At 40.2% G+C, this 144,179-nt stretch overlaps 1 protein-coding gene and 2 long non-coding RNA genes across 6 annotated transcripts; 1 reads left to right on the top strand and 2 right to left on the bottom strand.

Annotated features, from left to right (window-relative positions):
- Positions 1 to 13,834: 13,834 nt before the first annotated feature.
- LOC109492583 lies at positions 13,835 to 32,192 on the bottom strand. Of its 2 annotated transcripts, XR_006587167.1 has the most exons (6): positions 31,967 to 32,192; positions 31,058 to 31,143; positions 30,110 to 30,245; positions 21,223 to 21,469; positions 20,004 to 20,079; positions 13,835 to 13,883 (listed from the first exon to the last, which is right to left on the bottom strand). It is a non-coding gene; the product is annotated as an uncharacterized LOC109492583 (long non-coding RNA). The 2 variants fall into 2 exon arrangements; XR_002736880.2 differs by lacking the exon at positions 21,223 to 21,469 and having other exon boundaries at positions 13,841 to 13,883; positions 31,967 to 32,189.
- Positions 32,193 to 32,387: 195 nt separating this feature from the next.
- Positions 32,388 to 99,429, top strand: TNKS2 (tankyrase 2). Of its 3 annotated transcripts, none has more exons than XM_019814078.3 (27): positions 32,388 to 32,742; positions 48,117 to 48,341; positions 50,824 to 50,919; positions 54,119 to 54,155; positions 54,324 to 54,399; positions 54,976 to 55,070; positions 57,211 to 57,277; positions 59,178 to 59,364; positions 60,358 to 60,479; positions 62,852 to 62,943; positions 63,031 to 63,109; positions 65,732 to 65,903; positions 68,119 to 68,198; positions 72,313 to 72,458; positions 74,086 to 74,251; positions 75,123 to 75,342; positions 77,950 to 78,059; positions 79,048 to 79,236; positions 81,624 to 81,876; positions 82,591 to 82,673; positions 84,075 to 84,195; positions 87,613 to 87,710; positions 89,467 to 89,541; positions 91,288 to 91,393; positions 93,022 to 93,208; positions 96,056 to 96,212; positions 97,049 to 99,429. In XM_019814078.3, the coding sequence occupies exons 1-27, from the start codon at positions 32,544 to 32,546 to the stop codon at positions 97,109 to 97,111; spliced, it is 3,501 nt and encodes a 1,166-aa protein (XP_019669637.2). In that variant the 5' UTR covers positions 32,388 to 32,543; the 3' UTR covers positions 97,112 to 99,429. The 3 variants fall into 3 exon arrangements, with proteins under 3 accessions (XP_019669637.2, XP_023096489.1, XP_023096490.1); XM_023240721.2 differs by having other exon boundaries at positions 32,396 to 32,742; positions 81,696 to 81,876; XM_023240722.2 differs by lacking the exons at positions 62,852 to 62,943; positions 63,031 to 63,109 and having other exon boundaries at positions 32,396 to 32,742.
- On the bottom strand, positions 61,926 to 63,827 carry LOC111557109. Its single transcript, XR_002736881.2, has 2 exons — positions 63,358 to 63,827; positions 61,926 to 62,487 (listed from the first exon to the last, which is right to left on the bottom strand). It is a non-coding gene; the product is annotated as an uncharacterized LOC111557109 (long non-coding RNA).
- Positions 99,430 to 144,179: the final 44,750 nt, after the last annotated feature.

Below are 144,179 nucleotides of genomic sequence, written 5' to 3' on the forward strand. Positions count from 1 at the left end.
TGATTTTTTAAAAGTCTCTCAAGCTGATCCAAAATGGTATTAATAGTAAAACACCAGATGGCTTCCCATAAAGCCAAGAATGCCCACTATTGCTACTTTTATTATTTTTTAATTAGTCTGACATTTCTAGCTAATAGAATTAAATAAGGAAATTGAATAAGAGATATAAACATTGGAAAAGAGGTGATAGAAATGTCATTATTTGTACATGAACTGGTTTTCTAGAAAAAGTTATAAAGATAAATGAAAGGCTAGTAGAAGAAATTCCAGTAAGGAGGTGGTTTGTTACAAACCATGTAGAAATCATCATTTTCATATTTGCTAATAATAAAAAATAGAAAATATTCCAGAATACCTTTAAAATAAATATGCAGACCCAGTATGGAAAAAAATGCAAGGATTTATTGGGGGGGCATGGATGGAACTTAGAAAACTAGAGACACGGGGCACCTGGGTGGCTCAGTCGGTTAAGCATCTGACTTTCAATTTCAGCCCAGGTCACGATCTCACAGTTCGTGAGTTCGAGCCCCACATTGGGCTTCATGCTGACGGTGCAGAGCCTATTGTCTCTCTCCCCTCTCTCCCTGCCCCTACCCTGCTTGCTTTCTCTCACTCCAAATAAATAAATAAAGTTTAAAATTTTTGTTAAATAAAAAAAAAGAAAACTAGGGAGACATTTTACAATTCTAGAATAGGAAGCTTCAGGGGTAAGATGCCAATTCTGTAGAAATTAATCCAAAACAACACCATGGCCATAAAAATGCCAACAGAATTTCTCTTCAGTTTGACATGATTCAAATTTTATCTGCAAGAATAAGCATACAAAAACGAAAGACAGAACAATATTGAGAAGGAATATCAATGCAGGGAAACCTGTCCCACAAGCTAATAAAGTGTACTGAGAAAGCACAATTAACTGAAACATTAAGCTGGAATTTGGGCAATTGTAGACAGATCAGTGGAACAGAGTTTAACATCCAGAAAAGGACCAGGATATGATGACAGTAGCATCTCAAATCAACTCAACAGGTGTTTTAACCACAAACCAAAAGAAGTCAAAATGTAAAATATAAAAACTGACAATAAAAATTTGAGCTTCTCTCTAACAGAAAATACCACAAACAAGAAGGAAAAGGCAAATCATGAGGAGAAAAATACAACATGTGTGACAGAAAACAGGTTAGTTATTCACATAGAAAAGGATCTCTAACAAAATAATATGCCTCATTAGAAAAACATGCAAAATGCTGAACAGTGAATTTTTAAGAAATAATAATGATGAATAGACAAAGAATGAGCATAATAATTACTATTAATCTGAGAAATGCATATTAAATAATGGGAGAAAATTTTCACCTGTCAAATGGGCAAAGGCACAAAAGCATAATAATACTAAATATTTGCGAAAGTGACTTTCGTTGCATTTGGCCAATGGGAGCCACCCGAAAGAGATAAGAAGAGGGGAGAAATATCAGAATTTTTGTTTCCCCCATTAGGGCTGTGGTTTGCCATGCTGTTCCTCTACTTCTCTCCACAGTCCCCATTAGATGGCCCCTCAAGAAGCTACAACTGTCACCAGGTTCCAATGAACATCTTCTTCCTCATACCTCTTGAGACCCAGTAGAAAAAGCCTCAGTAGAAAAAGTTTCTTGCAATACCTGGTTCCTAGATGTTCCAGCCTGCTGGTCCCCCTAACCTTGTCTCCACCCCTCTGTAAATGCTCCCTTTAACAACCCCCTTGAGTGTGGCTTCCCGGTAGGCCCCTGACTGATATATAACCCTACAGTATGAATTTATTGTTTAATTGTGTGTGTGTGTGTGTGTGTGTGTGTATGTGTAGGATGTATAAACACTAAAATGCGTTAGGACAGATTAACTTAGAAATATCTGTATGCACACACAAACATATGTAAATTCAATAAATGATAAAGAATGTAGGAAAGAATTAGTCCAAAAAATGTCATTGCTTAGCTTTTTGTACAAAAAAAATTCATTTAGGTGGCTGAGTCGGTTAAGTGTCGGACTCTTGATTTCAGCTCAGGTCATGATCTCATGGTTCATGAGTTGCAGCCCCACATCGGGCTCTGTGCTAACAGTGCAGACCCTACTTGGGATTCTCTCTCCCCTTCTCTCTCTGCCTCTCCCCTGCTCTCTCTCTCTCTCATAAAATAAATAAATAAACGTTTTTTTAAAGTCCATTTACACTTAAACGACACACAGACTATTTAGGGGTGCCCGGCTGGCTCAGGTGATGGCACATGCGACTCTTGATCCTGAAGTTGTGAGTTTGGGTCCTACGTTGGGTGTAGCGATTACTTAAATAAAATAAAATCTTTTTTTTTTAATTTTTTTTTCAACGTTTATTTATTTTTGGGACAGAGAGAGACAGAGCATGAACGGGGGAGGGGCAGAGAGAAAGGGAGACACAGAATCGGAAACAGGCTCCAGGCTCTGAGCCATCATCAGCACAGAGCCGGACGCGGGGCTCGAACTCCCGGACCGAGAGATCGTGACCTGGCTGAAGTCGGACGCTTAACCGACTGCGCCACCCAGGCGCCCCTAAAATCTTTTTTTAAAACTGTACAAAGACGATTTTAAAATTACATGTGAAAAAATTAAACCCTTAAAAGAAAATATAAATTAAAATCCCTCCCCTACTGAGGATGTGGCCCGATCCAAGCCACCTTCGTTAACTTTCTAGACGACTCAGGATACATCTCACTCCCCACTCTTCCCCTTCCCCGATGCATTCATCACATAATGGCCAGAAAAATATCTTGAAGTCTAAATCTGATCCAAACTCGTTAGTGGCTTCCTATCAAAATTGGGACCAAAGTCCAGAATCCTCACCATGACTCTACAATATCTGGCTCCCTGTACGTTCCCTGCTTTGCCTCACATCCCTTCTGGTTTCTCATTCTCCTGCAGCCACACTGCTCCCCTTGCAAGTCCTCAAACTTCTCAAACTCCTCCCCCTTCAGGGAGTTCACATGTGCTTTTCTCTCCACCAAACCACTTCCCATGGCTCTTTGCCCACCTGAGCCTTATTTATCCTTCTGGCCTCAGCTTAAATGTCATTCTCTCCAAGAGGCTTTCCCCAGCCACCGCCACCCACCCACCCCCCAATCTAAATTAGGTCTCTCTGTTGTACCGTCTTGCATTTCGCCTTCATAGAATTTACTTTGGTTTGTATCATATACTTATTTATGTGATTATTTCTAGTGTGTTGTCCCACTAGAGCTAGATCATATACTGCATGAGAACAGATGCCAGCAAATATTTGTTCGGCTCATCACTTTTTTTTTTTTTTTAAGAGAAAGAGCATGAGCAGTGGAGAGAGACGGAGGGGGTGGGGAGGAGAGTCTTAAGCAGGCTCCATGCCCAGTAGGGAGCCAGATGCAGGGCTGAATCCCACAACCATGAGATCATAACCTGAGCCAAAATCAAGAGCGGACACTGAACCGACTGAGCCACCCAGGCACCCCTGTCTCATCACTTTTATAGCCAGTACTCCGCCAGCATCTGGCACGTGGTCTTGGCTTGTTTGGGTTTTTTTCAACAATTGGGTTAATGAATACATGAAGATTCATCTCAAGCCCCACTTCTTCTACAGTTTCTTTCTCAATCACCCCCCTGCTCCCCCACACCGGTAGATTTCAGCACTTGTTTCCTTATTCCCCACTGGGTACTATACATAGAACTCACAGGTGACAAATAGTCTCACTGAACTTATTTTGGGCTCTTAGATGAGCCAGTACTCCATGCTGTTTCTGAGTCTTCACATAGGCCATTTCCTCTACCTGCAACACTGCTTTCCTCATTTAGCCAAATAATCCAACTCACATGGTCAGGGTCAATTAATGTTAAAGAATGAGTTGTGAGCCTGCTTGAACAGTTCCCTCCATAGGAAGGTGAGAGTAGGCCTACTTCTACCTTCTTCCACCAAGACTTTTCAGTGTGAAAACCACATTAGAAATAGGAAATTCTAAAGTGATCCGCAGCTGTTCCCAGAATCACACTTTGCTGCGGAATATATCACAGACTTAACTCCATCTGCCACCAATGGAGTGGAAATAAATAAACCAGTTTTTCTAAATTGGCCTCAAGGACAATGTCAGTGCTATCTGTGTTAACAAAATTTTAGGCAAAAAAAAAAAAAAAAAAAAGCAATGGTTACATAAGAGGAGAGTGTCTAATTTTCTATATAGTTGATTGGTTTTTTTGAAAGAACGGCCTTGAAAGTATCCAGAAATCAATTGATTGGGTAATGCATGCTCAGCAATCCCAAAGTTGACATAGGATGAAAGTCAGAGGCCTTACTAGGCACTGTCCAAGCAAAGATGTGCTCTGAGAACAGAGAGGGGAAAAATACTGACAGGTACTGATACAAAGTCAATCATCGATGATAATGGCATACGCTATTTTTATAAGAACATATGTTGCAGGCACCATAGATTAGCTCACTCGGCATCCATCTCTACCTTTTGTGCCTTGGCTTCCTCTGCTATTGAAGATAGGAAAGCTAAATAATCACTTCCCCAACCTTTCTGGAAACTAAGAATGGCTAGAGAAAAAGTTTCGGCTGAATAAGACATCTCCATTCTCCCATTCACTTAAATCAAAACCTTGGAGTCCTCCCTGACTCCTCTCTTTTCTCCCACACCCCACATCCGATCTGTTTGCAAACTGTTGGCTCCACTTGTGTGATATATTCCAAGTCCAAATATTCCTCACGCCTCCCCCGCTGCTATCTTGCTGTAAGTCAGCATCATCTATTGCCCGGGCTGTGGCAATAACCTCCTGTTTGGTCTCTCTGCTTCTATCCTGTCCCCTACCACCCGTTTTCCAAAGAATAGCTGAAGATGTCTTTTTAAAAATGCAAACCTCGTCATGTTACTCCTTTTCTCAAAACCTTCCAGTGTCCTTAAATACAATAAAATATAAACTCCTTAGCATAAGCTACCAGGCCTTGCATGATCTGACTTCCAGCTACTTCGTCAACATCTATGGCCACCCTCCTCCTGCTGGCTCCCTCTGTTCAGCACTGCCAGCCTCCTTGCTGTTACTCAAACATGCCACGCACATGCCTTATCAGAGCCTTTCTGTTTGCTGCTCCCTCTACCTGGAACACTCTTCCTCCAGACACATTTATTCGGGCCTCTACTCAGTCATCATAGCCTGCTGCCCATCATTCTCTACCTTTTACCTTCCCTAACTTCATTGCACACTTTGCTACTTGGCTTGATATGTACCATTTTTTTTTATTTATTTCTCTATTATCTAACACACACACACACACACACACACACACACACAGAGGCACACATGGCTATTTTATTTACCCCTCTATCCCCAGCATCTAAAAAAGCGCCTGACATGTAGTAGGAGCTCAATAATTGTATTTGTTGAGTTAGTAAACTTTCCATAGACCTCTGCCCAGCTTTGAGTTATACTATATTACCACGTTTTATCATTTCTTTTACTTTTCTAAGCTAATAGTTATGGCAGACAGTGTTCATTGTCTACCCATCACTTAAGCCTCATGCCCTCCTTCCATAACAAAGCTCTGATCTGTTTGGGTAAGCATAGAGCCACCGATTTAGCCCAATCTCAACTAATGAATCCTGGTTTTCCTGGGCTAGACATGGTCATCCTGTTCCACTTTGCCACCAATTGTTACGCAGTAGACATGTGATCTGATTTTTTCAAAGGAAAGGCAACTCAAAGATTTCGCTTCTCAAATAGAAAGGCAGTCTTAGAAGTAGCCGATCTTTTGTGCCTTGTCTCTTCCTTCCGCCTTGGGACATGGGTGTGAAGAAATAAGATTCAGAGTTGTAGCAGTTCTCTTGCAGCCATGAGGTGACATGCATGAAGGCTAAAAGTCACTCAGTGAGGATAGTAAAATGGAAAAGTAGAAAGACCGTAGGTCCTTGATGACATCATTGAGCCAGTGAATAAACTGGAACTGCCTGTGTCCAAAGTTCTTATTAAATGAACAATAAATATTCTTATGGCTTAAGCTATTGTAATTAGGTTTCCCCTGATTAACTGCCAAATGAAATCCTGATTCAATCTTTTTATTTACAGATGTGTTTGTGAGGACAAATGTATTTTTTCTTACATGGAACGTTCTAGATAAGAAAAGGTAAGAAGGGAAGGAGGAAAGGAGGAAAGGGAGAAACTTGTGGATGACATAATCCTGGAAGTGGAGTAAATTACAAGAAGGATGTGTGTGTGTGTGTGTGTGTGTGTGTGTGTGTGTGTATCAATATCTCACTCACTCATCACCTAGTCTCAACTTCCCCCGCTCTTTTTTTTTAATTTTTGTTTTACTGTTTATTTATTTTTGAGAGAAAGAGAGACAGAGTGCGAAGGGGAGGGGCAGAGAGAAGAAGACACAGAATCTGAAGCAGGCTCCAGGCTCTGAACTGTCAGCATAGAGCCCGATGCAGGGCTCAAACCCATGGACCGTGAGATCATGACCTGAGCTGAAGTCAGACACTTAGCTGACTGAGCCACCCAGGAACCCCATCCTCTGCTGTCTTTATCCAATCTTCCCACTGATATTGAAGGATCATAAACTAAGCCACTGTCTTTATACATCTACCACCACCCTTTAATGGCTTCTCATAATTTATCAGATAATTTTCATCTAGTGAGCATTTAAAGATTCTAAAACCCAACCACACCAATTCATTGAATTTACCTCCCACTATCTCCTAATCTAAGGTTTCCCGCTCAAATAAATAAGCTCAAATAAATAAATATTTTATTCTTATTCTTTATTATAGCTAAGTAATTGATCTTGACATTCCCAATTGCTGGATGACCCAATAGACAAAGTAAGTATTTAAAAACACAAGCAAGGCAAAGGAGAGAGAGGCAGAGACAGAGAGAGATTCAACTATAATGGACTTATCCAGAATTCTGCAACCAGAATATCTGGAATAAACCATTTTAATTTCATCATATATGCAGGTTTTGTGTTTTCCAGTTTTAGAATTGTTTACTTTTTTATTTTTTTTAATGTTTATTTATTTTTGAGAGAGAGACAGAGTGTGAGCAGGTGACGGGTAGATAGAAAGGGAGACCCAGAATCCAAAGCAAGCTTCAGGCTCCAAGCTGTCAGCACAGAGCCCGGCACGGGGCTCAAACCCACAGACCTCGAGATCATGACCTGAGCTGAAGTCAGACGCTTAACTGGCTGAGCCACCCAGACGCCCCTAAAATTGTTTACTTTGAATTGTATCTGGTATATGTACATCATATATTTTCTTCTAAAGGTTAAAATTAAGCCCTGACCATTTATTTTATTTTTAATTTTTTTTAATTTACATCCAAATTAGTTAGCATATAATGCAACAATTTCAGGAGTAGATTCCTTAGTGCCCCTTACCCATTTAGCCCATCCCCCCCCACAACCCTTCCAGTAACCCTCAGTTTGTTCTCCATATTTATGAGTCTCTTATGTTTTGTCCCCCTCCCTGTTTTTTTTTATTTTTTTTTATTTATTTTTTTTTATTTATTTTTTTTTATTTATTTTGAGACAGAGAGAGACAGAGCATGAGCAGGGGAGGGGCAGAGAGAGGGAGACAAAGAATGCGAAGCAGGCTCCCAGCTCTGAGCTGTCAGCACAGAGCCCGATGCGGGGCTCAAACTCACAGACTGTGAGATCATGACCTGAGCCGAAGTCAGACGCCCAACCGACAGAACCACCCAGGCGCCCCCCTCCCAGTTTTTATATTATTTTTGTTTCCCTTCCCTTAGGTTCATCTGTTTTCCAAATGGAACACATCTTTTCTCCTCCTATCTAAAGCCCGCTCCCTACCTTGAGTGCAAGTCAAAATCCAACCTCCTCCAAATAACCCAAAACCACAATAGGATCTGTTTTTAATTGAGTTTTTAGTTTTTAGATTCACACTTTCATTTAAATATGTGTATTTATTGTAAACTGCTCTTTGTGAGTTACAGCTTCTCTCTCTTATTAGACTCAAAATTTCCCACTCAGAAGTAAATCTTCGAGAATGCATCGTACTTCTGTTTTAATCTCCCACATTGCACCTAGAACAGTAAGAATGCAACGAATAACTTTTGAGCCCCTGACCTGCCGGTTTACATGAGCAGTGTGCAAATGAATGTGTGAAGAAAATTATTTTATGTTTCAAGAGTTCTCAGCAAACTGTGAGGCTAGAGGTAAATCTTGGATTAAGTTGTAAAGTACGGTACTATCATCAGCATCAATAAATGAAGAACCAAATGTTCCTTTATGAAGTTCGGCAGGAGCCCACCGATCTTAACGAATCGCTCCTGGCACAGTGTCTCCTAACGGGCAAGGGAAGAGCCACACAAGACCTCATTCGGTCGGACATTAACCATCCCTACCCAGTCCCACTCCTCTCCCCGCTAACCCAGCGCTGCTACTCCCCCCATCATCAAAACTATGTCTGTTTTGGGGCGCCTGGGTGGCGCAGTTGGTTAAGCATCCGACTTCAGCCAGGTCACGATCTCGCGGTCCATGAGTTCGAGCCCCGCGTCAGGCTCTGGGCTGATGGCTCGGAGCCTGGAGCCTGTTTCTGATTCTGTGTCTCCCTCTCTCTCTGCCCCTCCCCCGTTCATGCTCTGTTTCTCTCTGTCCCAAAAATAAATAAAAAATGTTGAAAAAAAACATTTTAAATAAATAAATAACTATGTCTGTTTTAAATCAGAACATGGATTGGCAACCAATAGCATCTATGCCTTATCGGAATTGGCTGCCAACACGTGCCCACCTCCCTGCTGCCTGTGACCGTCCGCTACCTGCCTCGCTGACCAAACTTGGCAACCGGCGCGCTTCTTCCTCCACCTCAGTGTTAGCGGGCCGTCTTGCTCCCTCCCTCTTTGGAAATCATGTCCAAAGACTCTTCTCCATGAGCTGCCTCCAACACGCCAAAGGGAAGGGAGGAGGAAGCTTGGCACCCTAGTTTTAAAAGGGTGCCAGTCCGTGATGTAAAAGGAAGACGATATTCTTCTGCAAATGTGGACACTGCCTGTTTCCCTTTACTGCAGTCATTAGCTGCTGTCTTTGGCAGAGAACATATCCAGTAAGCTTTTCCAGGGTGGGCCGGGAGCCTTGGAAATACATCACCCACAACAAAAAGCCAAACTTCTGATTGTTTCTCATCTTGCACCCACACACTCGCCAAGACACTTCGCTTGAAAACAAATTTTTTAACAAAGCAAAAGCCAAATTCATGTTCCCTCTACCCCCCCGTGCCGATGACAAATTTTTACGTTTCTGATTTTTACGTTTCTTTTTGGCCTATTTTCTTTCCCTTCTCAATGAAAAGAAATATTTTTTGTCACCAGTAGCTACTGCATTTTCCAGTTGCCCTTTTCTGTTCCCTGGCCTCACTTTTTCCTTTCCTCTACCTGAACAAACAGAAATTTTTAAAACTAAACTGAATTTTGAGTAATATAAAATTGAGATTTTTAAGATCAGTATATTAAAAACTGGATGTGAATAGGACTCGACTCAATAGATCATTTATTTCCTTATGAGTCTGAATACAGATGCATTTAATATTTATTATTATATAAAGAGAAATGTAAAAATTTTCACAGGCAACTTTTCTTCTGGAAAGTTGCATATTCACATTATGCCTATATCACATTATGATAGGGTAATACAATAGAACTATTATAAACTCTTCTTTTTTTAATGTTTATTAATTTTTGAGAGAGAGAGAGAGAGAGGCAGAGAAAGGGAGACAGGATCTGAAGCGGGCTCTGTGCTGACTGCAGAGAGTCCAATGTGGGGCTTGAACTCACAAACTGTGAGATCATGGCCTGAGCCTAAGTCAGAAGCTTAACCAACTGAGCCACCCCGGCGCCCCTAAACTCTTTTCTACTGGATTCAATGACATGAGTTTTAATAGGCAATCCGGAGCGCCAACTTCAACTCTAATCAATTCCGGTGTCAAATATCCGATTATCATATGCTCCATTTAATGAGTAACTAGCTGGAGAGTGAGATCTCTTCGATTGCAGCATGATATGTACAAACCAGACCACTGTTTCTTTCTATTTTTAATACAGTTAAAGAGTAACGAATATCTTTTCAAAGGCCATGGAAAAATACCACATAAGCTAGGGAAACTGAAAAAATAAGTGCTTCTAATTACAGGTTAAGTTACTCCCCTTCTGGGCTTCATTTTTCCTTAGGGTCTTAGAAGGATATAATGTGATATATCAAGCTGCAGAAACAATAAATAACTTCTACCAACATCCTATTATTTACGGCTTAGCTGTCTAGTATGAAGACCAGGCCAAAAAGATTCAAGCATGCCCCTAATTTTTATTGACCTTTTCCTAAGAATTAATCAAGATTTGAGTCCCAATTCGACCACTCCATTGCTGTGACATTAGCTTTTCTGGGTTTCCATTTTCTTCCTTTGTAAAATAGAGATAATAACTCCCTTCACAAGACTGTCGTGAGGATGAAATGAGAGAATGTATGTGAAACATCTAGTTCAGTGCCTAGAATTCCATGAATTTCCTTCAAACCCCCTCTTCACCTTCAAATTTCCATTCTTACTATTATGAGCCAAAAGGGATGTATGTGAGCATTCTTTCCACTCCTGTAGAGCAATGAGTTAAACGAATATCTTTGTTTATCGGTGTTCTTGCATAAGATATTGTTTTGTGGGCATGTAATTTTAATTTATGTAAATAGCATTGCTTAGTATATCTCACTCTTTCTTATTCTATTTATTTTTTGGTTTGGGGTTGGAGGATTGCTTTGTTTCTTATTGTTGTCGTTTGGGGAAAATATAAAACTTACCACGTAGTCCTTCACAGCTCCTGTTCACAAGCGAGACTTTCTAAATCAGGTGTGCCCAAACTTGCTTGGAACAACTTTATCTGAAGAGATTAGACATACATGCAAAGCAAATACATGATGAAAGGGCGCGGGAGTTTTTTTTAATCTGCAGAGGTGGGAGGATATGGTAAACGCCCCAGGGTTGAGTTAATCATATTCTTCACTTCATGGTCCATTATCATCAGATGTCTGTGCAAGGCCTCGCCCTTATTTTATTTATTGATTCGCTTTAATCCCCATTCTTCATGCCTCTCTCCTCTCTCCTCTGAGAGGCAGCCATACCAATGAGTTGGATGCGTATCTTTTTGTTTGTTAAGTGTACTTGTGAAATATATTGTTTTGTGTGAGAGATGATTTTAGTTTATTTAAATAGTATTACTCTGTATGTTTTCATTTCTTATTTTGTCACTCTGCATTATGCTTTTCTTTTTAATGTTTATTTATTTTTGAGACAGAGAGAGACAGAGCATGAACAGGAGAGGGTCAGAGAGAGAAGGAGACACAGAATTTGAAGCAGGTTCCAGGTTCTGAGCTGTTAGCACAGAGCCCGATGCAGGGCTCGAACTCATGGACCGTGATATGATGACCTGAGCCGAAGTCAGACGCTTAACCTACTGAGCCACCCAGGCACCCCTGCACTATGCTTTTTAAATTCATCTCTATTGCCGGGTGTAAATCTACTTAGTTATTTCCAATTCTTGCTTTGTTCCCATGGTGTACAACCACCATGTTTTACCTAACCGCTTTCCCAACGATGGGCACTCAAGAGAGCATCCAGCCACCTACCACTACAAATAATGCTGAAATGAAAGTCTTTATGTGTGGGGTACCTGGGTGGCTCAGTTGGTTGGGCGTCCAACTTCAGCTCAGGTCCATGATCTCACAGTCTATGGGTTCGAGCCCTGCATCGGGCTCTGTGCTGACAGCTCGGAGCCTGGAGCCTGCTTCGGATTCTGGGTCTCCCTCTCTCTCTGCCCCTCCCTGCTCATGCTCTGTCTCTGTCTCAAAAATAAATAAAAACATTAAAAGAATTTTTTTAATTTTTTAGATGAGTTCCCATATTTACCTGTGTGAAATTTCTTTGACATATATACCCAAGAGCAGAACTGCATATACTAGCAATATGACTCTATACCACGTACTAGTATATATGTATAATATACTTGCTGTAAGCCTCTAATTTTATCAAATACTGCTGGGTAACAACTGTCTAACAGTACCTGGGAGTTCCTGTAACATCACACTAGGCATGAAATGGCTTTCTAATAAATGAAAACTGATATCTCATTGTTTTAACCTGCACTTCTCAGATCCTGATGCATTTCTTCATTTGCTCATTGGAATTTCCTATACTATAAGTAAGGCCATTTCTGTTCATATCCTTTGCACATTTTCCTATTGGAATGATTGTCTTTGTCTTGGTGATTTGTAGTTCTTTGGATATATTAAATATAATTTTCCTTGTCAGTTTTAAAATTTGAAAATATATTGTGTCACCTATTAATTTTCTCCATAATATCCTTTGTGGGAATCCTTAATTTTGATGTCATATCTTTGTCTTATGATTTGTGCTTTTGGAGTTTTGTTAAGCCTTTCCTTCTCTCTGGGTTACAAAAGAATATCCTCTTAAGTTTTCTTCTATTAGCTTTGTAACTTACCTTTCTCATTTAGGTCTTTCAACCATCTGGAATCCAAATTTGTATATGAGCTTAGGTAAGGATCCAGTTTTATTTTTCGTCATGTACTGAGCCAATTTTCCCAATACCACTGCTAATTAAATCCATTTTTTCACCACTGATTTATGGTGTCACCTTCATTATATATTAAATACTCGGTATACATGGGTCTATGATCTCTCTGTTATGTCCTTTTGGTCTGTTTATTCTTGTGCCAATATTGCACTTTTATTATTATAGTTTGTGGTTTGTCTTTATATCTCAAAGGAAGAGTCTTTTTTTTTTTTCTATTCCTATCTTAGCTACTTGTGGATCTTTATTCTCCCATACAACTTCAAACATTGATCAAATTCCTCAAAATAGCCAACTGGAATTTTTATTGGGATTGCACTGAATTTACATATGAAGTTTTGGATCATTGACATCATTATAATACTAAAGCAACCAGTCAAGGAAACATACCCAGGACAAGTTTACCTAAAGAAGACTATAGATGTCCATGGAAAGCAAGTAGTCAAAGCAAATGAACAGAGGTAAAGTCTTTTTTTAATCCAAGTTTTCACTAACAGTTGAAGAACCATTTCTTGATTTTTAAAAGAAAAAAAAAACACTGTAGAAATGTTTTATAGGACTATCAGCTCTTTTTTAGTTTCTACCTCAAGAGGGAAGCTAACAGCTGGTCTTTGAGAATGAGATCAATCTAAAAAGTCCCTGTATGGGGGTGCCTGGGTGGCTCAGTTGTTCAAGCATCTGACTTTGGCTGAGATCATGATCTCCTGGTCCATGGGTTCAAGCCCCGCATCAGGCTTTCTGCTGACAGCTTGGAGCCTGCTTTGGATTATGTGTCTCCTTCTCTCTGCCCCTTCCTAACTCATGCTCTGTCTCACTCTGTCTCTCAAAAATGAATAAATGTTTAAAAAAAGATTTAAAAAAATTAAAAGTCCCTTTATAGTTGCAAAAGAGAAGAGCTTTTTGTTTGTTTATTTATGTAGTTTACAGGCGAAGAGTTATGAGGAAAGATATATAAACACAGGGCCATGACATGAGACTATGGACACAGCCGTGAGCAAACCTAAGGATTCTAGAGTAGCTGGTAATTGAACCAGTTAGGGAAATGAACCTAGGGATCATAATAATTTTGTTTCTTTATTTGTTTTAAGAACAGAAATGGTGGGGCACCTGGGTGGCTCAGTCGGTTAAGCGGCCGACTTCGGCTCAGGTCATGATCTCGCGGTCCGTGGGTTTGAGCCCCGCGTCGGGCTCTGTGCTGACAGCTCAGAGCCTGGAGCCTGTTTCAGATTCTGTGTCTCCCTCTCTCTGAGTCTCCCCCGTTCATGCTCTGTCTCTCTCTGTCTCAAAAATAAATAAATGTTAAAAAAATAAAAAAAAAAAGAACAGAAATGGTAAAAATTTTAAATGTTACTTTAAAAAAAATATTTGGGGGCGCCTGGGTGGCTCAGTCAGTTAAGCATCCGACTTTGGCTGAAGTCATGATCTCACGATTCCATGAGTTCAAGGTCAACGTCAGGCTCTGCACTGACAGTATGGAGCCTGCTTGGGATTCTCTCTCTTCCTGTCTCTCTGACTATCCCTCATTCGTGCGTGCTTCCTGTATCTCAAAATAAATTTTAAAACTTAAAAAAAAAAAAGTTTGTCTTCATCATAGGAAAGTGGTGTTTAGAAAGAATTCCACTCATCTATTTTAACAAAGCTACTTAGTTTTTTTAAGCAAAAACTACAGCATCAAAAGCCAGCTTTAGTGCAAAATTAACAAACCAAAATTTAGTAATTTACGATAAAAGCTTTTAAAAATTAATTTTTGAAAAGTAAAAGCTACTCCCCCAAAAAATGTACTAACATTTTATATTTTTGCCATATATAGTTTGCCCATAGTGAAAAGGCAATTCATTCTGAAAATAAAGATGGAGTAAATGACATTTTAGACTCATTTCTAAGTAAATAAAGAAGGTTCTATCAAAATCCATAATCTTATAAATTCAAAGAAATCATGTGCTATGATAAATAACTATTCCTTGCAAACTGGTGCAGCCATTGTGGGAAACAGTAAAAAGTTAAAAATAGAACTATCCTATGATGGAGCAAGTGTACTACTGGCTATTTACCCAAAGAATCCAAAAATCCTAATTCAAAGGGATACATGCAGGGGCACCTGGGTGGCTCAGTCGGTTATTTCAGCTCAAGTCATGATCTCATGGTTCATGGGTTTGAGCCTCAAGTCGGGCTCTGCTCTGACAGTGAAGAGCCTGCTTGGGATTCTCTCTCTGTCTCTCTCTCTCTCCCTCTCAGAATAAATAATTTTTTTTAAAAAAAGGGATACATGAACCTCAATGTTTGTAAGCAGCATTATTTACAATAGCCAAACTGTGTAAACAGACTAAGTTATCTATCAACTGGTGAATGGATAAAGAAGATGTAGTATCTATATACAACAGAATATTACTCAGCCATAAAAAAGAATGATATCTGGCCATTTGCAATGACATGGATGGAGCTAGCAAGTATTATGCTTAGCGAAATAAGTCAGAGAAAGTCAAATGCCATATGATTTCACTCATAGGTGAAATCTTAGAAACAAAACAAACAAGCAAAGGAAAAAGAGGGGAAGAGAGAGAGAGAGAAAGAGAGGGAAACCAAGAAACAGACTCGTAGTTATAGCAAACAAACTGATGGTTACCAGAGGGGATGGGGGGGGGGGCGGGGCAGCGATGGGTTAAGTAGCTGGTGGGGATCAAGGAGTGCGCTTGCTGTGATGAGCATCAGGTGACCTATGGAAGTGTTGCATCTTTGCATTATACACCTTAACTAATATTACACTGTTAGGTAACTAGAATTTAAATAAAAACTTAAAAAAAAACTTTAAAAACCTATACCACAAGTCTACAGCGTGAATACATAACTAAAATTGGTTCAGAGCGTTGCCGGAGGGGTAGCGGGAGGTGGGATGGTCAGACTGGGAAAGGGGCATTAAAGAATCTACTCCTGAAATCATGGTTGCACCACATGCTAACTAACTTGTATGTAAATTAAACAAATAAAGTTAAAAAAAAAATCAACTAGAGTTGGTTCAGAGACAACGCTGAGCATGATTATTCCATACAAGAACTGCAAAAGAAAATCACAATTAAGTATGGTTGGTATCTGAATATAAGATTTCTGAAAACTGGCAATCCATTTGCTTAGTTTCCAGAGCAGCATCTGTTATAGCAATGTGTCAAATAGTTCACGCCTTTGAAACATTAGGGTTGTTTTCGATTAAAGCACCCAGGTCTTTTCAGTAAGCCCAATGTGCGTAAGATAATGCTTAAATTGTCCTAAAATGAGGAATTTTGGTTGCTAAAGGCGAAAAAGAGGCTGACATTACAGAGGCCTTGCTCCAAGTTGCATTCCTTGTAGTAAAAACAGGTGTAAGTTATACAGTTGATAGGAACGTTGTGACAAGAACCACGATCAGTAAAAGTGGTGTTTTTCTCTTAGAATAAAGCATAACAACCTACTGGCAAAATTTCTTCATCAAATAAGACTACTGAAGTCTGAATATCTGGAACACAGTTGTAGAAGGCCATTACTATCACATATCCATGCCAGAAGATATTTCACTCTGTAGTTGCTCAAAACCAGGATGCCTGGGTGGCTCAGTCAGTTAAATGCCTGACGTCAGCGTAGTTCGTGATCTCATGGTTTGTGAGCTTGAGCCCCACTTCGGGTGAGCACAAGCCCCACTTCTCTCTCTCTCTCTCTTTCTCTGCCCCTTGTGGGATTCTCTCTCTCTGCCCCTCGTTCACTTGTGCCCTCTCTCAAAAAAACAAATTACAGTTGCTCAAAACCACTGAAATTATGAATCACCTTTAACATTGTACACATTATATTACATGATTCTATACATTATGATGATAGATAATAGATAGTATTATATATTAGGTATATATTAGATAATGGAGAGGCCCTTGATGGCTTCATGTGTTTATCACGGCAAATGCATGCTACACGGAACGAGACTGTGGTTAACAAATATTTTGTGAGTCTGTGGTGTGAAACGGAAAATGGATAACGGATCTGGTAGTAACGGAGTAGCAGCTATACGTTAGAGCAGGGGATGTGCTTCTGTGCAAATCAAAGACGCAGCAGCCCAGAGCCAATCCACAGGCTGCCATGGCCAGCCACAGAGCCCAGCCAGCTATGTACTCCTGCCTCCCAGTCTTTACTCAGTGTAAAGGAAATGGTGACAAGTGTGACAATCATCAAGGTGCAGCTAATATTTTTTTGTTTATTTATTTTGAGAGAGAGAGAGAGAGAGAGAAAGAGAGCATGAGCAGGGGAGGGACAGAGAGAGAGGGAAAGAGAATCCTAAGCAGGCCCTGCACTGTCAGCACAGAGCCCAACATGGGGCTTGAACCCACGAACCGTGAAATCACGACCTGAGCCAAAATGGAGAGTTGGATGCTTAACCAACTGAGCCACCCAGGCGCCCCAAGGTGCAGCTAATATTTCATGTTTGTGATGAGAGGAAATTTTAAGAGTAAAATTGTTTTTTCATGTCAAAGTAGCCGTTTGATCACACAGTGTTTAAAATGCTAAGAATACGGGCGCCTGGGTGGCTTGGTTGGTTAAGCGTCCGACTTCGGCTCAGGTCATGATCTCACAGTCCGTGAGTTCGAGCCCCGCGTCGGGCTCTGTGCTGACAGCTCAGAGCTTGGAGCCTGTTTCAGATTCTGTGTCTCCCTCTCTCTCTGCCCCTCCCCTGTTCATGCTCTGTCTCTCTCTGTCTCAAAAATAAATAAACGTTAAACAAAAATTTTTTTTAAAAAATGCTGAGAATAAAATATTGTTCTAGATTCTCATCATGCTTGTAAAGACCCTTTTTAAGATTTCAAATGGCTTCCTTAAGCTGCGCATCTCAGAAATATACCTAGTATCTTGAATAGCCAGAACTTCTTATTTTAAGGTTAAAAATATCATTATGGTCATAATGCTGAAGTTAACATGCTAAGATTTCATAAGAAAACTGAATTGCAGTGAAAATGATTCAATAGTCAAGAATTGCACTCTGCCAGCCCTTGATTCTCTTTATTCTTCAAAGAAAGAAACCTATGGTATATTAATGGGCAGATCTTAAAACTGCAACCAGATGCTACAAGAGAACATCAAGAAATATTTCTCTCTTTTTTTAATGTTTTTTTTTTTTTTGAGGGGGGGTGAGGAGGCAGAGCACGAGCAGAGCAGGGACTAGAGAGAGGGAGACAGAATCTGAAGCAGGCTCTAGGCTCTGAGCTGTGAGCACAGAGCCTGACATGGGGCTCGAACTCACAAACTGGGAGATCATGACCTGAGCCCAAGTCGGACGCTCAACCGACTGAGCCACCCAGGCGCCCCATCAAGAAATATTTCTTAGAGCCACACACAATCAAAGAGTGTTATTAGATATTCAAATGTTTGAAACACTTGAAACATTAGCATCTGACTGAGAACCAAATGTGCTGTTCAGAGAAAAATCTCCCCACACTTTTGGATCTCCCCACAGTTTTGGATCTGTATTCAGTCCAAAAATCCAAAACTATCTGACAAAGTCTGCAAACATTTGTTCCCACTTCCGATGACTTGTAATTGTGAATTAGCATGTTCTAACTTAGAAGAAAATAAAGAGTAAGAAAACAGCTACATAAAACCCGAACTGCAGTTCAGGTCAGCCATGATCAAACCTGTCAGAGATTATTAATTTTAATATGCTTTACTTTTTAAAATGCTAATACATTGTAAACTTAAAATTGACTCATTGTAGATGCTCTAAAACTCCATTAAGTTGGCCATGGACATTAAAAGTTAGAGAGAGGTGCCCGGGGGGCTCAGTCGGTTAAGCATTTGACCCTCAATTATGGCTCAGGTCACGGATCTCACGGTCATGAGATCGAGCCCCACATCAGGCTCCCAGCCTGCTGAAGATTCTCTCTCTTCCCTTCCTCTCCCCCCAAAAAGAGAAACACAGACTTATAATAAGTTATGACGAGAGAGTGTTTTACTCTGTTCCTGCACACCACTGATCTACAGCTAGCATCCAAGGTTTCAGGCAGGAACCAGAGGCAGAGCCATTCTCTTCCTACTTACGAGTCATGGAAGTGGATATTGTTACTATGCCATACTATTTTTATAAATAAGAAAACTGTAATTTGGGTAAGTAAAATGAGCAGAGTCATATAGATTAGACACACGAGAAGCAGACTGAAAACAGATCTTCTCACCCCTAATTCAGAGTCCGATTTACCCCATTCTTTCTCAGCATTGGAGACTTTGGGTACATTTGGCATAGTACAATGCTTTTTGGTTTGTTTTGTTTGATTTTTAAATATTTCTTGATTTTTCCTTTTAAGTCATTTTTTGAGAGAGAGAGAAAGAGCGCGAGCCGGGGAGGGGCAGAGAGAAAGGGAGACAGAGAATCTAAAGCAGGCTCCAGGCTCTGAGCTGTCAGCACAGAGCCCCATGCAGGTCTCAAACTCACCAACCTGTGAAATCATGACCTGAGCTGAAATCTGACACTTAACCAACTGAGCCACTCAGGCACCCCTGGCTTTGTTTTTTGTTTTTGTTTTTGTTTTTCTTATTTAGTATTCTTTTTTTCTGTGTTTTTTTTTAGTATAGTTGACACATTGCTCTGGTTATTTAAACCCTCAACTTAAATGAATGCTTATTATCCTAGATCTCTGAGTTGATGGCCACTTAGCTAACTGAAGTTCCTACATCACAACTAACTGCAAAGCACCTGTTCTCTCTTTCGTATGTATTAGTGCAAAGCACCAGTTTCTCTCCCTACCCCACAGCCCGCCTCCCACTTCACTTCCAGACCTGCACGTAAAACAAGGAAGCGGCTGAAAACTGAATACTTTTTTTTTTTCTATACCTTGAACCAACATTATGGATTGCAGTTGGGCTGAAGGTTCATATTCATCCTATTTAACGGGTCTTTAAAACTCAGCAGAACTGTTTCCACTAGATGGCGGTCTTTACCAAGAACTGTAAGAGCTATGCCAGCTTGTGGCAATTTACAAGTTGTAAAGCCTGCCTTTCAGAGAGGTGAGTATACTTACTCAGACAAACTTTCTGTCTGTGATTCCATTTTTTAGCCCCCACTGTGGAAAAAGCCAATAAATGCAAATATAATGTGCTTTTTAAAAACAGAAGAGAAATCGTGTTTCAAGTTGAAATTTTTCTTTGTTATTTTCTTTTTTGGGTTGAAACATATTTGACCTATAACTGTGTCAATTTAAGGCGTCAACACGTTAATCTGTTACATTCATATGCTGTAATATGACTGTAGTGATAATTAGCACCTCTATCATGTTACGTGTTTGTCATTTAAGTGGGATAGTTACGTTCTAGTCTCATAGCAAGTTTGATGATGGTAAAACAATATTGCTGTTTCTGGTCACTGTACTGTGCATTAGACCTCTGGGACTTACCATTCTCTGGCTTGTTGCCTTAAACAACATCTGAAAATATTCTTGAAGAAATAAGGACTTTCTCCCAGAAGAAAGACTGAAAGACATATATAAAAAATTATCTCTTGTAATTGTCGTTCATAGTCTCAGAACAAAAAATACCTGTTGGGCACCTGAGTGGCTCAGTCGGTTAAGCATCTGACTCTTGATTTCAGATCAGGACATGATTTCACAGTTTGTGGGATTGAGCCCCACATCTGATTCTGTGCTGACAGCACAGAGCAAGCTTGGGATTCTCTCTCTCTCTCTCTCTCTCTCTCTCAAAATAAATGAATAAACATTAATTTTTTTTTTAGGGGCTCCTGGGTGGCTCAGTTGGTTGGGTGTACGACTTCAGCTCAGGTCATGATCTTATGGTTTGTGAGTTGGATCCCCATATGAGGCTCTGTGCTGACAGCTCAGAGCCTGGAACCTGCTTCGAATCCTGTGTCTCCCTCTCTCTCTGCCTCTCCCCTCCCCCCCCTCCCCCCAGCTCATGCTCTGTCTCTCTCTCTCGAAAATAAATAAAAACATTAAAAGAATAAGTAAATTAAATTAAATAATTTTTTTTAACTTTTAAAGTACTTGTTGGTTCTAAAAATTGTGCACGACATTTGGGAGAAGCAATTGGCTATTGCTATTTATAGTTGGCATTTGTTTTATATCTTTTCTCCAAGTGATAGTATTTTTAAGTTAAAATATAATCTACTGAGTAGAATTTATCATGTGCTACACAGTTTCTCCTCTCGTTATCAATGAGATTGTTTCTTCCCTTTAAATGCTTTGTTATGTATTAGTATTTAATGACTTGTTATTTGATTAGTAGAAATAATTCTTTAAAAAAAAATTTTATGTTTATTTATTTGAGAAAGAGAGAGAGAGAGAGTACGAGCAGGGGAAGGGCAGAGAGAGAGAGAGCGAGAGAGCAGAATCCGAAGTAGGTTCCAGGCTCTGAGCTGTCAGCACACAGCCTGACGAGGGACTCGAACTCATGAACCGTGGGATCATGACCTGAGCTGAAGTTGGACGCTCAACCGACTGCACCACCCAGGTGCCCCTACTTTTCTTTCCCCCCGCGCCCCCCCCCCCCCCACCCTGAGATTTGGAGGGCAGAAGCAACGCAGCAACCATGATTTTCATGTTTGGAACTCCGCAGCAGGCACTGTTCTAGCTGGTACACGTTGTTCCTTCTCTCTCTTACCTCATGGCTCCCCTTGTTGACCTGGGAACCTCGTGGGGCCTGCAGTTGTTCCAACTTCCTGTGACTCCTCTTTCACCTCCTCTGACTTCTGTTAATTTGATCGTCTTTAGTTTCTCTCAATAATGATTTGTAGTTCTTTGGTGTGATGGTCTTGCCCAACTTTTATTATATCTATTGCCAGGTATGTGATGTTTTTGATGCAATTGGAGATTTCATCTTTTTAAATTTCATTTGCTACTGTCTGTGACTGGTAGATAAAAATACAAGTTGATTTTTACATTTCGATCACGTATCCTACATGTATCCTACAACCTTGCTTAAATTTAGTTTTAATAATTCATGAACACTTTTGGGTGTTCTACATACACAATCATGACATCTGAGATTAATGTGTTCCCTTCTTCCTTTTCCTTTTTTGGACTGCCTGGGACCTCTAGCATAGTACTGAGTAGCAGTGGTCATAAAAGGTAAACTTGTCGGGACGCCTGGGTGGCTCAGCTGGTTAAGCGTCCAACTTCAGCTCAGGACATGATCTCACCATTCGCGGGTTCGAACCCCACTCGTGTGGGGCTCTGTGCTGACAGCTCAGTTCAGAGCCTGGAGCCTGTTTCGGATTCTGTGTCTCCTTCTCTCTCTGCCCCTCCCCCGCTTGTGTGTTCGCTCTCTCTCTCTCAAAAATAAATCTTTAAAAAAAAAAAAAGGTAACCATGTCTCACTGCCCATCTCAAGGGAGGGTTTGTAAATAACTCACTCTTGAATATTACATTTTCCATAGGTTTTTTGCAGATATTCCTTGTCGGATAAAAGAAATTCCTTCTACTCTAAATTTGCTAAGAGTTTTTACCATGAATGGTTTTATTGCACCTGCGTGGCTCAGTTGGTTAAGCGTCCAACTTCAGCTCAGGTCATGATCTCACACTCTTGAATTTGAGCCCAGCTCAAACTGTGCTGACAGCTCAGAGCCTGGAGATTGCTTAGGATTCTGTCTCTCTCTCCCTCTCCCTCTCTCTCTCTCTGCCCCTCCCCTGCTCATACTCTGTCTCTCTCTCTCTCTCTCTCTCTCTCAAAAATAAATAAACATTAAAAAAATTATCATGAATGGTTTTTGCGTGATCAAATGTTTTTTTCTGCATCTACTGAGATGATCATGAGTTTCTTCTTTTTTCTGTTAATATGGTGAGTTACACTGGTAATTTTCAAATGTCAAACCAACCTCAACAAAAGTCAGTTTGGTCATTATACATCATCCCATGTACACATTAATCGATCAAATTTACTAATATTTTGTTTAGAATTTCTGTATATCTCTTCTTTTTTTGAGAGAGAGAGGAAGAAAGCATGCAAATGTGTGCACCAGCAGGGGAAGGGCAGAGGGAGGGGGAGAGAGAGAATCTTAAGCAGGTTCCACACCCAGTACAGGGTTCGACTCGGAGCTCAGTCCCACCACCAGGATATCGTGATCTGACCTAAATTCAAGAGTCACCCGCTTAACCGACTGAGCCACCCGGACGCCCCTGCATATCTCTTCTTAGAAGAGATTGGCCTTATAGGCCAATTTTCATTTCATTTCTTAATGTCCTTTTCAAGCTTTGGTACCAGAAGTTATGTTTAAAATGAATTGGAAGTGTTTCACCTTTTTCTTTTCTCTGGAGGAGTTGTATAAAATTGATGTCATTTGTTCCTGAAATATTTGAAAGGATTTACCCATAAGGCCATGTGGGACTGAAGACTTCTTAATGAGAAAGTTTTTAATTTCAGAATCAACGTATTTAGTTGATATGGGACTGACTATACACTCTGTGCTGTATGTATCATCTTATTTTATTTTAATGCCTATATAGTCTATAGCAATGGCCTCTTTTTATTACTGATATTGGAATTTTGTGCTTTCTCTATCTTTTTTCCCTGACTTACTTTGCTAGAGGTCTCTCAAATTTACTAGTCTTTTCAAAGACCCAACTTTTGTGCCTGTCATTTTTCTCTACTACGCATTTGCTCTCTATTGAATTAATTTCTGTTCACATCTTCAATTACTTCCTCCTACTTTTATAGATGTATCTTGCTGTTGTTTTTCTAAATTCTCAAGATGAATATTTAAATACTTCATTTTCAGTCTTTCATTTCCAACTACAGATTTCTGGGGCACCTGTGTGGCTCAGTTGGTTCAGCGTCCGACTCTTGGTCTCTGCTCAGGTCATGATCTCATGGTTCATGGGTTCGAGCCCCACATTCCACATCCGCCTGCTTGCAGGCAGTGTGGAGCCTGCTTGGAATTCTCTCTCTCTCTGTCTCTCTCTCTCTCTCTCTCTTTCTTTCTCTCTCCCCTTCCCTCTTTCTGCCTCTCTCCCCAGCTTGCACTCTCTCATTTTCTCTTTCAAAATAACTTAAAGCTACAAATTTCCCTGTATCTTTTTGGAAGAACACAATTTAAGCCACTACACAGCCTTAAATTAATTATTACTTTTAGTACTTCCCTGGCAATGTTAGGACTTTAGAACACTTTTTTTTTTTTTTTTTTTTTTTAAAGAAAGGCAGACTGCCACGTGCAGTGCCTCATTTGGATGTGTCTGGAATCTTGGAAGCTTGACTACCCTATGTTCTCCTACAAATGGACCTTGAGAGCTTGTTTGGAGGTTCTAGCAGGAGAGTGCACCTACTCCTATACCCCTGACCGAAGAATGTCCTCCTCTATCGGGGAAGGTCATCCTCTTGGACCGAGCGCACAGCTTCGGGAGGGATGCACATGGAGCGGTGAGGGAGGAAGGGGACACCCGCCTAGCCAGCTAGATCAGCCGAATCAACCCTGACGATCAATGGGGTGACAGATGTCGCAGCCAGATCACCCTCACATCCAGGACTTTAGAACACTTTAACTCCATTTACCATTTCCTGCCTTTTGTGTTATTGTTATTGTATATTAATTCTACATATTTAAAAAAATTTTTTTTACATTTATTCATTTTTGAGAGACAGAGAGAGACAGAGCACAAGCAAGGGAGGGGCAGAGAGAGAGGGAGACACAGAATCTGAAGCAGGCTCCAGGCTCCGAATGGTCAGCACAGAGCCCGACGTGGGGCTCAAACTCACGAGCTGTGAAATCATGACCTGAGCCGAAGTCGGCTGCTTAACCCACTGAGCCACCCAGGCCCCTGCTTTCCCTTTTTCTCTTAGTCTGCTGGATCTTCAATTTACCTGTATGTCAGACCTGTTCACTATGTCCCATTTGTGTCTGCTGAAATTCTCTTTTTCTTAATCTATTTTCTCCTTCTTTTTCTCTATTTTCTTATATCTATTCATCAAAGTTATGCTTAAAATTTGGCTGATATCTATAATTCTGAATCACCTGTCTGAGCTTTCTCTTGTGTTTTTGGTCATTTCGTACTGTTCCTTGGTATGCTTGATACCTCTTGATTGACAGTCAGATATTGTTTGAAAATTTACAGAAGCTCTGGATGATGAGGGAATCTCCAAGGAATGTTCTCCATTTACTCTGCTAGGCAGGCAGAGTTAGGGCTGATCACCTTAATCTACTCAGGAATGAAATGACTCAATATCGGGCTGCAGTTTTCCTAAAGGCTTTTTCTACCCCTTCATCATTCCCACAGGTCATGGAGGCGGAACCTCAGGGAACTGCCCAGACTGTAGGTGGGAACTCTACAGACCTGTCTTGAACTCTAATCCTTGATACTTTAGTAGCCTGAGATGGCCACAATCTCCACTCTGCTTTTCAGAAAGCCTCTGCCCAGCTTCTTGCCTCCTATACTTTGCAGGTTCAGAATTCATCAAAATAGCTTGGAAAAAACTAACCAATGGGGATCAGTTTTCTGCCTGGCCAGGCTTCAGTCTCTTTAGATCCACAGGATCACCAAAAGCTCTGATGGTTTCTCTGCCTTCCAGCAGCGGCCCTTTCCCCAAGCATTTTATGGGTTTTCAGCCACATTCCTTGAATCCATAATTGTGAAATTCCCCATGGAAAAAACACAACTGCAGGATGTTAGCTCAGCTCTCCATGGTTTTCCCCTGATCAGAATTTTGACCTCTCAAGTTCTAAGTTGCCTTAGCAGCATCCCTAGACTCAAGATTTTTTTTTTAATTTTTTAAATGTTTATTTATTTTTGACAGGGAGAGACAGAGCATGAGCAGGGGAGGGGCAGAGAGAGAGAGGGAGACACAGAATCCAGAGTGGGCTCCAGGCCCTGAGCTGTCAGCAGCACAGAGCCTGACGTGGGGCTTGAACTCACAACCCGCAAGATCGTGACCTGAGCCAAAGTCAGATGCTCAACCGACTGAGCCACGCAGGCGCCCCCAAGATTTTTTTTTAATTCAACCTCTCTAGTTATTCTTAAAGGATGCATTATTCTGCCATAAGTTACTCTATCATACTAAATAAAAGTAGAAGTTCTAACCACAGAGTTTTAGAGCTCCCCCTCCATTAAAGCTATTGATTATCACTCAGGAAGCTAAACCGCTGAATAAGAGAGTTTATCTTTTTTTAATTATTATTGAGAGAGAGAGAGAGAGATTGAGTGCATGCATGAGCAGAAGCAGGGTAGGGGCAGAGAGAGAAAGAGAATCCCAAGCAGGGTCTGAGCTGTCAGCACAGAGCTCTAACTCACTAACCCTGAGATCATGACCTGAGGCAAGATCAAAAGTCAGATGCTTAACCCACTGAACCACCTAGGCACCCCAATCGTCTTTCTTAAATCAGGTATATGATGGTCTCTAAATCCCAACTGTAATTAGTGTGTCCTATGACAAAATATACATTTAAATTATAGAATTTATCATTGGACTATTTTGTCCAGAAACGAATGAGAAAAATAAATATGCAAAATAAGAAGTATTTCTCACAGCTCTGGATGCTGGGGCCAGCAAATTCATGTCCAGTGAAAGCCCTCCTTTTGGTTTGCAGATGGCCGCCTTCTTGCTGGATCTTTACATGGTGGAGACATCATCTCTCTTATGTTTCTTCTGAGGGCACTAATCCCATTGTGAGGACTCATGGCCTAATTACCTCCCAAAGGCTCCACATCCAAAAACCTTTACACTGGGGATCAGGGCTTCGACATATGAGTGTTGGTGGAGACCCATTCAGTCCATAGCAGCCGTGAACTGTGTTCTATGATGAACTCAATGGTCTGTAGCTATATGTGGTAAATGCTGCATTTGCCACTGAGACCCCTCTCCAGAAATGGAGGACTTCTTCCTCAGCCGCTGGAAGTGCTGCAGGAAAGCAGCCCTCAGCTCTCAGCTTTCTTTGGGCATCGTTTGGCCTGAAGAAAAATGGCCCAAGATCATACCTCCTTCCAAAGGTAGCTCATATCCGGTAACTGATCAGTGCAGGAGGTATAAGTATCTGTTCCCCTTGGAACTTGGGATAGTTTTGAAGGGCCGTTCCAGATGCAGACTTTGTCATCAGGTTGGTTGATTGGGACTGCATCTCAGTTCAACTTTCTCCCTCTACCCAATCCTGTTTCATTCACCTCCCCAATAAAGACCACTGACTAATAAATGTCTTGCACGCTAATCTCTGTCTCAGAGTCAGCTTCCCAAAGAACTCAAGTTGTGACACAAACATTAACATAAGTACGTGTGTGTTAACCTTTGCTGATGTATTTTTCTCTTTTGCAGACCTCCATTTTTCAAACTTTCGGCAACAAACATTTTGGGAAAAGAAAAAAATACAGAAGTTTTTTGTGTGTGCTTTGTTTTTGGTTTTGTTTTTACAAAGTATGATGAGGATGTATTTCTATCGGCTTTAGCAATAACAAAATGTGCCGGATTTTTTGTCTCTGGCGAACATAAAATAGCTGAAAATACATAGACATTGAAAAGTCAAAATGCCGTCCCTATTTAATCAGAGGAATTCAAAGGAATACACAGATGAAAAGTAAATGCGCATATAATCAGTTCCCATTAGGTAGCAAGTTAAATACCAAGCCAAAGCTTCCTCACCAAATCATTTTGCAGTGGCTGTCTCCTTCCCAAGCTCCTGCAACATCACACTTGAGCAGAGGTCACTCAGTAAGCCTAAAGAGTTCCCTCACCACTCGTTCATTTGACCAACCTACCTGCCCAGTCTACCATTATCTTGTGAGCTGTCAATCCTATACATACCTATGTCTGACAAGCATTTCTTACAACCATCAGTGGCTCTGTGTATTAATTTCCCAGGACTGTTGTAACAAAGTACCACAAAACGAAGTGGCTCATAATAACAGAAATTTATTGTCTCATAATCCTGGAAGCTAGAAGTTTGAAATCAAGGTTTGAAATCGAGCAGGTCCATGCTTTCTCTGAAACACTCTATAGAAGAACTTCCCATGCTTCTTCTAGCTACTGGCGATTGCCAGCAATCCTCACATGAATTTTCCCCTATGTGTCTGTGTCTATGTGTCCTTATCTTTCTTGTAAGGGCTCTAGTGGTTGTAGTTGGGGCCCATCTTAATCCAGTATGACCTCAACTTAATTACATCAGCAAAGGCCCTATTTCCAAATAAGGTCACAGACTGAGATTCAAATTGCACATGATTTTAGAGGAGATACTATACAACTCAGTATGTATAGTCTGCCCTCGGGCTCTCCCAAACTCACATCCATCCCATGTGCAAAATACATTTTACCCTATCTCCAAATCCCCCCCAAACCTTAATGCATGGCAGCATTAAATCTAAATATCAACAATCAATTTGCTCTCTCTATGAAAAAAAATAAAGGATATTGAATACCTGTCTCATACCGTACTCCAAAATCAAGTCCAGAAGGATTAAGGACACTTACATGTAAAAGGCAAAAATTTTCACTTGTAGGAGAAAATAAAGGATGTGTTTTCCATCCTAGGATAAGGGAAATTTTCTTAAATAAACACACACTGGGACACAAAGTAGATGAAAATATTCATAATTCAACTATATTAAAATTGAGACGTCTTTTCTTTGGGAAAGTAAACAAGCAAGCCACAAACTGGGAGGAGGTAGTTTCAACACTGACAAAGGATTAGTATCCAGAGTGTATAAAGAATGCCCAGAGCTCAGTAGTAGAAGGCAAACAACCCAACAGAAAAATGGGCTAAAGATATAAGTAAGCATTTCATGAAGAGGAAATACAAATAGACTGTAAACATATGAAGAGATACACAACTTTATTTGCATTTTTACATCATCTTAATCATTTTTATGTGTACAGTACAGAAGCGTTAAGTATATTTGCATTGTCCTGTCACCATTCATTAAGAACTCCCACCTTTCAGATGAGAGCTGCAGGGCCACATCAAGCTTCCATGTATTCATGAGTCTATTTCTGGACTATATTTCATTCCATTGATTGATTTAGGTATTCCTCCTCCACTACATCGTAACACATCCTCCAATACTATCTTAGTACAACTTGGTAATAAATTTTGATATCAGGTAGGGCAAACCTCATACCTAACTCTTCTTTGCTTTTTTTTTTTTTTTTTTTTTTTTTAGATTTGGTCTCCCATATACGTTTTAGGATCCATCTCGAGTTCCTTGAAAACCCCATTGGGATTTTGATGAGACTTGCATTGAATTTATGGATCAATCTGGGAAGGATTGCTATGTTAGTGATATTGAGTCCTCCCACCCTTGGACATGGCATATCTCTCCATTTATTTAGGTCTTTTTTAGTGAATTTCAATAAAGTTTTATAGTTTTCTTCATACAGGTCTTGCACATTCTAGTTTTATTGCTATCATAAGTAGCAACTTTTTTTAAAATATGGCTTATCAAACTACTGTAAAAATGTTTTTAAAGCACTTGGAGACATTTTAATACGGGCTGAATATTAGATGATATTAAGGTATTGATGTGAATTTGGTTAGGTTAATATGTTTAAATGGTATTCATTATGGTAAAAGAAAGTAAGACCTTTATGTATTACAAACTTATATTTGGATATTTACTGGTAAAGTGACATGTTTCGTTTGTTTAAAAGTTAATAAAAATCATTTTAAATAGTTTATTTTACAAATGAGGAAGAGCTAAAAGAAGAATAGCAAAATAGTGACAAGTGTTGAAGCTGGCTAATAGATATGTGGGAGTTCATTATACTATTCTCCTTATTTTTGTGCATGTTTGAAATCGTCCACAATAGACTTTAAAATTATATTTTCTACTTATTTTTTCTAAGGTATAGAAAAAATACCTTACAGCAACCCTAACAAACTAGTCCACTTTATATAAATGGGATCATACAGTGTTTATCCTTTTTGTTACCAGCTTATTTGACTTGTCCTCAAGCTTCATCCATGTTACAGCATATGACAGGAATTCCTTCTTTTTTAAAAGATGGAATAATATTCTATGGTACATATATACCACATTTTGTTTATCCATTCATCTGCTGTGAACACGTACGTTGTTTCTACCTCCTGGCTATTGTGAATAATGCTGCTATGAACATGGGTGTGCAAATATCTCTTAGAGAGCCTGCTTTCAATTCTTCTGTATATACGCAAGAGGCATTACTGGATCATACGGTAGTGTGATTTTAAATTTTTTGAGGAAACACCATACTGTTTTCCCCAGTAAGTGCACCACTTTATAGTCCCACCAACAGCGCACAAGACTTATAAAATTTCTCTACATCCTCACCAGCCCTTATTATTTTCTGGCTTTTTGATAGTAGTCATCCTGATGGATGTGCAGTAGTATCCCACTGTGGTTTTGATTTGCATTTTCCTAATGATCATTCGGTTTTTAAAAATGCTAAGACCTTTTTGAGATACCATTTACATCCACTATATTTATTGGAAAAGTTAATCTGACAATACTAAGAATTGATGAGACAGAGACTTTTAAAAAACATGCTGCTGGGGGGCATGTAAATTATTAACAATCTCTTTTGAAGGACAATTTGGCATTACCTTGTAAAGTGAATTCATCTTCCTTAGATTCAGTAATTCCAGTCCTAGGTAGTTGGTTCCTGCAGTGCTTTTTAAACCTTGAGTCCACACTCATTTGTGAGTTCTGTAATCCATTTACTAAGAGTCACAATTAGCCCTGGAGAAGCAAATGTTGTTTTATTATTTTGTGAAACTTTTGTTTTATATACGTATGTTTACTGGTGGAAGACACTAATTGCATTTCTTACACTGTGAGTAATGGTGAAAAAGTTTGAAAACCTCTCATTAATTCTTGCACACGCATACCAAGAGAATGTATAAGAATGTTCACAGTAACAAAAATCGGAAGCAAACCTAGTGGCCCATAAAATTGTAAATTTGTGGTGTGTTCCTACAAGGCAACTCTATAAAGCAATGAAAATGCATGCATGCGACTTACATATGTATCCTTAAGTGAAAAAAACACCACAAAGACTGACATTTTTTTATTTTTGTTTTTTAAATTTTTTAAAGTTTATTTATTTTGAGAAAGAGAGCACAAGCAAGGGAGGGGCAGAGAGAAGGAGAGATCAAATCCCAAGCAGGCTCGGAGCCATCAGTGCAGAGCCTGATGTGGGGCCACAAACAGTGAGATGATGACCTGAGCTGAGATCAAGAGTCGGCTGCCTAGCCGAATATGCCACCCAGGTGCCCCAAGACTGACGTTTTTATAAAGCTTCCAAACGAGTAAAACTGAACAATATGTTGTTGAGAGATACACACATGGGAAGGGATTAATAAGAACAAATCAGTAAATAGGCAATAATAAAATTAGGAATACATTTGGCAGGTGGATGAAACGGGGAAAAAAGATGCAATAGTATTGGTGTCATAGGTCTTAGATGTATTCATGGATATTCATTTTATTAATATGCAACATAATTTAAACTTATACTAAATATATTATTTATATGTAATTATATAACTTACATATGTATAAAAAGGTTCCTTCCTAAAAGTGCATATTCTCTGTCTTCTTGCACAGTAGTGAATCAACCCAGTAGAAACTGAATTTCCTGAAAAACAGGTTAAGAAGTTAAAGACCACAGGGGGGGAAAATGCCTGTCAGCATGCCAAAGGTCAACATGTATCATTTCATGTAAGCATATCTTAACTTTCAAAAGTTCCCAGAGGCCAGGGCAGGGAGTAGGGAATGATAAATAGCTAGATCACCACCATTTTTTTCCTCTTAGTTTTGAAAGAGAGAGGGAGAGAGAATCCCAAGCAGGCTCTGTGCTATCAGCAAAGAGCAAAGACCCCCTCCCCCCCAGCCAGGGCTCTATCCCACGACCCTGGGATCATGACCCAAACTTAGAGGCTCAACCGACTAAGCCACCCAGGCGCCTGGCTAGATCACTACCTCAACCGTGACAATTATCTCTGTGGTTTTCTTGCTTCTGTAGTCTACATATACATCGCAAATCATTAAACTTTGTCAGCCATCCGTACACCCAGTGTATCCACACCTCATTCAAATCAGTACAATATTGATATATGTATGGGCCCGTTAGTTCTGAGCTAATAACGATAGCAAGAGTAATTAATCAGAGCCATCCCTCTCAATAATTTAGAATAGGAACAAACTTTCATCGCTCTCCTAATTTCCTTTAAATGAACTTGGGGCAGCTCATCCAAACTTCCCATGAAGTGGAAAGCAACTCATTCGTTTTCGAGAAGTGACTTACAAGAAGCAACAAAACAGCAGTTGTAGGGGAAGGGAAGAGACAGTAAACAGAAAAGAAATCCCCCGCCCCCACTCCACCCCCAGGAGAAAGGGATTGTGGAAACTGAAAAGTGGAGACTAAGAATTCTAAAAAAAATATGCAAGATCGGGAAAACCTTTCAAGCGCTCTTTTCAGTGTACAACAATAAGGAAATTCAGCTCAGGAAAACCATGCCTTTAAAAAAAAAAAAGGCAAGAAACAGAACCATTCGACTTCAGCAAAACCCACTGCAAAGATGGCGGTGGGACGAAGCCCCTTCTCCTCTCGCCGCCAAAGGTCCTCGCCTCGCATTTCCCACAAACCCCTCCGCGCCGCCCGGCTCGCAGAAACCTGCCGGGCCGGTCTCGGACCACTGCGCAAGCGCGGCACCACGTCACGTGCCCTCCCAGGGCTCAGCGGAGCTGGCAGGAGGGGCCTTGCCAGCTTCCGCCGCCGCGTCGCTTCGGGGCTCGAACGGCGGGTTCGTGCTGCCTCTGCCGCCGCCGCGGGGCACGCGGGGGTCGCGGGGCCAAGCGAGGGGCGCGCGGCAGCGCGGCCATGGGACTGCGCCGACCCCGGTGACAGTAGGGAGCCCAGCGGCCCGGGCCCTGAGCGCGTCTCCTCCGGGGGGCCTCGCCCTCTTGCTCGCAGGGCCGGGGCTCCTGCTGCCGTTGCTGGCGCTGCTGCTGGCGGCGGCGGCGGCGGCCAGGATCATGTCGGGCCGCCGCTGCGCCGGCGGGGGCGCGGCCTGCGCGGGCGCGGCGGCCGAGACTGTGGAGCCGGCTGCCCGCGAGCTGTTCGAGGCGTGCCGCAACGGGGACGTGGAGCGAGTCAAGAGGCTAGTGACCCCCGAGAAGGTGAACAGCCGCGACACGGCGGGCAGGAAATCCACCCCGCTCCACTTCGCCGCAGGTAACCGGGACCAATGCCTCCTCGCCTCGCCCCACCTGCGCACCCGGGCTCTCAGGCCTGGAAGCAGACACGGTGGTCGTCTTCTTTTCCTCGTAGGACTCCGGTGCTGGTCGTCTCGCTCTCGCCGATTGGGGACCGAGGCGAGGACTTGGGGCTAGGGGGCGAGCGTGTCCCACTCCCTGGAATTTTTTTTTTTTTTTTTTTTTGCTTTGTTTTGTATCAACAATACCTGTACCAACTTCCGGTCTTGCTACTCTCAAAGGCTTCCAGACACAAGAAAGAGTAGGGGACCTAGTAGACTTTGTGATTTGAAAGGCCAGTGATCTTCCAAAATCTGTCGTTCTTGCAAGTTCCACTACAGCTCTTACCAATCATTTGGGTAAAGGTCTTCTTAAAGGCCTTTGTAAAATGTGAGGATGTAATTCAGGAGGAGTAGCTTAATTAGCCGTTGACACGTTAGTGTTAATGGGTTTATCAGGGTCGTCAATCATTAGCAAGTTTCTGGAGAGGCTAGAACTGGAAATAGTCAAGTTTGGGAAACCTGAGATCTGACTTGGGCTGGGTGCTGGTGGGTAGTGGCTGCTACATTAACACTCACAAGTTGGGGTGGACAGTGGGAGGATGAGGGGAAAGATGGTACAGGTACTTGACCTTGCAACGTTAACACTCACAAGTTGGGGTGGACAGTGGGAGGATGAGGGGAAAGATGGTACAGGTACTTGACCTTGCATCTAGAACTGAAGTTGGGACTAACCTCGCCTCATTCTGAGTTTAGATTGTTTGAATTACTTTTTCTTAATTATTTACTAGGTTGGCTTTAAAAGTGTGCTAGGTTTAATTGAAGAATTTAAAAGAACTAGAAATGAGACACTCAGTTTATTTCCATAAAGCATTTAAACTTTTCGCTTCGAGGAAAGATTATATATCCTCAAGTGAGCCATGCATGATTGAAAATGGGAGTGGGTTCTCATACCTAGGATAATCTTGTTTTTTTTTTTATTTTGTATTAGATGGTTGTTTAAAACAATTTTGAAAAAAGCAGAAGGATGAGTTTGAAAGCATTCCCTTCTTTTAGAGTAGGCATGATGAGCGAGAAAGAGTGTAAGAAAAAGTTCCTTGTTCACAGATAATTGCTTTTACTTGATTTGTTTGCTTTAACTTGCCCTGTTTTAAAATCTAAATACTACTAGGAGGTAATGCTTTCTATATCAGGTACAACTTTGTTGGGTTCCTATTGGGGAGCCTTTTTAAGAGGAAGGAATAGTGGGAGAACTAGAAACAGCCTGTGGGCAGCAGAAAGGAAAGGGGGAAAGCCACTGAAGTCAGATCTCACCTGTTTGCCATTTTGCCTAAAATTTTAGTCTTTTCTCAGCTAATTTGGGTTGTCTCATTTGGCCATGTAGTCAACATTTAAGCAACTGATTTGGCAAACTCATAACCAACTGATAAGTAATCCAAAGGGTAGTGTTACTTAGATTCTGTTCACTTGATCTGTGGGATAAAAATAACCAAGCAAGATCTTAGTTGCTACCTTTCAAGAATCTGGTGTATTAATGAGTTCATGTCTGAAAATAGTAGTATTTAGAGATTATGGGATTAGCTTTTCTTATTGACCTTGTTCCTCCCCCACAATCCCACCCTCGGTTCTGTCCCAACATTTCGAACTACTTTTTTACATAGATTTCATGTGACTCAGACTGAAGTAAAAAAACTTGTTTTAGGAACCAATCTATCTCACTATTTACCCAAATTATCTGGTACAGGTCACATGACTAAGAATTTAAGGTACAAAGGGAGAATAATAAAATAAAAATTGTGAATGGTGTACATTAAATCAGAGCATTGAAAGCCCTGCATTTTGGGGCGCCTGGGTGGCGCACTCGGTTAGGCGTCCGACTTCAGCCAGGTCACGATCTCGCAGTCCGGGAGTTCGAGCCCCGCATCGGGCTCTGGGCTGATGGCTCAGAGCCTGGAGCCTGTTTCCGATTCTGTGTCTCCCTCTCTCTCTGCCCCTCCCCCGTTCATGCTCTGTCTCTCTCTGTCCCAAAAATAAATAAACGTTGAAAAAAAAAAATTTTTTTTTTAAAAATAAAAGCCCTGCATTTAAACCCAGGCATATGAGAAACTTATTTAAAAATTAGTTTTGTAAATTCAATCTGAGTTATTAATGAGAAAATATGTTTTTTGTTTTTAAGTTTATATTTATTTTGAGAGAGAGAGAGAAAGAGCATAAACAGGGTAGGGACAGAGAGAATCTCAAGCAGGCTTTGTGCTAGATCCCATCAACCGTGAGACTGTGACCTGTGCCGAACATTAAGAGTGGGACACTTAACTGACTGAGCTGCCCAGACACCCCAGAACCTGTTTTAATTTTTAAATAAATGCATTTAGCTGCATTTACTCTTACATATGGAAAATACATTTAATAATCTCTTGTAGATAGCTGTCAGTCATGTTGATATGCATGTAAACATGCCGTTGGAAGCTCATTGTAGGTGTGGGGACTATGTAACTGCCTGACCAAGTAGTTTCTTGTGTTTGTACATTATAGAGTAAGGTACAAAGGGGAAAAATGTTTTGTTTTGTTTTCAGTAGGCTTCGTGCCCAGCACAGAGCCCAATGAGGGGCTTGAACTCACAACCCTAAGATCAGGACCTGAGCTGAGATCATGAGCTGGAATTATGTGTAGCTTAATCAACTGAACTATCCAGGAGCCCAGAAAAAAATATATATATACTTTTAAGCCAATTAAAGGGGGAAGGGGACATGTTTTTGTCTTTCTGTTTTGATGTCCAGGGAATAGGAATGAGAGATCTCTGCAGACCAAGGAAATGAATCATGATAGAAGAACAGTTTAGAAAAATTTGGTATGGCTCAGTCAGTTAAGGGTCTAAAATATTTAGCTATAAAGAATAAATTGCTGACCCCAAAGGAGTTAAGTTCTTCTGTTAATGGAAAATAACATAAATAGGAACTTTTTTCCTATTAGGTGCTTTTTATTATTAAACTAGATTGCATTTCCTCTAGATAAATACTCTTTAAGAAGCCATTTCTTATGAGAAAAATTGTTTCCTCTTCAGTCCCCCACCACACACAAAGGATATGAATGATTTTTTTGTAATGCATCACAAAACTTGTAGTGGCAAGTTGACGGTAGGGAGACTGCAGCTCTAATTTTGCTAAAAGCAATAACACCTGAAATTCTTGACAGTGTAATCCCCTAGAAAACAGCAGTTTTCAGTAAAGGAGATTGGTTCTCTGAATTTATTTCTAAAAGATGAAGAAGAGGGACAGAAACTTTAGGAAAAAGTCATGTTGTTGTCTGTCACAGCCAAAGAAGTACATAGCGTGCTGTAGAATCTTAGGATGGGGTTGGGGGTGGGGATAGAATTCCATGACTTTGGTCTTTGGGGTGTGCGGAGAGGTATCATTCAGTAGAGAAATATGTAAAATCATTTATTAGGTTTAAAGAATTCAGGTGTAGAAATGATGGGAAGAGATGAGGTACATAGTTGTATGTTGTTGGAGAATGACAAGTTGAAAAGAGCTTGCATTGTGGAGTTCTAGCTAAACAAGGTATCACTTGTTCTGCAGTTGTGTGCTACTCAGCCATCTACATTGGACTAGTCAGACTCAATTTCAGTTCTTATATTCAGTGGAGTGAATTGCAAATGGTTGTTTTATTTTTTTGGTTCAGTTTGGTTTTTTCTTCAGAGGAGGGTAGTGGAATTAGAGCATCTGGAAATTATTATAAAAGCAACAGATAGAAAAACTAGAATTACTTTAGGGATGAAAGAAGACTAAGGTTAGACAGTGTTAGACAGAATGTTACTGTCTTCACATATGTAGAAGACAAGTAAAAGAGTGAAATGGATATTGGATATGACTTAAGTGGCTTGGGCAATCAAAACCGGGGCCAGTAGGTGAAAGGTTACAAGGAGTCAGACTGACTTTAACAATCTGTTTAACTGTGGAATTGGCTGCAAGTGTCCAAACAGTGGTTGGATTGGCATCTTTCAGAAATGTGGAAAGGATTCCTGCATAAAGGTGGGCAACTGGACCAACAGGTCAGAATCTGGATTGGTATAAGGAAGTGGAATGTTTACCCCCAATTGAAGGTTTTAACAGCTCAGCTACCAAAGATATAGTAGCTTTTGTGATTGCCATTCATATCCTTTCCCAAAACGGTGCTGTTGAAGACCTCCAAAAACATTTCAATAGCATTTCCTATTCTTGGCTGTAGGCCAATGCCATAATTATGGGAGATACACAAGATATACCCATATTCCTTACCTAGGACTAGAATTTTTTTTTTAAGTTTTTTATTTTTGAGAGACAGAGAGAGACTGAGTGTGAGCAGGGGAGGGGCAGAGAGAGAGGGAGACACAGAATCTGAAGCAGGCTCCAGGCTCTGAGCTGTCAGCGCAGGGCCTAATGTGGGGCTCGAACTCATGAACTGTGAGATCATGACCTGAGCTAAAGTCGGATGCTCAACCGACTGAGCCACCCAGGCGCCTCTAGGACTAGAATTATAGATTGTTTCCAGCATTGGTTTTTGCTGTGGGAGATGATTAAATCCTATATCAGTAAAAAACCCAAATCTGAAATAAAGACCAGTCTATATAAGAATTCAGGGAACCCCTGGGTGGCTCAGTTGGTTGTGTGCAACTCTTGATTTTGGCTCAAGTCACGATCTCACAGTTCATGCAATCAAGCCCCACATCAAGTTCCTTGATGGCAGTGTGGAGCCTGTTTTGGATTCTCTCTCTTGAAATGAATAAATAAGCATTTTTAAAAAAGAATTTAGAATCTTTGGGGCGCCTGGTTGGCTCAGTCGGTTAAACATCCAACTTGGATTTTTGGCTCAGGTCATGATCCCAGAGTTGTGGAATCAAGTCCAGCTTAAGATATTCTCTCTCTCTCTCTCTCTTTCTCTCTCTCTTTCTCTCTCTCTCCCCACAAAATAAAGCAAACAAAAAAAAAAACACCTTAGAATCCTTTCTTGACTTACCAGATCTCCCAGTATATTCTGAAGACTTGAGCTGTACTTCCTTCTTCAGATCTTGCTAGATTTAGAGATTGACTTCAGTAACAATAGTTTGGAGTACTTGTTTCAGTACTTCCCCATTCAGATTATCAAGATTTGATCAACCCAAAGGCTATGGCATTCTTTTCCAAGTTTCTCCTAGTCTGACCAGAGAGGTAGTATATCTATCCTAAGTTGAGCTAGGCAAAGCCTTTTTCCCTGTATTCTTCATTCTAAAATATATGTGGAAAATACGTTTCCGGATGTTAGTAAAGTTAATAGTAAATGAGAGGTTTAAAATGATATTCCTCAGAAAAATTTGGTAAGAGTCCTGGCTATATAAGTCAAAGCTGAAGGCTGCTTGATTATACATTCCCAACTCAGACCACAAGAGCCTTCTCAGTTTCATGGCCTTGTTGACATTTTCTGTTTCTGAGCTTTTCCTTCTGGCAAAGTCCTACAAGAGACCAGCCTACCTTTAGACTAGCAGGACACAGGGACAGCATTATCATTTTGTATTGGACTGGTTATATCAATGGCCCATCCCACCTTCGGACTGTAAAAGGAAGGAGAGGTGGTGGCTTTTGGTGAATATTCCTAAACATCCAAATTGATTTCTATTGTGACTTCCACAATACTGTGGAAAACCATTCCAAAAACTTTGGAAGCCATTCACTGAAAGCATATTTTAGTATGGGAACAAAATAAGATACTGTTAACAATACAGTAGTATTGAGAATACTGCTCTGACAGTAGAGTTGGCAATAGTTCCGAGACTGATAGCACCTAGATAGTGGTGAAATTTGACAAGAAAGAAACTGAGTAGATTTCTTAATAGCCACAAATCATCAACTCCATACTCTCTGTGAGGGTCATTTGCTTACTGTTCCAACAAAGTATTAAACATTGCACTAAACAGATGTTTATTAAGTCCTGTTTTATGCTAGATACTGGCTTTGGCCGGTGAACAGAAATGAACAGGATACAATACCTACCATTAAGTGACACAGTTTATTGATCAGTAAATTCACTTTACAAATAAGTCTGCTTTGTTTCACTGTCAGTGCTTTTTAGTGAATTCAAGCTCAAGTATGATTTCATCAGTATTTTCTTTCTTTCTTTCTTTCTTTCTTTCTTTCTTTCTTTCTTTCTTTTCTTTTCTTTTCTTTTCTTTTCTTTTCTTTCTTTTCTTTTCTTTCTTTTCTTTCTTTTCTTTCTTTTCTTTCTTTTCTTTCTTTCGTTTATTTGTTTTGAGAGGGAGGGGGTAGGGAGAGAATCCCAATCCAGCACAGAGCCTGACACAAGGTTGGAACTCATGAACCGTGAGATCATGACCTGAGCCAAAATCAAGAATTGGACGCTTAACCAATTCAGCCACCCAGGTGCCCCTGATTTCATCAGTGTTCTCAAATGTAGAGCAGTGTTTGAAGATGAGTGCTGTCCCATAATTATAAAATAGACTGCATTGTATCCAGTGTATCCTGAGCAGCCATGACTGCCAATGAGATCCTTGGGATTTAGAGATTGGCACTAACTCTAAGGATATACCTTCTCAGGTTTTACCTGGCCAGTGAGAGCATTATCAGAATATATCCTATATATCCTGAAATGCTTTCTTTCTTTTTTTTTTTTTTTTTTTTTTTTAAGAACTGAGTACTTAAAAGAAGACTTTGAACTGTTCTTGAGACCATATGAATGAAGATTTCATCAAGGATTAGCCCTCAGAGTTCGGGAAGCATCTTAAATCTAAAGATTTTGCCAAACTCCCAACAATAAAATACTTAGAATTTGAAATAGCTACCTACTGACCCCCCTCTAATTCCCCCCCCCCCCCCCCATGCCAAGGAAGTGGCTTCAGGCATTCAAAAGCTGAGAGTCCTCATCTACTCTTTTAGGATAGCAACATGATCTCTACTCACATAGTATAGTCATTACAATGTGACTTGTAAAAATTGCCTATATCTGCTGTCAGCCTCCTGACAGGTTTTAGTCATCCTAATGGCTAGAGAATCCTGTTAATACAAAGTTACTGAACAGTCATCTGTGTCTTGGACTGTTGGTAACTGTGTAGGTATAATAACTTGACCCATTCCACCCCTGTTTCTTCCCCAGCTAAAACTTCAGTTTTAGTATTTAGTCATACATGTCAGTATTGAGTCTCTTTAACTGGTTTTAAGCAACCTTCTTCAATTCCCAAATGGTATTTTAACAGAAGGCTACTACTTGACCCGTCTTCAGCTAGATCACCAGTCCTTTGGGATAGATACCTTCATAATTGACACAATATCTTGTAATAAGTACATGTTCAACTAAAGCTGTTTCTTTTTTGAGAAGTTAGCCTGTGAATTACAACATTTTGATTACTTCAGATGTGCTGATTACCATTGAAGAAATAGTGATCCTCCTTCTAAAAGTGCTTGGGCACATCAAGTAGCTTTCCCTAAGAAGAGATACTTTGACTAATTTTTCTTCTGATTCCCTTTCTCTTACTCTCCAGTTTAAGAATTCTTTTATAAAAGCATTTCCTCCAGGTGGGTGCTGAATGGCTGAGAAAGCAGAACTATTAATTGGGGCAACTGTGGATGGCTTACTTGGAGAGGACAGTAAGATCGACAACGCTAAGGCAGAGATAAGGAAGACTAAAGGCAGAACATAGTGGCAAGATATTTGGCCTTTTCCTCAAAATTTTCCCTCTTGGGTTCTGCAGTGCCATCTATTCTTAATTTTACTTCTTAGGCTCCTTTTCTCATAGTAATTCAGCAAATACCAACAAATTGCTGTGTGCCACACAGTGTGAAGGACACTGGGAAAGTAATAATAAACTAAAAGACATGGCTCCTGCCTTTTATGGAACTTAAGAGTCCAGAAGATGAGTAAATGGTAAATCCAGATTTTAGTAAGTGCCAGAGGTTATTGCCATGAACAACCAAGAAAAAAAAAATCTCCATTTTTCCGCAGGTTGCGTTCTACTAGAGAAAAGGGGGAGACCAAATAAAGAATGTTAAGATAGAAAGTAACACTGGTGGGTAGAATGGACTGCTTTAGATAGGATGGTCAGGGATGGCCTCCTTAACGTGGTGATATTTGAACAGAATAGACACTAGGAGGAATGAATAGTGAGTGACGGCTACCGTGCGTAGTGAGAAATGCAGAGAACAAGGGAGGAGCAGTCCAAGCAGAAGGGCAGCATGTACCAAGTCCCTGAAGTAATGTTGGCACACTTGAAACAGAAAAAAAGCTGGATCATAGCTCAGAAAGCATAGAGTGGTGTGAAATGTACTTAAGAGAAGTAGGTAAGAGCCAGTTTTCATGCAACAGGCCTTGCAGGACACAGCACAGTGATTAAATTTTATTCTGTGAGCATCAGTGGGAAGCCAGTGAGCTTTTTTTTTTTTCCCCCAATTACTCAAACTTTTATTACATTTCAGGAACAGAAGTAATCAAGAATTTAAATGTAGTACATTTAGCCAGTGAACTATTTTAAAGTATCATATCACTGATGATATAATGATAATGTAATGTTGGTACATATTTAAATAATTTAGGTAAATTTAAGTAACTTACTAATGATGATTTTATTTTGTTTTTTAAGTTTATTTTTGGGAGAGAGAGAGAGAGCACAAGTGGGGAAGGGGCACAGAGGGAGAGGGAGAAAGACAGACAGAACCTGAACCGGGCTCCAGGCTCCAGGCTCTAGGCTCTAGGCTCTGAGCTGTCAGCCCAGAGCCCGGTGCAGGACTCGAAACCACAAACCATGAGATCATGACCTGAGCTGAAGTCAACCAACTGAACCACCCAGGTGCTCCGATGATGATTGTTTTCAAAAGGTCCCTTGGGACAGAAGTAGCGTGAGGGGACCAATTAGGAGACTGTTGTAATAATACAGGCTGGAGACAATAGTGATTGGGTCGGGGCAGGGTGATTGGAAATGAAGAGAAGTTCTGGAACATGTTAAGTTTGAGATGCCTTTGAAATATCCAGGTAGAGATATGTCCAGTAAATTGTCTGTAATTCAAGTGAAAAGTCTAGCTACACTGGAGATTTAAATTTGGAGGTTATGTATGTAGTTGGTACTTAATGCTGTAGGAGTAGATGAGATCACCTAGGAAGGGAAAAGAGGATAGAGAACTGAATCTTGAGGAATGCTGACATTTAGAAATTGGGTGGAGGAAGCAAGAAGGCCTCAGCTAGATAGGACTGTCCAAGACTTGAACTCCTCTTCTGCCAGAGACCTGTTTTGTCTGTAGCCTTCCTCATCTGAGTTGATGCCAGCTCCACCCCTCTGTTTCTCAGTTCAAAAACCTTAACATCATCCACGACTCCTCTCTCTCTCACCTTTTTACCCCTACCCTCACCCCACATCCAATCCATGAAGAAACTATACTGCTTCTGCCTTCAGAGTACCCAGAATATGCCCTAATTACTCTCACAATTGCCACCAGATTCTTAGAGTGGTCCTCAAGCCTGTCTTTCTGGCCCTCATTAATTCTCACCTCATCTCCTACTTTGCTACTGCTTTCTCACTCAGCTCCAGTCACTCTGGCCTTACTGTTGGCTGTTCTTTCAAGTCTTTGATCAAATGTTACCATCACAGCAATACCTATGGTTATAGCAGCGCTTTTGATAACAGCCCAATTATGAAAAGAGCCTAAAAGTCCATCAACTGACGAGTGGATAAAGAAGATGTAGTGTGTGAAATATTACTCAGCGATCAAAAAGAATGAAATCTTGCCATTTGTAACAATGTGGGTGAAATTAGAGTGTATTATGCTAAGCAAAATAAGTCAGAGACAAATAAATGATTTCACTCATGTGGAATTTAAGAAGTAAAACAGATGAAGATGAACATAGGGAAAGGAAAGCAAAACAAGATAAAAACAGGGAGACAAACCATAGAACAAACGGAGAGTTGGTGGAGGGGTGTTGGGTGGAGGGATGGGCTAAATGGGTGATGGGCATTAAGGAGGGCATTTGTGGGCACCTGGATCACTCACTTGGTTAAGTGTCTGACTTTGGCTCAGGTTATGATCTCACTGTTTGTGAATTTGAGCCCCGTGTCCAACTGTATGCTGATAGGTTGGAGCCTGCTTCAGATTCTGTGTCTCCCTCTCTCTCTGCCCCCTCCCCTGTGTGCTCATGCACGCGCTCTCTCTCTCTTTCAAAAATAAACATTAAAAAATTTTTTAAGTAAAAGGAGGGCACTTGTTGGAATGAGCACTAGGTGTTCTATGTAAGTGATGCATCACTAAATTTTATTCCTGAAATCATCATTGCACTATATGTTAACCAACTTGGATTTTAATTACAACAGCAAAGGGGCGCCTGGGTGGCTCAGTTGGTTAAGGGTCTGACTTCAGTTCAGGTTATGATCTCACAGTTCACGAGTTCAAACCCTGCATTCAGCTCTGTGCTGACAGCTCCATCCAAGCTTAGAGTCTGCTTCAGATGCTCTGTCCCCCTCTGTGTGCCCCTCCCCCGCTTGCTTACTCATGCGCGCGCACTCACTCACTCACTCTCTCTCTCAAAAATAAATGTTAAGAAAAAATTTTTAAAGAAATAAACCAAGAACAACACTACCTATGATGACCTCCTTGTTCAACTTTACAACCCATCTCCTTACACACACCCTGATCACTTCTTATTCTGCTCTTTTTGTAATTACCTTCTAACATAATTATTTTTTGCATTTATTGCTCATCTCTCCCACCTCCACAGAATAGAAGTTCCTCACAGGCAGGGATTTGGTCTCTCATTCACTAGCATGTCCCAGGCACCGAAAAAAGTGTCTCTCATATGGTAGATATTCCCTAATCATTTGTTGAGTGAATGGATGAGACAGGAGGAAAACCAGTAGTGTGTGATGAAATGGAAGTTTTGGAGACACTATTTCAGGAAGGAAGGGAGTAGTCAGTTGCCAAATGTTGTTGACAGGTCTAGTCAAATGAAAACAGACCTATATCCCTTGGATTTGGTAACATGGAGATTTTAAGTAACCTTGATGAAAGCAGTTGTAAAGAAGCAGCAGAAGCCAGATTGGATTTGGAAGAGGAGTGAATAAGAGAAAGAATTGGTGGCAGCCTCTAGAGATTTGATTATGAAGTGGAGCAGAAAAATGGAAATTTGAATTTAGGGAGAATATTTTGTATAAAATGGAAGATACAGAACATGTTTACATACTGTCAAGAATGATCTAGGAGAGAGGGAGGTATTGTTGGGAGTGGGGAGAGAACAAAGACTTTGAGAAGGGACTAAAGTACAAGATGAAAAGGGATTGATCTTTGATAGAAAGTACACTTCAACACAACAGAAAACTAGCTTCAGATGCAATTTTGACGGTCACAGCTCCAGTTCATACCAGTTTCCTGAGTTCAAGATCTGCGGAGCTTTCTACTTGGCATTCGTTCCACAGGCACCTCAAACTAAGCATTTCCAAATCCAAATGATCTTATCCCATGAAACCTGTTTGTTTCTCGAAGATCTGACAGTCACCCCTTCCTTCTCCTCTTTGCCCAGAGTAAAGAAGTTACCAGGTGCTTTCTTGTCTCTTTAGTTACTCCTGTGTACAGTAGAAAGAATTGGAACCAATTTATCCCTGAGAAAGGACCTACAGGTCTCCAGCTGTTGATGGTTTGACTTATGATTGTACTATTTTACAATGGTGCAAAAGCGGTATGTGTTCAGTAGAATCCATACTTCGAATTTTGAATTTTGATCTCGTGCTGGGCTGGCACCGTGCAATACATGTTGGTGATGCTGGGCAGAGGCATTGAGCTGCAGCTCCCAGTCAGCCTGTGATCCTGTAATGACAAGGGTAAACAACCGATGCACTTAAAACCATTCTGTTACTCACTTTCGGTATGGTGTTCAGTAAATTATATGAGATACCCAACACTTTATTATAAAATAGGCTTTCTGTTAGATTTTGCCCAACTTTAAGCTAATACATAAGTATTCTAAGCATGTTTAAGGTGGGCTAGGCTAAGTTGTGATTGATGTTCAGTGGGTTAGGTGTATTTAGTGCATTTTGGACATACAGTATTTTCAACTAAATGGGTTTATCAGGATATAATAACCCCATTATAAGTTGAGGAAGATTTGTAGTTAAATTATGGTACTTCCAACAGATAAATTAGGTAATGATAGGAGTTGATTTCTGGGATATTATTAGAGTTTTTAAAGGAGGATGCGAAACTCTTGGCTGTTTTTAAATACTAGTAGGTATTTGCTTGTCCTTCAGTAACCATTTTTATGTTGTAGCAGTTTTTTTATGCTGTTTCTAAGAGGAGGCTTAGTAATATAGGAATAATTTCCTTTGGGTCTTTGTGAGGGCTTTTCAAGGAGGATTCAACCTGAATTGTATTATTAAATTGAATTCAGTTAATTTGCAACTCTGTGAGTGCCAGTTATGTACCAGGTGTTGGGTATTTTTGCAGTGATCATGAATTTTATAAGATTTCATTAGGAATTGTAAGCTCACAGAGATACATACACCCTTCTCTCCTCCCTGTTCATTGCGGCATTATTTACAATAGTCAAGACCTGAAGCAACCTAAGTGTCAATTGATGGATGAAGGAAATGTGGTATATGTATATTTAATGGAATATTATTCACCCATGAGAATGAAATCTTGCCATTTGTAACATGGATTGACCTTGAGGGCATTATGCTAAGTAAAAGAAATACTGTGTGATCTCACTTATGTATGAAAGCTTACCACCCCCCACCCACCCCCGCAAAAAAAACCCTCCTAGAACAGATTGGTAGTTGTCAGAAGTGGGAGGTGAAGGGGTGGGTGAATCAGTGAAGGTGGTCCAAAGATAAAAGCTTCCAGTTACATAATAAGTCCTGGGGATGTAATGTACAGTATGCTGACTATTTTAATCACTGTATATTTGAAAGTTGCTAAGAGAGTAGATCTTAAAAGTTCTCATCACAAGAAAAGGAAATTTGTAATTTATGTGTGCTGATGGATGCTAACTAGACTTAATGTGCTGTTCATTTGACAGTATATAAAAATGCTGGATTACTATGTTGTACACTTGAAACTAGTACATTATTTGTGAGTTGTGTCTCAATTTTTTTTTAAAGGCAAAAGATTGCACTAAAACCTGCCTGAAAACAGTTATAAAAACAGTATTCCATAAGACAAAGTCCAGATGCCACCTTAGCATGACATAAAAGATTTTTCCTCATCTGGTTATCTGCCTAATTGGCATTCTCTGTCTTATCGTGAATGATTTGCTTTTTCATGCTTCCGTGTCTGTGTACATTTTGTCTCTTCTGCTTGGACCGCAGTGTTCTACCCTTGCTCAGATCCTTCCCACCCACCTCTCCTCTCCTCATTTTCTTCATGATCCCTTGATTTTTCTGTAAGTCTTCAATTCGGATTTCACTGGAATCTCCTTGGGTAGGCCTTCCTATTCTCTGCTTTTCCCCCAATTTAGGTATTCCTTTCTTTGGACTTTAGTAACATTTTTGGTATACCTCTGTTATGGCAGTTGTATTGAAATGATGGCCTTTTTTTGTTTTTCCACATCTTAAATTGTGAGCTCTTTGAGAATAGGGAGAATCAGAGATAGGAAGATACTTATCTTTGTGACATGGAGCCTAGCAATATTAAAACAAAGAATCCAGTTAATCTTTCCAACCATCTAATTCTTACGTCAGCTGCAACTAGGCCAGCCCCAGGCATACACCTTAAAAAGATTCTGCTGCTTTTTTTTTTTTTTTAAGTTTATTTATTTTGAAAGAGAGTGCAAGCAGGGGAGAGGCAGAGAAATAAGGAGAATCTCAAGCAGGATCCACACTGTCACCTCAGCCCATACAGGGCTCGAACTCCTCAAACCCTGAAACCATGACCTGAGCTGAAATCAGGAGTTGGACACTTAACCAACTGAGACACCCAGGCACCCCACTACTGCTGCTTTCTCATTCAGCTCCCACTCTGGTTTTAGAAAAACTATTCAGAATTGGTGGTTTTGAGAATATTCGGGTAAGGGTCATCTGGGTGGCTCAGTGAGTTGAGCATCTTACTTCAGCTCAGGTCATGATCTCGTGGTTCATTAGTTCAAGCCCCGTGTTGGGCTTATTGCTGTCAGCCTTTCAGCATTGAGCCTGCTTTGGATCCTCTGTCCCCCTCTCTCTGCCCCTCTCCTACTTGCACTTCCCCAAAAATAATTTCAAAAAATTTTTTTAGCAAAAAAGAATATTGGGGTAAAACTTTAGATGAGTGAGAAGGGGCTTCTGTCTCTCCTAGCACTCAGGTATAACCTCCCCATCTGCTTTAACATATGCCTGAAATTCTTCCCATTTCATTTTGTTTTGGCTGTAAAAAAGGTTTTAAGTGTTGTTATGTGAGAATGGTAAGAGATTGAAATTCATTAGTACTGATTCTGTAAACCAGTATAAATGAGTTGTCAGACTTTTTTCTTTTGTTTGATATGGGGCCAGTTACAGCAGAACTGTGGAACATGGTTTTCTGAAGGAGGTCTCCTACCTAGAAAGAGGTTGCTTGTGTTGTGCACGTGACAACGTAGGGGCTCCTTTGAAGACACCTGATGTCACACTGTTGCCCAAGATCGCTTCTATTTTCATTGCATAGACTAACTGTAAGCAGATATTTTTTGTGTTGCTATCTCATAGTCCCTAATTTAGTGGAATCATTTTTTGAGATAGATGTGGAAAAGAGATTCTAGCAAGAGTTATATACTTTGAATATCTGAAAATGTATGCACACTAAATATGCAGAACTCCATATTTGCAATTAGAAATGCCATTAGAGAGTGGAAAACATTTGAACTCTGGGCTTTCAGTCACTTCATAACCTTTCTCTGAAGTTAATAGTACACTTGACCCTTGAACAACGTGGGGGTTGGGGTGTTGATCTCTGTGCAGTCAGAAATCCACATATAACTTTTAACTCCCCAAAAACTTAACTACTAATAGCCTACTGTTGCCCACAGCAACCTTACTGATAACATAAACAGTCAATAATATTTCATATGTCATCTGTATTATATACTGTATTCTTAGAGTAATAACAAAAGAGAAAATAAAATACATTTATAGTACTGTAAAAAAATCTGCTTATAAGTGGACCCATGCAATTCAAACCAATGTTGTTCAAGAGTCAGCTATACTACCTAAAGCATTGGAGAGTCCCTCTGCTTTCTTATTAAGATTAGTAAGTGATATATTTCAGACCCTCTTTTCATCAATTATTTTTTTAATTGTTGTATCTTTTGTTATTCTTCATCCAAAGACATTTTAGCGTGGCTAGTATTTATTGACACTAATTGATGTATTCTCTTTGGCAAACTTAAATGTGGATAATTTGTTTTCTTTTAGGTTTTGGGCGTAAAGATGTGGTTGAATATTTGCTTCAGAATGGTGCAAATGTCCAAGCACGTGATGATGGAGGGCTTATTCCTCTTCATAATGCATGTTCTTTTGGTCATGCTGAAGTAGTCGGTCTCCTTTTGCGACACGGTGCGGACCCAAATGCTCGTGATAATTGGAATTATACTCCCCTCCATGAAGCTGCAATTAAAGGAAAGATTGATGTTTGCATTGGTAAGTCTGTTTACTTTCCAGAATATTCTTGAAGTAACTATTCTGAATCTAAGTTAAATTCATTTGTTAATATGATCAAATTCTGCCAGACTTTATTTAAATACTAGAGAATACTTTGTGATTTAATCTAACCATTATTTACTGTCTGTTTTTGTATGTTATTGAGCTTAAGTTCCTTAAAGAAGAGAGCACAAAATTCCCATTCTGTAGAAATTTAGATAAGACACGTGAAGAAGCAAGTAAAGTCATGATAGAAGTGAACAGAGAGTGTTTAGAGGATACTGAGTACCATGACTGGGTTGGAGTCAAGTTTCTCCTTCCTGGAGTCTTTCCAGGAAGTTGTGGGAGAAAGATTGAAAAGGTAGGTAGACTTCTTTGTAAAAAGCTTTGAATTGCAGATTAAGGAGCTTGATACTGTTATGTAGGTAGTGTGAAATCATTGAAGACTTTGGAGGAGACAGTCTGGTAAGAGTAGTATATTTTTGAAAGAACGATCTGGTACAGTGCTGGGTTGAATGGATGGCATCAGAGAGACTAGCTTGGAAGCTGTAAAATAATCCCGATGAGAAATGAGGGCATCAAGGAGGGTTGTAGAATAGAAATGGCAGGATAAGTAAAGAAGCATTTGAAGGACATATGATCAGTTAACAAATGATACAGGATTGGCCTGATAGGTTGGTTAGTCACTGACAGAAAATTATAATTGAAAAGATTATTTGAGAGTTTTCATTAACCTGGTATTGACTTTTCTGAGCCTAACAGTCAAGGGTTTCAGACTCTGCTTACCTTAGCTCTATTTCCTGATTCAAAACAAGGACAGCTGAAATCCTCGAGACAGCTAGAAAACCAGTTCGGTGCACTAGGAAAAGTCCAAGTGCTCTATGCTGGATTTAAAAGTTGCTCTCTTGGGGCACCTGGGTGTCTCAGTCGGTTAAGCATCCGACTCCGGCTCAGGTCATGATCTCACTGTTTGTGAGTTCCAGCCCCACATTGGGCTGGCTCTGTGTGCAGACAGCTCCAAGCCTGCAGCTTACTTTGGATTCTGTCTCCTGCTGTCTCTGCCCCTCCCCCGCTTGCACTATCTCAAAAATAAATAAACATTAAAAAAAAAAAAAGTCACCCTCTCCTCACCCCAAAACCCCATATCGCTATTTATAACTATTTATACCAGTCCCAGCCTAGCTCAAGTTAGGTCATTTATAATCAAGATACAAAACACTTTACCTAGTAGCCTCTGCCCTGTTCTGCTTTCCTGTGTGTTATCTGAAATTGCTGCTGCCCTCTGCTCACAGCCCTTTTCTAGTTCCTGAGTCATAGACCTATAAATCATCAGCTTTAATAATGTAGCATTTTCCAAATACGGTTATAGATCTGCACTGTCCAGTATGGTAACTGAGCACGTGTGATGCAGCTAGTCTGAATGGAGATACACTTTTAACATACCGTATTTCAAAAACCATGAAAGAACGGAATGCAAAAATCTCAATTTTATATTGATCACGATGTAAATATAAATGTTGAAATGATGGTATTTTGGGTATATTGGATTAAATAAAATATTGAAAATAACTTATCCTGTTTTTAATGTGGCTACTAGTAAATTTTAAATTACATATGTGCTCATGTTTTATTTCTGTCGGACAGCACTATTACAGGTAGTGGTAGAGTGGAATGAATATAATAACTCTGTCAAAGAACAGGAAGTAGGCTTCCTGCTCTGCATGTATTTGCCTGTCTTTCACCAGCACTTACTTAAAGAGTATGCTAGAATTTTTTTTAAAAATTTTCTTCCATGTTTATGTATGTATTTCAAGAGACAGCACAGAGCCCAATGCAGGGCTGGATCTCACGAAATCAAGCATCAGCTGAACCAACTGAGCCACCCAGGCACCCCTAGAATATCTTTATATATAACAAGTAACAGTAGAGAATATAGCTCAAATCTGTTCTTTTCATGTGCTCTAGGATGTAACATAGCAGTTTTGATTTGGGGTTTGTTAACCCTACAGAGTATTTTTCTTTTCTTTTTCAAAGAATTTACCTGTGTGATTTTTTTTTTTTTTTTCCTCCTTTTTTAATTCCACAGATCCCTGTTCCCGGGCTTTCATAGCTTTGGAACTTCTATTTTTGTTATGGTAGGACATTCTTTGTAACATAGGCAGTGTTCCTTTGGAATGAGAAAACAAGCTTTTAAGTAAACTAGTCTTTTATTTCTTTATATACTCTGATCTGTCTTCAGTCACAGAGCAAAGGAAACCTGACATTAATCTTAGGGGACATTTATTTAAGGTGTCTTATACATTAAATAATGCAATATTTTCTATATTCTTATCTTTAAAATATAACATTTACCATACTGCCAGGATATGAAAGGTCTTTAAATAACTCTTAAGACTTCTGGACCAGAGTTTTTGAGAAAATGATTTACTAAAAGAATATTGTCATGGTTACCATTTTGAAAGGTAGTGTTTCTGTGTTGCAGTGCTCTTACAGCACGGAGCTGAGCCAACCATCCGAAATACAGATGGAAGGACAGCGTTGGATTTAGCAGACCCGTCTGCCAAAGCAGTGCTGACTGGTAAGCCGATGTCCTCTCTTTGGGTATTCCAGGAAGAATATAAAGAATTGAGCTCGCTAGGTAGACAGTCTGCTTCCTGCGGTTAATGATGTCAACTAGATTTTGAAAATGCTGTCAGTTCAGTTGTTAACTCTTTTCTACATCTGGACAGTTGATATTTGATTTTTGTGTAAGAAAAGTAAAGCTTTTCTTTTTTCTTTTTAAATTGGTCTTTAAATAGGTGATTTCTGCCTTATTTTGGGTCAGGGGTGTTAGATAGTTGTGTGTTACTATCACGGATTCAGGATTTTTAAATGTCCCTGATTTTTCCAAGCAAAAATAAACAATTGGAACAACATCAAAATAAAAAGCTTCTGCACAGAGAAGGAAACAATCAAACTAAAAGGCACCCTAGGGAACAGGAGCAGATATTTGCAAATGACATATCTGATAAAGGGTTAGTATCCAAAATATATGAAGAACTCACAAAATCCAACACCCAAAAAAAACAAATAATCCAATTAAAACATGAGCAGAAGACACGAACAGACATTTCTTCACAGAAGACATACCTGATGACCAACAGACACGTGAAATGATGCTCAGCATTACTGATTGCCAGGGAAATGCAAATCAAAACTACAATGAGATACCACCTCACACCTTACAGAATGGCTAAAATCAACAACACAAGAAGCAGCAGATATTGGTGAGGATGTAGAGAAGAAGGAACCCTCGTGCACCGTTTGTGGGAATGCAAACTGGCGTTGCCACTGTGGAAAACAGTATGGAGATTTAACTCAAAAAGTTAAAAATAGAACTACCCTACAATGCAGTAATCACACTACTGGGTATTTACCCAAAGAATACAAAAACACTAATTCAAAGGGATAGGTGCACCTCGATGTTTATAGCAGCATTATTTACAATAGGCAAGATACAGAAGCGGGCCAAATGTCTATCAATAGATAAACGGATAAAGAAAATGTGGTGTGCGCGCGCGCGCACACACGTATAACATACATACATAGATACATAAACACACACAATGCAATATTACTGAGCCATAAAACAGAATGAAATCTTGCCATTGACAACAACATAGATGGAGCTAGAGAGTATAATGCTAAGCAGAATAAGTCAGAGAAAAACAAATATCATATGATTTGACTCATATGAGGAACTTAAACAGAAAGGGGGGGTGGCAAAGGGGACAAAAAGAGCAAGAAACCAAGAAACAGACACTTAACTATAGAGAACAAGCTGATGGTTACCAGAGGGGAGGTTGGTGGGGGACAGGTTAAATAGGTGATGAGGATTAAGGAGTGCACTTGTTGTGAGGAGTATCAGGTAATTAAAAGCTTCAACAACAACAACAAAAAAAGAGTAGCTTAAAATAAGTGAAATCTCAGAAATTTTTATTAGCCAGTGAATAAGGAAACATCTCATTTTGAAATCAGAGAATTTCTATTTCCAAGCTAAAGCTGCCTAAAAATGCTACTTTTCCAGGCATTGCAGTTGTTCTGCTAAAATTTTTTTGTGATATATATGATTTTACAAGGTTCTGTATAGGCTGTCAGTTTATAAGAAGTTAAAAAAATAAATGTCCTGATTTTTCAAGATAACATGTTTACCCTTTTAATATACAATTTTTTAAGCTTTTTTTTTTTAATGTTTATTTAGAGAGAGAAAGACAGAGAGACAGGTGGAGCACGAGTGGGGGAGGGGCAGAGAGAGAGAGAGAGAGAGAGAGAGAGACATAGAATCCAAGCAGGCTCCAGGCTCTGAGCCTGACATGAGGCTCAAACCCACAAACCATGAGATCATGACCTGAGCCAATGTCGGACACTTAACCAGCTAGGCACCTAGGCACCCCTAATATACTATTTTTTTTTAATGTATTTTAATCTTTTTCTTTTTGTCTCTTTTTTTATGAAACCGATTCAAAAAGCTCTAAGAGCTCTAACCATTCCCTTTTCTAGACAGAGGATTCTGGCCATACCAATTTCATTACCATGAAGAGTGTCAATTATTGTTCTCACATAACATATTCATGTCTTTGGAACCTCTTAGGATGTGTAAGGCTTAGTCTCTAGGTTTACTTAGACTGTCAAGCCTTTTCAAGTGGTAGTATCCACTTCAAATGTTTCTCCTTCATCAGACTGTTTCCTTTTAAGCAGCTCTCTGCCATATTATTTTCTGGATTCTTCTTCACTGTGTGATCACCATTAGAATCATGTCCAGTCCAGTAGTCAAGAGCCTGAGGGCTTGTGCTGTGAGCTCTTGTGCTTGGAATTTGTGATATTTTTTCTGGTACTACTGAGAAAATTTAGACTAGTTCCTCAAAGGGGTTCTAGAAAAGTGAACTGCTGTAACTATAAATCCAGTGTTTACTTCCCCCTTCCCTATTCCATGCTATTCCCTGCTTTTTTCTTTTTAAACACCTTGGGGCTGAAAGAAGCCTTGCACTAGTAATCAATATATAATTTGCACTGTGGGCAGCAGTTTGGATTTTATTTCAGCAAATCAGTAAGCACTATCCATTAGGTTAATTTAAGTTATATTCATTTTAAAATTTTGTTTGTATTCGTTTGTAAATATGAAAGCTATAGGCATAAAGAGTTTATATTTGATCCAATTTTTATTTGCATATATTTAAGTAGCATTATAATAAATATAATTTTAGTGTTGAAAAATCTTCTGGATCCATAAAAATGTTAACAATATGTTCAGTTGATAATGCCGTAGATTATCTTTTGTTATCTCTATAATGTTGGTATATTGAATTTTGTTTTGTTTTACCTTTAAGTGAAGTTGCGGTTGCATTTTGTCTGTTGAACAAATAACATAATTGGTTTTAGGAAATTTGGAAAATTCTTTCCTTTACAAAAAAAAGGAAAAGCTCACCAATAACCTACCACCTAGAACAAACTTCTGAAAGTTTGGTTTATTTTCTTCTTGGCTTTCTTTTTTTGGTGAATATTGTTTTCATAAAGCTTCATTATGTAATATTGGATTTTTTTTTTACTTTTATAAAAATTATTCCATGTTCTTTATATAATTTTAAGCTGTACAATATTCTGTTAATTAACCATTTTCCATTTTTTGGAAATTTCGTTTATCTACTTTAAATATAGTTCATGAGGATCTTTATGCATAAAACTGTTACTACTTTTGTGACTCAGTTTTCTTTAATCTCCTTTTTTCCCCTAATTCACAGGTGAATATAAGAAAGATGAACTTTTGGAAAGTGCCAGGTATGTACTGGTGTAATAAATACGTACCATGAATAACTTCATCATTAATTTTTTTTTTAACAACAAGCAAACTTTAAAAGAGAATGATTTCTTTAATAGTCACATATATGCCTCCATATAGGCTCTGATAAAGAATACAAATTACTAATACATTTTTTTGTGTGCTAGGAGTGGCAATGAAGAAAAAATGATGGCTCTTCTTACACCATTAAATGTCAACTGCCATGCAAGTGATGGCAGAAAGGTACTTCGTTTTGCAACTAAACTTGTGTTCATCCTCCTGGTAACATGAAAATGCATTTGTGTCACTAAAAATTAAAACATTTGATGAAGGGGCACCTGGGGGGCTCAGTCAGTTAAGCTTTCGAGTCTTGATTGTGGCCCAGCTCATGATCTCATGGTTTGTGAGATCAAACCTCGCATCAGGCTCTGTTCTGACAGTGCAGAGCTTGCTTGGGATTCTCTCTCCCTCTCTATCTGCAACTCCCACCCTGCGCTGTCTCTTTCTCTCTCGCGCTTTCAAAAGAAATAAACTTAAAAAAAAGAAAACGTTTAATGCAAATGCTAATATTTCTTTTAAGTAATAGTTTGGATTCTTAAATTTAGTAATACTTTATTGATAATAAATATATAGTTGTTTGCTTCTTATTTAATAACGAACTTACAAACTTTTATGCCTTCAGTACGTATGTTGGATTCTATAAAACCAAATTAATACCTTTATCAAGTTTTTTTCTGGATTTTTGGTATTTGGATTTTTACCTTTTCACACATTTCTGTAGCTATTATTTTAATTTCATTAATTTGATTAATATTTCAGTCAACTCCATTGCATTTGGCAGCAGGATACAACAGAGTAAAAATTGTACAGCTGTTACTGCAACATGGAGCTGATGTCCATGCTAAAGATAAAGGGTAAGTAAGCATTGGAAACAGATGAGGATTTCTCAGATGTTTCTGTCCTTGTAATAATCTCTGTAATCTTATAAAAATCTTACTGTTTGCTAAACAGCATAAACATTATTGAGTTTTTACAATATGCAGATTGCTCTCAGGAATCTGAGAATTATAAAATCGTAAAGCTCCCACTCATAGGGCTTACACTGCATTTAGGGAGAATGGAAAGATAGCTAACAATGTAAGATCTCTACCGAGTGTGAGGTATAATAGAGATAGTACTTTAGGAGTTCCCAGGAGGGAACTCTCAGTGATGGCTGTAGTGGCTGGAAAATCCTTCAGGAGGAGGTGATACTTGACCTGGACTCAGTTCAAGAGAGCAGAAGCTTAGGAAACATCTTTGTGCAAGAGAATCTGTGTGAGAGGAGGTGCTGAAGCATATATTACAACATCTTTAAGAAACAATGACTAAACCAGTATGGCTGAAGCAGATGATTTATGCAGGAGGGAGAAATGAAGTTTAGGGTTGGAGAAGTAGGTAAGAAGCAAGTTTTAGAAGACTTGGTATTCTAGCCTAAAGAATTCGCTGTGAGCTGTGAGCCATTGAAGGATCTTAAGTAAGGGGAAAATTTTTTCTGAAAGAGGGGTTTTAGGGGACACACTCTGGCAGGAATGTGTAGAGTAGTTTGGAGACAAAGAGCCAGAAGGAAAAGGGCAGTTAGAGTAATCATTGTAGGGGTTCAAGCACGATGAGAATCTATAATAATGTTGCAGAGGAATGGAAATGAAGACATAGGTGTAGGAGATATATTACAAGGTAAGTATGGCCAAGATTTGTTGACTGAATATGATGAATGAGAAGGAAATAAAAAGATAACTACATTTCAAATTCTGAAGCTGAATGACTGAGACCCAGTGATACACATGCTAAAATCCAGGAGGGAAATCTTGGAAGAAAACGTTGAGTTCCCTTTTTTTTTTTTTTTTTTTATGTTTATTTATTTTTGAGAGAGAGACAGTGAGCATGCACGAACGGGCGATGGAGGGGGGTGCAGAGAGACAGAGAATCCCAAGCAGGCTCCATGTAGTCAAGGCAGAGGCCAATGCGGGGCTCGAACTCAAGAACCGTGAGATCATGACCTGAGCCAAAATCAAGAGTCTGGGCACTTAACCGACTGAGCCACCCAGGCACCCCTGAGTTCACTTTTAGAACTCTCGGTTTTATGAGATGATGATGAGGGCTCAGGTAGAGAGAGCCAGTAGATAGTTGGGAATGAAATCGGTGCTCCGGAAAGAAATCCTACAATGAAAAATGGTGAGGAAAGCCACGAGCCTTTAAAGAGAGGACAGGTAAAATTAAAGGCTAAACTGTGAGTGGCTCTTCCTCACCAGCAACCATCACGATAGTGTCTGTGGTAATTAATGAATGAGTGATCCCCAAGGAAGAGCAGCTTAAAGGTACAAGTCAGGATTTTAAGGTTCCACCGTACCTTCCTATACAGAAAGTTCTTTCTCCATTGCCATCATGAAGGAATTGGGTTTTAGTTTATTAAGTAATTTACCCTACAGAATCTGAAAAAAAAAGTCTCAAAGAAGAGCCAGTTTTTGAGCTCGGAGTCTGGAAAAGATTGTAGAAGCCAGGAGGGAGGGAAGTCTGTTCTACACCAAGGGGATAGTATGTGCAGAGGCATCAAGGGAACTGCAAGTGCTTGAGTGTACCATCATTGAAGGGTAAGGTTCCAGAAGGCCAGACCATTGCATGCCAGGGTAAGCAGTTGGAACCAGCTTTCAAAAGCAAGGAAGAACCAGTGAAGGGCATTAAAACAAGGAGTAACTACGTCAGATTTACCTTTTAGAAAAATCTGGCTACAGTTTGGAGGGTAAATTGAAGTGGAGGCTGTTTCAGTAGTATAAGAAGAAATAGTAAAGGCCGTGGTGTTAGCCGTGCAGGAAAAAAAAGATGGATTTGAAAGCGATTTGGGAGTTAGGATTGTTAGAACTTAGTGCTTAAATGGGTGTTAAATTCTGTTCATTTCTGTTTGAAGGTCACAAAAGCCATTTGCTATTTAAATCTAAGCGTAAATTTAAGTTAATTACAATTACGCCTAGGGCATCTGTAATAACACAGACTTCTTTTCACTCTCACCCCATACTGTAGTGATCTGGTGCCCTTACACAATGCCTGTTCTTATGGTCATTATGAAGTAACTGAACTTCTGGTCAAGGTTAGTTCTCTTCTGTTTTTCTTAGAATTATAAAACCAATTTGAAATACATCGTATACCTGTTCACTATGTGTTTTCAGTGCTTGGTGGGTATAGAAGGAATATGTATAATCCTTACATAGATGATTTATAGGTCAGCATTTGACCACTTTGAGGTTTATGAGGTACCATATGGTTTTATTTTATTTTTTCCAAAAAATTTTTTTAATGTTTGTTTATATTTGAGAGAGAGACAGAGCGCAAGCAGGGGAGGGGTGCAGGGAGGGGAGGGACAGAGAGAGAGGGAGACACAGAATCCAAAGCTGGCTTCAGGCTCCCAGCTGTTAGCACAGAACCCAACACAGGGCTCGAACTCCCGAACTGTGAGATCATGACCTAAGCTGAAGTCAAGAGCCAGAGGCTTAACCAACTGAGCCACCTAGGCACCCCGGCTCTCAGTACTTTTTTTAATGAAGTATTTGTATGTACGTATCTATGTATGTATGCTATTTAAGTAATCGCTCCATTCCACATGGGCCTCGAACTCACAACCCCAAGATGAAGGATCACATTGTCTTCCAACTGAGCCAGCCAGGAGCTCCTTTTAATGAAGTTCTTAAACTGAAGTATATTTAGCTGAGGGCAGCTAGGGTGAAAGGAAGTCTAGAAACCATCTGATAAGAAAGATGAGTGAAGGAGCTGAAGGTGTTTAGACTCAAAAAGAAAAACGTAAGAGTTGCTTTCAAATACTGCAAAGAATGTTGATCTCACTTGCTCCGAATATCAGTAGATCAAAGTTTAAAATACATGTTTAACTTAAGATAGAAGATAACTTGTAATAAGATTTACCTGGTAATTATGAAAAATCATGTTAGTTGAGAATTAGTTTCCCATTATTGAGAATACCAAAAGGGTAAGGAATTCATTTGTCTTGTGCAGGAATACTGTGGAAGGGATTGTGAGAGATGAGATTGAACTGGAATGACTTCTGTGCTCTGTCCAACTCCATTACTTGAAATGGCTGAAATTAAAAAGACTGACAAGGATGGGGGAGCACTAGAACTCAAACATTGCTGATGGCAATGCAAAAGTAATACAGCCACTTTAGAAGACTATTTGGCAGTTTCTAATAAAAGTAAACCTATACTTACCATATCATCCAGCAATTCCATTCCTAGGGACATAGCATGTGTCCATAAAGGGACTCGTACATGAATGTTCATAACAGTTTATTCATAATAGTCAAAAACTAGAAATAGTCCAAATGCCCATCAACAGAGTAATGGATAAGTAAATTATGGTGTGTCTGTACAATGGAATGCTATTCAGCAATAAAAATGAACTGTTGATACAACATGAATGAATCTCAGAAACACTGTATGTGAAAGAAGCTAGACACAAAAGTACATACTGTGTTATTCTATTTTTATGAAGTTCAAGAACAGGTAAATCTAACATGGTGCTAACAGAATGGGGCCAGGAATTATCTATAAAAGCGTGAGGGAACATTCTGGGGTAATGAAAGTATCCTATATCTTGAGTTGGGTGATGTTATCATGGCTGTATATATTTGTCAAAACTTGTCAGATTATTCAGTGAAGAACTGTGTTTTACCATATGTAAATTATACCACAAAAAAAGAAAAAAAATTAGAAATTGGAAAAGATGCAAGTTAAAGCTTCATTCTCAACTGTGTTTTTAACAATAAAAGAGTTAAATAAGGCCCTTGTGCATAGGCCTAGCAACAAGCTGCTGGTTTTCCGTGGGGGGAGAAATGTATTTCTGAAATAATTAGTTTGAAAAGTGAACTTTGGGAACATGTTTAAGCATGCGTGATGTTAAATTATACAGTACTAATAATTCTAAACTCTCTTACAAATTGAACACTAAATATATGCTCTACCCGCCTCCCAATCCCTCAGCATGGTGCCTGTGTAAATGCAATGGACTTGTGGCAATTCACTCCTCTTCATGAGGCAGCTTCAAAGAACAGGGTTGAAGTGTGTTCTCTTCTCCTAAGTTACGGTGCAGATCCAACACTGCTGAATTGTCATAATAAAAGTGCTATAGACTTGGCTCCCACACCACAGTTAAAAGAAAGATTAGCATGTGAGTATAAAATGATGAATGTTCAACCTCGAATATTAAGATACCAATAAACTAAAAATTTGTTCTTTCTCACTGTTTTTAGAAATTTTTAAATAATAGCTGTGATACCCTTAGCCATGGGTATCTATTGTTGTTCGTGCTAGCATATTTAGTCACTTGGAGGTTTCTACTCGAGAACTTCTAGTCTTAAGATGCCGTGAAAAGAAAATATATTTGTATTTGTTTTTTCAAGTCAAGTTCAGTGCTTTTTATATGTGTTAGTCTAGATAGTTGGTATGGGTTTGAAAAGAAAGAATTTGGGTTTTGTTCCTATCTTTGGTGTGAGTTTCTGATTAATCTGCCATGAAGTTACAGTGTTATTTGTAGGATTGCTGTCTTGTAAACATAGTCCCCAGATTTTACCATCTAATATGCTTTAGTATGTAGGCAGTTCTATGGTTTTTGGTCTATAACTGATACAGATGTAGTGAGAAACAGCCACCTGGTTCAGATACAGTATTACTACATAGAAGTAGGAAACTGGTGTTAACATTTGTATTCTTCTGGAACAATAAAGGCTAATGGGTGGTGTCACAAATCTGATGCATGAAAGGAATGTTGAGAAAATACTCTTTCATTTGTTCATCAGTAGGTGGCTCTTAAAATATTTGATTTTCTGGTCACCAGTTCTCTGATGTATGAGCAAAATTACCTGCTGCTGCCATGCTAGTGTAGGGACCATGATCACTTTTTGTTTTATTTGTTTACTGAGAAAAATTCTCTGCTTTGGAAAATTCTTAGAACTCTCAGGTCTGGGAATACATTGCAGTACTCTGGGTCCCTACAAACCAAAATAGACCCTGAGTCAGCCATGGGCTAAATCTGTGTATACATTTGGGGATGAATTGGGTCATAACTGAGAAAAGCTGGTATAGCACTGTCTCCCTTTTGGGGGGTTATATTTGGAGAATATCTTCAGAACCTCAATAATTTACATGCTTTTTCTTCATCTAGATGAATTTAAAGGCCACTCGTTGCTGCAGGCTGCACGGGAAGCTGATGTTACACGAATCAAAAAACATCTCTCTCTGGAAATGGTGAATTTCAAGCATCCTCAAACACATGAAACAGCATTGGTAATGTTTCAGATTAAAGTTTTTAAGATGCAATAACCAAAAACGTGCTAAACTAATCATAACGTCATACTTCTTTTGATGACACAGAATAACATAATGTCCTACTTTTACTAATAGAATTGTTTTAAAGATTTGTTTTTTTTAAATTAGTACCTGAACATGTATAAAGAAAAAATTTCAAACAGTACAGAAAAATAGACAACCTCACCCCTCTAAAAGGCAATAGTATTATTCATTTAAGTATCCTTCCAGAAAAAAAAAACTATTCGTATACTGACATGTATTATAGGTAGCCTTTTTACTATCATAATAGTACATATCATTTCCTTTTTTGTTATATAAATTGTAAATGCTTGTGATTGAGAATTTTGAACCCAGTCAGGGTAATGAAAAAAAAATAATTCTGCCATCCATATAAAAACCACTTGCTTTTCCTTCCAGTATTATAATTTTTTTCAGAATCAGTCTAAGGTCTGTATATATCCCCTCTATACTGTGTGAATAATGTGTCTATGTGAGTAGAGGCTGCTTCTCAGATAGAGGTAGTAACACTTCTGTGGAGCTGTAACAAAGTAGATGAGAATTGGGCAGTCTGTGGAAAAGCAGAAAAGAATGGGATCCAGTAGGGATAAAGTGATGGCAGATAGGAAGAGAAGGGTGTAATCAGACTGTCTGCGAACTAACGGTTTAAAAGGAACAAAGTCAGTGCTGCTGTATGAATTGCAGAATGTGCTTTGAGTGAAGGAAGAGGACCCTAAGTAAACAAATATGGTTAGGGGCAAATTTAACTCCTAGTCCTACTTACCTAGTATCTTGTAGATAATTCATTTTCTTGGTTATTGGCTAATTTCCTTCCTTATGCCATGATGTAAACTATGTGAAGGTCATGTAGGAGCCTATCTATAACACGTTTTAGGCCTTTTTGCCACTCTAGTTGTAAAAAATATCTAAGCAAAAAAAAAGAGTAAAGCTGCAGACTAATAAGAAATGCTAGTGCAAATTATCAAGATGGTGCAGAGAAATCTGAAAAGACTGACAGGAAAATTTTCTGGTCTGAAAAGCTAATACTATATATTATTTTCCCTGTAAGTAGTCTGCTATTAAACAACTTATTTCTGTTACTAACGTTAAAACCTACTAGGAGTTAAGTATTGGTGGATAGTTGTGGTGCAGGGAGGGGCAGTATTTTCCAGGCTTCCAGAAATTACAGGTGCTGCCCCAGGATGGGGCTGAGGAGTAGGAGTGCAGTTTTGAGATGGATGTGATCAAGAATTCTTGGAAATAAACTATTTCTATTTTGTGTGCTACCCTGATAGATAGATGTCCTGGGATGGTAACTCCCGACATACCAAAGGAGCTGTGTTTACCAGTTAGAAATGGTTTTTATTGAGGGCAAAGGAATGATTTTGGTGACAGCAGCAACACAGAATGAATCTGAAGCAGTCATGAAGATCAGATAAGCTTTATAATTAATAGGTTAAAGTAAGAGAACAAATTTCATATGTACTTTGAATTTAGATATATAGAACAACTTAGCTTAACAGTTATCCAGAACTTTTATCCCATGAATTCTCAGGCTTCAATTGAACTTAGTATCTTTACATTGATCTCGTCATTCACACATTCAGACATTTGTTGAACACCTATTGTATAGGAGTATTATCTTGGATATTAGAGATGCAAAGATTTTGGGACATGACCATGAGATACATACTAGGTTTATAACTGGCAAATCCCCACTTCCTGACTCCTTTCCTCTTTGACGTATCATAGATATAGATGCTACAGCCTTCATTGTAGAGCATTTCATCTTCTCCCATTGATTTTGACAAATCCAAGCTAATCCAAGCTCCTTATTCTGTTGAAGCAACTAGTTGAGAAAGAAGTAAATACTGATCTTGGCAGCTATTTGATCCGTGCTGTTACCAAGCAGCCTCCAGAGCTGATGAGTGTCTTTTATTTCTTCATGTAAAGAAACTCCAACCTTTGGGGTGTTTCATTAATTAACCTTTAAAAATAACATAAATACCATGTTATGTGGGAATAGTTTTAAAAGGAGCATTGGTCACAGTAATTTGAATTTTCATCACATCACTATTGACTTTTTCAAAGATGTAGGACAACTGTAGAACTCAACCAGAATATTTAGTAACAGATACCCTCTGGTAAATAGGATTTGCAGGCCCTGCCAGAATTTGGTAACTGTTGTACATTTTATCCAATAGAAAGTCTTCGAGTAGCAAAGTTAGGTCAAAAATAAAACAAAGAAATTAAATAACTTCTTGGTTGTTCTTGATTGGAAACACAAATGTTCTTAAATAAAAATCAGTCATGTATAGTCCTTGATTAATGCTGCAATTTAAATTATCTAGCATTGTGCTGCCGCATCTCCGTACCCCAAAAGAAAGCAAATATGTGAACTCTTGCTAAGAAAAGGAGCAAACATCAATGAAAAGACTAAAGAGTAAGTATACATTTAGTAATTAAAAATTATTGACCTTTTATTTTTTGGATAATATATTCACTGTCTGGCTGACTTTTTCTTTTTAAGATTCTTGACTCCTCTACACGTGGCATCTGAGAAAGCTCATAATGATGTTGTCGAAGTAGTAGTGAAACATGAAGCAAAGGTATACTTCCTTTTTGGTAATCTTTGGTAATCCAGTGAGTTATTTCCTGTTTAGCAGATGAAATACCTGGCTTCCTAAACTGTATTCTCTCTCACAAGTGCTATTTCTTTCGTCTTAATCTATACTTAAAAATAGACTAGCAGGTACTTTTCTTTATCTGATTTTTTGCTAGGAAACCTAAGGATTTATTCAAAAGTACATGCTTCCTTCTCCATTCCCGTTACCCACAACCCACTGGTCAAGTTTACCTTTGAGGTCTTTTTTTAACAATACTCTTGAGAATATCCTCAGCTGGAGACACACTGATTCTGACCCATCATCTCCAGTCTTCTCTCACTCATGTCTTCTGTTCCTTGGTTACCATGATACTCTTGTTATCCCCAGCCACAGTCTTTCTTACTCTCTGTTATTTCTGTGACTAAGCCAAAGGACTTGGAACAGAAGGAAGTAAATTATTTAAAAAATTCAACTCCCCATTCATAGCTCCCCATATTGGGAAGTCAGTATTCTTTAGTTGACATTTGTATACAAAGCATTTTATTCTTAGAATACTTATGTTTTCATCAGGCTAGAGACCATCACTTGTTACCCAGGAACTTTAAAAAATACCACTCAGTAAAAGATACACATGGCATCCCAGATTGGAAGAGATGACAGTCATCTAATTCAACAGCTCTCACAGTTTTTAGCCACAGAACCTTGCCTTTTCCAAACAGAATCTTGAGTAGAAACTCATTATGTAACAAAGAATGGAGCTGCTCTGAATGAAAGGAAAAGAAAGGAGTAGAGACCCTTTAGCCCTTGGGTGGCCCCAAGGCTCTTCCCTAAATGTGCTTTGCCAGAATAGTTTTCTGATCTGTCCTTCTGTGGGATCCCACTCAAGGAATCACTCAGAATTCTTTCTACGATTTTTTGTTTGTGTTTCTTTTCACTGTTCTAATTTCTCTTTGATTTGGGGGAATTCTTGATAATGTATAATCTCAGTCTTTCCTATTGTAAATTACTGAATAAAATAAAGTTTATTTCTGCTTGACTGCTTGGCATATCTCGTCTGTTCTATAACTTTTCATAGATTGCTTTTTTCATACATGTGGTGCATTACTAGAAGAATATCTGGATACATACTAAATTTGAGTTGTGAAAGTCAACGAAGCAATCTTGATGAGGGTGACAAACTATCCAGGTTTGTTCAGGAACTGTGGGATTTCCAGAAACAGGATTTTCGGTGCTAAAACCAGAGAAATCCCAGGCAAACCAGGACAAGTTTGTCACCCTGATCTTCACACAAAGTGGTACCCAAATAAAGTTGTCAAGTGGGATGTATTTCACATTTCAGTGAGTTTTGTTTTGGGAATAAATAGATTAATTGTCCTGAGCATTTTAAATCAGTTTTCAGTTTCCAAAAGCATGGAGACTAGCTCTCTATAATCTAGTTTGAGATTCATTGAGAAAGTCTTAATATATTCCTGTTCAAATATTCTCCAATTCTATGAATATGAATTGGATGTGTCTCAAATCACACTAGTGGCCACAGGATTGATTACTGAGGAACTTAATTTCTCACTTATGTTTAAAGAATTACTTCCCTGGTAGGGAGGGTTGCAGGTAGAGATGAGATGGGGGAATTAACATTTTACTATGTTGTTTTATTACATACCCATCAGTTTCTCCCTCTGTCCATAAGTGTATATATACATATTACATATTTCAGAATAATTTGCAAATTGCTATACACTTCTCCCTAAATATTTCCATATAGGCATTATCTAGAGGTCAGTATTTGTTTACAGGTTTTTGGTGGGATTTAAAACTTACGTACACTGAAATGCACAAATCTTAAATGTACATTTGCTGAGTTTTGACTAACGCATACACCTGTGTAACCAAAACTTACCAAGATATAAAATGTTATTTCATGGCAGAAGCAGGGCCCCATCCAAGGCAATCTCCACCCATAAGGCAACAACCATTTTGATGATTTCCTATATAGATTAGATTTGCCTGTTCTAGGCCTTCGTGTCTATGGAATCATACAATACATACTCAGTGTAAGGCTTTCTCTTCAGTATATTTTGGAGATTGATCCATGTACCAATAGCTTGTTCCTTTTTATTGCTTAGAAGTATTCTGTTGTGTAAATGTATGTAATGTGTTTGTGTATCTATACAGATTATATTTGGATGATTAAAAAAGGTAGAAGATTAAGCCGATAGGAATAAATGTTTTCAATGCTAACTTAGTCTCTGGCTTTGTTACTGTCGTGTATCTTGAGGGTTAGTCTCCGCGTTTCTGGACCTCAGAGATCTTTAAAAACACACAAACTTTTTTAGGTAGTGTCTACCTCAAAATGCAGTAAATTTACTAATACTTTAATGTCAAACGCAACTGTTATTCAACATTTCCTGCTTTTAACCCATAAAAAGGTCTTTTCTGGTATCGGCCTTCATGAATTACTGAATTTATGCTCTAGATTTGAGCAAAAACACTTGTTTTGGCACCAGATAAGAGGCTTCATAAGAGAATAATTGGGATTTTTAAATCAGTAGCAAGTGTTAAATTCATAATTGGATGGTTTTAAGTTTTGTGTTGCAGGCTAATTTTGGCTTTTTCTGCATTGTTAAGGTTAATGCTCTGGATAATCTTGGTCAGACTTCTCTGCACAGAGCCGCACATTGTGGTCATCTGCAAACCTGCCGCCTACTCCTGAGCTACGGGTGTGATCCTAACATCATATCCCTTCAGGGCTTTACTGCCTTACAGATGGGAAATGAAAACGTGCAGCAACTTCTTCAAGGTATTAAATGCTTTCATGAAATCAACTTTTTAAAATTATCCTTTAGGGGCGCCTGGGTGGCTCAGTCGGTTGAGCATCCGACTTCGGCTCAGGTCATGATCTCACAGTCCGTGAGTTTGAGCCCTGTGTCAGGCTCTGTGCTTGACAGCTCAGAGCGTGGAGCCTGCTTCGGATTCTGTATCTCCCTTTCTGTCTGACCGTCCCCCGTTCATGCTCTGTCTCTCTCTGTCTCAAAAATAAATACATGTTAAAAAATAATAATAAAAATAAAAAAATTATCCTTTAAATTTTTTCACATATTACATGGGAGTTGGTAGTAAAAGGAAAATGTAGACTATTTGGCTGTTATTTCATAACTTTTTCTACTCAGTGCTCCAGATGTCATGAAGTCTTAGTTATGATTTTCCAGTAGTGTTTTCTGCCCAGTTTCTCTTAAGTTTTTATCTAGGAAATGTTTAAGAGTGAGCTATAATGGTTGCTATTTCTTTAAAGAAAGGAAAACATAAAAAGGTAGGTGTCTCTTAGTTGATCCATAATGATAAATAATACTCTAAAGACTGGCCCTACCTCTTCGCTGTTTTATTATCTCCTTCATGTATGAGGCATGTAGAATTTGTACCAGGTAACCAACTATTTGACTTACTAAAACATTTAATGAATACCTGCATATTCATTACATTTTTAAATATTTAGATCAAATATCTACATTTTGCCTAGGTTATACGTTTCAGCCTTGAAATCTGGTCCAATAAATTTGAAAGTGACTTTGACATCTCAGGGCTCAAATGAGAAGAAATCCAACAGATCAAGCCTCTTATATCTTTAACAGTCACTTTTGATGATCCTTATGTCTGTGGTCTTAGAAACCAGCTTTTGAGAAAAACACTGAATAGATGAAGGCAGGTTGGTAAAACCTCCTGGAAACTGCCAAAGCTGAACTAACTACAAGACTCTTTGAAGATTCTCTTTAGTTCCCCGTATACGATATGTTTGTTCTGGTGTCAGGTTTGGGGTTATAACACTGGTCCTATTCATTTGCATAGTGATGGATATTTACAGTCTTGCTAGTTTTGTGCTAAGCGATTTCATACCTTTCCAGCGAGTTTCTTAAATTATCAAAGTAGAATTTCCAGGTCAAAGAATAACATGTAATTGTTGAATCATCTTCTAGAAAGGTTTTTAAGTACCATTTTATAGTCCTGCTGACAGTGTATGACAAGACCTGTTTGTCAGCGCTAGTATGATTCTTAATCTTTGCGTTGGGTGAATGTGTGTGAATTTCAGAAGTAATAGATGCTTTTTTTTAAATGCAATATATAGAAATATTGTCAGGGTAGCCTCCCCCATTTCCACCCTGCCCACTAATGGATAAAAAAGAAAAATCTAGTATCGCGGTATTTTAATTTGCATTTCTAAGATACAGGTTGCGGTATTTTTTCCTTTTTTTTTTTATTTGCCTTCATAATTTTAATGTTATGTTATTGCCTGACATATTTTTCCTAATTGATTTGGGTCCTGCCTTGGTGTACTACTCTAAGATGCTTTTTTACTCCAGGTATAAAAATACTCACTTAGATTGTCTTTGAGTATTTTTAAGTTTTAATTTTTTATCCTTCAGTCTTCAGTCCATTGGAATTTTTGTTCTAAGATACAAAGTACATGTTTTCTTTCTTTTCTATGAGATTTTAAGTGAGCTATAAAACAAAATTTCAGACCTGAAGATGACTTTAGTTATCTTCTAGTCCATCTTTTCTCTTTTTAGAACTGAAAAAATCTGAGGCCCTTCACCCCAGTTCAGATAGCTAGTTAAGGGCAGAACCGTGGTTAGATCTCTGGCCATTGCTCTCCTAATGTAAAGCTTTTCCACCATCCAGTGGCCTTGGTTGTAGAATATGCCATCTTTCACCTATTTTACGTTCCGTTATATTGTTTAAATCACAGTTTATAGTTGTTATTCACATTTACATACATTTTGCCTGTTTATATGTATATAAACATTTTGCCTGTTTATATGTTTAATGTTTCCCAAAATTCTTTTTTTGTCTCGAAAAAGTTTTTAACAGTGTCTTAATGGTTTTCCCCTACTACCTTGGAGATTTATTATGTAGTCTACCAAACTGCAAAAAGAACTTTACTTTGAGATAAGATGCCTCCCTTAAAGCTTGGTCCTACCTTCTAAATAAGAGCTAATCACTCTTTCCTTCTCTGTTTTTAGAGGGCATCCCATTAGGCAATTCAGAGGCAGACAGACAATTGCTGGAAGCTGCAAAGGCTGGCGATGTAGAAACTGTAAAAGTAAGATATGATCTTGTGTTTTTGTTAACTTTTGGGTTTTATTTTCACGGTGTTTAATGTATCTGTACTGTTGTAATGAAGAGCCTAGTTATGTATATGTGCCTTGTTTTAAAAGGTAAATAATGAGGGACGCCTGGGTGGCTCAGTCAGTTAAGCGTCCAGCTCTTGATTCCAGCTCAGGTCATGATCTCACAGTTCACGAAATTGAGCTGACAGCACAGAGATTCCCACTCTCCATCTCTCTCTGCTCCTCCCCCACTCACAGTCTCTCTCAAATTAAAAAAGACAAAACCCTTTAAAAAAAAAAAAAAAAGGTAAATAATGATAATCTAGTTCTTCTCTCCAAGTAAGGATCATTGTGCAATGAAAAACTTTAGTTTCACATGCATCTCAGTAAATACGTCACAATCACAAACTTAAGTAAACTGCATGTTTATGGAAATACATTTTGTTTAAAGCACCTATTCATTTGTCCCTTTAAAAGAATAAGATACCAAATTATTGTCCATTGTTTACATATGACGCATAAAACAGGAATGGGAAAAAGAACTAAACAGTGTGTCACTGTGTCTACGTATTTCTTCTGGTTTCATTTCTTTGCCCTTTTCTACCACTGTGTTGTCACTTTTCGGATCCACGGTCTCCTAATAATCTTCAGTTCATCTAGCCAGCTTCAGTTCGTACGCGGCCCATCTCCTGTGGTTATCTTCTGTTGAATTACCCTCCTTCACATTTTGCTTTACTTTTTACCATAGAGTCATAGGTAGTAGTTGAATGCCTGTACCAGATATTTCTGTTACCTACAGAAATTGTATATCCCAGTAAATAACTCAGAGCCTAACATTCTGAAAGAGCAAGACTATTTTTCAATTCACCTAATATAGGTTAAAATTAACATGTTTTATGAATTAAATAATTCCTCAGTAACGCAATGGGTGTTATTTTTTCACTGTTGCCCTCAGACTTTTTCAAAAACAGTGCTGGTCCTATTTGAGGGAACAGTGATAGGTAATACGTTTTATAAACTAAATTTGTTGATGTGTGACAGAAGTAGCCAAATAAAACAATTTCACTGTATTTCTTTTGTGTCCTCAATCCTGAACAGACTCACCACACAAAGATTTCCTGAGAATGAAATATGTTGGTGTCATCTGAGCTTGAGCTCTAAGGAAACTTATTCACTGTCCTTTTAAATATGAGAGACCTCTGAAAGTTGATTTAAATGTGCATGTGATCTTCCTGCTGCTTTATGTGGGTAGATAGTAGTATAATCATCTCCAAGTAACTTTAGATTTTATTTTTTAAATAATTTCATTTTTCAAAGAAAAAAACACCACTATAATGCAGTCTTATTGTTTGATATATTTTATATTTACATTTTCATTCATTTAAGTAGGAGGTTAAATAAGATACTGAAAGGAGGATTTGGTTTCTATTACCGAATACTGCTGACTTCTAGAAAAACAAGTCACTTGAGTTAAAAGTAGTGAGCTGGTTCTTTTTTTTTTCTGGAAAAGTGATTTAAAAAGTAAAAGCAAGGTGCCTGGGTGATTAGTCAGTTAAGCATCCAGCTCTTGGTTTCAGCTCAGGTCATGATCTCACAGTTCGTGAGTATAAGCCCTGCCCCACACCAGGCTCTGCACTGGTGGCACAGAGCCTACTTTGGATTCCCCCCCCCCCCCCCGCCCTTCTGCTCGCACTGGCACTCACGCGCACTCTCGCACTCTCTCTCTCTCTGTCTCTCTCTCTCTCTCTCTCTGTCTCTCTCTCTCTCTCTCTCTGTCTCTCTCTGTCTCTCTCTCTCTCTGTCTCAAAATAAATAAACACTTAAAAAAAATTAAAGGCGGGGCTCCTGCGTGGCTCAGTCAGTTAGGCATTGACTCTTGATTTTGGCTCAGGTCATGATCTCACAGGTTTGTGGGATCAAGCCCTGAGTCAGGCTCTGCTCTGACAGCATGGAGCCTGTTCGGGATTCTCTGTCTCCCTCCCTCTCTCTCTGCCCCTCCCCTGTGCATGTGCTCTTGCTCACTCATTCTCTCAGAATAAATAAATAAACTTTAAAAAAAATTAAAGTCAACTAGTTAAAGGGTTACCAGCTGATTTGAGTGGGGGTGAGGGTGCTGGGTTAATTTTAAACACTTGGGGCACCTGGGTGATTCAGTCAGTTAAGTGTCCAACTTCAGCTCAGGTCATGATCTCACAGTTTGTGAGTTCAAGCCCCACGTTGGGCTCTGTGCTGACAGCTTGGAGCCCGGAGCCTGCTTTGGATTCTGTGTATCCCTCTCTCTGCCCCTCGCCCACTCGTGCTCGCTCACGCATTCTCTCTCTCTCTCAAAAATAAACATTAAAAAAATGGTTAATCATTCACTTACATATATTCAAGAGCATAAAACTATATCCAGTATATATAATAGTGGAGACTAGACTTTGTTTTTGTAAAGATAAAAGGAGTCCAGAGCAAGAAAGAGATAAAGAGAAGAGATGGGGGCAGGAATTGGACTTAGAGAACAAAATAATGCCATTGGATTGAGGAGAGCCCTTCCTTTCTCATTCTCTGGGAATAAGCATTAGGCCATCTTCACTTAATCTCTGCTTTTAAAATCACCTGATGGTAATTTATTTCCACAGCCTTCCTAGTCCTTATCTGTCCATAGACAGGGACTTGGTGTGAATCACTGAGACAGTGACATCTGCATATTACCCAGTGAACATTCAATTATGTGTTCAGTTGTGTTTGTTTAAATACATCAGGCTAGATATTTCTTCCTAGGTGTTAGAAAACTTGTCTCAGCGTATACAAAACTAAACCGAGAGGTAGGGAGTAAAGTGGCTGGTGATAACTACCCAAACTAGCAGCACATGGCACATGTATTAAAAATATTCATTTTTCAAAGCCATGAAATACTGTCTCAAATGCAACACTGAATCTGTAGATCTGTCAGCCTCTTGTTTGAAAGTGTAAAAAAGCTTTATCAGTCCTCTGATTAAACCCCCTGAAGTTAAACCCATGGATAGCTACCTACTTTGGTTTATTAGGCTTAAGTTATCCCTGCTTTTAAGGTAGGATAGTAAAAAGTAAGAGTTTTTACTAATATTGATATTCTTTTGACTTTTTAAGCACCACAATTTATTATGTTTCTTTTTTCCCCCAAACATTTGTACTTTTCATACAAGCATGAATAAAAATGTTATTCTTACAGCTTTTCTCATTTAGGCTTCCTCATCTAAAGCAGAGAACACAAAAAAATTATTTGACTCTTTTCTTAATTTTCCCGAGGATTATAAGTGTAATTCCTTGACTACAAGCATCACCTGGGAACTTGTTAGAAATGCAGGTTCTCAGGCCTCACCCCAGACACACTGAATTAGAAAATCTGGAGATAGGATCCAGTACGCATGAAAATTTGAGAACCCCTGTCTAGAGCAGTACTTCTAGAACTTGTAGCACTTCAGACTTTAGTGTGCTTACGGATCATCTCGGGATTTTGTTAAAATGCAGGCTCTGGCTCCATAGATGAGGGTCTGAGATTCTGCATTTGTAACAAACCCCAGGTGATGCCAATACTTCTGTGACCCGGTCTACCTCTACGTATATTTGCCATGAACGATTGCTGATAACTGGTACTTTAGATTACCTTTGTGTAAATAGTAGTAGTGATAATGATGAAATTTACCCACTAGCTTTAGCCTCATCTTTAGGCATAGATGAGAGGACCAGAGGGATGGATTCCCTATAAATGACAAGGTAAAATAAGAATATAATTCCCTGTAAATGACAAGGTAAAATAATGGGGTGTATGGGTGGCTCAGTCAGTTGGGTGTCCAACTCTTAATATCTCAGGCTATGATCCCAGGGTCGTGAGATTGAGCCCTGTGTGGGGCTCTGCGCTGACAGTGCAGAGCTTGGGATTCTCTCTCTGCCTTTCTAACTGCCCCTCCCCAGCTCTCTCTCAAAATAAGTAAGTAAATTTATAAAAAGAAAATAAGTAGTTTTTGAGAATACTGATTTAATGAGACAAGAAAATAAATCAGACATTTGAAATTTCTACTAAACTAATGAAAACAAGAAGTCAGGATAGTCAGCATCATGTGTGTACTGTGTTCCATCCTACAGAAATTGTGCACTGTTCAGAGTGTCAACTGCAGAGACATTGAAGGGCGTCAGTCTACACCACTCCATTTTGCAGCTGGCTACAATAGGGTGTCTGTGGTGGAGTATCTGCTGCAACACGGAGCTGATGTGCATGCTAAAGATAAAGGGCAAGTACCAAGAATTGCTGTGGCCTCTTTTCCTTTATCTGACCTTTCTAGGAAAGTGTGAAAAAAATTTTTTTTGAAAATCTTTTTCGGATAGTTGGGTTGGTAGCGCTTTTATTTTCAGAGAAGTCTGTTACCTAACACTGGCTTAAATGTAGCTTCTTAATTTCAGTTAAGATTTTACAAGGGATCTGGGGTGCCTGGGTGGTTCAGTCGGTTGAGCATCTGTCTCTTGATTTGGGCTCGGGTCATGGTCCTAGGGTTCTGGCATCAAGCCCCATGTCCAGATTCTCTCTCCCTCTGCCCCTCCCCTGCTCGCACACTCTTCTCTCTCTCTCTAAAAATAAGTAAATAGATTTTATAATGGTTAGCATTTATATAAAGCCTTATTTGTATAATGCTTTGTAATCTTATAATGACTAAGGAGATGAGTGTGTTTGATTTTTAATATAGTGAATTTTTCAGTATGCATTGAGGATATTTGAATTCTGCCTGTGTATTTTCCTTCAGAAGTATACAGTTCTCAATTCTGGATAGTCTACAGGTGTTTGTTATATTCTCTGCAATTTAAAAAATTTTTTAAATTTCCTCCCAGACCCTCCAAAAATAATTCCATTTCTGTTTTCAAAATATTTAGGTTCTATAAAATAATAATAAGCAGTGTAATCTCTTAGGCAGTTCAAGAAATATGTCAGGGGTGCCTGGGTGACTCAATCGGTTGAGCATCTGACTTCGGCTCAGGTCATGATCTCATGGTCTGAGTTCGAGCCCGCATTGGGCTCTGTGCTGACAGCTCAGAGCCTGGAGCCTGCTTTGGATTCTCTCTCTCTGCTCCTCCCCCACTCATGCGCGCGCGCACGCTTTCTCTCTCTCAAAAAAAAAAGTTAAAAAAAATTTTAAAAATAATAAAATAAAAAGAAATATATCAGTTATATGTAATTCTGAGTTAAATCTGTCTTTGTGGGGGCGCCTGGGTGGTGCCATTGGTTGAGTGTCCAACTTCGGCTCAGGTCACGATCTCAACGTTCCTGGGCTTGAGCCCCGTATAGGCTTTGTGCCAACAGCAAAGAGCCTCCTTCAGATTCTCTGTCCCTCCCCTGCTTGCGCGCTCTCTCTCTCTCTCTCTCTCAAAATAAATAAATATCGAAAGATAAATAAATAGGAGTGCCTGAGTGGCTCAGTCAGTTTAGCGTCTGCTTTTAGCTCACGTCATGATCTCGTGGTTCACAAGTTCAAACCCTGTGTCAGGCTCTGTGCTGATAGCTCGGAGCCCAGAGCCTGCTTTGGATTCTGTGTCTCCCTCTCTCTCTGCTCCTCCCCTGCTTGTGCATGTGCTCTCTTTCCCTCTCACTCACTCTCTCAAAAATAAGCATTTAAGGCAAACCATAAGAGACTCTTCAAAACTGAGAATAAACTGAGGGTTGATGGGGGGTGGAAGGGAGGGGAAAGTGGGCGATGGGCATTGAGGAGGCACCTGTTGGGATGAGCACTGGGTGTTGTATGGAAACCAACTTGACAATAAACTTCATATTAAAATAAATAAGCTTTTTAAAAGATTTTTTTTATAAAAATTAAATATATATATATATATATCTTTGTGTTGCATTCTTTATATAATTTTTCATTTCAGAGGCCTTGTACCTTTGCACAATGCATGTTCTTATGGACATTATGAAGTTGCAGAACTTCTTGTTAAGCATGGAGCAGTAGTTAATGTAGCTGATTTATGGAAATTTACACCTTTACATGAAGCTGCAGCAAAAGGAAAGTATGAAATTTGCAAACTCCTACTCCAGGTATATTTACTTTGGACTGGGTTTATTACATAGAATATGTTTATATTTCTAATAACTTTTAATATAAACTTAAACTTGTAAAGGAGTATGAAACAGAGCTAATTCTCTACCTCAGTTTCAGAATAAATGTCATGAACACTTGTATATCTTAATCTGCTAGGATGTTTACCACACACAGATTTATTATATAAAGTCAGCTATCTTCATGTAACAGTTCTCTGATTGTCTTAATTTTTCCTATATAGTACTTTAGCCTCAAGACATTTGATGGGTTGTGTAATTTATAAACCAGATTTATTTGGCACTAATAAAAGTGATAGTACTGGTTTAATACAGGTACCAGTGTAGATATTTTACACTAAAAACAAAAGTTAGAGCCCTTGGCTGGCTCAGTAGAGCATATGACTAAATTAAATCTATACTTTATGTCAGTGTTCGTGAAAATTAAAAATAGCATACATGAAAGTCAGTTGTTAATGAAATACTACCTTATTTTGAACGTAATGTAAAATTTTTATTAAATTGCATTATAGGGGTCCCTGGGTGGCTCAGTTGGTAGAGCATGCGACTCTTGATCCCAGGGTTGTGAGTTCAAGCCCCAAGTTGGATGTGGAGCCTACTTTAAAAAAATAAAATAATAATAGTAATAATTTAATTGCATTATTAAAGCCCAATATTTAACTGCCTCTGTATTCTTTTTATTATAATTTTCTGTGTACTAAATCAAATATAACAACCATGTTCATCTTTAAGGTAGAGTCTCTCCATATAAAATAGGATACTTTTTTTGGTATAGTTACATTGACTATTTTCTTCTTGACTAAGGGCAAACTTAAGCTAGTACCCCTTTGTCTATTTTTCACATGCCCAGCATGGTGCGGACCCTACAAAGAAAAACAGGGATGGAAATACTCCTTTGGATCTTGTTAAAGATGGAGATACAGACATCCAAGATCTGCTTCGGGGAGACGCAGCTTTGTTAGATGCTGCCAAGAAGGGTTGTTTAGCCAGAGTAAAGAAGTTGTCTTCTCCTGATAACGTAAATTGCCGTGATACCCAAGGCCGACATTCAACACCTTTACATTTAGCAGGTAAGTGAATGAAGTTGCATACCTTTAAGCTGGTGACATCTAAGATTCATTTTATCGGAGTAAAATATTTCCTGCAAGTAAATTTAAAAGGTGCAACTCAGATGTCGTCTTTTACCACCGTTATACCTGAGTATATTTGTACAGGGCAACTGTATTTCATGTTCACTTTAGTGCTAGTGTGTTTCATTCGGTAAGAACAATTGAAAGAGGCTCTGCTGGTCACTATAATTTTTAAATCCTCTTTGGTGATTGAGTTTTGGCCATATAAACTTGAAAAATTAGCCTGCTTGAGCCAGCTTTCCTCCTCGTGCTAAAGCTCTCCACCCTTGGGGTAGCTATTAAGCACAAGCAGAGAAAAATCTTAAGACTAAAAAGTTACATAAGCCTATTGCCAAAGTAATTTGTTGTATTTGTTAGTCCTGCCATAGGAAGGTACTGGAGGCTTCAACAACAAACTTTTTCTCACAGTCTGGAGATCAAGGTGTTGGCAGGATTAGTCTCTCCTTGGGCTGCAGATGGCCACCTTCTTACTGTGTCGTCACATGGCCTTTTCTCTATTGTGTGCACATGCCTGGTGTCTCTCACAGTATGTCCTAATCTCCTCTTATAAGGACACCAGCCAGGTTGGATTAGGACCTTCCCTACCAGCCTCATTTTAACATAACTACCTCTTTCAAGACCTCATCTCCAAATACAGTCCCATTCTAAGGTACTGATGGTTAGAGCTCCAACATAGGAATTTGGGAGACAGTTGAGCACGTAACATTTTTACAAGTTTTCACTCATGAAATTGGCACAGTGCGATTGCTTTTTAGTGCAGGTGTACAGCCTGGTTTCTTTAGCTGCGTGGAAGATGCTAGGGAACAGGCCGTTAAAATCCCTGAACTTACAGCTGTTGCTTCATTGGTGTCACATTAAAGGCATAATTTGACTCATACAAGTTTATCTAAATATACAGAGTTTAGAAAGAAAAATAAATAAATCAGAGAAAAAAGTAATGCAGGTGTTTCTGCCACTTTGTGTAAAATGGGAGATGGATGTCTACTCATTTTTTTTTCCTCTCTCTCTCTCAGTTTATGTTAGTCTCATAGTGTGAATAACTGAGTGTGCTCTTAGTATTTAAAAGACAATTTGGGGGATGCCTAGGTGGCTCCGACTGGGTTAAGCATCCAGCTTACGGCTCAGGTCATGATCTCGTGGTTCATGAGTTTGAGCCCCACGTTGGGCTCTGTGCTGACAACCTGGAGCTTGCTTCAGATTCTGTGATTCCCTCTCTCTGTGCCCCTCCCCCGCTCATGTTCTGTCTTTCTCTGTCTCTCGAAAAATAAACCTTAAAAAAAATTTTTTTAAGACAATTTTGGTGATATGTGATTTTTACCTTTAAACTTTCACCACCTGAAAGTTGGGACCCCACTGTCCAAGGAAAAGAATTACTCTATGTCTTTAGAGAATTTTGGTAGTGATAACCACAAGTGCTAACATGATGACAGAAAGCTTTTATACTTCCACTAGTAATCAGGAGTTTTTCATCCATACAAGACAGGATGTGATGTGACATCCGATTTGAATTATGCTGTGTATATTTATTTATATTAGCTCTTCTGTATCTTTATGGTAGCTTATCTAGAACATTTAACAATAACTATTTAAATCTGTGTTGTCTTTGTAAGTGGTAAATAAGTTGTATATGCAAAACATTTCTGCCTCCTTGTGCAGTTTTATTACTTGAGACCTGAAAGAACTTTTGGATTCATTGTAATACTTAGTTTATGGTAGTTCTGTGGTTTTGTTTCTCCCTTCTTGATCTTAAATGTTTTGGCTTTAAATCCTTTAGCAAAAGAATAAAAGCTACAAAAAAATAAATGTGAATAAGATATTTTGAACTATTTTAAAGTTTCAAGTGATACCTGGTTTTATGTTGGCAAAGTTCCCAATTTGCTTTCAATCTATGATTGTGTGTCAAATAAGATACACTTTACCATAAAACTATGTACTAAGATAACTAACAGTTCTCAGTATGACAGCTAAGAAGTTATGGTATATTTATAAAATACTAAGTTTCACTTCATGGCTTTAGCAACATTAGGTTCTATCAGACGCGCACAGGTGTATATCCCTAAGATCTCACTCTACAAAAAGCATGTCTTTGCAGCCTTCCGGGAAAATGGAGTCTTGAGACCCATGCTGGTGTGCTCTCTCCTATTCTGCTGGCCACTTGTGTTTCTAACTTGGCTTTTATATGCTTAAATGCCTTTTATTTGTAGCCCTTGAGACCATGTACCTGAGTACAGGAAGTTGTATATAACAACCATAAAGGCAGGGACTTAGGTAGAAGGTTTTAAAAGGAAAGATATTAGCAAATCAGTCAGTATAACTTTTGAGAGGCTGTGGAATGCATATCACTGAAAGCTTCCAACTTGAGACCAGTGGGCAGTTTTTTTTCATAAGATAAAGTTTTAATATATTCTAGTGGAGAATTGTAGATTTCTGTAAACTTGCTTTATTTTTCAAAGCATGTCTATGTTTTTTATATAGATATATACAGACACGTAGATTTAATTTTTTATATTAACAAGTGGAAGTAATTTTAATTCTTTTCTAAATTAGCTGGTTATAATAATTTAGAAGTTGCAGAGTATTTGTTGCAACACGGAGCCGATGTGAATGCCCAAGACAAAGGAGGACTTATTCCTTTACATAATGCAGCATCTTATGGGGTAAGTTCTTTTATATTACCTTTAAAAAATCTCTAAAATTTTCAGGGCGCGTGAATGGCTCAGTCAGGCGACTGACTTCGGCTCAGATCATGATCTCACAGTTCATGGATTCAAGCCCAAGTTGGGCTCTGTGCTGACAGCTCAGAGCCTGGAGCCTGCTTTGGATTCTCTCTCTCTTTCTCTCTCTCTCTCTCTCTCTCTCTCTCTCTCTCTCTCTCTCTCTCTCTCTTTCTCTTTCTCTCTGCCCCTCCCCCACTCACACTCTGTCTCTCAAAAATAAATGTTAAAAAAAATTTTTTTTAATCTCTAAAATTTTCAAAGTGGAAATCAATATTGCAGTTCTCAAAGGGCATTTAGTTTGACTTTTTCGTTTTATAGAGGAATAAATATGAGGGCTAAAGAGATTAAATAATGTCCAGGTTTCAATTCTGAATCTGTTGTAAGCTTGCTCTGTGACATGCAGCATATTTGTCATTTTATTATCTTCCTTAGCACCTCTTATTTTCAGTGAGATGTTAATGATTTTGTTTATTTGTTGGTACCAGGAAAACCACTGGGACTCCTAAGAGTCCATAGAGATTCAGGTGCATTGTTCCTGAGTTTATAACAGCCCTAAATATTACAGTTAGTATTGACCATTTTCAGTAGGTATAGTTTGAATAATTGGGGAAGGTTGCTGGTTTCTAAACTGATGTTCAGCAGTTACAACACTTGGATAAATGAGAAGTTGTTTAAGTCGCATTCATTTATTTAGTTCCTGTCCTGTGTAGAATTCTTAAATGTTTTCTGATTTCTCAAGTTATTAAAATGTCTACTGTAATTTTTAATCAACTACCCATAAATTATGATGTTGGGGAGAAACACGATTTTTTTTTTCATTTCCAGAGTAGGTTTGAAAATATGGAAAAATAAGTATGTAGCTAGTTTCTTCTTAGGAACTAAAATGTGATAACATTTCGGACTGTAACAGGAGTATTTTCTTTTACAGCATGTAGATGTAGCAGCTTTACTAATAAAGTATAATGCGTGTGTCAATGCTACGGACAAGTGGGCTTTCACACCTTTGCATGAAGCAGCCCAAAAGGGACGAACACAGCTTTGTGCTTTGTTGTTGGCCCACGGAGCCGACCCCACTCTTAAAAATCAGGAAGGACAAACGCCTTTAGATTTAGTTTCAGTAAGTGATGGACTCTTTAAAAAATCTCAGTGCTTTTCTTAACTTTTTAATGTTTGCTTGGTACATATAAAATATCTTTATGGTGAATGTGGCAAAATCTTTTTTTAGCTCAGTTTAAATATAGGATTTCTTTGGTGTTAAAATGTAATATGTAAATAATAGGACTATCAATGAGCTATTGTATCCTGAGTGCTTTTGGAAATAGGAAAAAGAAGTACGAGGTATAGCTGCTTATGTTAATTTGGAAATAAAATTTCCAAATATAGGCCCTCAGTGAAGGCTGTTAAGGGGCATACTTTGCAAGGTCACACAGGACACTGGTCTTGATGAATTTCCCCTCATTGCCCTCAGGGTGCTGCAGCCACAAAGCCTGCTTCTTGTCAGGATTCCAGTTGCTCCCACACTGCCTGTTCCCAGAGTTCCGGTTCCGTGCTTACCTCCCCAAAAGTGTTCATAAAACAAGCTTGTTCCTTAAGTTTTGGGGGTTGTGGTTCCCCCCCCCCCCCAGGGGAACTCATGTAAGAGTCTCTGTTGTAGCCTCCACTTCCTCTTGGCCAGTGTGACACAGGCTCCTCTCTCACCTCTACCACTGAGGAAATTGGCCAGGGCACTGGAGGGAAAGAGAGAAGAAATTCTTGTTGAGATACAAAGGAAAAGCAGTCCCTTAGATTGCTTTCTGCTGAGAGAGATTTCACTGTCACAAGTTACACTGAAAAGCTGATTCAGTTCAGCTTCATTGGGGGTTAAGTAGATTTTTCTCAGCAGGCTGACAGCCCAACCATATTTGCAACATTTCTTCAGGGAAGTGTCTTTCCAATCCCAAACTACCTTGGGAACGCACTTTTCTAATTCATTCCACCCATCTGTTAGTCCACCAGACATAATTGACATGAAACAAAGTGCTCTAGAGAACAGGTGTGGGCTTTAGAGCCTAACAGACTTGCCTTAGAATTCTGGCTACCACTTGTAGTTGTACGGTCTTTCACCTTGCCTAATCTCTAAGCCTCAGTCCTGTCATCTATAATGGGGGTGAAATGTCTGGTTAAGGGGTGCCTGGCCAGCTCAGTCAGAAGAGCATGCAGCTCTTAATCTGAAGGTTGTGAATTCGAGCCCACATTGGGTGTAGCGATTACTTAAAAATAAAAGTTTTAAAAAGAGAGAGAGAGAGAGAGTGTGTGTGTGTGTGTCTGGTTAATACGAGAATTAAGGTAATGTACTTAAAGTCCCAGGCATGATAGCAGACACATAAAAAGCACCCCATAGATGATGCTAATATTATTTTAAAATGTGAGTGCCGTGGAAGTCCTCAGACTTGGGAAGAAAAAAGATAAGGATTAAAATAGGCAATATAAATGTGACTAACCATGAAAACAAGTACTGATTTACTTCTTGCTATTAGTGTCTTGAGCATTGTGAAAAAAAATAATATATGTCACTAATTAAGCAAATTAAAACTAGTAAATTTGAGGATTTTTTCCCGTACTAGTAGATTTGATTAAAATGATTATCTTTGTTTTCTCCCCCCCAAAAATAACTCAATTTTAAGGATGTATCACTGAATATTTTCCAGGAAATATAAACACACCATGTAGATTCAAGTCCCATGTAGATTGAATAAGAGTAAAACCTTGGTTTGGGAGCATAATTCGTTCCAGAAACATGCTTATAATCCAGAGCACTTGTATATTAAAGCGGATTTCAAGAACCGTTGGCTCCGTTTTGATCATGTGATGTTCAGCGTCACGTACTGCTCATCTTGAGGAACGCTAACAGAACAAGTTACTCGCAATCCAGGGTTTTACTGCTTCTTTCAGAGTAATTGCGATAGTGTTAAAAAATTCTTAGCTTTTAAAATTGCTATTACTATAAGGGCGCCTGGGTGGTTCAGTTGGTTAAGTGTGTGACTTCGGCTCAGGTCACGATCTCATGGTTCATGGGTTCTAAGAGCCCCACGTTGGGCTCTGCTGACAGCTCAGATTCTGTGTCTCCCTCTCTCTCTGCCCCTCCCCTGTTCACACTCTGTCTCTGTCTCAAAAATAAATAAACGTTAAAAAAAATTAAAATTGCTGTTACTATAATTCATTTCAGTGCTTTGCAGAAAATCATAGTATGAAAGTTAGGGTTTTTTATGCTTAGCCACATTTAACAGGTTTGTTCTTATTCTCTGTGTCTTGGAAGAGATGTTCTGAATTATGTTTTATATTTGATAACAGCTTAGCTGGATGTCACTTATTTGCTTTACTTTTTAAAATAATCATTTTTATGTTATATGCAGTTCTAGTGCAAATCTGAGTTTTTGTCATATTTTTTAATGTATTCTGTTGGGTACAGGAGAATTTTAAAACTTGCTTATCACAGATTTAATCTCTCTCTGACACACACACTAGGCAGATGATGTTAGCGCTCTCCTGACAGCAGCCATGCCGCCTTCTGCTCTGCCTTCATGTTATAAACCTCAGGTGCTCAATGGTGTGAGAAGCCCAGGAGCTACCGGAGATGCTCTGTCTTCAGGTCCATCCAGCCCATCAAGTCTTTCTGCAGCCAGCAGTCTTGACAACTTATCTGGGAGTTTTTCTGAACTGTCTTCAGTAGTTAGTTCAAGTGGAACAGAGGGTGCCTCTAGCTTGGAGAAAAAGGAGGGTGAGAATAACTTTCTAACTTGTATTGTAGCCGCCTAGTTGTCATTTAGAATGCAAACAAGTCATGTTTTAAATACAACTGTTAGTATCAGATTAATTAGCATAGCCTTAACATTTTAGTCTTTCATTGTTTTCTTTACATTATGCTTTCGAAAGGTTTAGATGGCTTGTGCTTGAGTAGTTATGCCTTTACCTAGTCCAGTATATTATTACAGAGTTAGGAAATATCTTTACTCCATATCAGAATACCTAGTTGTGAAGATCTTTTTTTTTTAAAGGAAAGAAAAAGACAGCATACTTGCGGTCTCTATAAAGCTGTTCTCTTTACCTTTTACCTGTCAAAATTCATCTCACCTTATGTAACATTGTGGAACTTGTTTTCATAAACTTTTTTGTGAAGTAGCTTATATCCTCAAAGATAAGGAAACTTTTTGAGTGGAAATATAATTGACACACTAGTTTCAGTATGGGCACTTATTTTAAAGATACAGTTAAAAATAAATTTTTTTAAATGTTTTTTTTAACCTGAAAGTGCCCCATTGGCTGTTTCTTCTATGATGTTGAGATTTTGTAGCTTTCTCTTTTTGCAATTTTTGATGCAATGTTTTGCTTCGTCTTTGCATTCTTGATGTGTATAGTAATACCACATAACCTTGTTGCTAAAATGTTGATATACTTTATTCTGTTTGTTTGTTCTGGATTTTTTATTTTCCAGTTCCAGCAGTAGATTTTAGCATAACTCAATTTGTAAGGAATCTTGGGCTTGAGCACCTGATGGATATATTTGAGAGAGAACAGGTGAGTAAATGAATTGATTTGCTTGGTTTGGTGTTCTGTGAGACCTCAAGAAAAAATTAAGACATCCTTGAAGTGCCTTAAACCATTCAACTGTTTGTGGGGAGAGGAGAATGTTTTTTTAAGGGACTGGAAATCAGTTAACTCTTCTAATTGGGCTTGATCTTGGAATTTCTGCTTAGTTTATTAGCACATAAAAATGGACTCTCATGAAATAAGAAGTACATTGAAACAAATGAAAATACACATTCTTTTAAGTGCACATGGGACATGCGCCAGAATAGGTCACATATTAAGTCACAACATCAGCCCTCAACAAATGCAAAAAGATTGAAATCATACCATGCGTATTTTCTGACCACAGCGCTTTGAAACCAGGTCAACCATAAGAAAATTTTTGGAAAGACCATAAATACATGGAGATTAGACAACATGTATTAAACAATGAATGGGTCGACCAGGAAATCAAAGAAGAAATTTAAAAATATATGGAAAAATGGACTGTGGTGTAGTAATAGTAAAATAGCTTTCCCAAATGGAAAGCTTAGCTTATTTAGCCCTTAAAATAAGTTATCCTTGAGCTTGGTTTGTTTAGTTCAGTTGTGTCACTCATTGCCTGCTCTGAGTCTGACACTTCGCTAGCCACTATGGGAAGGTATATAGATATGCTAAGTATGTATCTGGGCTTTTCCAGAGTAGTCCCAATTTATGCCATCAGAATCCTGGTGTTTTTTTCTTTTTCTTTTTTTCTTTTTTTTGGTTCAGAAAATATAGTTAGTATAGACTTGTACTCCTAAGGAACTTTTGATCTACTTATGGAGCTCTAACAACATATGAAGAAATAAGTTTTAGGCATAGATTTTAGAAATTCAAAGGGGGAAAAAAAAAGGTTATTGCAAGCTGGACTACTGAGGAAAAGTTTCATGGGAGACGTATAAATAAAACAGGATCTTTAGAATGTCTTCAGTTTCACAAAGTGGAAATAAAATATTAGAGGGTAAAGAAATAGTTTGAACCCTGAGGCACAAGTACCAGTTAGCATAGTCTGGAGTCTGGAGGAACCAGTGAAGGCCTTGTATAAATGGGTGGGTTGTGGAGTGGTAGTGGAAAAGACAAAATAGAATACCTGAATGTGATTAACTTGAAAGTACATTTTTGTTTCGCAGCTTAACTCAGTTCAGGTTCTTATGTTAAATGAAAATAACGCTATTTTTTGGTAGTGCATGACTGAACTTCAGTTAGCTGCAACTTTTCAGTTTCTATTTAACAACTGGTTTGCTTTCATTTCTAAGCTGTTCAAAAAAATCTAAAGTAAATGTTTGAATCTAATACATTGTGAGAACACCAGTATGTGAATGTCTACCAAATAGAAGTCTTCTAAACAGTTTCATCCTCTTTTGTAAGATCACCTTGGATGTGTTAGTTGAGATGGGGCACAAGGAGCTGAAGGAGATTGGAATCAATGCTTATGGACATAGACACAAACTAATCAAAGGAGTTGAAAGACTTCTCTCTGGACAACAAGGTATTTCATTTTAAATCAGTGCTAACAATTTAATGGTTGGTATAAAGGCAGCCCTCAACTTACTAAATGATCATTTTTTTTTCCAACTTTTTTTTATTTGTTTTTGGGACAGAGAGAGACAGAGCATGAACAGGGGAGGGGCAGAGAGAGAGGGAGACACAGAATCGGAAACAGGCTCCAGGCTCTGAGCCATCAGCCCGGAGCCTGACGCGGGGCTCGAACTCACGGACCACAAGATTGTGACCTGGCTGAAGTCGGACGCTTAACCGACTGCGCCACCCAGGCGCCCCACTAAATGATAATTTAAAATCTATGAGAGAGAATCCATTTAATAGGAAGAGCAGAAATTAGAATTTGTGAAACCTGGTATCAGGTCTTAATGCTCCTACTGTTAAGTTTACTGAGCTTCTGCTGTTAGTAGGTGAACTTAAGTAAAATTTCTGGGCTATTCAGAAGTTTGGGAATTGCTTTAGCTCTGAAGTATTTCTCTTAAGTATTCAGTTACTTCTGAAGTTATTCTAGCCCTAAAATTATGAGTCTAAAAGATCAGAAACTTGAATATCTTTCTGTCTTATGATAATATAATAGGCAATGCCTAGGCATTGAGGTCTGCCCATAAAATAATGTCGTAAATCTCTTTTTTTGTTGTATGTAAATGGCTAAATTCTTTAGCACTTGCTGTGAAAGTACTGGGAAACAGTGTTGTAACTGAGAACACTTGACAGAACAGCATTGAATAATATCTTTATTTCTTCTGAACATTACTTAAAGAAAATGCAAATTGCATTTGTTCAACAGATGTTAACATTTCCCATGTACCAAGTCCCAGGTATGAAAAGGTGAATTGTTCTAAATATCAAGGCTGCATTTTTAACTTAACTGTTAAACTAAGGGTGTGATTTACCCTGTCTGCGGACAGACACATCCTGTCATTGAAGTCCTGGCTGTACAACTGGAGTTAAGAAAAACCCAGACTAACTGAGGGTTGATGGGGGGTGGGAGGGAGGAGAGGGTGGGTGATGGGTATTGAGGAGGGCACCTTTTGGGATGAGCACTGGGTGTTGTATGGAAACCAATTTGTCAATAAATTTCATATATATAAAAAAAAAGGAAAGAAAAACCCAGACTAGCAAAAATGAAGAGCTTTTCAGGGAAGGATGTATGGTAGGCAGGGTAGGGGCCATCTCTTGAAAAGGAAAAACTACCTCTAAAAAGTAGGTGACTGAAGCTAAGCAATACTTTACACTGGAATTCTGGAATAGAATCGATTGAAAGTGGATGCACTTTACTTTCCTGGTAGGGACTAGGGCAAAATGTTTAAAATATGAGGTAGTCTGGGATATGTCTAGTATAGATGACAAAATTGTATGAGATAAAGAAGACAGAAAACCCGTGACTCCCTGGAATGTTAGTATACAATATAAAAAGTATCAAAAATGAAGAGAAACTAGAACCTGCAGTTGTAGACAGCCGTCATGACTCTACTAGAATAATACCGATCCGGTAGGATAGAAATTACGGTGGAGTACTGGAATAACAAGGGTCACTTATGAAAGAGGCAGGTTAAAAAGGAAATCGGACAGTGTTTGTTCATTAAACATATAGTGTCTGGGACACAGTTATTAAGACTGCATTGAAAGGCTCAGGAAACAATGACAGAAACAGGCACACCGCCTCCAAGTGGCAGAGGTGTGTAACTGTGCCACTTCTGGTCTGTGGTCATTCTGATACATACAGCTGCAATCGCAAAGGATCATCCACTCCCACGTGGAGGAGAAATGTCACGACGCAGAATGACTGTGTCTGCTCTAGCACATCAGGGTCTCTTACCTACATAAAGTTATCACCTTCCTTGTCTTCATTTGAAGCCAGGATTCTATACCTACATTCTACCTCATTTGCAAAGTGGAACCCGTGGCAGTCTTCTGCCAGTCTCTCATTTTGCTGGCTTAGCCTTAGCTCTCATTCAGTGCATCAAGTCAATACATTACTTGTCCTGATCTTTTAGTGTTTATAAGACATCTTGGGGTGGTCCAGAGATGCTTTGGTCAAGCGTGTGTCATGGTCTTTATTCTGGTAAGTCTTTAGTCTCTGAAATACTCTTCTTTGTAAAGTCTCCATACTTCCTGTAGATAATGTACTTCAGACAATGTAATTCACATTACATACCTGATAAGTCTTTATCAGAGTTTAGCATCTGGTGGTGGTCTTGTTATTCAGACCAGACCCAGAACTAGAATAGTGCTCTTAGTCTCTACACTCACATTGCCATGCATTGACCCAGCAGTAATGGATTTGAGCCCTACCTGGGAAAACAGCAGAGCTTTAGAGATCTTGTAGAGACTGAAGGAAAGGTTTGTTACAAATACATGGAAGAAATTAGAAAATTCTGTTTAAAATTCCACTTGAAAAGTTTTTGTGAGAGTAAAGGTACAAAATACATAGTTGTCTTGACCATTGACATTCAGAAAACACAGCATTCATTGCTGAATTAGTGACTATGAGGGGTTAGAATAAGCATTCAGGGAACGCCTGGGTGGTTCAGTTGGTTAAGCGTCCAACTCTTGGTTTTGGCTCAGGTCATAATCTCCTGGTTTGTGGGTTCAGGCCTCGCATCGGGTTCTGTGCTGACAGTGCAGAGCCTGCTCAAGATTCTCTCTCTCTCCCCCTCTCTCCCCCTCTTGAGCGTGCACACATTCTCTCTCACACAAACTTCTAAGTAAATAAATAAATTGAAAAAATGAAAAACAATAAGCATTCAGTAGTTGGTAAACTATGGAGTGTCATTCTAGGATGATTTAAAATTACCTGAAGCTGTATAAATTTCTGTCATAATTCTTCCTCATATTTACAGAAATTAAAGAGACTAAATGCTGAAAGTGCTGAGTAGTTAGTAAAGGAAATAATCTGAAGAAGAAATTTTGTGACAACCTCCTTAAGGATAAGGGGTAAAGAAGAGAAAGGTTTTTCTGCATTATTCCCACAAAACCCTTACAACTTGTTGTGTCAAAATTAGCAACCTAAATACAGTGTGGTGTTCTGGTTTGGATCCTAAAACAGAAAAAGGACATTAATGGGAAAATCTAATGAAATCCAAATAAATTCTGTAATTTACTTAACAAGTGTGACCAGTGTTGTACTGTGGCTATATAGAATGGGAACATTGGAGGAGCATTAATATTCCTAATGATGACATTAGGAAGTTGAGTAAAAGGTACACAGGGACTCTCTACGTGATGTCAGTCTTTCTGAAAATGTAAATTAGTCCAAAATTAAAAGTTTTTAAAAATAGGTAGTAAGCAAGAAAAAAAAGTAGTAAGCATCAGATAAATCAGGTGGCCATTTTGGGTTGATGTTAATTGGAGGGGATGGGGACTTGGCGTAATTTTTTTTTTACCTTCAAATTTTATTTACTAGGTCTTAACCCGTACTTAACTCTGAACACCTCTGGAAGTGGAACAATTCTCATAGATCTATCTCCTGATGATAAAGAGTTTCAGTCTGTGGAGGAAGAGGTATGTTCATATACCTTAAATAAATGTTGGTTCAATAGCTGAACTTCCTAGAGGTTTCCAGATCTTGAAAATGTAATAGGATTTTAATTGTCCCTAACTCTTTACCACCTGGATGAATGTTCAAAATCAGCGTTCAGGGTACACTCCCTCAATAAACCTTGAATCCAGTAACTTGGTTCAATACTACAATTAATACTGACACAGAATTCTGTTGGAGAAGAGTTTACTGTCATTTGGGGGGGTGGGGGGCAGGGGAGATGCAAATATTCCCTCCCTTCATGAAGGCAATTGCAAACCCCAGTATCTCATACAAGACCCAGAATATGTGGATGCTACTTTTCCAGGAAGTTTTTCTTCCAGCTTTCTTTTCACGGAACTCTTGGATCCACTGACATCTTTGAATAGTGCTTTACAGTTTGAAGAACACGTATCCTGTATGTGTGAGGAACACAGGGATAGAAACTTGAGTGAAACTGAGTTCTAATACTCCAGAAACTCCAGCTCTCAATGGAGTACATATTGTGCTTTACTAGGGCAAAATGAATGGGAGCAAATAAATGATTGTTTTATTTTTTTATTTTTTTTCTTTTCTTTTATTTATTTATTTTTTTTAATTTACATCCAAATTAGTTAGCATGTAGTGCAACAATGATTTCAGGAGTAGATTCCTTAGTGCCCCTTACCCATTTAGCCCATCCCCCCTCCTACAACCCCTCCAGTAACCTTCCGTTTGTTCTCCATATTTATGAGTCTTCTCTGTTTTGTCCCCCTCCCTGTTTTTATATTATTTTTGTTTCCCTTCCCTTATGTTCATCTGTTTTGTCTCTTAAAGTCCTCATATGAATGAAGTCATATGATATTTGTCTTTCTCTGACTGACTCATTTCACTTAACATAATACCCTCTAGTTCCATCCATGTAGTTGCAAATGGCAAGAATTCATTCTTTTTGATTGCCGAGTAATACTCCATTGTGTATATATACCACATCTTTATCCCTTCATCCAATCAATGGACATTTGGGCTCCTTCCATACTTTGGCTATTATTGATAGTGCTGCTATAAACATTGGGGTTCATGTGTCCCTTTGATACTGCACTCCTGTATCCCTTGGATAAATACCTAGTAGTGCAATTGCTGGGTTGTAGGATAGTTCTATTTTTAGTTTTTTGAGGAACCTCCATACTGTTTTCCAGAATGGCTGCACCAGCTTGCACTCCCAGATTGTTTTATTTTTTAGCATGTGAGGTGGTTAGCTTTGTATGTTTAACTCACCCATGCATCTGCTCCTTTTTCTTCCTTTAGTTTGCATTATATAATTTTCGCCTAAAAGTATTGTTTCCAGATTGACTAGCTAACAGCTATCTCTAGAAAGTAGTACTTGTGAAGTTATAGAAGAACTCTCATACAAACAAGAAAAATATTAAAATCTCATTTTGTATTCTCAAAAACAGAATCATAGGCGTCAAGAACCATTTTCCCCAAATCAAAAAAAGCAAAAGTAGGGGGTGCCTGGGTGGCTCAGTCAGTTGAGCATCCGACTTCGGTTCAGGTCATGATCTCACAGTTCCTGGGTTCCTGAGTTTGAGCCCCATATGGGGCTCTGTGCGGACAGCTCAGAGCCTGGAGCCTGCGTCAGATTCTGTGTGTCTTTCTCTGCCACTCCCCTGTTTGCTCTCTCAAAAATAAACATTAAAACAAATTTTTGAAGGAAAAACAAAAGTTAATACACATATATTTGACATATTTTTCCATCAGATGCAAAGTACAGTCCGAGAGCACAGAGATGGAGGTCATGCAGGTGGAATCTTCAACAGATACAATATTCTCAAGGTAATAAGTTAGTGAAAATAAAGTTTTCTGAGACCGTAGTTTTCAAAGCCTGAAACAGTAATTAACTTTCATAAGAATATAATCTGTCTAGCCTAGTAAGTCTTTGACATAGCATCAAGGGATATTTGGGGAAAGGGTAGATCCTTAAAGGTTAAGATTCTCAAAATCCCTGTACTGTTTTTCATTTTTTCTTTCTTTCTTTCTTCCTTTTTTTTGGGCTGTTTTCGTAACAAATAATTCAGCATTTGTTGAATTATCTGGATATCATGACAAATCCATTAGGTTTAGGACCTTAAATATATAAATTATTCAAGTACTCCTTTGTAGCAAAGCTGAATATTCTTTGTGGCTCAAGAAAAGACTCCACCTTTATACTTATTTGTCCTGTGACTACTCCGTGTGTCCATGAGTCCCCCATCTATACAACTTTTTTATAATTTTAATAGTACTCCCTCTGTACCTTCATCTTTTCCAAAAATTGTCTGAGGTTTTAAGTCATTCAAAGGAGAGTCCTGTCTTTTCTTGATACCAGGTACTCTTCTCAGGGCCTTTTCCAACTTTGCTGTGTTTTTCTTGAACTACAGCAAACAAAAATGCACGCTCTACTTGAGATGAATAAATCTTTTTATCTACATTGATATATTCTTAATAATTATGAAATAAGACAAAATGTGGCAAGTATCTTTTTAATACCTAAATTTTAAACTCAAAAGTGAACAGTATCAAATATTTCAGCTGTTTTATATTATTGTCATATATATACTATTATAAGTGTTATATTAGATGTCGTATTTTAGAGTTAGTGAATACTAAAACTATAGGAGATTGCGTTGTTCATCCTATTAGATGATTTAAGGTAAAGAAATCCTGGGAGCTCCTATTTATTAGTTTATATCATAGTGTGACAAGAGTGACATCTTGATATTTCCATTCATGAACATATGTAATATTTTTAATAAGGCAAATAATCATGCCTTTTATTTTCTTAATATAAGTGAGATTGCTGTGTCAGTTGTGTTCCTTGATTACATCTGTAGCCATATTTGAGTTTTTTTTAAGCCAAGACTAAATCCACCAGCTCCCAGATGTGCTCTAGGACCAGCAGGGGGCTGTAACACCTTTAAGCACAGCCAAGAAACAGCTCTAGGGTTGTGAATTTTGATCCTAGAAATACTCCCAGTGAGACCAGCATCCATCTTTAACTCTTCTCAAGACAAAAATTTTAGGAATTGGAGGGATAGGGAAGGGTAGAGAGAGTAGTAGAGGCATGTCTGTGTGTGTGTGTTTTAAGAATGTTTTTTGCTGGGGGTTATTTCAAATATTTTTCATTAAAAGCAGATACAGATGATACTTTGAGCCAAATAAAATAGGATGAGGTGAAAGATAACCGTTCTCTTTTTAATACTTACATACGGAATTCAGTATACCTGATTTGGAGCTGTTTTAGTAATAATTCTAAATTAATGAGAATGGAAGTATTTTAGTTTATGGTATTCTTGACCTTCCCATAAGTCCATATATAGCTTTTTTCCCTTTGAAGTTTTTCATTTCCAAAATGTAGCTATATTTCTATCTTTATGTTTGAGACCAAGTATTTTTAGCTGACTAAAATAAAACATAGTTTATATTTCAGAGAAGTTTTGCCTCTCTTCTGACTATGTGGCCTATTTAGGTTAAGATGAACAAGTAAAGTAGGTAAGTAATTATGACGTAAAGATTTTGATTCCTCTGGTTTCTTTTTTATAGATTCAGAAAGTTTGTAACAAGAAACTATGGGAAAGATACACCCACAGAAGAAAAGAAGTTTCTGAAGAAAACCACAACCATGCAAATGAAAGAATGCTATTTCATGGTAAGATTCCTCAGGGCAGGGGGCAGCGCTGGCAGGCTCAGTAGGTAGAGCATGTGACTCTTGATCTCAGCGTCATGAATTCAAGCCCCAATTTGAGGGTGGAGATTACTTAAAAAAATTTTTTAAATGAAATCTTTAAAATAAAGAGCTTTTGTCATTGAACTTAGGGAATTTTCTAAGAACTTCTGTTGGATTGAAAGCACTATTTGTCTTGAAATTTCCTGTTTTCTTTTATGCTGCAAATTGACAGGTGTTGATTGGTCTTTGAGATTTATAGCAAAGATGAATGTAAATGTTAACGTAGTGTTTATCAAGTCTTCAAGCACATAGTAACTCCGGTATTTTCTTCATTTGGCCTTGATTGCAGAAAATTTTTAGAGACCTGTAAAGTTCTATGAAACACAACATTTAAATTTTACAGTCCCCTGGAAGAATGGCTATAGCAGACTGAATTGGTGGATAATATCTAAATGGTATTTCTCATTCTAAAACCCTAAAAATCATCATGATACTCTCTTGTCAAAGAGTGTAATATTCATTTAGGTACTGACTTGATGGTTATAATGAATGATTTTTCTGTTTTATAATAAATGATTTTGGTTTTTCCAAATTAATTGAAATAAGTGATTCTGGTCTTCTGTAGTTCTGTAGTGGAATTCAGTGTATTTTCCTATTCCTTTATGAACAGGGACACTAATCTTAATGAATCAGTTAACTGTTACATTGGCTTTTCCTAACGCCCACCCCTCACCCTTCTCTCTGGCCTGGTTCCCATGACTACCTCCTTTCCTTTGGCTAAGCTCTCCTTGGCACCCATGCACGGAAGGGGGTGAGAATAGTCAGTATGCAGAGAGTGAAGGAACACACATTTGCAGATAGAATCTGGTGTGACAGGATGAAAGGCAGCGAAGTGGAGAGATGAGAAGGAAGTATAAAGAAGAGAATAAACATGAAAAGACCACTTTAGCCACTTGATATCTAGAAAAAGCACACAGACATGGGATGTCACTGTAAGGCTTAATTGCATACAGCCTTGCTATTATAGGAGATGAATTATGAGACTCTTGGTTCTGGATTTGAGGTCTGGAATTTGGTAACTTTAGCATTGATATTTTAAGTGATCTTTTTTTCTAGTTGAATCTTTGTGTGTCCTATTTTTTGGCATTTGATCCACCCCCTTATTAGAAACGTCAATCAACGTTAGCATTTCTTTTAAAGTAGTTAATTATTGGGGCGCCTGGGTGGCTCAGTGGGTTAAGTGTCCGACTTCGGCTCAGGACACGATCTCACAATTTGTGAGTTCAAGCCCCATGTTGGGCTCTGTGCTGACAGCTCGGAGCCTGCAGCCTGCTTCAGATTCTGTGTCTCCCTCTCTCTCGGCTCCTCCCCCACTCACGCTCTGTCTCTCTCAAAAATGAATAAATGTTAAAATTTTTTTAAAAATAAAATAAAATAATGTAGTTATTCTAAAGGAATAAACTAGGTGACAGGTAACTTGTTATCCTTGTTTTTTTAATATTCTTTATATCGGTGGTCAGTATGTATGTTTAGGAATTTAACTTCAATGAAGATTTCATTTTATTCTTCTAAGATAATTTTAAATTCTTATCCATCTACATCTGTTTTAGGATCTCCCTTTGTGAATGCGATTATCCATAAAGGCTTTGATGAAAGGCATGCCTACATAGGTGGCATGTTTGGAGCTGGGATTTATTTTGCTGAAAACTCTTCCAAAAGCAATCAGTATGTATATGGAATTGGAGGAGGTACTGGGTGTCCAGTTCACAAAGACAGATCTTGTTACATTTGCCACAGGTAAGAGATCACTTGTTCTCATTTAGTTTGATAAGAATTTAATAAGGACTAGTTTCATATTTGAGAAATTAGGGGAGCAAGGCATCATCTTGGACAACTTTAGGACTCCAAGATAGGTATTTTTCAGGTTGCTTTTGGCTTTCTCACCAGTTATAACAGGAGCCAGTGTTTATTAAATGATCTGTGTGAGCCAAGCACAGTTCAAACCACTTGACCTATTTAACTCATTTAATCATTAGAACACCTAGTGCTTTAAACAATATGAAGCAGAAAATATCATTGGGCATGAGAGATTTTATTGTGGCCCTTAAATATTATAGGACTGTGGATTCTTTAAAAATGTGTATTCAAATGCTAAAATGGCATTCCTTTGCCAAGTCTAGTATTTCATAGGAATGCCTGTAGGAGTCTCTCTTCCACTGTGATATGATCCTAATCCTGAATTTGTGATATTACTACTTGAAAAACTTATCATGAAACACATTCCTTTTAAAAAGCACATTATTATCAAATAACTACTTTGCACTTTTTCCCCCCGGTTTTACTCTGGCCTAACTCAGTTGTTAAAATCATTCAAATAACTTGCCCCTAATTAATCCTCATAGGTAAATATAAATTATCTTTTGTCATTTGAAAAATTGAGTAAGGTTAATTACTGAAATTCACTCAACAGTTAGGGTACTGCTTATACAGATCTGAAGCAATCTTCATCAGATACTAGCAAGCAGGAGAATCACCTAAAGAGCTTGCTAAAACACAGATTCCTGAGCCCTACCTACTGAGTTGCTGACTTAGTAGGCCTGAGAGGAGGCCCTAGAATATGAATTTCTACGAAGTTGTCAGGTGATGCTAATGTTTCTGATCACTGATCTTGAAGAAAACCCTAGAGCAGTAGTTCTCAGCCTTGGTGACACATTGGAATCACCTGGGCAGCTTTAAAAACTACTGATACATGTGTCCCACCCTCAGAGGTTCTCATATAATTGGACTGGCATTAGGATTTGTAAAGGCTTCCCAGCTGATTTTGAAAGGTTGCCGAGGTAAAGAACTCTGGTCCTGGGGAGAAACAAGATTTGTTTTTGTATTACTCTTGTTTTCCCCCTGAGTTTAGACTTGTGTAGGTGCCTGAAGTCAGCCCTTTTGGATATGAACTCCCATCCACTTCTGTTTTAGATCATAAATTGGACAGTTTAGAAAGCTTGTAATCTCTTGAGATTCTGTAAATTCAACTCTGCTGTCATATTATCTGGAGGTAAAATAGTTCAGATTATAATGATGTTCTAGTACCACCTCTCATTACTTTTTAGAACAGAGTGGTTGGCTGTCTGGAAATAAGTTTATTAAAATTTTTAGGGGCACCTGGGTGGCTCAGTCAGTTAAGCATCCGACTTCAGCTCAGGTCATTATCTCACAGTTCGTGGGTTTGAGCCCCGCATCAGGCTCTGCTGACAGCTCAGAGCCTGGAGCCTGCTTCAGATTCTGTGTGTCTCCCTCCCTCCCTCCCCCTTCCCCCTCCCCTCTCAAAAATAAATAAACATTAAAGAAAAAATTTGGGGGGCGCCTGGGTGGCTCAGTTGGTTGGGTGTCCGACTTTGGCTCAGGTCATGATCTCATGGTTCATGGGTTCAAGCCCCGTGTTGGGCTCTGTGCTGACAGCTCAGAGCCTGGAGCCTGCTTTGGATTCTGTGTCTCCCTCTCTCTTCGCCTCTCCTGCTCATGCTCACTCTCTCTCAAAAATAGATAAACATTAAAAAGACTTTTGTCTTTGGATTATCACAGGGCTGATTGGGACTATAATACAAATTGATTAGCAATGCTAAGGTTTCCAACAGGCTTATTTAGAATAAAAAGTATAGATGGCCTCTCTTTGGAGAATAGAATTAACTCATTCACCAAAATCTCTTTCTGTCCTTGGAAAAGAAGAAAAGCCATGAAGTAATAAAAAAGGCTTATTGGAAATAAGGCAAGTCAATCATATATATGCCTGGGGATTGGGAGAGTAATCCACTTAAGACCTATTTGAGGAACTAACATTGCAGCCGAAACCTAAAAAAACCAAGTGTTAGCCAGTTTGAAGAGTGGTAGAATAGATACCATTCTCTATAGTAAAGGAAACTGTGTATGATGGTCACTAGGTAAGAGAGTTGGTTTGTGTGAAGAAAGAAAATTAATGCTTCTGGTACACAACACAAGGTAAGATTAGAGAATTTGGAGCCTTTGTAAGGAATTTGGATTTTCTTCCAAGGATACTGAGTAACCTCTACAAGGTTTTAAGCAGAAAAATGATGTGATTTGATTAATGTTTTATGTGTTGGATTTTTTGTTTTCCTAAATAACTTGTTGCTTGGATGGAAAATAGTTTAGGAATTAGAGTAGAAATAGAGTAGTTCAGAGGCCATTGTTCCCAATCGAACTGAAAATTTTGGTGATCTGAATTTAATGGTAGCCATAGAATTAAGAGAATGAGTTTCAGATATAATTTGAAGGTGGAATCAACTAGACTTAGTTGGATAAATATCCAACTTTGCAAGCTACTTCATGGGGGTTCCTTAAGTTTGCTTCTCCTTCTCACTTGGGCTGTGGTTTGTGCTTTTGCTAGGATACAAACAAGTGGAGTCTCCGTCTCTATAAGGTCATTCCATTCTCAGTTGTTACAGTTAAAATAAGGATTAAAGTGACAGATTCATTAATGAGAGTAGAAGACATTCTCACAAAGTTCTTTTAAGGGTGAAATGACAAAACAACTTGTGTTTATGTATAAATACATTAAAAAGCTTATGCAGTCTACACAGACCATGTCTTCTACTGCCTTGTCTTCAGAGAGATCTTTTCCCTTCCATGTTATAGGCAGCTGCTCTTTTGCCGGGTAACCCTGGGAAAGTCTTTCCTGCAGTTCAGTGCAATGAAAATGGCACATTCTCCTCCAGGACATCACTCAGTCACTGGTCGACCCAGTGTAAATGGACTAGCTTTAGCTGAATATGTTATTTACAGAGGAGAACAGGTAATTCAGTTTTATTTGCTCATCTTCAGAAATTATTTAGAGCCATACTTTAACCTTTTCTTACTAATCTCTTAAACTGACACGGCATATTGCCCTGAGAACTGGGTTGTTGTTTTTTTTTTTTAACTTTTATTTGGAAATAATTTCTCATTTACAGAAAAGTTGCAAAAATAATCGAGAAGTCCCTTATTTTCCCATTGTCAACATTTTATCTTTCTCTCCCGCGTGTGTGTGAATACAGTTTTGTTTTTCTGAACTGCTTGAGGGGAAGTTGTAGGCTTGTTGCTTTACCCTTACGTACTTTAGTGTGTATTTCCCCAAAACAAGGACATTGTCTTAAAATTATCAAAATCGGGAAAATACCATTGTTACAATATTCTATCTAACTTACAGACTTTATTCAGATTTTGCCAACTACAGTGGATCTTTTTTCTGTTTCTTACCTTCTGTAAAATATAGTTAATCAGAATCCTGTATTTAGTAGTTAACCTATCTATAGCAAAGAAGCAAACAATTCCCTCTTGCTCTTAGTGACACAGATCCAGTCAAAAGCATCTCTAGATGCTTGTGTTCTAGAGCAGTGTTCTTAACTGAGGAAATGTAGCAGAATCACCTCAGTTATTAAAAACAAACATATACTTAGTATTCATCCTAGACCTTCTGATTCAGAACCTAAGTGATTGGAATGAAGGTAAGGATGTTTTGAGAAAATGTCCTTAGATGATTCTGATCCACAGCACTAATTTAGAACCTCTTTTCTAAAGTTTGGAAATCCTTATAGTAAAATGTTTAAAACAGTTTGTTTACCAGTGTTTAAATTGATCTTTCTCTTCCAGGCTTATCCTGAATATTTAATTACTTACCAGATTGTGAGGCCCGAAGGTATGGTTGATGGATAAATAGTTGTTTTAGGAAACTAAATCCGCTGAACCTAAAGTCATCTAAGCAGCTGGTGGCCTATTAAGTTTTACTCCTTTGCTGAGAAGTATCATCTTGTCCACAAGCCTGTGGCCAAAGGATAAAAAAATGTGAAAGAAGTTTAACATTCTGACTTGATAAAGCTTTAATAATGTACAGTGTTTTCTAAGTATTTCCTGTTTTTCAGCACTTTAACAGATGCCATTCCAGGTTAAACTGGGTTTGTCTGTACTAAATTATAAACAAAGTTAACTTGAATCTTTTATATGTTATGCATTGATTCTAACAGAAAGTGTAATCCCCTCAACAGAACTCATTTTACTAATACAGTACTGTGTTCTTTAAAACACAGCATTTACACTGAATACAATTTCATTTGTAAAACTGTAAATAAGAGCTTTTGTACTAGCCCAATATTTATTTACATTGCTTTGTAATATAAATCTGTTTTAGAACTGCAGCGGTTTACAAATTGTTTTTCATATGTACTGCCCATCTGTACTTCATCGAGCATCATCATGATTGAGTGATCTTTACATTTGATTCCAGAGGCTATGTTGAGCTATTATTAGCAAAGACTTTGTCGGTTAGGAAAGATTGATATATCAGATTTAATTTGCTGATGGAAGCATTTATCTCTCATTAAAAATCTTTCCCATTTTAGAACTTACTTCATAAATACTCTGGGGATTTAATTTCTGGTACCTTTGTATGTATAAGACACATTCCAAAGAGCTCTAATTATGAACGTCCTGATAATTAAAGACACTTCTTTACTGGCTTCAAACTCCTGGGTTTCACATTGGAAAATTCTGTCATTTCATTTTGTAAAAATTAGAGCAAGTGCTTCTGTGTTTTAGAGGCTAAACCCTGCCAGTGAAAATTATGGTGTTCTTTTCATGGAGTGTAAATAAGAAGTTACATTTCAGAGGTAGGAACGGTAATTCTGACTAATTTTCCAATGTATTCTAATTACCCGAAATCTAAAGTGGGGGGATGGAAGGGGAAGCGAATGAGAGTGGGTTGTTTTTTATCCTAAGTAACTTTTTCTTGTTTTTTCTCCTTGGCCTTACTGTTAGAGCCGATCTTTACACCATAGGTAAACTGAACCCAGAACCATGAAATATAGGTGTCCCAGTTCTCTCCAGGTCGCCTGAATGGGCAGGTGCTGTGAGCCATTGCTTCCTGGTCCTCGGTTGCCTCATCATGACACTAACAGTCAGTTGGAAATACACTTTGTGTGTGCACCACATGGTGACCAGGCTTGTTTGGCAGCTGTGGAGGGGAATGCTATCCCATAAAATGCCATTCCTGTTTTCTAATGTAAAACTGTCTTTTCCATGAAATAGGCGAAAGCATCTTGGTACAGAGACATGAATTATAGCTTGTCAGTCTAGTCGTTGACTCTAGCTCCCTCAGAAAGCAAGGCAAGATTTTTACCGACTTACGTCTCTGTAAGTGGGAATGTTCCTCTTCAGTCTCTGTGCCAGTTCACTTTTGTTTTACATTTTATTCCGTCTCTAAATTATCTGGCCCTTTGCATTAACTTGTACATAAAGTGCTAGAAAATCATGTTTCTTGTCCTAAGTGAGCGTTAATCAGAGTAAATGCATATCTGGAGTTGTTTCTATGATGTAAATTGTGATCATTATTTAAGAGGTCAGTTCCTGACCTGGAAGTGCTTTTATACAGTTCTCTAATAATTGCAGTTATGATCCTAAAGTAATTTCTTGGAACACAAATGGAGTATGCCAAATTTTATATAATTTTTCAGATTCTGGAAGCTTCCAGATTTTATAATTAGAAACTAATGAGATGAGTTAATGGAATTTATATTTACCTACCTTATCTCTCAGCATTGAGCCCGTTACTCACCCTGTAGGTGAATCTGGAATTACTTTTCATGGAAAATCATCGAGATCTATGAGTTTATGATATTGCAGCCTGTATTGTTTCATCTAATCCATTGCTTAATTAGTGTGTTATTTTTCTATGAATGATTATATTGTGGTTAATATGTTAGCATGGCAATATTTTCAAATAGCTTTTGGTTTGTTGACAGTTTGAGGGATTTTGGGGGGTGGTTGGGGGGATTTTTTTTTTTTTGGAGTTTTTGCATGAAATATCTTACTTTATAATGATGGAATTGCTTTTTCTTTTGTCTTGTGATTTTTTGGGCGGGGGGAGTGAGAATTAACTTTTTGTGTGGGTAGTACTATTATATCCATCTTGGGTGTCTTATTTGTACTGTATCACATTCCATACCTTCATTTAATTCTTAATAAAGTGTTCATTTGTTTTTCTGGGTAGCATGGTAATTACTGGAATAGTATAAATGTTTTGAATGGTCTTGAGAAAATGGATTAAGATCGCAATAAACCACAATTGCAGGAAAACAATGCAGTTCTGAGTCTAACAGTGATAGAATGCAGTTTAAAATTTGAAATACTGAGTTTTGTGACCATAATCTCTCAGATGCTTTGATATGTGATGCTTTTAGACATATACTCCATCCAATACAACTTTCAACGAACCTTAAAGGTCATTCCCAGGAAATCTATCTTCTTCTAAAGAGGAATATATATCTACATTTTTTTTTTTTTTAAGTAAGCTACTGTAGGCCCAACGTGGGGTTTGTACTCACAACCCTAAGATCAAGAGTTGCATGCTGTACTCACAGAGCCAGCCAGGTGCCCCTAAAAACAATTTTTATAAGTTTTAAAATCTTAAAGTTAGTGGTATTTATTACTCTTAAAGTATAGGGACATCTGGGTGGTTCAGTCCATTAAGCATCTGACCTCAGCTCAGGTCATGATTTCATGGTTCATGAGTTCGAGCCCCACATCAGGCTCTCTGCCGCCAGCATAGAGCCTGCTTTGGATCCTCTGTCTCCCTCTCTCTCTGCCCTTTCCCTGCCTGCACACGCACTCTCTTTCTCTCTCTCTCAAAAATATTAAAACATTAAAAAAAATTATAGTAATGTATGTATTTTAGATTACAGTATAAGTGTTCACGTGTGTGTGTGTGTGTGTGTGATCAATTCTTTGCTTTCCATAATAATAGAATAATGGTGCAAATAACCTATGAGTCATTTGGCTTTGGAAGATTTTTCAGCAGCTTAGTCTTACTCCTTTAGTTAGGACAATATGTTTGCTTGCTAGTTCCTAAGCATCCTACTATATGATACGATCCAGTTCTTTTCATGGTGGTGAGGAAAGAAAACATGTAAATAAATTCCCATAAGCTTTTGTAATTAGTATTCCTGACTGGCCCTTTACCTTTTGTTCTCTCTGTTAGAGAACAAAAGTGACAAAGAAAGCAAGTAGGAATACTGATTCTTCACCAGGAGAACGGTCAGACTCTTTTTTTCTTTCCCCAGTGCTTTATGGATTATCAAACTTCTAAAACCGTGCACTGGAGGCATCCTGGCTCGGGGTGCAGAGTGGAGGTGTCTCAGAGACCCAGGTTGCTTGTACTCGAGCTCCCCACCCATCCTCTGCCTCCCCTTCTTCCTTTGGAGGGCAGGAGACCTGTCCTCTTCTCATAAAGTTAGACTATAATGTGGCCTTTTCACTGTCTGCTCAATCTCCTCCCCGCCCCTCCTTTTCATGCTTACTAGCTTAGGCAGACAGTGATCTAAAATACTTAATTACACCCTTTTCGGTGGTTCTTGCTCCTCACAAGCCACCACTGTCAGAACTGTCTTCCTAGTTCGTCATCCACCCACAGTTGCCCTCCCCGTCACACAGAGGCACAGAGCCCCCCACATGGTCTGCCGGTGGAGCAGTGCCACAGAGAAGTGGAGAGAACTACAAGATAAATCAGGAAAATACCCACATAAAAGAAAGAGATGAGAAATAGAAGAGGGCTGAGAGAGATGGAGTATAGAAGATCCAACTTAAAAGAATATAGGAGGGAAGAGATTTGCAGATTTTTGTGCAGTTTATTAAAGACATAAAGTTGAAGCATGACATACCAGGAGAGCGCCTGAAAACAAATCTACTTGTAGACGTAGTGGAATCACGAAAGGCGAGAAAAGTCAGGGGCACCTGGGTGGCTCGGTGGGTTGGGTGTCCGACTTCAGCTCAAGTCACGATCTCACAGTTCATGGGTTCAAGCCCCACATCGGGCTCTGTGCTGACAGCTCAGCCTGGAGCCTGCTTTGGATTCTGTCTCTCTCTTCTCTCTCTCAAAAATAAACATAAAAAAAATTTTTTTAATGTTTAAAAAAAAAAAAGAAATATAAAACAACCAAAGAGAAAAGACATTACCTGCAAAGGAATAATGACATTAACAGCAGGCTTTTCAGTGACAGCAATATAGGCCAGGGGACAATAAAATAAGCGCTGAGGGGGAAAAAAATGTGTTAGCTATGAATTCTACACATAAAGGAGTATTTAAAAGGGAGGATATGGGGCGCCTGGGTGGCTCAGTCAGTTAAGACTCTTGGTTTTGGCTCAGATCATGATCTCATGGTTTCGTGAGATCAAGCCCCTCATAGGGCTCTGTGCTGACAGCATGGAGCCTGCTTGGGATCCGATCCGTCCCCCATGTGTGCCATCTCTGTTTCTCTCAAAATTAAAAACTTCTAAAAAAAAAAACTAACAGGGGCGCCTGGGTGGCTCAAGTTGGTTGGGCGTCCGACTTCGGCTCAGGTCATGATCTCACAGTTCATGGGTTCAAGCCCCGCATCAGTCTGTGTGCTGGCAGCTCAGAGCCTGGAGCCTGTTTCAGATTCTGTGTCTCCCTCTCTCTGTGCCCCGCCCCCCCCCCCCCCCCCCCACACACACACACTCTCTTTCTCTAAAAAATAAACATTAAAAAAGAAATTAAAATGAGCTGCAGGAGGAAGAGTAGACATTTAAAGGGGGGGGGGGCAGGGAGGATAAAAACACATTTTCAGGTTTTGCTGAAAGAACTCATAGGTTCGTTTTTTAGGACAAAAGGCAATTGAGTCCAGAAGGAAGGAGTTAAATGCAAGAAGCAGAGTGAACAAAGAAATTGGTAGGGCCGCCTGGGTGGTTCAGTGGGTTGAGCCTCTGACTTCAGCTCAGGTCATGATCTCACAGTTTGGGTTTGAGCCCCACGCCCAGCCTTGTGCTGACAGCTCAGAGCCTGGAGCCTGCTTTAGATTCCGTGTCTCTCTGTGTCCCCCCACTGCTCTCTATCTCTCAAAAATAGACATTCAAAAAATAAACATTGGGGGAAAAAATTGGTAAACAGACTGAAATACTCATGTAAAAACAGACTGTTTTATTAACTGATAGAAAATAATCTTCAAGAAATAATAAATGAAAAACAAAAGTAAGAGATTGACCAGTATATATGATTTCCTGTTTTTTACTGCTATTTCTATAAAAGGAAAAAATACAATATACATTTGATTATGCATAAAATGCCTCCAGGATACACATAAATTTGGGAGGACACCAAAGGTGTTAAAAGACTTCACTATATATCTGCTATATATCTGTTTAAAATAAGTGTTGTCTATAAAAATACTACAGAAGTAAAGAATAGATTTGAGGTTTTAAAAACAAGGAATTAGGGGCATTTGGGTGGCTCAGTCGGTTCGGCGTCAAACTTCAGCTCACACCATGATCTCACGGTCCATAAGTTTGAGCCCCGCGTGGGGCTCTGTGCTGCCAGCTCAGAGCCTGGAGCCTGTTCCAGATTCAGTGTCTCCCTCTCTCTGCCCCTCGCCCCCTCACGCTCTGTCTCCTGTCTCTCTCAAAAATAAATAAACACTAAAAAACAAAAACAAGGTGGAATTTAAACTACTACTTGACAATGATATAGGAAGATAAGAGAAACCTTAAAATGTTGATGAACTTCAGTGTGCATATTACATTTTTAAGGATAATCAGAGTGGAAATAGAATTGTAAAGGTGAAAAAAGGGTAGAAAAAATTGAATACTCCAGTAGAAATGGAAATAACAGGCAACGCATGTCCTTTTTGTCCCCAGAGGTGTAAAAGAATCCAGGATCGGTAGGAAATACCTATAAAGGGCTAAGAATAGGCTAGACATGCCTGAAGGGGGTTGGGGGAGAGGGCCAGAGATGGAAAGTAGAATTAATGCTCTAGCAACTAAGCGTGATATTGGTGCAGGGATAGGCTCATTTGACCAATTGAATGGAGTATATATAGGATTTTTATACATACCAGAGATAGCATGACAGCATTATAATGCAGAAAGAAGGGCCTTTTCAACAAATTGTTATGGATAACCATATGAAAAAACACATGTATTTGGATGTATAAACAAAAATTCTAAATGTATTTCTTTAGGGCTTCTGTAGGAAAATACAGTATGTTAAATGTTGAGAAGAAACTCTGGAAGACTTTCTGATTTGGAGACAAAAGAGAACTTTTAACTGAGCTTTAACGAATGCTAGCCCTAAAAGAAAAGATTGATAAAATCATATTAAAATTAAGAACATCTGTTCATTTAATAACCTCTGTGAAGAAAGTAAAAAGGCAAGTCACAAAGTGGGAGAAAATATGTGCAGCACATGTAAAGGGCAGAGAAACTCAGCCTGTATTAAAAACTGCATATATAAATCAATATATATTTAAATCAATTTTCTGTATAAGCCAAAAGCCAGCCTCCTGCTTATGAGAGAAACAAAAGTCAAGAATCAGATGAGGGCTGTCCATCATCGCTATTTAGCACTCTTCTGGAAAATGATAAAGGGGACAGTCAAGCTCTTTTTACTTACAGTTGATACACTGAAAAACTCAAGATCACCTGAAAAACTGCTAGAATAAGAAAATTCAATAAGATGAGTAGGTACAAAATTAATAAGCAGTAAGTGGAGGGCTTCCTATTTATACACAAAAAGCAGTTTTAAGATGAAATGGAAGGACGATCCCATTTATAATAAATATATATATATATAAAATACGTAAAACATATTTAATGCTACTTAGAGACAAAATACGTTGGCACAAATAGAGTACCATATGCTGTTCTCGGACGGAAAGATTCACTATTCCAAAGATTTCGTTTCTCCCTTAATTAACATGTAAGTTTCCCATGACCTGTTAACATAACAAACCTTTTCTTTTTTAATGAAATAAACTGACAGTTTCAGGTGTACGGCACAGCGATTCCACAAGCCTGCTTCGCCGTGTGCGCCACCAGCGTGGCCGCCGTGTGTCACCATATGGTACCACTGCATGGTGGACCTTTAATCCTGCTGACTTACTCATTCTGTAACTGGAAGCCTGTGTCTCCCACGCTCCTTCACCCATTTCGCCCATCCCCCACCTCCTCCCGCAACCACCAGTTTGTCCTCTATTAATGGTCTGTTTCTGCTTCTGGTTTGTTTATTCACTTGCTTTGTAGATTTCACATATAAGTGAAATCATCTGGTTTTTGTCTCTGTCTACAGGTCAACCTTATTGAGGGAAGGAGTAGAAACCCATACAAATTGATTCTAAAGCTCCCATGGAAAAATGAATGTACGAGGATTCTTATTAAATATTTAAGGAAAGAGTGAAGGGCTACTGGCCGTATCACATCTTAACAATGTTCTTAAACTATTATTAAAACAGTAATCCTGACACAGGATAATCACAGTGGAATGGAAGAGAGCCCAGAAGGCTCAAATCCACTGTATGTGATAAAGGTAGTATATTATGAAATTGTGGGAAAGGTAATGGTCTTGCAACAACTGAGGAGCCATCTGGAAAAAACAAAGTTGGACCCAAGCCTTACTCCTTACGTCAGAGTATTTCAGGTGAGTCAAATGTGGCATGGTAGAAATGAAACTGCAGAGTTACAAGAGAAACACAATATTGCTAATCTAGGTGTAGGGAAGATCTTTCTGATGTAACACAAAACCCAGAAGCTATGAACGAGAGGATTGATAAATCCAACTTCAGAAAAATGTTACGTCTGCAAACAAAAAGATAAATGCCAAACTGACAAATATTTGCAGTGTGCACAGTAGACAAGGAATCGGTTCTCTTTTACATAAAAAGCTCCTGAAAATCAAGAAGCAAAACAATAACCCAATAGAAAATGAATATACAGAAAAGGCAAGGATAATGCCATTTAAGGGAGAGAAATTCAGCTTACTCATAGACTACAACACCACCTCTATTAGCAAAGATCAAGGAGTGATACTCAAAGTAATAAACACCCTGAACACTTGTCAATCAGGACAGATTCAAGACTCCCTCTTCTGCCTGGTGCCAGTCCTTTAGATGGTGGCTTGTGGGAGGGAGCGGGGGGGGGGGGGGGGGGGGGGGACGGAGCTGCCGGCTACCCGAGAGAACGGATCGGATCGTTTAGGGGGCTTGGGACAGAGCTTGTTGCCAGTGGGTATGGAAGTATGATGGTACCTAACCAGTACAACCCCACTGGTGCAGCACAGCTACCTATCAGACCTGGTGGAGAGTACCTCTCTTGCATTGTTGAGAAACAACCTCGGAAAACAGTGTTTGCCCAAATTGTAAATGGACATACCCTTCTGTGAGAGGACCCATGGTAAGGAAATACATCGCAGCCTTATTTGAAATGACAAGAGTCGTAAGTAACACATGTATCAGTAGGGAACTGGTTAAGTAAATTACAGTGCATGCATACACCAGAAAGTCTGCAGTCATGAAAAGAATGGGTCAGTCCTGTGTGTACTGATGAAGGCAAATTATTGAGGAAGGGAGTGGGGAGGGAAGCAAGATTCAGAGCAGTGTGCATGGTAACTTACCATTGTAAAAAAAATAGAGGAGAAATATCAACATGCGGACTTATTTGTCCACAGGCTATCTCTTAGGAGTTGGGGGGAATAAATGGCAAATACATGGTAACAGTAATCTGAGAGATCTGGGTGGCAGGATACCTACAGACGGAAATGAAAGCTAATTTTCCACGCTGTATTCGTTGGACTTAGAATTTTGTACTACAGGGGCTCATTTAAACATAATTTGTTTAGGGCCGCCTGACTGGCTCAGTCGGTAGAGCATGAGACTCTTGATCTTGGCGTTCTAAGCTCAAGCCCCACGTTGGATGTAGAGATTACTTAAAAATAATATCATAAAAATAAAGATATAGGTAGTATTTGTTTAAAGATGAGGCTTAAGTTAGGTAATATCGAAGGGTTCTTTTAAGCTCCAAGTCTGCTAAAGTGTGACCAAAACGAACTGAGAAGTCGCCCAAACCTGCTTCATCTGCCATCTGCCCCTTCCTGGTTCATAGCCTCCATTCTTCCCGTTGTTCAAAACAGGAACCCTGTGTCTTCATGTTTCCCTCACAGCCCGCGTCATCCCACTTAGATTCCCTGCTTTCACCCTTGTCCACCACCCCCGTTGCACATCCCATAGTCTATTTTCTCTCTTTCTTTTTCTTTCTTTCTCTTTCTTTTTCTTTCTTTCTTCCTTTCTTTCTTTCTCTCTTTCTTTTTCTTTATTCTTTCTTTTTTTCTTTCTTTCTCTTTCTTCTTTCCTTCTTCCTTTCTTTCTTTTTATTAAACTCTAGTCTATTTTCAACTCAGGAACCAGAGTAATCCTGTTGAAGCATAAGTCAAACCATGTCATGCCTCTTGTTCTAAATTCTGCAGTGACACCCCACGTCACTTAAAAAGATGATGTCCTGGGGCACCTGTCTGGCTCAGTCAGTGGAGCATGTGCCTCTTGAGGCTGTGAGTTCAAGCCACACATTGGGTGTAGAGATTACTTAAAAATAAATCTTAAAAAAAAAGGGGGGGGATGAAGTCCTTTAAATGCACAGCTTGACATATATGACCTGCCTCTGCCACCCCTGTGTCACCATGTCCCACTCTACCCCCGGCCATGTCAGCCTCTGAACAGGCAGGCATGCTTCCCCCAGCCCTGGCCTTTGCAGGTGCTATTTCTGCTGCCCAGAATGCCCAGCATTCCCCGTGACTTACTCCCCTGCTTCCTTCCTTATTGTTCAAATGTCACCTTCTCAGGGAAGCCTTCCGCAACCATCTTATTTTAAATGTATTGCAACCTCCCTCTTCCCCAACTCGCTCCAATCCTCCTTACCCTGCTCTGTTTTTCCAATTAAACAGTTTATAAATTCAACATAGTGTATTTATTATATTTATTGCCCATCTCCCCCACTGAAAGAGAAGCTTCACAAGGATGGATTGCAGTGATGTAGCCCAATGCCTAGAACAGTGACTGACACACATAATAAACATGTGGTTAATGAGTGGTCTTGTATGTTCTTAACTCGATTCTTTTGAAGTCTACTTACCATCATATAGCTAATAGTGGCATTGCCAGTAGTAACAATTGTAACAACATGGTTATTTATCAAATCCACTTCCAGCAATAATGATAATATCAATTGTCATAATTATGTATCCAATTCACCGTAGCAATAATATCAATAATTATTTTTAAAGTTCACCACCAGTAACGTAATATCAGTAATCCCAGTTACCATGTATTAAATCCTTACACCACGAGCCAGATAATCCCACATAGATTATCTTTCAGATAAGGGAACTAGAGCCCAGAGCCAAAGCTGATAAATCTTTTCAGATTCCCTTCCCTCCGTGTTCCTCGACCTTGTAAGTACCCTTGGCAAGCTGTATGGAGTCTTTCCTCGAGACTCTGGGGGAATGCTATTTGTTGCCTGAACCGTGCGGAGATGCCGGATGGATAAATCTCTGACTTTTCTGGTACTTCCAGTCTGCGGTCATGCGGAGTTATTGCTGTGTTCCTCTCCCAGAGCCAACACTTCCTCCCATCTCTGTGCAGGTTCAGCCAGAGGAGCTTCATGTCCCTACAGGCAGAACACCAGCCCAGTGTGCCCTCAGTGCCTCCCTCACAGAGGCTGGAAAGGATGTTTTGGGGGTTTTTGTTTTGTTATGTTTATTTTTTTTTCAACGTTTATTTATTTTTGGGGGGACAGAGAGAGACAGAGCATGAACGGGGGAGGGGCAGAGAGAGAGGGAGACACAGAATCAGAAACAGGCTCCAGGCTCTGAGCCCTCAGCCCAGAGCCCGACGCAGGGCTCGATCTCAGGGTCCGTGAGATCGTGACCTGGCTGAAGTCGGATGCTTAACCGACTGCGCCACCCAGGCGCCCCATTGTTATGTTTATTTTTGAGAGAGACAGAGCACGAGCGGGGGCGGGGGGGGGGGGGAAGGGGGGCAGAGAGAGAGGGAGACACAGAATCCGAAGCAGGCTCCGGGCTCTGAGCTGTCAGCGCAGAGCCCGATGCGGGGCTTGAACTCACGAACCACGAGATCATGATCTGAGCTGAAGTCAGACACAACCGACTGAGTCACCCAGGTGCCCCTGGAAAGGATATTTTTACTGAGGATCTCTAATCAGCTGAATTTTAAACTGACCAATCGTCAGAACAGATGGATTCTGGATGAAGCTGTAATCCAGAGGTTGAAACTGATTTCTGTTGGCACTTTCAACCCGATCTGTCAGGAGCGAGTGGGAACTCTCCTGGGGAGTGTTCTGTCTCAGAAAGAAAAGGTTTCTTCTGTTCTGACCACTAAATAAAGGGAGAATGAATCTAGGCAGAAATGAGCTGGCTGAAGTTTAATAGATTTTAATATAAAAAGGCTAGCAGATTGCAGTGGAAGCAAATATAGTCAATTTGTATTTATAGACAGGGATTAAATAAACTAATCCGACAGGACTCTTTGCAGGCAGTTGTTCGGGAGCAAGACAGATCCATCTGCGTGCAAAGAATTGCGAATGAATGAGGATCCGTGGCTCGGTGGGCAGGCAGAGCATAGAGGAGGCCACCAGTCCGGATAATCAGACATTCACATTTCCCACTGTTTTGTTCCATTGTATCCAAATGTGAGAAGCTGCTTTCCAGTCCCCCACATACAAAGCTCTTTATTGGACTTTACTGAGGCATGATCCCGACTGCTTTACTGAAACTGCCAGCCTCAGGAGGAGTTTTGCTTGATGGCGTCTGGCAGCTTGGTTTTGCCCCCAAGTAGATTTATGAGCTGTGAAAGATGGTCAAATTAACACCCTAAGCATTCCTGATAGGATTAGGCAGTCGGAGACAAGGCTGCATTTGCATACCACCCAGATACAGCGCACAAGTCTTTGTGCCTTCCCAGCCCTTCTGGGTGGGGTGTGGAGAGGGCGAGTAGGAGGTGACACCACAGTCCCCTCTCCAAGCTGGCAACACAAAGGGTCACAGTGAGATTCCAGATGATGTTATTTGGTATTTAACATCTTTTAATGGCAGCATCTCCCAATCAAAAGGACTGAGCTGAAGTGGTAAATGCATCCCCTTTCAGGGCTAGCTACTGTGCATGACTCCCCAGGGAGAGAGAGAGAGAGAGAGAGAGAGAGAGATCATCTCCTCTCTGGGGTGGGATTGACTCCTCCCAATTGCCCAAACAAGCCCAGAGGGTGTGAGAGTTTGAGCCTTAAAAACATCCATTTACATAATACTAATTACCGATTGTTCTGACTGTAACAGTAAAGCACGTTCATTGTAAAACTTTGGGAAAGGCTGAAAATCACAGCAAAGTGAAAATCACCCATTATCCTGTTTCTTAGAAATGGGTAACTTTGGGGCACCTGGGTGGCTCAGTTGGTTAAGCAACCTATATTCTTGATTTCTGCTCGGGTCATAATCGTACCATTTGTGAGACGGAGCCCCAATTCGGGCTCTGCACTGACAGTGAAGAGCCTGCTTGGGATTCTCTCTCTCTCTCTCTCTCTCTCTCTCTCTCTCTCTCTCCCTCTGCCCCCCTCCCCCGCTCGTGCTCTCTTTCTCTCTTTCTAAAATAAAAAATGTTTCAAATAGAACTAAATAATAAGGGTGAATATATGATCTCAAGATGAGAAAGCATAAAAGCATTCTTTAAGAAGTTATAAATCAAGGGGCCCCTGGGTGGCTCAGCCAGTTAAGCACCGACTCCTGGTGTCAGCTCAGGTCATGATCTCATGGTTCACGGGTTCAAGCCCCACGGTAGGCTCTGAGATGAGAGCTTGGGATTTTTCTCTCTCCTCTCTCTCTGCCCCTCCCCTGCGTACACTCTCTCTCAAAATAAATAAGCTTTAAAAAATAAGTTAAAAATCAAAAGATTGAGCAATATGGTTACATTTTTAAATTGAATTTGATATGTAAAAAAAAATACATAAATACAAAAAAGAAATTCAAAATGGACCAGAAATATGACCCAAAAAAGTTCAACTTTAGAATTAACAAAATCGGAGCACCTGGGTGGCTCAGTTGGTTGTGTACCTGACTCTTAATTTCAGCTCAGGTCATGATCCCAGGGTCATGGGATTGAGCCCCTCATCAGGCTCCACACTGACCGTGAAGCCTGCTTACAATTCTCTTTCTCCCTCTGCCCCTCTCTTTCTCTCTCAAATTAAAATAATAATAATAATAATAATAATAATGGTTGTCATTTAGGTAAAGAGTCTGATATATAACACCACACAGTAGATGATATTTGTTATTACTTCTTTTAATATCTAAAAAGGAAGTCTGGGAAATGCTGTTTTATGATTTACAGATTAACCTCCAGAGAGGTTACACCAATTTATACTCGCACCTATATATAAGAGTACCCACTTTCTATACTGTGAGGCCCCCCCAACTGAAGAGTTACATCATGACATCACTATATATGTGGGTCCCCATCATAGAGGCAAGGGATGATTTGGGTCGTAGTTTATTTATGTAGTTTAAATTCCATTGGAACCCTCTAAGGAATGGAGGGGAGCCAAGAAATCCAAAACTTTGAGTAAAGAGGATTGGAAAATACCTTCCTGATTCCCCAGGACTCTTAGTGATATAGTGGGCCAGGAATGAATGGTCAAGAAAGAATTCTTGAAACGTTTTCAGTGCAAAAAAAGGTGGGGTTTTTTTAATTACTATTTTATTTTTATTATTATTATATCACAGGGACAGGACCCATGGGCAGAAAGAGCTGCACTTGTGCCTCTGAGAAGTGACTGATTAAATACCTTTTAGTTAGTGTGGGCTAAGGATAGCATAAGTCTCTAAAGCTTTCAGGCCCATGAGGGCCTAGCTGCTACTGAGATAAGGCTATATTTACTACTTTTACTACTGTCTAGAAAAACATCAGACTTGAGACCCTTCAGATGTATATCAGTGGGCCAAATGGTGTTTCTTGTTGTTGTTGTTGTTGTTGTTCAAGATTTTTAATTTTTTTTTTTTAAGTAAACTTTACATCCAACATGGGGCTCGAACTCACAACCCCGAGGTCAAGAGTTGCATGTTCCTCCAACTAAGCCAGCCAGGTGCCCCTCAATGGGCCGCATGTTTGAAAGATGATTGCTAATATATAGTTTATGGCTATCAGAGAAAGGGACACTAACAAGAGCAAAGCTGTAGCGGTAAAGCAATCAGGGAAGTCCTTGAGAGAGCTGTGGGAGGGTTACAATCTGTAAGCCTCAGGAAATCTCCCTGGAGACTGTGAACTGCAGCCAAGTCTGGCCTTTGTTCCCTTTTCTCCCATCCTTTTTCCCCCTGAACAACTTTGACCCTTAAGGTTGTTGACAATGGAAGGTCCTGTCTTCTGTGACTTCCTCCTACTGAATAGGGGCATAGAAACGTCCCTACCTAATGGTCAACATTGGTCAGTTGGGAATTTAATAGGAGTTATGGAGAGGCACCTGGGTGGCTCAGTCAGTTTAGCGTCTGACTCTCCATTTCAGCTCAAGTCATGATCTCACCATTCGTGAGTTCAAGCCCCACATCAGGCTCTGTGCTGACCGCAGGGAGCCTGCTTGGGGTTCTCTCTCTCTCCCTCTCTCTATGCCCCCCCCCGCCCCCACTCTCTCTCTCTCTCTCTCTCTCAATAAATAAACATTAAAAAAAATAATAGGAGTTATGGAAGCCTGATGCACCTGTAACTAGAGTTGATAACATATAGGAGTCTCCTTAAACAGAGAGGATCATCTGTCAGCTTGAAATTATGTCAGTGGAGGAGTCTCGGCACCAGGTGAAGAGGCATTGGAGAAACAGCAAAACATGATTAGAGTAACAAGAAGAAAAAGAAGCCCAGACAAGAGTCCTTTGATGACCAAAATCCCCCTCCTGTCCAGGAGCTTCACCAGTCAGTAAGAGAAAGGGAAGGGTCTTTTAGAGCACCCACTCGAGTGTTCGTGACAGTTAGAAACCCAGAAATATTTCTGTGGTAAGCCAGGATGTATACACGGCATTCCGTTTTTATGATAACCCACATTCTACCGTGTACAGGAGTTAAAACGTCCGATGCCATCCTATTTCGTAATATTGCCCTGTGCATTTGTGCGTGAGTGAAGCCAGTCAGAACCTTAATGGTTCAAGAGTATGAAAAGGTCCGATTTGTGGCCTGGGAGATTCCAGGTGGTACTGACTATAGGCCAGAGAGTGACATTGCGCTTTGTTATAGAGCTATCACAAAGTGTCTGAGTCGTAGATGACATCTAAGACACGGTTACATAAGGAATGCCAATCTGCGCCCTGAAATGGGGAGACCCAACAAGGCAGACTGGACGTACTCGATACCAGCGGAATTCCACTCACCCAGCAAGCTGTTTGATTTTGAAGCATACTGCATAGCCCATTGTAAGAAGGAATTACCAGCATAAACTGGGGCAAAGAGAATGAGAAAGACAGGTACAACCTTCATTGTCCTTTGAAGAGAAGTATGAGAGCTTCCACAGGTTCACAGGAGTAAGAAGACACATTAGCTGGCACACTGGATCCCTGTGAGAAAGATAACAGATTTAATTCTTGATATAGGAGTCCATGAGGAATGTCCTTCTCATTTTATGGCCGGGAGAGTACATAAAATGACCTCGTAGGGGCCCTTCCATTTTGGAGTTAAATCCCCTACTGTATTAGACTTCCAATCATTTTTTTTAAATTTATTCATTCATTCATTCACTTCAGAGAGAGAGTGCGAGTAGGGGAGAGGGGCAGAGGGAATCTTAAGCAGGTTCCATGGTCCACACGGAGCCCAACTCAGGGCTTTATCCCACGACCCTAGGTTCATGACCTGAGCCAAAATCACAAGTCAGACGCTCAACTGACCGAGACACCCAGGTGCCCCTAGACTTCCAATCCTTTCAATAAACCATGTCTCCTGGATTTACATGAAGTGGGTTGTTAGTAACAGTTAAATCAGGGTTGGGGAGGGTATGGTCTAGTATTTGTTTAGTATGAATTAACCCAGCCTCAAATAATTTAACGGAGCATTATAGTCTGCATCTATTGATAGGTCTAGAGTGAGAAAAGGCTTTCCGTATAATAATTCAAAGTGGCTTAGCCCTATTGATTGTTTGGGGGCAATTCTCATTCTGAGAAGCCCTATGAGTAACAGAGCGATCCAATTTTCTTGAGTCTCAATGCTTAGTTTAGTAAGGTGTCTTTTTAAGGCGTGGTTAGCCTTTTCCACCTTTCCGGAAGATTGTGGATGCCAGGCCAAATACAAATAGGTGTTGATTTTTAGGGCCTGAGCTATTTGCTGAGTTATTTCTGCAATAAAAGACAGTTCTTTATCACTTTGTAAGAACTAGGTCCAAACCTAACGACAATCTCCCTTAATAGAGTTTTTGTCACTTCAGTGGCCTTTTCTGTTTTGCAAGGGAAGGCCTCTATCCATCCTATAAAGGTGTCTACATAACCAGTAAGTATTTATATTCTTTACAAGATGGCATTTGTGTAAAATCTAATTGCTCCCCAGGATATGCCCCCTGCCTTTGGAAAGGGGGTTGGTAAGAATTGATCATGATTGACAGACCTGCTTTATGGTAGTGATTAGTGGTGTTTTTTTTTTTTTTTTTAAGTTTATTTATGTATTTTGAGAGAGAGAGAGAGCAGGGGAGCTACAGAAAGAGGGGAAGAGAGACAGACTCTTAAGCAGGCTCTGTGCTGTCAGTGCAGAGCTGGGTGTGGGGCTTGAACTCACGAACCATGAGATCATGACCTGAGCTGAAGTCAAGAGTCAGATGCTCAACCAACAGAGCCACCCAGGTGCCCTGGTAGTGGTTACGTTAATTCCATTAAAGGTGTTCTTAACCATTTGTCCCAGGGCCTTTTTACCCAGGTGAGTAGCCTGATGTATACCCTCTGCATTAGTTTCCATTAACGGCTTTTTGGTCTGAAGACTTTTCCTCTATCATTTATTTATAAACCCAGCCTTGTGCATTTTTTTTGAAAATCCCTGTTCCTGGGATACTCGGATTTCATGATCTGAACAGACAGGGGATATATCTTTTACTGGTGTTAGGACTGGTATGAGACTCAGGCTTTGTGCAATTTGGGTGGCTGTGTGCTCTGCCGTGTTATATCCTTTAGATTCCATAGACATGTCCCCTGAGGTGACTTACAGCCACCTCTTTAGGGCTGGGGTTGTGTACAGCGTCTAAAAGGGCTATTATTTTAGGTCCACGTTTGATGGGAGAGTTATGACTTGTTAAGGACCCTCTTTCCAAATTGCCGCATGCTCGTGTGGGACTAGGACGGCGTAGTGAGAGGCAATATAGATATTAATCTTGAGCCCTCTGCCAATTGTAAAGCACGAGTGAGTGCCATTACCTCCAGTTTCTGGGCGGACGTATTTGCTGGAAGGGCTTTGGCCTCAATAGTCTGGGGTTAGACTGACTAAAGCATGCCCAGCTTTTCGTGTCCCCTTTTCTATGAAACTCCTGCCATCGGTCAACCAGTGGTCGTCTGCATTACCAAGAGGAGAATCTTTTAAGTCTGATCTGCTAGAATAAACAAGATCAATAACTTCTACCCAGTTATGTTCTACAGAAGTACAATGGTCAGATCCAGGTGTAAGGGCATCTGGGTTTAAAGTCTGACAGGTCTTAAAGACGACTTCAGGTGTATCTACAAGTATAGACTGGCATTAAGTCGGCACCTCCATCATCTATTGATGAATGGCCTTTAGTTGCTGAAATACTTGGGACCTGATGTGAAGCCATCAGTCAGGGACTGTCCCATAGTAAGTTTTCAGGCTTCCTCTACCGGGAGGGCTGTGGCAGCCACCACTCAGAGACAAGCCAGCCACCCTTGTGCTACACTGTCAAGTGGCTTTGACAAATAACCCACTGTTCTTGTTTCATTTCCTAATTTCTGGGTAAGAACTCCCAAAGCCTGACTCCCAAAGATATGTTTCTCTGCTACATATAAAGTGAAAGGTTTTTTTCTTAATTTGGTAGCGCCAAGGCTGGGGCTGATAAAAGCTTAGCTTTTAATGTCTTGAAGGCTGTGTGCTGGCCTTTAGTCCAGAGTAAAGGCTCTTCATCAGGGCCCTTAACTGAATCATATAGTGGTTTGGCCTAGAGCCTGAATCCAGGAACCCACAGAGGGCAAAAGCCTGCCATGCCTAGGACGGCGCAGGGTTGTTTCTTTGTAGTTGGGGGCTCAAGGTCTAATATAGCCTTTTTTCTGCCAGGAACTAGAGTATGGTGACCTGGTGTTATTAGCTCATATCCTAAATGCTGTACTTTCTTTTTTTTTTTTTTTTTAATTTTTTTTTTCAACGTTTATTTATTTTTGGGACAGAGAGAGACAGAGCATGAACGGGGGAGGGGCAGAGAGAGAGGGAGACACAGAATCGGAAACAGGCTCCAGGCTCTGAGCCATCAGCCCAGAGCCCGATGCGGGGCTCGAACTCACGGACCGCGAGATCGTGACCTGGCTGAAGTCGGATGCTTAGCCGACTGCGCCACCCAGGCGCCCCAATGCTGTACTTTCTGTTTAGATATTTGTGCCTTTTTAGGGGAGATGTGACACCCTCTGTCTGCCAGGAAATGAAGTAAGGTTACAGAATCACTGTCAGACATTTCCTTTGTGGGACTGCAGATGAAAACATCCACATATTGAATTACAGTCCTCGGAGGCAGGGATATATCATGAAGGTCTTTACTAAGTACAGCCCCCAATAATTGAGTACTGTCTCCAAATCCCTGCGGAGAGACCGTCCAGGTTAATTGAGCAGCCTGTGGACTGGAATGTGAGGCCCATTCAAAGGCAGATAGTGGCCGCATCTCTTCACTTAGAGGGATGCAAGAGAAGGGGTCTTTTAAATCCAGTGTCGTAAACCAATTCGCATCACCAGGGACCTGGGTGAGAAGAGTATATGGATTTGGATCTATGGAATAGGCACCACTGTCTCATTCACAGCTCTCAAATCTTGTACCACCCAATATTCTCCATTTGGCTTTTTTACCAGTAAAATCGGAGCGTTAATAGGAGATTGACAAAGCCTTAAAATACCATGTTTAAGAAGTTTATCAATAAGTGATTGTAACTCAGGCTTCTCCTCAGGGTTTTAAAGGTATTGTCTTTTGTGAGGTATAATGGTTGGGTTCTTTAAAGTCCCTTTAACTGGTTGAGCTTTAAGAGCCCAGCCTGGGACGTCACAATCCCATCCTGTGGGTTTACTTCCTTCCAGATATTAGAAGGGAGATCAGTACAAGGTCTTGGTTCTCCAAGTGTTAAAGAGAACAAGCCATCCTCTTCTTTAATAAGAGCAGACTTGCTCCCTAGTTTTTACATCAAGTCTCATCCAAGTGATGGAGTGGAAGAAGACGGAAGGACCAGAAAAACATGAGTAACCGATGGTGTTTTGGATGTACAAGTTACAGGCGTTGTCTGGTGGGCACGTTTTAGTTTCCCATTCTGTGTCAACAATTTTATGATTAGAAGGACAAGTAGGGCCAGAGTTCTGAATAAGGACAGAGTAAGTGGCTCCTGTAGCAATAAGAAAATCAAGGAGCTTACCTCCCACATCCAGGGTAACCCAGGGCTCAGTCATTGTGATGTAAAAGGAGCTGGACCAGCCTCAGGGTCCCATCATGCCAGACCCTCCGGTTTTGGCCCAGACGGGGAAGTGAGTGCCTAATCTCCTCTCCCTGAAGACAAGGACAGTCTCTCTTCCGATGCCCTTCTTTTTTTACAAGCAGGACACGGCCCAGGAACAAAGCCTCTGTTGGGACATTTTCTGCTCCAGTGTCCAATCTGGCCGCATCTGAAACATGGGGTCTTACCTGACTTCTGGTCTGGAGTTGGCCCTTGCCCCTGGTGATTCTGATGTGGTGGGGAGGGAGTCTGCAAGGGTGTCAGTCAATGCTCAAGCCTGTATCTTGCCCTGTAACTTCACACGCTGGTCCTTTTCCTGTCTTAATACCACGTCTCTATTACTAAAAACTGTAGCTACCTCTAGGAGGCGTTGAGTGGGGGATTTGAGGGCCTAAAGCCATTTTAGTTAACTTTCAGCAGATGTCAGGCACCGACCGGCTCGTAAAATGCATGTTTAAAATAGTTACTCCTGGGGTGCCTAGCGGGCTCAGTTGGAGGAACGTGAAATTCTTGATCTCAGAGTTGTGAGGTCAAGCCCCACGTTGGGTGTAGCCATTACTTAAAATAAATAATTCTTAAAAATAAAAATAAATAAAATAGGGGAACCTGGGCGGCTCAGCCAGTTAAACGTCCGACACTCTTGGTTTTAGCTCCGGTCGTGATCTCAGGGTTGTGAGATCGAGCCCCACATAGGGCTTCACGGTGGGCATGGAGCCTGCTTAAGATTCCCTCTCCCTCTTAAAAAAAATAGTAATTAATAATTAGATAGTTATTCTCTCAGATGTAGTTGGGTCCAGGTTTATGTATTTACAGATAGCCTCTATTAGGCGACCGTGAAATAGAGCGGGATTTTCATCCGCTCTTGGCGTAACTTCTCAAATTTTGTCAAAGTTTACAAGTTTAGTAAGTCCTTTTTTCATTCCTTCCATCAGGCAGGTGATCATCTGATTTCTTCCCTGACTATCCTCCTGCTAGGTCCAGTGTGGTTGGGTAATTGGGACAGCAGTGCCCCCTACTGGAAAGCGTCCCCTATCGCCATTGCCAGGCCATCAGCAAACTCTTGAGCCCCTGCCAGACCCCGCTCTTTCCTCAGGGATGCAGAAATGAGTTAGTAAGATAGATATATCATATATCTATATATAGATAGATAGATAGATAGATAGATATAGATATAGATATAGATATGATATATATGATATCTTGCTAGGTCAAATCAAACATAATGGATACTTTGTTGATAAACCTCAATAAATTGAGAAGGATTGCAACTACGTGGATGGAACTGGAGGGTATTATGCTAAGTGAAATTAGTCAGAGAAAGACAAATATCATATGACTTCACTCATATGGACTTTAAGAGACAAAACAGATGAACATAAGGGAAGGGAAACAAAAATCATATAAAAACAGGGAGGAGAACAAAACAGAAGAGACTCATAAATATGGAGAACAAACTGAGGGTTACTGGAGGGGGTGTGGGAGGGGGGATGGGCTAAATGGGTAAGGGGCACTAAGGAATCTACTCCTGAAATCATTGTTGCACCATAGGCTAACTAATTTGGATGTAAATTTTAAAAAGTAAAAAATAAAATAAAATAAAAATAAATTGAGAAGGATTTTTGGAATATTATCCTAATTGTTGTTTTATTTGAACCAAGTCTGCTCTGGAGAACAGGACACGGACTCTGATACCGCCCATTTCTCCATTAGCAACCTCCCTGCAAGGATAAAATCCTGATTTAGGGGGAATTCCAGGGAAATAAGGAGTCCCACTCCTAGTGTGTACAGTAGGGCCAGGTGCAGAAGAGTTGGGGGGGGGGGCTCGTAAGGAGGAGGAGAAGTGACAGAATCAACGTCCCCTTTATTTGGAGAGTCCTGAGATTCCTCTGGTAACCTGAGTTCATTAGGAGGAGGAACAGTGAGAGAGTCAGCATCCCCTTCCTTAGGGATGGCCTGTGATTCCTGTGGCAATCTGGGCTTGTCAGGAGGAGGAAGAGGCCTGTTGAGACAATCATCATCCAATATATCAGGAGAGAGCTTGTTAGCCTAGTTACCAGCTAACATTCTGCAAGAGGCCATTATACCGGGGTCCTGATTTAGGTCCATGAAGGCCTGGACATAGGGTGCCTCAGTCCATATGCCTTGTCTCCTGCAGAAGAGATCTAACTGACAAATAGTATTGAAGTTTAATGTCCCATTAGCGGGGCCATTTTTTCTTCTCTCCTAAGGAGTAGGGAGGCCATGCACTGTTACAGAAGATCAGTTTTTCTTTTTTTTTTTTTTTATTAAAATTTTTTTTTAACGTTTATTCATTCTTGAGAGACAGAAAGTATGTGAGTGAGGGAGAGGCAGAGAGAGAGGGAGACAGAATTTGAATCAGGCTCCAGGCTCTGAGCTGTCAGCACAGAGCCCGACACAGGGGTTCATGCAAACTCACGAACCATGAGATGATGACCTGAGCCCAAGTTGGTTGCTCAACAGACTAAGCCACCCAGGCGTCCCCAATTTTTTTCTTTCTTAAATCTTGCAATCCAAATTGTTTCCAGTGGGCTAAAAGGCACCCCAAGGGAGGGTCCTTGAGAACTGAGGAAGATGATCCGTGATCCTAGAAAAGCAGAGAAGGTCCATTACCAAGAAAATCCCTCCCAACTCCGGAGAGGTGTCCCATGCAGGATACGTCAGAGGTTCCTGGTGTCAAAGAGACCAGAGGCGTCCCTCAAGTGACAATCACAATGGGGGCGCCTGGGTGGCTCGGTCGGTTAAGCGTCTGACTTCGGCTCAGGTCATGATCTTGTGGTCCGTGAGTTTGAGCCCCGCGTCGGGCTCTGTGCTGACTGCTCAGAGCCTGGAGCCTGTTTCAGACTCTGTCTCCCTCTCTCTCTGCTCCTCCCCTGTTCATGCTCTGTCTCTCTCTGTCTCAAAAATAAATAAACGTTAAAAAAAAAATTAAAAAAAAAAAAAAGAAAATCACTATGAATACCGCCTTGTCCTATAGGAGGGATGCCCCCGCCCCACCACCCCTGGCTTCCCCATTGCATCCTAGGCTCCAAATGGGTGCCAATGAATGGACTGAAGAAGAACCTGATGTTTTAACCCATGGAAAACACAAGAAAAACTTTAGAAGGGGAAATGACCCAATATTGCAAGTTAGTCAGTCAGTAGGGGACATTGATGAAAAACAGGAAAGATGGAAATCCATCGTGCTGTAAGCGACATTCCAAGTCATGTAGCCTTTTCAGCCAACTTTCCTAGAGAACAATCCCTGGTTGGGTTTTAATTTAATCGGGTACTGTTTCGGCCGGCTCCCAGGGGAGGTCTCTTGGCCTCCATAGATGTGGATAGGAAGATCACATTAGACCAACGAGGAGGAAAACTTACGCGGGAGTCTTAAGATTGGCAGCCATCCTAGTGACAGGTGGCTGTCCCGAGCCCCAGAAAGACAATTTGCGTAAGAATAGGAATAAAGAGAGGGCATCAAGTTTCCCGGTCTCATTACCATTCAGGCCAGGGTCCTAACTTCCAGCCCAAAGGCAAGCTTTTATTCCTCCCCGTAGAGTTAGAGGATTGCAGCCTGAGCAACCAGACGTGAACGTGTTCCCACTAGGACCGTACTCCTTGAAAAGGCCCTGAAAGGAAAGGAAAGGAAAAGAAGAGAATGTGCTCACCGACTTTGCAACGAGGCTCTGGGTCCAGTTAAGAAGGTTCAGAGCCCACATTCGTTCGTGTGCCAAAATGATGTAACACGGGCTGGGAGCGAACGATCAAGAAAGAATTATTGAGCCGTGTTTGTGCAAAAGGTGCCTTTACTATAGCCTGGGGGCAGGACCCGTGCTCAGAAAGAGCTCCACTTGTCTTGTGAGAAGTGACTGATTACATATGTTTTAGTTAATGGGGGCTAAGGACAGCATAAGTCTTGAAGGAATTTGGAAATAAAGTTTTCAGGACCATGAGGGGCTCGCTGCTACTAAGATAAGGTTATTTACTCTTGCCTAGAAAAACATCAGCCTTGAGATCCTTCCGTGGGCCATGTGTTTGAGATGATCGCTAACATACATCTTGGGGAGTGTTTATGGCTATCAGAAAGGGACACTAACAAGAGCAAAGCTGTAGCGGTAAAGCAATCAGGGAAGTCCTTGAGAGAGCTGTGGGAGGGTTACAATCTGTAAGCCTCAGGAAATCTCCCTGGAGACTGTGAACTGCAGCCAAGTCTGGCCTTTGTTTCTTTTTCTCCCATTATTACCACCAAGGTAGTCCATCCTGTCTCATGCATAAGCCCCGATCACTCTATGGCATGTTAGAAGATTGTGTGTCTGCCATTGGATATTTTTTAAAGCACGTGTTTGGGCTTCTTGTCTTTTATTTTCAGGATTAAATTGTTGTCTGTGGTATGAAATGGGTTTTCAGAATACTACCCTAGTTCCTAGCTTTGTGTCTATGGAAAATAAACCCGAATTTTATTAGTCAAATAAGGACTATCATCTAGGAGTCATGTAGATTGTATGATTAAATGGGAGGTTGTGTAAATCCATTGTGCTAGAGAGGGGTTCCCAATGCTAGCTGCCATTTGAATCGCCTGGAAAGTTTGAAAAGAATGCTGTTTGGGCCTGGGCCTCACCTCCAGAGATTCTGATTCAGTTGGTCAAGAATGGACACGAAGCACCTGGGTGGCTCAGTCACTTGAGCATCTGACTCTTGATTTTGGCTCATGTCATGATCTCACGGTTTGCGAGGTCAATTCCTGATGATGTGGAGCCTGGTTGGGATTCTCTCTCTCTGCCTCTCTCTGCCCCTTCAGCTCTCTCTCTTTCAAAATTAAGAAATACACTTTAAAAAAAAATCTAGGGGTGTCTGGGTGGCTCAGTCGGTTAAGCATCTGACTTCGGCTCACGTCATGATCTCACGGTTGTGGGTTGGAGCCCCCGCATCAGGCTCAGTGCTGACAGCTCAAAGCCTGGAGCCAGTTTCAGATTTGTGTCTCCCTCTCTCTCTCTACCCCTTCCCTGCTCACACTCTGTCTCTCTCAGTCTCTCAAAAATAAATGAACGCTAAAAAAAATTTTTTTAATCTAAAAAAAAAAAAAAACGGATGGACTTAGACTATTGGTGTATGTTTTTAAATCCCAAACAGTTCTAATGTGCATCCAGAGTTGAAAGCTGCAGTATTTCATTCCTTGTTCAAAATGCCTTTCCAACTGGGCCGCGGCTCCATGTAGACAGGGGCCACATCAGTCTTGTTCATGACTATCTTCCCAGCACCCAGCCCAATGGCAGGGACATTGGTATTAAATGAATATAATGATGCCCTTTGGAGTTCACTGATTTTTTTAAAGCCTGAATGGCAGCGTGTTTAGATCCAGCGCTGGCTTTGGGGGAGGGGCGGGAGGAGGTGGAGGGACCGTGGGCTATAAGAACCAGTTTGAGCAAAGTGTGGAGGTACCTGGAGGAAGCAAGTGAAGATGAGTACATCATGGCTGACCAGGGTATGTGGGGGTTTTAGCAAGGGTTGGGGGCAGGCTCAGCCGGCCTTGAGTGCGGGAAAACTGACTCGGTGTGAAAGGCTGAATTTACTTGCTCCTTGAAGGACCCTGGGATATCAACTGCATGAGAAAAGTGAAATGTGGGGCCAGCTAAGAGCCTGCAGTAGAGACAGGAGTTGGCCAAACCTAGGGAGCTGTGGAGACGCCCGTGTGCAGAGGTCTGCTTCTGCTTTCCTGTAATTCCAGGCACGAAGTTGTGCTGTAAATCAGAGCTGTAGAGCCTATGGCAGTGTCAGAGTAGACACCCAGGGAAGATTGATGAGACTTGAGTAAGGGGGATGGGTAGGGGAAGAAGGATAAAACGCTGGCATAGAACAGTTCCAAAGACTAGACGAGATGCTGCTTTGGATTTTCTCTGCAAGTCCCTGTTTGAAAGGATGAAGGGAGGCCCAAGGCTTGGCTTCCTTAAGAGTTATTTTGTTTTGTTTCCGGCCCTGAAGCAAAATCATAATGGCGGTGCTTGGTGTAAGGGAGGGGGACACCAAGGCGTGATTTTTATATATATTGGCTTGTTTTGAAATATTCATTGTTTAATTTTGGATAGGTATTATATTTACCATGATTCAAAATCATTAAAGTACAGAAAGATGCTCAATAAAGCCTCTCTCCTATCCTCATTCCTCAGTCACCCAGCTCTCCCACAGTTGATTAATGCTATCATGGTTGTAGTGTAACCCTACTGGAGATTTTTTTACCTACGCAAGCAAATATGAATGTATATGTACAAATATACTTTAACCCCCTTTTAAAATTTGTATTATACACACTATTCTTTTTTTTAATGTTTATTTATTTTGAGAGGGAGAGAGAGAATTTCAAGCAGGCTCCACTCTGTCAGCACAGAGTTCAAGCACAAATCCTGAGATCATGACCTGAGACGAAATCAAGAGTCGGACGCTTAACCAACTGAGCCCCCCAGGTGGCCCTGTACACGCTAGTCTGATTTTTCCTGTTTTCTCTCAATGACTATCTTGTGGATCTTTCCATATTAGTATACAGACAGCATCCCCAGCTTCTTGACAAATGCATGGGATTCCATTTTGTGGATGTGCTACAATCCACGTTAGCAGACTCGTACTGATAGGCATGGACAATGTTTCAAATATTTGTCATTACAAAAAAAAAAAACAAAAAACAACAGTACGCTTCAGAACAACTATATGGTCACATTTTACCTGTGTGAGTACATCTTTAGGATCAATTTCCAGAAGTGGAATTGCTGGCCAAAGGGTCAGAGGGAGTGCTGGGGGGAACCAAATGGATTTAGTGCAAAATGCAAAAGGTATAAAAGGGTGTAGAGTGAAAAGCAAGCCTCCCTCCCACACCATCCCTGCCACTCAGCTTCCTTCATAGAAACAGCCAGCATTATTTGTTTCCTGTGTATTTCCCCAGAGATTATGTGCATAATCAAATACATACATATACATATACATATATATATATATCTTCTTTCTTTTATTCTTATTTTTTATCCCAAATAGTAGTACACAAGACACCTTGCTTTCTCTCTCTCTCTCTCTCTCTCTCTCTCTCTCTCTGTCTACAATAAATCTCCAAGATATTTCCGTGTCAGTATAATGTTGCCTCAGTCTAAAGGGGGATTTTCTAGCCATACTCAGTGTGGTACGGTTGTAATCATTCTTTTTCATTTCTTTTCTCATCCAGCCAGAAAGCAATTTAGCTCAAGCCCGAGATTCTCATAGAGTTAGAAAAAACTCTTACAGGTTTTTAAGATGTGTGTGATTTGGGGGATTTGTCTTATTATTATTTTTTTTTAATTTTTTTTTTAACATTTATTTATTTTTGGGACAGAGAGAGACAGAGCATGAACGGGGGAGGGGCAGAGAGAGAGGGAGACACAGAATCGGAAACAGGCTCCAGGCTCTGAGCCATCAGCCCAGAGCCCGACGCGGGGCTCGAACTCACGGACCGCGAGATCGTGACCTGGCTGAAGTCGGACGCTTAGCCGACTGCGCCACCCAGGCGCCCCTGTCTTATTATTTAAATGTCCTATTTGCATTTCCATCTCTGAACCATAACGTGAGAGGAAGAAGGACTCAGGAGGTAAAACCTGAAATGAAGCCTCCCAAATGTTCTGTACTCTCTGACTTGCCAAGAGCTGGGGACTCCTGGAATCCATCACTTCAAGCTGCAGCAGGTCCCCTACCCCATTCAGCCTTCACCTACTTTATGCCTTGGTGTTTAGCATAAGATCTTGTTCGAAATAAGGATTTGTGCCTGATATACCCCCTTGGATTTCAGAAGAGGGTAGTGAAGACAAGAGACCTTATTCAAGGTCACCCCACTGGTATAAGAAGGACCAGAACCCGGGTCTCCCAAGTAATGCCTACATCTTTCTTCTCTCCTCATGCCACAATCTTTACCTCCTCAGGACAGGTTGTGTCCTAAGATGGCAGCAGAGCATTTAACCAGTTCCCTCCAGGGGCACCTGGGTCGTCCGACTCCTGCTCAGGTCATGGTCTCCTGATCCATGAGTTTGAGGCCCGTATGGGGCTCTGTGCTGACAGCTCAGAGCCTGCTTCAGATTCTGTGTCTCCCTCTCTCTGCCCCTCCCCTCGCTCAAAAAATAAACATTAAAAAAAAAGATCAATCAGTATCCTCCAGATGGCATGTGTGCGTGTTATTGCCGACACCACTTGAGCCCAAAGACCTGCTTGAACAGTGGACATTCGGGGCATTCTAGCAGAACCTCTGGGAGAGCATTAGGAGAAGAAGACCGTAGGTAGACTTCCGGTCTCCCCTGTAGCTTACGAGTCTAATCAGTACGAGGCCAAAGAAATGCCAGATCCACGAATCAAAATGAAACACTTCTGGGTCTTGTCCAGATGAGTTGCACCGGTAGTTACTGATCATGGTATCCTCTTTTTAAATTTTTTTTATGTTCCCTTATTTATTTTGAGAGAGATGAGCGTGCATAAGGGAGGGGCAGAGAGAAAGTGGGAGAGAGAATCCCCATGGGGCTCAATCCCGGGAACCGTGAAGCATGACCTGAGCCAAAACCAAGGTCACTTAACCGAGTGAGCCACCCAGGTGCCCCCGATCATGGTTTTCTTATCAGAAGCATCTGGGCAATTTGCAGGTTAAAAGTAGTTTCCCAGGTGCTGCCCCACAGGGTCACTTTGAGAAGATCAGAGTGGGGGTGCAGAAATCTGTGTTCACAAGCTTCCTGGGTGGTTCAAATAGAGCTAATGCTCAGCCCAGATTTGAAGAAAATACCAGTGAATGGGAGGAGCATTCTAGAGTCAGATGCGGGTTCCAAGACAGCTCTGTCCCTCAAGACACCTGCTCTGAGCCTCCGTTTCTCACAATGGTAAGTGTGGAGAAAGATCATGCCTCACAGGGGAGCTCTGAGGTTCAGATGAGGTAACGTCTGTGAAAATATTTGACAAAGTGTAAGCTGCATATAAATGTGAGGAGGCGTTACCTCACTGTGCCCAAGAGGAAGATATCTGGAAGAGCCTGATTTATTTTCAGAGCTCAGCAACAGCTCCCAGCTACCCTTGGGAAGTCTGCTTCAGAATCCACACTATCTTCCTACTAAACATTCCTCTCCTTCCTTTGTCGGTGGGCTTTGCCTGTGACTTCATTTTGGGTCAGCTTCCCGTTTTCAGGACTTTGTGCTAATTGGTCGATGTCAGAGGCTCAGACTCCTTCTGGCATCAGGTATGGGACAATGAAGGGTGCTCTCCCTGCAGACCTGTAGGTGGCCCTGCCCGTCCATACCTCCTGGACTTAGGGGTGCCTTTCTGGCTTGAATCTAGGTCACAAAATTGCCTTTGTTAATCCCACGGGGTCACAGTTGTGCCCAGAGCTTCAGAGGAGAGCCAATGAAACGGAATAAACGTCTTACATTTGCTTCTCCCCCTTTCCTACAGAGAGACACAAAGTACCTAAAGGTTAATGAAATGGAGCCAGAGTGAGGTTTGCTCCCTGGGGCTCTGTCTGAGGGGTGTGATGTTGAGTCAGAGGTAGTTTAGTCGGGCCTTCAGTGGGTCTCTTAGGATGTCAGGTAATAGCACACCCTCCTTCCAGAAAAGAAGTTTGTACTCTGTGGTCTCCCATCGAATGAAAATGCAGCCTGCCTCAGCCTGGATTAAAAGATTTTCTTTTCTCGCTCCCTTTTAAAGTGCCTGCAGACTTGGAACTACCATTAAAACCAGAGATACATTGCAAGAGGGCATTTCATGCCAAGGTGGTATCGAATCTCAAAGAATGTTAGTTAGCGACGAGAGAGGGATGGGCAAGGAGAGTGGCCCTGGGCAGGGAGAGCCCTAGATTCCAGCCCACGGAGCTGCCCTTAACTGACACGAAGGACTCTTCCTTCGTGTGGCCTCCTTCTCAGGCTGGCTGTTCTTGACCTTTCTTGACTAATGTATTCATCATTTTGGCAGGCCTGGCGATTTTTTAATAAAGAAGGGGAAGCCAGAGGCGCCTGGGTGGCTCAGTCAGCTGGGCATCCTACTTCGGCTCAGTTCAGGATTTCACGGTTCATGGGCTCGAGCGCTGCATTGGGCTCTGTGCTGACAGTTCGGAGCCTGGAGCCTGCTTCGGATTCTGTGTCTCCCTCTCTCTCTGCCTCTACCCCACTCCGAGCTCTGTCTCTCTCTCTCTCTCTCTCTCTCTCTCTCTCTCTCTCTCTCTCTCTCTCTCAAAAATAAATAAACCTTAAAAAGGGGGGGGGGAAGCCATTTGAAGATAGGAACAGTAGTCTGTCAACTGTCGCCTATGAAGCAACAATTATAGCACACAGCTGAAGGCGAAGCAGGGAAATCAAGAGAAAAGTACATTTTCCCCAGTTGTCTCTATGTTGCCCTAATTAGTGCACGGTGAGTGTGAAAGGAAGGGCATTCTTTAAGAAGACCCGGTTTCCTTCCAGAGAGAAAGAGAAGGAGAGAGGGGAAGGGAGAGAGAATTTTAAGCAGGCTTCATGCTCAACTCGGAGCCCAGCCCGACTCAGGGCTGGATCCCACGGCTCTGGGATCATGACCGGAGCCCAAATCAAGAGTCAGAAGCTTAACTGACTGAGCCACCCAGGCAGCCCAAGAAGACCTGGTTTTCTTATACATCTAGATTTTGATTTACTTTTGTTCCAACTTCAGGAAACATTTCCTGAATGCTTTTTAGAGACCTGGCGGTGTAAAGGAGGCTGAGGAGGAGGAGGAGGAGGAGGAAGCAAAGAACAATTATTAGCACCTATTAAGCTCCTGCCAGTGAACGTTTTCCTACAGAAAAATAAAAACCATCATCTTCCCTCCCTTTGCCTTAGTAATTGTCCAAATTTTGCTGTATGTTGGAATTAATTACCTGGGTGCTTGTTTATTCATTTTTATTTTACTTTTTATTTATGTTTATTTTTAAATCAAATTGTTAATGTTTATTTTTTTGAGAGAGAGAGTGCATGCAAGAGCGGAGAAGGGGGCAGGGAGTAAGAAGGAGACAGGATCTGAAGCAGGCTCTGTGCTGACAGCAGAGAGCCCCATGCAGGGCTCGAACTCACGAAGTAGGATGCTTTACCGACTGTCACACAGGTGCCCCATACCTAGACACTACTTAAAAAAATATATATATATACTGACACCACATTCTCACCCCCATTTTGATTTAATTGGGATGTGACATAAACCACCAGGATTTTTAAAAGCTCCCCAGGTGATTCTAATGGGAACCACCACCCTAACTTCTATTTCTTCCTTCAGGAAGACTTCCCTGATTTCCCTGCCTCTCTTATCATCTCCATACACTCCTGACCCTGACCCTGTGGGGTGGCCCTCCCATGGGCTGCTGCGGCACCTGGTACTTAGCCTTTCCTAATACTGGTCACTTTACCCAACACTCTTCCTCAGGAATACTGGGAAATTCTTTTTTTTTTTTTAAGTTTATTTATTTTGAGAGAGAGGAGAGAGAGCTTGTGAGAGCAGGGGAGGGGCAGAGAGAGAGGGAGAGGATCCCAAGCAGGTTCTGTGATGCCAGCAACCAGCCTGGCTCACAAAAGGTGAGATCCTGACCTGAGCTGAAATATGCAGCGAGTGCCCCACTGAGAGATTTCCTGAGCGCAGGACTGAGCGAATCTCCACAGCGAGGCCCATCCTGAGCTAAGTTCTAGTTGAAGGAAGTGAATTAATTTTCTATTCGAACAGTTCATTTCACTCATCCTGACCATGCCGATTTACTTTCTCTGGTGACAATAAATTTGTGAATTGCCCACTTAATCACACCTTCTTCCAATGTTCGTGGTCATTGGATCATGTAATAAAAAGCATTTGCAGTATTTTATCTTTTCTGTATCTTAGTAAATATTTTAGGAACTACTGCCAGCTGAAGCTATCAAAAGATCCCAAAATGTGTTTTGTTTTTTTTCACAAGAGGGGGTTAAATGATTAGACTTGGTTCAGGAGCGTTATGAGTGAAACATCTTTATCTTCACTTGGGTTTCTGTAGACTCGAAACCTGGTTTTTCCCTTTTATTTAAAAAAAAAAAGTTTACAGGCTATGCTTTACAAAAGTAAAGGCAAATCAGTAAAAACGTACATTTTGCCCAGCCCATACGGATTTAATGAAAGGGCGCGCGCACGCGCGTACACACACACGCGCGCACGCGCGCACATTTCTGAAGTTGAACCACGCTTTGCTTTATTTCCAAAATCAGACAAAGAAACAGATCTGCAAACACAGGCCCCCTGTAACATCACCGAAGGGGTCAGATTACACCGCCGGGCGACGGGGGCCTTCAGAACCGCCGTAATTGTCTCCACGCTCTCGGCCCCGCATCTCCAGCTTCGGCGACGCCGGCAGACTCGCTAATGTCCCGCTTTGTAACCCCGCCGGGCCGCGTGAAAGGCGGCGAAGGTAACGTGACCGCGCCGCGCGGGGTCGCCCCGGGAGGGGCGCGGGCCTGGCCAGTGGGAAGGTCGGACGCGGAGCAGCGACATCACCCCACCGGCATCAGGCCATCGCCTCCATTCAAAGGCAGAATGTGGGCGGGCGGGGGGCGCGGGCCCCTCGGCCTGCCGTTAACCCTGTGCGCGCCCCAGGCGGAGCCCCGCCCGCCGAGCCCGCGCCCGCCGAGTTTCGTTGTCTCCGCGGGGACGCGTGGCTCTGTCACTGTTGTCTTTTTGTTTTTGTTTTAATCTCGTCATGTAATCGCTGTGATCGCGTCTCCCGGAACCCTAGAGTCTCACTACAGCTCAGATGAGTTAGAAAACATTTTAAGGTCATTGTGGGCCCGGGGAAGCCAATGCAACGTTGGTGGCTTGTCTTCCTGGAAGTCCCGGCACAAGCGCCCGTCAGAGGGGAGCCAGCGACCATGCAGGCTCTTAAAACCGCGCCTCCTCCACACTTTACACGTGGGAGCCCCGAGGCAGAAGCCCTGTCTCTTACTTTTCTCCCCTTCTCTGTAAATTATCTTACTAAACAGAGGCATGGCCAGTTTCCAGTTAGTTTTGGGTTTTGTTTTTTTTTCCCCCCAGTTAGTTTTTCTTCAGACTTTTTATTTAGGAAATAGTCAACTTACAGAAAAGTTGCCAGTGTGGTGCCATAAAAGAAGTGAACATTCCTCTTTCATCTAGATTCACCTGTTGGCAGTATTTTGCCTTCTTAGCTTTATCGTCTATCTGTGTAGAGAGATTTCTTTCTCCTGTATTACTTGAAAGTAAATTGCTGATCTCAGGACATCTTTTTTACATACAGCAACTAGGAATAAGGATGTTTTCCTTCATAACCACAACTATCACACTTAAGAAAACCCTAATTAAATAATTTCTCTTAAAATTTAGACCACACTTCCATTTTAGCAGTTCAAAAGAAATATTTTTTAAAGTTCGTTTGTTTTGGGAGAGACAGAGCGTAGGGAGGAGCAGAGAGAGAGGGATGTCCTGTCAGGGCAGAGCCCGACTAGGGATGTGAACTCAAGAACTGTGAGATCATGATCTGAGCCAAGATCAAGAGTCTGATGCTTAAAGGACTGAGCCACCCAAGTGCTCCTAAAATGTACATGTTATAAACAAGTATATATCATTTTGTAGCCACTGAATAATATTACACTTATTTATTTATTTTTAAGATTTTATTTTATTTTTTAAACAATAGTTATTGTTTTTTAATGTTTATTTTTGAGAGAAACAGAGACAGAGTGTGAGCAGGAGAGGGACAGAGAGAGAGGGAGACACAGAATCTGAAGCAGGCTTCAAGCCCTGAGCTGTCAACACAGAGCCCGATGCAGGGCCAAACCCACTAACGGTGAGATCATGACCTCAGCAGATGTCAGATGTCAGACGCTTAACCAACTGAGCCACCCAGGCGCTCCTTTAAGATTTGATTTTTAAGTAATCTCTACACCCAACATGGGTCTTGAACTCACAAACAGGAGATCAAAAGTTGCACTCTCCACCATCTGAGCCAGCCAGGCACCTCTACATTTTATATTTTAATCCCTTAGATCATTGAGACTGAATAGTAGCCAAGATTGTGATAGAAAACATGAAATGCAATCAGAGCAGGCAAAAAAAAAAAAAAGAAAGAAAAACTGAAAAGAAAAAAAAATGTTTTCAGAATGATCTGTTTAAAATTTTAAGCTCTGGGGTGCCTGGGTGATTTAGTTGGTTAAGCATACAACTCTTGATCTCAGCTCAGGTTATGATCTCATGTTTCATGGAATCGAGCCCCACGTAAGGCTCTGCGTTGACAGCTTGGAGCCTGCTTGGGATTCCTTTCTCTCTTTCTGCCCCTCCCCCACTCGCTCGTGTGCTCTGTCAAAATAAATAAATTTAGGGGTGCCTGGGTGGCTCAGTCGGTTAAGCGTCCAACTTCGGCTCAGGTCATGATCTCACCGTCTGTGGGTTCGAGCCTCGTGTCAGGCTCTGTGCTGACAGCTCAGAGCCTGGACCCTGTTTCAGATTCTGTGTCTCCCTCTTTCTCTGACCCTCCCCTGTTCATGCTCTCTCTCTCTCTCTGTCTCAAAAACAAATAAAACATTAAAAAAAATAAATAAACAAACAAACAAATAAATAAATAAATAAATAAATTTATAAAGAAAATAAAGATAAAAATTTATTTATTTATAAATTAAACCCTAACTTAGGACATAACCACATAAAATGTGCAAAGAGGACATATCCAATCTATCTGTATAGAACTTATCAAAACAATGAAATCTGGGGGTGCCTGACTGGCTTAGTTGGTGGCATGTGTGACTTTTTTTTTAAGTTAGCTTTTTTTTTTAATGTTTATTTATTTTGAGAGAGAGAGGAAGAACATGCCCATGTGCACAGGGGAGGGGCAGAGAGAGAGAGAAAGGGAGAGAGAGAATCCCTGTGCTGACAGCACAGAGTCTGACTTGAGGCTTGATCTCACAAACTGTGAGATCATGACCTGAGCCGAAACTAAGAGTCAGATGCTCAACTGACTGAGCCACCAGAGTGCCCTGGCATGTGTCACTTTTGATCGCAGGGCTGTAAGTTTGAATCCCATGTTGGATGTACAGATTACTTATAAATAAGATCTTGAAAAAAAATTATATCTAGTTAGAAAATTACTCTCACAAATCTACAGCTTGAATAAGTAGATGAAAATCTCTGCATCTCCAAATTCTTCACTAAAGGGAGAAATAATGACTGATCAAAGCAATGAGAATTTTAAAAGAGAATTATTCTGGGGTGTCTGTCTAGCTCAGTCAGTAGAGCATGCAACTCTTGATCTCAGGATTGTAAGTTTAAGCCCCATATTGGGTGTAGAGATTACTTAAAAAAATAATAAAATCTTTAAAAAAAAAGAGGCATAAAGTATAAAAGAGAATTGTTACTTTTAAATCACAATTCAAAAGCTCAAATACTACTCTGGACTATTAGGAGATGAAGAAAATTACATCCACGAAATCAGCAAGCTAGGTAACAAGGAGAGGACCTCTAGAACTTAACCATGTTTTGGGGGTAAGAATACTGGAAAAATGGTCATCACATTCTTGTGCCAGCATGAGAATGTTTCTAGCAAAAAAAAATGTTTTTTCAAATAAATGATTATCCAATTTTCCATTGTATTAACTTGGCAGAGTTTAGTATTTCATTTTACATAAAAATTGCTGCCAATGGAGAACCTATGAAACTAACTTTTATATTCCAGGCAACAAAGACAAAGTATTCTGTTGCTCTCCTCACATTTTTCACAGCCATCTTCATGATTAGCTTTGGCCAATGAAGGACATATTTAGATTCTCTGTGAAAAGAACATGACTGTCAAAATACCTAGGAATAAACCTAACCAAAGAGGTGAAAAATCTATACACTGGAAACTACAGAAAGCTTATGAAAGAAGTTGAAGATACATAAAAAAAGGAAAAATATTCCATGCTCATGGATTGGAAGAACAAATATTGTTAAAATGTTGATACTACTCAAAGCAATCTACATATTCAATGCAATACCTATCAAAATAACACCAGCATTCTTCACAGAGCTAGAACAAACAATCCTAAAATTTGTATGGAACCAGAAAAGATGATGAATAGCCAAAGCAATCTTGAAAAAGAAAACCAAAGCTAGAGGCATCACAATCCTGGACTTCAAGCTGTATTACAAAGCTGTAATCATCAAGATAGTATGGTACTGGCACAAAAACACACTCAGATCAATGAAACAGAATAGGGAACCCAGAAATGGACCCACAAACATATGGCCAACTAATCTTTGACAAAGCAGGAAAGAATATCCAATGGAATAAAGATAGTCTCTTCAGCAAATGGTTCTGGGAAAACTGGACTGTGACATGCAGAAAAATGAACCTGGACCACTTTCTTACACCAGACACAAAAAGAAACTCAAAATAGATAAAAGACCTAAACACAAGACAGGAAGCCATCAGACTCCTTGAGGAGAAAGCAGGCAAAAACCTCTTTGACCTCGACCATAGCAACTTCTTACTCAACATGTCTCTGGAGGCAAGGGAAACCAAAGCAAAAATGAACTAGTGGGACCTCATCAAAATAAAAACTTCTGCACAGTAAAGGAAACAATCAGCAAAACTAAAAGGCAACTGATGGAATGAGAGAAGATATTTGCAAATGACATATCAGATAAAGGGTTAGTATCCAAAATCTTTAAAGAACTTACCAAACTCAACACCTCAAAAATTAATAATCCAATGAAGAAACGGGTAAAAGACATGAATAGACACTTCTCCGAAGAAGACATCCAGATGGCCAACCTACACATCACTCATCATCAGGGAACTACAAATCAAAACCACAATGAGATACCACCTCACACCAGTCAGAATGGCTAACATTAACAACTCAGGCAACAATAGATGTTGGTGAGGATGCAGAGAAAGAGGATCTCTTTTGCATTTTTGGTGGGAATGCAAGCTGGTGCAGCCACTCTGGAAAACAGTGTGGAGGTTCCTCAAAAAATTAAAAATAAGACTACCCGATGACCCAAAAATAGCACTACTAGGAATTTATCCAAGGGATACGGGGGTGCTGATCATAGGGGCACATGCACCCCAATGTTTATAGCAGCGCTATCGACAACAGCCAAAGTATGGAAAGAGCCCAAATGTCCATTGACAGATGAATGGATAAAGAAGATGTGGTGTGTGTGTGTGTATGTATGTATACACACACACACACACACACACACACACACTGGAGTATTACTCAGCAATCAAAAAGATTGAAATCTTGCCGTTTGCAACAACGTGGATGGAACTAGAGAGTATTATGCTAAGCATATTTCACTTTTAAAAGGAATAAAAATGCTTTTTTAATTTTTCAGAAAATCGGTTATTTATTTATTTAAATGCTTATTTTTGAGAGAGAGAGAGAGAAAGAGAGAGAGCAAGCAGGACTGGGAGAGGGGCAGAGAAAGAGGGGACAGAGGATCTGAAGTGGGGTCTGTGCTGACAGCAGAGAGCCTGATGCAGGACTTGTGACCTGAGCCAAAGTCGAAGTTTAACTGGCTGAGCAAAACACCCAGGGACCCTGAAAATCGGGGTTTTTAATTACATGAAATTGCAATGTGATATGTAAATAAAAGTAACATTCCGATAAAACAAGGAATTCAAAACAAGGAGGAGAAAATGTTTGCATGACTCTGAAGAAAGATTTATTGATAAACACCCTATACTAATTTATTTATTTTTTATTTTTTTTAACATTTATTTATTATTGAGAGACAGAGACAGACAGAGCATGAGCATGGGATGGGCAGAGAGAGGCAGAGACAGAATCTGAAACAGGCTCCAGGCTCTGAGCGGTCAGCACAGAGCCCGACGCCAGGCCTGAACTCGCAAACCATGAGATCATGACCTGAGCCAAAGTCGGACGCTCAACTGACTGAGCCACCCAGGCACCCCTACACTAATTTCATACAGCCTATTTTTTGGTCATTATAGAATGGTATAATCTCAACTGAAAAGACATTTGAACAAACAGGAAACTTTGAAAGAAGAACTTAAGAACTATTGTATGGAGGCACCTGGCTGGCTCTGTCGGAAGAGCATGCGACTCTTAATCCCCAAGTTGTGAGTTTGAGCCCCACGTTGGTATAGAGATTACTAAAAGAAATAGTTTTCAATTTAAAAAAACTTTTAAAGGAAGAAATATTGTATGGCTCTAGATATTACTCCAAGAAAGGAAACATCGCAATATAAGTGATAGCAATTTACATGATGAAATTAAATTATTTAATAACATTTTCCGGGATGTCAGTTTATCATGCACAATTCCAATACAATGAATGTAATTTGTAAAACTGCGGGTTCATTTCTGAATTGAAGAAATCTACTGACAGATAAATTGCTACTGCCTCAGCAGAATAAAGTATCTCAAAATTGAATTGAATAAAAACCATCTAAGAACCATAATGACTCAAAAATTATTCTCCAATTTGGCGTTTCTGGCAATAGACCACGGGTTATGCTGTTATAATCCCGACAACATAATTAGCCATTTTGCTGAAATGAGGATTAAAAATAAATACGTAATAATTTGTGATTTATATGTTGCTATTATTCATCTTATGTTCACTGCCCTGTCAACAGAACACCAGACATGCACCATAATCATTAAATTTCGTTGTCTTGGACATTTTGCCAACTTTCATCCATGTAAAATCATAGTTTTCGTATGTAAATATTTAAAATTGTTGTTTGAAAGTATAGCCAAGATAGGATGGAATATGTAAGATCTTGTTATGATTATGTGATATTTAGATTAATATTTAGACATATAAGTGAATTACCCTCCATTGGAACTTTTGCCAAAGGTCCTGCAAATGTCGGAGGGAGACCTAGAGAGGCAACTGCTATTTGGTGTGAGGTTTCTGCCTAAATAATCTCAGTATTGCCCACCCCTATTTCCACAGCTCTCAGACCCTCACTTCCAAGAACTCTCCTGGTGTCTTGCCCTCTCCCTCTTGGGTTTCCAAAGATAACACTAATGGGACAGAGCTTCTTTGACATGTGCCTCTCAGTTTAGGGTGGCCCATCCCTCCCTGGGGACCTGGCACAATTTACTGGGGGTTGGACCCCAGTCATCTGAGTAATACCACACAGCATAGGGTGCCTTTGATCCCCACCAGCTCTTACACCTGGGAGGTTAATAGGCAGCGATTGTTCCCCAACCACAGGCAGGGTTCAGGCCTGGGGAACAGGCCACCGGGGCCCATCCACAAACTCACAGAGCTCATTAAGTACCCTCCCATGCTTAGATCTGAGCGCTCCCTTTCAATATTTATAGCAAGTGCTGGGAAGTCTATGAATTTCAATTCGGATCTCATGGCAAACTTTGAGATAAACAGTAAAATGACAAACAAAGGGACTTTCATGTTGTCAGTATTGAATTTTGTAAAACTGCACTACCAAAATAACATACCAGTCATGCCTAAATTGTCTTCCAAATGCTTTTCAAAATCCAAAGAAGATACTTTAGATATTAAACAGTAGTTGTTACTTTTTTAATGGCAAATGGAACTGGGTGGCTATTACAAGACACGACCTCTTCTGCTATTTTAAACAAATTAACCGCTAAGCAGTTGTCAAATTTGAGGCTGCTGGTAACTTAAGGCTGCAGCCAAATGCCCCCACTAGCCACTTCCTGCCCCTCCCCTCTTACATCCCACCAGCTGGTTCCACAAGGCCGATTATCCTGCTGGTGAATAACTTCAGCACTCAGCCTTCAATCTGCCCCCAGCCTTTTTAAGGCACCTACTTGCTTTCAGGCACACATGCTTGCAGTGAGGTCCTCCTGCCTTCTGGGCGACTCACTCGGAGTTTGGAGAACACTTGTAGGCTCCAGCCATTCACAGTTACTCAAAGTGGTTTCACCCTCCAGATTTTCCGGAGGGTTTATGTTGCAAAGTTTAACATGGATTTGCAGAACATCTAAACACATCTAAGGAACTGACCGGTGCATGGATGCCAGGGTGGCTCAGGTGGTTAAGCGGCCAGCTTCAGCTCGGGTCACGATCTCGCCGTTCCTGGGTTCCTGAGTTTGTGCTGACAGCTCAGAGCCTGAAGACAGCTTCAGATGCTGTGTCTCCCTCTCTCTCTGCCACTCCCCTGCTTGCACACTGTCTCTCTCTCTCAAAAGTAAATAAACATTAACACATTTTTAAGAACTGGTTGCATAGCCACAGGTTGACGCTGTTGGTGTGAACTAAGGAATTCAAGATAGGGCTGTCCTAAATGTCTTTCCGCTAGGCGCTTGCTGCTGGTACATTTTCAAAGTACTCCAATCCTGTGTGTGCTTGTGTATGTGTGCTGTTGTGTGTTGTTTTGCCTTGCCTTTTTTTTTTTTTTTTTTAACTGAGAGCATTCCAGAGAGTCTTGGGCAGTCATTGGAAGGGATAAGAAGAGGGAAAGGTAAATAACTCCTCTGAATGCCAGTAAATATTTCACCCTGGGGCACTGTGAAGGAATACTTGTTCATGGTTAAACATCAGCTGTGACATCTCACCCTCCTGGGGGATCCCACACTAGCCATCTTCCCTTCACCCCTCTCCCCACGTCTTCAAATCAATGCACAAGGGCCCTATCCCTGTCTCGATTTGGAGAAGAATCGTTCTCATTGTAACCATTGTGCGTGGGAACAAAAGAACATATGGATCAAAGGTTTAGGGTCGTCAGCCCCACCACGATCACATGACCACCCAGCTCAAAGGAGGCAACTGTCAACTGAAGTGCTGGTCGGAAGCTTCTGGCCTTTCATGGAAAGTCCCTATGGTTACCTAGAAACAGTCCCCTCACGTCATTGACATTGTTTTGCACTGTGCTGCTAATAATCCTTTGGAGATTCTGTATTTAGCCATTTCAAGTTGTCTGCTTAATGAAAGCATCCTTTCTCTCTCTCTCTCTCTCTCTCTCTCTCTCTCTCTCTTTTTTTTTTTTGTCCTTCTGAAACATACAGTCCTGCATCCCTCCAGCCCCCAAATTCATTTTGGTTTTCCTGAGTGCTCGAGAAGCAGTTGCCTCACACTCTAAAATCCTGTTGGTAGTTTTTTATTGTAGCCATTGCTACATGATTAAATATTTTGTGTGACGTAAATGTAAATATTGTCTTAAATGAGTAGATTATTTACAGATGGACATTGTTTTAAATGTTAGGACCTTTGTTTAATTATGGCGTTAAGCGCATATATGTTTTCATTTATTCAGGCCTTCCTTTTCTGGCCTCAGAAGTATTTCTGTGTTCCTCACATAGCTCTTGCAAAATTCTTGAGTGTATTCTTAGACACTTTACCTTGTGTTGCTGTTACTAACGGCACTTTCCATCGTCTTTTCTAACTGCTGTTGTCTGGATATGATGACCACCCAAGAATATTGCCGAAATGGCCTTCTTACTTTAAAAGGGAGAGGAGGGCTTTGGCCTGCTTTTAAACACTGAAACGGGGAAGAGTTTGAATGTGGTGAGCTAGAGGTCACAGGAGGGACAAACTTGGGGTAAGTTCATCAAAGCCCTGCGGCTGTAAGCACTGGTCGAAAAGTAAGGAGAGCTGCCCTTTGAAGTTGTGACAAAGCCGGGAAGCTGGGAGGTCAGTTGTGGTCCCCAAGCCTTCTGAGACCACAAACATCCTTGTCTCTGTTCAAGTCACCCCCATCCAAGGAGGTGTCATGTACCCCCCGCTTCCACATTACGGGCGCCATCACTGTGCATCGTACACATTATCAGATCATCCTCTCTTCCACAACCACACATTTCTTGCATATTTTTTTTTCACACTGTTCTTAGCTAAGATGCAGCACTGCTGATCACCATTTTGTGTAAGTGCCCTTTAAGATGGTAGGTTCCCTTTGGATGCTTTCGTGGCCACACTGAAGGAATGTGTGAGCACTGAGGATATACTTAATGCTTGTGTGAGATGTGCCAGGAACTGTGCTTTACCATAAGCATCTCATTGAATCCCACCAAGAGCCCTATGGGAAATTACTATCCTTTTCTTTCCTATTTTACATGGGAGAAGACTGAGGCTCAGAGAGATGAATACGTTGTTCCAAGGTCACACAGCTGGTTAGTAGCAACCGCAAAGTTTGAACCCAGGAGTATTGGTCTCTGTCACCTAAAGTGTTGGTAGCTTTAAGCGGTAATATCTTTTTGTGGCGTGGGAGAAAAAGAGACCTAAATTATGCCTCAACCAAACTGAAATATTATTTTATAACAGTGGCAGTGCGCTGCTTGGATCTGCCCTAGCGAGAGCCTGTTGTGAGCAATGTAGTTAGGGACGTGTCCAGCTGCAACACCTTCAGAATCCATCACAGCATCCACACCCAGAACATGTTCTTCCCAGGCCACTCCCAGCCAATGACTGTGCCTGCCAGAGTGCTAGAACCAGGCCATTCCTGTCCTCTGTGGGACTCCTCCAACCTCAGTGTTGGGGCTCCCCACCGGCCTGGCTGAGGGCTCCTCAGAGCTGCAAGACCTAAGCCTTTTCCTATCCAATCCTCTTTCCTACCACTCTCCCTGCATAGGACTCAGAGGTGCTCCCCAACATGGGGCTCAAACTTACAACCCCGAGATCAAGAGTAGCATGTGCTACCAACTGCGCCAGCCAGGCGCCCCTGTAATGTCACTCTTTATCATTTTTCATTGTGTTGGAATTTACTTTGTTGGATATTAGCATAGCCCCTTGTGGTAGGCAGAATAATGGTCCCCCAAAGATGCCCATGTCTTAATCCCCAGAATTTGCGCATAAGTTATGTTGGATAACTTTAGGGAACTAAGGCTGCAGATGGAGTTGAGGTTGCTAATCAACTGACCTTGAGATGAAGAGACTATCCGGGATTATTTGGGTGGGTCCAACATAGTCACAAGGCTCCTTTTATGTAAAAGACAGAGGCTAGAGAGGGAGAGAGGAGTTGCGGTAATGAAAGCAGAGGTCAGAGTGAGGTGATTGCTGTCTTTGAAGATGGAAGGCGTCCATGACCCGAGGAATGTGGGCAGCCTCCAGAAACTGGAAAGGGCAGGAAATGGATTCTCCATCGTGGATTTTCTCTCAGGTGGGCCTGACTGCCCATTGCTTCTAGTTTGACCTTTTTAAGGAATCTTGTTTTGGCCTTGAACTTTGTCCTGTTGAGGTTTACCCCTAGAATTGTCTTTGAGTCATCAGAATGCAGAAAATTAAGACACGTTTTTCAGTGACAATCTGCCCAGGCAATGAGATATGGTAGAAAGTTGGCATTTATGAGCCTACTAATATTCCTGTACATATTTGCTTTCTGGATTGAAAATGCAGGGCAGACTGACAGCATGCCAAGCATATTGTGACTAGCCAGTTCCCATGAGTGCCAAGCAAATTTATAGTCAAATTGGACTAGTCTCTTAGATATCTCTTTGTAGTTAAATAAAATTGAGAGAGAGAGAAAATAAGTGAAAACAATATCCATAGGAAAAGGGAATATGTTTGTGTATAACAACAAAGGACTGTTTTTGTGTGTGTGTGTGGCAGTTGAGGGGGTCAGAGAGGTTTATTACTACAATGGGTTGAATTGGATCCCCCGTAAAATTCAGTTAAAGTCCTAATCCCCAGTGCCTCAGAATGTGACCTTATTTGGAAATAGAGTCATAGCAGATGCCATTCAAATGAGGTCCTCCTAGAGGAGGGTGGGCCTCTTATCTGCCCTTTTGTAAGATCTGGTATCTTTATCAGAATGGGATGTTTGGAGCCAGACACACACAAGGGAAATGCCATATAAAGAAGGCAGGACTCTAAAAGCCAAGGAGTGTCAAATATTATGCCAACAAACTACCAGAAGTCTGGACAGAGAGATGGAACAGATCATGTCTCATAGCCTTCAGAAGGAACCAACCTTGCTGATACCTTAATCTGGACTTCTAGACTCCAGAATTATGAGACAATAAATTTCTATTGTTTAAGCCACCCAGTTTGTGGTATTCTGTTACAACAGCCTTAGCAAACGAGCACAGTTATTTAAAGATCTAAGCAGAGAATAAAACTTTATGGAAATACTCAGGTGATATCAACTTTGTAATCATTTCCTATGCAACTAAAGAGATTTAGTGTTTGTTTATTTAAATAATAATTTTTTAAGATTTTATTTTTCTTTGGGCACGTGGGTGGCTCAGTTGGTTAAGCATCTGACTTTGGCTTAGGTCATGATCTCATGGTCAGATGAGTTCGAGTCCCGCATGGGTGACCTGGAGCCCTACTTCAGGTGAGCCCCACTTCTTTGTCTGTCTGTCTCTCTCTCTCTCTCTTTCCCCCCTCTCTCTCTCCCTTTGTCCCTCATGAGATTCTCTCTCTTTCTGCTCTTTGCTCACTTGCATCCCCCCCTTTCTCAATAAAAAAAAAAGATTTTATTTTTCTTTTAAGTAATCTCTACACCCAAGGTAGAGCTCGACCCTACATCCTCGAGATTAAGAGTAGCACACTCCACTGACTGAGCCAGCCAGGTGCCCCAACAGATTTAGCTTTTGTTCATCAAGTGGGAAGTGGTTACTGTGGAAAACGGTGTGGAGTTGCCTCAAAAATTAAAAATAGAAATACTATACAATCCAGCAATTCCACCACCAGATATTTACCCAAAGAAGACAAAAACACTAATTTAAAAAGATAAATGCACCTCAATGTTTGTTGCAGCATTATTTACAAGAGCCAAGATATGAAAGCAACCTAAGTTATCGATAGATGAGTGGATAAAGACATGCTGATTATAAAAGGACACAAGTGAGTGAAGGGCAGAGAGAAAGAGTCCCACAAGAAGCAGAGAGAGAGAGAAAGAGAGAGACAGAGAGAGAAGTGGGGCTTACCCAGGGCTTGTGTTTTACCCAAAGCAGGGCCCGTGCTCACCCAAAGCGGGGCTTGAGCTCACAAACTTTGAGATCATGATCTGAGCCAAAGTCAGATGCTTAATGACTGAGCCACCCAGGTACCCAAGAGAGAGAGAATCTTAAGCAGGCTCCATGCTCAGTGCAGAGCCCAACATGGGGTTCCATCCCACGACTCTGGGATCACGACCTGAGCTGAAATCAAGAGTGGGACACTCGACCGACTAAGCCACCAAAAAAGAATGAGATCTTGACGTTTGTGACAACATGGATGGACCTAGAGGGTATGATGCTAGGTGAGTAAGTCAGACAAAGACAAATACCATAAGATTTCATTTACATGTAGAATCAAAAAAGCAAAATAAAGTTGAGCCAGACCATAAATACAGAGAACAAACTGGTGGTTGCCAGAGGGAAGGGGTTGTGGGGAGGGCAAAATGGGCAAAAGAGCATGGGAGGCACAGGTTTCCAGTTATGGAATGAGTAAGTCACAGGGATAAAAAGTACAGCGTGGGGAATATAGTCAGTGGTATTGTAATAACATTGTATGGCGACAGATGGTAGTTACGCTTGTGGTGAGCATAGCATAACGTTATAGAGTTGTTGACTCACTATGTTGTATACCTGAAATTAATGTGACATTGTGTGTCAACTATACTTCAGTGAAAAATGGGAGAAGTAGTTAAACAAAACTTTACTTATTTTATGTTCATACTGTGTACTATGTATCGATGAAAAAGCCTCAGGTATATTTATATTCACATGCTAATTTAGAAGGATCTTGAAAATATATTATGTGAAAAGTAAATTGTAGCTTAATATATATAGCATGATTCCATTTATGTACGAAAGAAACAACATATATGTTAAATACATATAGGGGCGCCTGGGTGGCTCAGTCAGTTGAGCGGCCGACTTCGGCTCGGGTCATGATCTTGCGGTCCGTGGGTTCGAGCCCTGCGTCGGGCTCTGTGCTGACAGCTCAGAGCCTGGGGCCTGTTTCGGATTCTGTGTCTCCCTCTCTCTGACCCTCCCCCGTTCATGCTTTGTCTCTCTCTGTCTCAAAAATAAATAAACGTTAAAAAAAATTAAAAAAATAATAAATACATATATGCACTTTGTATTGAACAAAGTCTGAAACTTTACATATATCCAAATTTGAGAACCTCAGGCCACTTCTCAGTGGTCTAAGTATCTATCACATCCAGAGGGGAAAACGAAACCCTAATGGTTCCCACCAAATTCTAACAGTCAGTGGTTACTTCTGTGAAGAGGAAGGAGACGAGAAAGAAGCTGAATAGAGGTTTTCACATTTTACTTGTTTTAGGAAATTTTAATGAAGATGTATATCAATACCTTTTAAAGTCCTAAGTGCATATACCCTTTAAGCCACAAACTCCATGTATAAGACTTTATCTGGGGGGCCTGGGGGGCTCAGTGGGTTAAGCATCTGACTTCAGCTCAGGGCATGGTCTCACAGTTTGTGAGTTCAAGTCCCGCTTTGGGATCTATGTTGACAGCTCAAAACCTGGAGCCTGCCTTGGATTCTGTGTCTCCCTCTCTCTCTATCCCTCCCCTGCTCACACTCTGTCTCTCTCACACTCTCAAAAATGAATAAATGTTAAAAAAAAATTTGTTTTAAGTTTATCTTGCAGATATACTTGCATGTATACACGATAAAATAATTTTAAAGTTATTTATATGTACTTATATTAGTTATCTATTGCTGTGTACCAAATTGCCCAGACTGAGTGGCTTAAAGGACACACATTTATTATCTCATATTCTGTGGGTCAGACACAGCTTAGCTAAGGTCTTCTGCTTCACATTCTTTCATGACCCTGTAGAGTCTCAAACAGGGCTGGAGTCTCATCTGAGGCTCAGCTGAGGAAGGATCTGCTTCTAAACTCATAGTTGTTAGCAGGATTTAATTTCTTCTGAATGTCAGGCTGAGGGCCTCAGCTCCTTGCTAGCTGTCGGCTAGAGTCTGTTTTCAGTTCCGTGCCATGTGGGCTTTTCCACATGGTGGCTTTACTCCATCAAATTCAGCAAAAGAGTCAGCTAGCAAGAGAGAAGATACAGTATTATGTGATGTAGTTACAGAAGTGACATTTCAGGGTGCAAGGGTGGCTCAGTTGGTTAAGTATCTGACTTCGGTTCAGGTCACGATCTTGTGGTGGTGATCTTGGGGCTCGCTGCTGTCAGCACAGAGCCTGCTTCGGATCTTCTGACACTCTCTCCCTGCCCCTCCCCCCTCCCTAAAATAAATAAACATTAAAAAACAAATGAAGGGGTGCCTGGGGGGCTCAGTCGGTTAAGTGGCCGACTTCGGCTCAGCTCATGATCTCGAAGTTCGTGCGTTCAAGCCCCATGTGGAGCTCTGTGCTGCTTCAGATTCTGTGTCTGCCTCTGTCTCTGCGCG

Source organism: Felis catus, chromosome D2, assembly GCF_018350175.1.
Source record: "Felis catus isolate Fca126 chromosome D2, F.catus_Fca126_mat1.0, whole genome shotgun sequence".
NCBI lineage: Eukaryota > Metazoa > Chordata > Mammalia > Carnivora > Felidae > Felis > Felis catus.

Excerpts from the sequence above, each read along its gene's own strand:
- TNKS2 (XM_019814078.3), top strand. The coding sequence starts at position 32,544 with ATGTCGGGCCGCCGCTGCGCCGGCGGGGGCGCGGCCTGCGCGGGCGCG. Across the intron at positions 50,920-54,118 it reads TGCCAAAGCAGTGCTGACTG|GTGAATATAAGAAAGATGAA; the intron begins GTAAGCCGATGT and ends CCTAATTCACAG. Across the intron at positions 63,110-65,731 it reads TAGTGAAACATGAAGCAAAG|GTTAATGCTCTGGATAATCT; the intron begins GTATACTTCCTT and ends TGCATTGTTAAG.